Source organism: Lissotriton helveticus, chromosome 9 (assembly GCF_964261635.1).
Source record: "Lissotriton helveticus chromosome 9, aLisHel1.1, whole genome shotgun sequence".
Taxonomy (NCBI): Eukaryota; Metazoa; Chordata; class Amphibia; order Caudata; family Salamandridae; genus Lissotriton; species Lissotriton helveticus.
The window spans coordinates 1231744692-1231888870 of record NC_136070.1 but is presented as its reverse complement, the minus strand read 5'-3'; positions in this window follow the sequence as shown (position 1 = coordinate 1231888870).

Below are 144179 nucleotides of genomic sequence, written 5' to 3'. Positions count from 1 at the left end.
AAAAATAAATATGTCAACCTTTTATTACAGGTTTGTATTTGCACCCAATGACAGTTTCCCACAAAATCCTACACCAAATGACCACTCTCCCAATGCACACTTTACAGCTCCGGAAATAACCCTAACCATTCAGGTGTTTTGTCTTACTACTATTGATTAGGTCAGGGTGGAATTTCAATTACGCTGTAGTAATCGGAGTAATTTCAGTAATTCTGTGTTACTCTTTGACGTGGATTTACCGAAAGTAACGCTCATGTAATTAGGACTAATTTAGGGGGTAAAATCCTACCGCAAGAGCACATTTAGTGAGCGTGGCTCAATGGTTAGAGCGGCAGACCCTGATGCAGAGGTCTAGCCCGGGACCAGGGTTCAATTCCCCGCCTTGGGCTAAAAATTCCACAGACCTGATTATTCTCGCCTCGGTGCCTATTCCAATCATGGAGTCCCACTCTGCAACTCTGGGCAATAGCTTGCTTAATCTCCACAACGGCCCCCACAACGCTAAGGATGCCTGGCCTCCACCTTGGAGGTGCCCAGGAGTGGACACCTCACAGGGAAAGCCAGGATGGGTTCCACAGCGGTATTCGTACAAGCGCCTTGAGACCCTTGCGGGTGAGTAGTGCGCTATACGAATATCAATTTACAATTTACATTTTATATTCAGTTGGATTTAGCGCTACGTTCTTAGCACAAATGCATCCTCACATCCATTTTGAATATGAGGGTGCATTTTCTACTAAGAAAATAGTTCCAAAGGCAGAAATGCCCTTCTCACATAATTCCACGTAATCTCGCAGAATTACATGTGTTACATCCACCCCTTGTATTGATGGTAGATTAGGGGCACTTTATGATAGTTTTACCCTTCCTATAATCTTAGTTTACACTCAGTAAGACCCAGTGTATTCAGTTCAGTCTTCTAACTCCTTTCAAGTCTCACGCTGCACTCAGGAACATCTCGAGTTTCCAGATCAGAAGGCTGCCCACTTTAAGTCTCATGCTGAATTTGGATATAATATTGGGGCATATTATCAAGACAGGCGATACAATTATCACCGCTTTAGCGGCAGAAAACTGCCCTTGTGAATTCCCATAGAAGCCCATGTTCTGGTGTGAACATGGGCTTCTATGGGAATTCTCTACTGCATATTATCAAGCCTATTATCGCCGTTTTAGCTGCAGTTTTCTGCCTCTAAAGTGGCGATAATTATAACGCCATGCTTGATAATATGCCCCATTGTTATTTGGAATAGCCTGTCCCCACTCCTTGGGACTCGTTCTACACTCAGGGATATCCTTTGTATTCATTATAGAATACGTCCCCTATTCTACATTCCAGAAAAAGTTGGGTTTACAATAGAGACTAGTTTCAAGAATGTAAGGGGCATATTACCAAGAATAAGCAAAAATTATCGCTAAGCTTGGTTAGAGGCAATAATTTTATCGCCGTGCTTCGCCTATTTTTATCGCTTAGAAACCTTGCAATTATCAAGGTTTATGTCCTAAGCGATAAAATTCGGCCGAAATGCATCAATATCACTGTAAAGTCAGCGATATTCATGCATTACCGAGCTAATGCTCTTAGCCATGTTATCCACCTACCAGTGGATAACATGGCTAAGAACTGTTCTGGTCAGGCGTTAGCTTTTGGAGATAATCGCGCTTAGCACGATTATTTCCAAAAGTAGGTAATAGGAGATAGCGATGTTAGCGACTGTTTCCAGTCGCTAACATCTGGGCACGCCCACTTTGCATGTCATTAGCGATAAATATCGCTGATATGCAAAGTGGGCCCCAAGATGATCGCTATCTCCTACTAGCTGTCGCTAACTGATGTTAGTGACAGCTAGGTAATAGGGCGATAAAATTATCGCAGCTTTAGCGGGAAAAATTCCCGCTAAAGCGGCGATAAGGCCCTTGGTAATATGCCCCTAAATGCCTTCCCCTCTTGCAGTCCTACCATGCTCAGGTTCATAGGATAACTGGAAAAATCCCCCTGTACGGTAACCAAGGGAGTTCGAGACGCCTTTCAACACAAAACCAGCATCCATGTATTATTTCCAATAGGCACCTCTTTGATGGAGAAAGAAAAAGGGGTTAGGCGCTACATTCATCTTAGCCTTTCACTGAGTTCACGTTCCTGTAATTTGGCAGTGTATTACCTCACTCGTGATGCACTCCAATCAGCTCCTGCTTGAGTGTGGACCAGCAGCTTTTCCCCTAAACGTTTGAAATACCCCATTCAGACACAATATGCTTGATAGTTCCCTCTTACCCGTTTGGCAATTTGAGGAATCAGAAGAGAGACCTTTTGGAATCACACCACCTCTGTCTTAAATGAAGGTGGGGGTCTACTCCCACTTTCTCAATACAAGTAAAAGCCACAAACTCAAAGGGGAAATTCACTTTTACCTATGGGGGATCTTTGAAACTTGAGCTTCTGAAATTTTCGAAAGTGTTGGAGTTTCAAACTTTGGGGCATATTACCAAGGGCCATTATCGCCGCCTTAGCGGGACTTTTTCCCGCTAAAGCGGCGATAATTTTATCGCCCTATTACCTAGCTGTCGCTAACACCAGTTAGCGACAGCTAGTAGGAGATAGCGATCATCTTGGGGCCGGCTTTGCATGTCAGCGAAATTTATCGCTAATGACATGCAAAGTGGGCATGTCAAGATGTTAGCGACTGGAAACAGTCGCTAATATCGCTATCTCCAATTATCAACAAAGCCTTACTTTTGTAAATATTTGAGCTAAGCGCGAATATCTCCAAAAGCTAACGCCAGCCCAGAGCAGTTCTTAGCCATGTTATCCAATGGAAGGTGAATAACATGGCTAAGAGCATTGTCACGATAATGCATGAATATCGCAGATTTTTCAGCGATATTCATGCATTTCGCAGGATTTTTACCGCTTTTGAGATTAACCTTGATAATATCAAGGTATCTCAGCGGTAAAAATCGTCGGAGCGTGGCGATATAATTTTAGCCGCTAACCATGCATATCGATAATTATCGCTATTGCTTGGTAATATGCCCCTTTATTCTTTACCCTTGTTTCCTCGTATTCCAGTATCAGTTTTGGATGTTACCTCCTTTCTTAGCCTATGACATTAAATTAACACCCATCTCAATTCAAACTGTTGCATACACTAATTAAAAATTAATCAGTCGATGGCGACCTTGGATATAGGATTAACATCAAGCAGGCCTTAATTCACACATTAATTACTCACTGTTTATTCTGTTCTATTGAAAATTAATTTTACATCAAGGGACAAAGTTCCCGACAGTTCTTTGGAATGCTAATGGCTCATCAGATTATAGGTGACTTTTCAGTAACATCATATGCTGTATGACCAGCTGGAGAAACTAGTGTCCACTGTTGACCCTTCTGGATCATCAGGCACTAGAATCTCCCCCATGGCCAATTTACTAAAACACATTGATAAGGGGGACTCTGTCCTATGCCCATGGGCCTGGCCTGAAAACTTGGCTGTATAGTAATTAATTCCTCTTCTGTGGTGATCTGGTAAACTACGATGACTGTTCTAGTGCTGGGAGGTCTTTGGGTAGCCAGGCACTTTGCAAGAACCTTAGAATAAAATAGAATAGAATTCTACCAATTCTACCCCTATGTCAATGATACTTACATCGTCCCTTTGTGGACCAGCCCCTCACCTCAGCAGCCAACAGCCCTATTGCATATACATGATTGATGCTCAAGTAAGCTCTAATGGGCTTAAGCTGAGTTCAGAACAAATGTAGATAATGTTTGCTGTAGACCACAGGGAGTCCCTAAGTGGTTGTGTGTGGTCACCCACCAAGAGGTTCCAAAATCGGTAGCAGTAGTAAAAACGGAGGGCCTAATTTATGAGGTTTTGCCGTAGGGAAGCGCAGCAGGCCTCCCTGCTGCGCTTCCCTACGGCAAAAGAAAAGGGCAGGAATGCGCCTTATCTATAAGATTCGGCGCATTCCTGTCCTCTTCCCCTGCGCCGACGCACAATGGGCTGCCTGCGCCAACGCAGACACCTTTGCAAGGTGCAAGGGTGCCTGCGTTGCGGGGATGATTATTTTTGTACAGGAAGGGAAACCTTTCTGCACAAAAATAATCAAAAGAGGCTTTTTCCTCTTTCTATGTGTGCTGCATAATGCAGCACACATAGAAAAAGGAAAATCGAGGAGAAATAAAGATATTTCTTCCCGTTGCGCCTCCCTTACGCCTCCCTTGGGGAGGCGTAAGCTTTTGGCACTGCCTCAGATTTACGATTTCTCGTAAATCTTGGGCAGTGTCAAAAGGCCATGGATGTCGCTGGGAACACCCCCAGCAACACCCCTTGCACGCCCATTTGACGCAGAACACTGCGTTAAAGGGACTGATATTTATCAGGCAGCAGTACGCCAAAAAAATGGCTTAGAACTGCCTCATAAATATCACGCTGGCTTCTGCGCTACAGGACGTCACAAAAAATGACGTTCCTGTGGAAAAGTAAATTTTGCCATGTTCTGTGTCCCTACGCCTCATCCATCATATGTTATGTGTGCATGATTAAATATGCATATGTACTCCCCATGTCTGATTAATGACGCAATTACAGTTGTGTCCACCTCTAGTATGCCAGTTTCCAGTCCTCGTGAATACTACGAATATCAGGCCTATGTAAAGTAATGTTGCCACGTTTCTCAGTGTGAACGTTGTTCCATTATAAAGTCCCCGTTTCTAGGCCTCAAAAGGGCCCGGACATCAGATTCAGCTCCTGTCTCCTGAAGCCTCGCTGAGGAGCGATACAGCCCCCACCTGTATCCTCGACCTTTCACTTACTTCCTGCCTCGCAGTGCCCGGTGTAGCTTGGCTCTGCCTCTGAGTCTGCCAAAAGTATGTTATAGTTCCAGTTATCAGTTCAGTCCTCCTTCTCTGCGTTCCTAAGCTACTGAACTGCATCAATAGTTTCCGTCATTGTCTAGCCTTCACGTCTCCATGTTAGAGAAATACTGTATTTAATGGTCATTTAATATTCTTCATCACGCACTACATGTAGAATAATGCATGGTCCAGTCTTAGAATCAAGTTAGCTTTTCCCCTCATGACTTCTAGTTTATATCAACATGTTCCCTAAACATCAGATACTAGATAGGGTTTAGGTACATGTCGCTCCGACCCTCCAGACTTTAGTCTCTGCTCCTAGCACAGAGTTCATAGCCCCCAGCTTCTCCTAGTGATACGTCATTGCCAGTTTACGCGCACCACCAGGTTAGAGGTCCCGGCTCCTTAGGTAGCCCCCTCCTATGTTTTCCGCCCATTCATGACATATTCTGTTACGTATGCACCACATGTCTATGTATACGCCCAGTTACACCTACTTTTACTGTTATCTTTCGCGACTGCTACGCGTCACGCCTTCTGCTCCACCCACTGCTACGCCTACTGCAATGTAATGCTATGTGTTTGCGTTATGTATATAAGTTCATGTATTGTTATTAAAAGTTAGCGCGCTCATCCCAGACCCAGCCCCGGCAGCTGCCGGGCCCTGTCATCCTGTTCCTATGCAGGTCGTCCTGTTCCTGTCCTTATGCTGTAATAAACCTGCAAAAGCTCCTACTACCTCGAATCTTGACTCTTATTTTTATTGAGCTATCTGTTATGCTATATGCCTAGTCAAAAATAGGGTATTATTTATTTATTTACCACATAATGGCGCCCGAATAGGGACTTGCCCTTTCCCCACGCGTCGGTGAAGCCACGCCGACCCCCTGACCCTCTGCAGTCGTGACGGAACCATACCGTGCACTGGCAGATATTTCTGCTTCAAGTATCCCTCAGGCCCACGGAGGAGACGGAGGAGGCGGTCCAGCATCCAAACGAGACGGTGGAGGAACGCGGCGAGTCCCGACCAGAGCCCAAGCCAAGAGTCCAAGGTCCGAGGTATCCGGAGGCCCACCCGTAACTGAAGTCCGAAGTTCGTCGTCCGTCGTCGTAGCAGTCCAGTCCAGTCCGAGGCCTTCCGTTCTTGCTGCCCGGTGAGTACCATTACTGGGGTGGTATCTAGACAGGGTCACTTTAATTGACTCTGGTCTGTGGGTTGGTGGTACACAGTCCCACAAACGAAGTGTCCACTTCGGTGGATGCGGGTTCTGACGTGTCTCTTTATGAGACCGGTAAATGTCGTACTGTTACAGCAGTGCATCTAGTAACTCTAGTCTGTTCAGTTCTCGAGAAATTCTGTTCTGTTTCTGTTCTCAGTATTTCCAGGTAATATTCTGTTCGAACTGTTATTTATAATGTTTTTCATGTATTTCAATGTTGTGGTATGAGTGCGACGTGATTTCGTGTTTTTATTGTGTATTGTATTGTGTCTAGATTACAGTTCAGTCATGCCCATATTTTCCAAGTTACGTCAGTTAAAAACTAGAAAGGGTTTATTGGAAGAAGCAGTTCCTGTCCCGCCCAGGGACAGTCCAGGTCATTTTATGTATCAGAAGCATGGCATAAGCGCCATATTATATCTAGATTTATGGGTAGATTATACCAAACAGTTAGAAGAAAAGTATAGATGGCCCGTATCGGGTACATGGGATCCCGAATGTATCATGCGAGTAGAAGAAGCATTATGGAAAAAGAAAGCCAGACAGTCACAGAAAGATGCCATCGAGTTATGGCGTAAAGAAGCTCATAAAAGAACGGAAAAGGAAGTCAGAAAGTCAGAGTTAAGTAGAGAATCCCAAGAACGAGCCCAAGAAAGAGAATTAATCGAGATAGGTGAACGAGTCAAAGCCGAACAATCAGACAGACAGAGGCATGCCCTTATTAAGGGTATGTATCCTCTTCTTGCCGAGGGCTTGCCAAAAGCGACCCCGGAGGCATCCAGTAATTTCCCGCCACCATTAGTTCCGACCAAGCTACGTCACAAACCGACCGCAGCTGATATTTTTATTTCATCCTATCTGGACGACACAGTCCCCGAATATGCAAATCCTGTTCGCGCTCCGCCAGTCCCTGTTAATCAGGTAATTCCTGCTCCCCCAGATACCGGGGTGCCCTTAACAGCTCCCCCGGGTCAGCCCGCCATACAAGTCCAGCCCACGTTACAATTACCGACCCTGCCAGGTCGGAAAGCATCAGTTGATGATTCCAGTCTAGGGGCCGCAGGAGGAGGTCTTCCTCAAACCCCGCCGCCACACAAGCGTTTATCAGCACTCGAATTACATGCTCAAGCATCACAGCGTACTCCTAAAAGTAATAAGTCTGTTACAGAAATCAGGCAAACCCTTGGCGAATGTGCCTATGACCCAGTTCCAGGCGAGTTTAATATGGTTTTATATTCGGTACGCGTAAGGAGGGTGACCGAGTATCTAGTCACCCTACCCAATATGAAAGAAGATCTAGACAGAATATATCGTTTCATCCGTACAGGGGATGATCCAGAAAGTATTAGTGATGCCATGTCTCAAAGGAAAGCCGAGATTCAGCGTATGATATTAAAGTTTTTAATTAACTGTCTAATAAGAGAACAAGATTACCCGTCTAAAGATCCAGCCGAAATGAAAATCCTGACAAAGTGGAGTGATAATATAGCCGAGGGTAAGCACAATACTATTGGTGCCATGGAAAGTATGTACAAGAAAATCCGTAGAGAGATAATAAAGATACACGAACAGCGTAAAGCAGCACAAGTAAGCGAGAAAGAAAGTACCTCTGATCCTGAAGAGGAAGACGACGAGAATCCCGCCAGAATAGCGTATGTAGGAAAATCTAGATTTCCAGATCGCCATTTACGTCCAGAACACAAGTCTATTTTCCATCATCCAGCACCAGAACAAGGTTCTCTAGAACAAGTATTTCAAGCTACCGATTACATTCTGAAATCACGAATCGGTTATAGTGAATTAAGTACCATGCATGAACAAGAAATAGCCCGATCAGCAGTCCGATGGATTACTGATTCTACCACTTTTCCAGACGAAATAGTGGCACAAATGTTTCTGAAATTGCCCCCAGCCGAGCAGCGACTGGTGGGTATGTATATGATTCAGCACCTCATTACTCTGTATGAGGGTCAGCACTCTGATCCAGGTCCGTTACATGATATCCTGAACGAGTTACTCCAGTACCGATGGAGAGGTCTAGGTACCGATTTAATTAGTGTCATTCTAGAACAGCGCCACAAATATAGAACGTTTCTGAACCCGCATTTTGTTCATGTCTCACCCCCAGAAAGTAAACTATTCTACATAGACAGACAGAATCCGCTACGAGAAGTCCACCCAGTCAGAGGAACGGGTGGCGAAATGCAACGAGTGTTTGTATACACTCCAATCACAAAGATGGAACTCCTTGAAATGAAGAAATTAATTCCCTGTCATGACAAAGATCCAGCAGGGTTCCATAGAGAATTAAAAGACATGCTCCGTATGGGAGAATACACTTACCCAGATATCATTAAAATGTTAAAGGTCCTGTTACCCGCAGGGGTGTATGAAAAGCTAAAGGAAAAAGAATGGGAGGTGGGAGAGAAAAAGATCGATTGGACAGCTCTAGAAGCTGAAGACAAGGCACGAGTACCAGGTACCGGTCTTGGAGATAAATGTAAAGAATTACCAGAATTATTGATTCAAGTTTTACCCAGATTATTGACAACGAGAAAAGAAGACTGGGATGCAATCTCAGCCTGTAAACAGAAGCAAGACGAAGATATTAGTGATTTTTATTCTAGATTTGAAAAATGTTTCAGTATCAACAGTGGTCTCAAGACAAGTAGTGAGTCATACCCTCACCTTTTTGTTACTAAATTAGTCGAGAATTCAAGTCCACCAATTAAAAACCGAGTTTTGAAAGTCGAAAGCACCTGGCAAGCTAATACTCCGTCCCAGATGCTCCAGATGCTCCAGTACCACCAGAATAGAATCAGGGAAGAGCAAGAACACGAAAGAAAACGTATGAAAGACACTAAAATGAAAGTGCTAGTTGCACAATCTGTTCCTCAAGACAGTCAGAAGAGGGGTCCGAATCAAGCCAGTCATCCTGCAGCTCCCGTTAAAGGGAACTGCAATTATTGTAAACAGCCAGGTCATTTTATAAACGAGTGTGCAGTTCTGAAACATAACATAGCTACTGGTAAGACTAAAGAAAGACCACGTCCGCCTAGACAAGAACAAGTTTCACAGACTTCTCAGCCACAGAATGCACAACAGACAGTTACAGTACCGCAGCCTATTGCTGCAACACAGCACGTTACATCGCAGATGTACCAGTATGCTCAGACAGAGTATCCAGAGTACCAGCCATATTCATGAAACAGCCTAGAGAGGGAGGTAGGCTTGCCTCTCATCGAGATACCTGTAGATCAGGAAGGTCCCTATGTTCACAGTCAAGTACTAGGGAAAGACAGAAAGTTTTTGATCGATACAGGGGCAAGTAGGACCACAATCAGTCATGCCGAAGTTCCAGGGGCTCCGCTCTCAGGCTCAAGAAATGTTTCCCTTGGATTTTCAGGAAAGCCAATAGTTAACGAGATTTCCAAGCCAGTTACTCTAGAAGTAGGTCCATTGTCCCGTACTACTGATCTGTTACTTACTAAGTCATGTCCAGAAAATCTATTAGGCATTAAGACACTGAAAGAATTGGGTGCAGTTATATGCTGTTCCCCAGAGGGAATACGTCTGTTCCTACGTGACTTTAAGGGTCACTATGTATTACGAGATTTTGATTCCAGACTGTCTAATGTTCCGCAGTATTTATGGGCGCAAGGTCCAACTGATGTAGGTTACATGCAAATCACACCCCATCGTGTGACTCTCAAACCAGGTGTAGTGTTACCACGAATCAGGCAGTACAGATTGCCACCCGAGGCTGTAGCAGCCTTATCCAAAATTATTGACGAGCTCATCGCTCAAGGAGTAGTTGTAGAAACTGACTCCAATGTATGTAATTCTCCGATCATTCCAGTCATGAAACGTACAGATCCAAATGCACCCCCAGTATATCGATTAGTGATTGATTTACGAGAGCTTAATAAATGTATTATTCCGCAGTACCCAGTTGTCCCAGACATTTCTTCCCTATTAACAGCCATTGATTCCGAAGCTATGTTCTTCACTGTCATTGACCTCAAGAATGCATTTTTTAGTGTTCCAATTCATCCAGACAGCCAGTTTCTTTTCGGACTTTGTTTAAATGGAAGGAGCTATATGTTTACACGCGCTCCTCAAGGTTTCACAGAAAGCCCTAGTATTTACAGTCAAGCACTTAAGAGACAACTAGACAACATTCACATGCCAACTGACACTGCCCTGCTCCAGTATGTCGATGATCTACTGATCACAGCCCGTTCTGAACGTGCTTGCGAGCGAGCATCCCTTACAGTTTTGTATTTTCTAGCCGAGATGGGGCACAAGGTGTCCCCTTCGAAGCTTCAATTCTGTGTCCAGCAAGTGGTCTACTTAGGACACTTGCTGTCCAAGAGGGGTAGGCAGTTGACACCAGACCGTATCCGGTTAATAGCGAGTCTTCCCCAGCCCAGAACCCAGAAGGAGGTGCGTGCCTTTATCGGCCTTACTTCTTATTGCAGACAATGGATTCCTCAGTATGCATTTCTAGCCAAGCCACTGATACAGTTAACGACACAGGAGGCAGCCGTATCGACTGTTCTCCCTTGGACATCTGAACATACACTTAGTTTCAACGAGTTAAAGAAAGCTCTATGCCAAGCTCCAGTTCTAGCTACACCGAACTACAGTAAGCCTTTTACACTTTTCGTTACCGAACGAGAAGGTACAGCATTATCTGTTCTCACACAAGATCAAGCAGGACAATACAAGCCCTGTGCTTATTTTTCGAGCACACTAGATCCAGTCGCCCAGGCGTTGCCTGTGTGCCTCAAGTCAGTTGCAGCCACAGCACTAGCTATCAGACAAAGTGATTCCATAGTTTTAGGACATTCCCTGACAGTACAAGTTCCACACTCCGTGGAAGTTCTTTTAAACCGAACACAAACTCAGCACCTGACAATTGCACGTTTAACAGGTTATGAATTGACACTGTTCCAGCCACACATAGATATTAGACGCTGCAACGTCCTGAATCCTGCTACACTGTTACCATCAGTTAATTCAAATCCTGACCCACATGACTGTGTGGAAGTAGTTAACATTACGACAAAGCCAAGACAAGACCTGACAGACATTCCGTTACCAGATCCCGACCTGACACTTTATGTGGATGGTTCATGTATGAGAACTAGTACAGGGGAACTAGTCGCCGCGTATGCAGTGACTACTGACACCGAAGTTATTGAAACACACCGTATTGATACCCTGTCCGCTCAAGCAGCAGAGCTAGTTGCTCTGACACAAGCCTGTATACACGCCAAGAACCTGAGAGTTAATGTTTACACAGATTCACGTTACGCATTCGGAGTTGTACACGACTTCGGAGTGCTCTGGCAGGAGAGAGGTTTCATGACTTCTCATGGAACCAAGATTCAGCATGGTCTCCTTATCCAAGCTCTGTTAGATGCCATACATTTACCGACATCTATCGCTATCATGAAATGCAAAGCACATACGAAAGTTACTGACATTATTTCCCAAGGTAATGATCTAGCAGATCGCACAGCCAAGCTTACAGCACAGACTCCAGACATTCCAGTTAACATGACACATACTCCAGATCCGACTACATGCATGACAGTTAAGGACCCTACACAAGATGTCATAGATATCCAGTTACATGCTACTCCCGAGGAAATCAAGAAATGGTCTGAACAAGGAGGGGTCCAGACAGATCAAGGATGGTTAACAAAGGGTAGAGCCACATGGTTTCTCCCCGACTCCATGGTTCAAGTCATTATCAATACCGCACATAGTCCCGCACATTTAGGAGAAAAAGCTATGTTAGACAGTATCCAGAATATTTGGTTCAACAAGCATTTACGAGCTGCAGCCAAGCAGAAAGTCCGTACCTGTATGATATGTTGTCAGTTTAATCCAGGTAAAAGTGTCCCGGTGGAACAAGGTGGTTTCCAGCCTCCTGACCACCCTTTTGAGGTCCTCCAGATGGATTATATTCAGATGGAGCGATGTCGAGGTTTCAAGTATGTCCTTGTAGTTGTATGCGCTTTGTCCAGGTGGACAGAAGCATATCCAGTCCCAGATTACACAGCCGCGACCACTGCCAAGCAGTTGGTTCGTGAGTTTTTCCCTAGATATGGACTCCCTAGAGTCGTATATTCTGATAACGGTCAGCCATTCTCATCTGAACTCATGAAGCACGTTTCCCTGTTGTTGGGGTACCAGTGGAAGTTCCATTGTGTACGCCATCCTGAAGCAGCCGGTCTCGTAGAGAGACATAATCAGACTCTGAAAATCCGAATTGCAAAAGTCTGTAAAGAAAAAGGTGTGGACTGGCTAGTAGCTCTGCCAGTCGCTTTGTTTTATATGCGCATGGTTGCACATTCCAGATCAGGTCTGTCCCCGTATGAGGTCGTATTCGGCCGCCCCCCTAACATGTGGGGTACTCCTAGACCCCGAAGTATTACCGATGTTTCATGTAATATGCTGACAGATTACCTAGCTTCCTTGATGTCTGCCCTCAACTCATGTCGTTCACAGGTTGCCGCCGCATTTCCAGACAATACCGAGGTGGCACCGCATGAAATCGTTCCAGGTTCCCTAGTGATGGTCCGGAATTTTGACAGATCAAGTCCGCTGGAGCCCCGATGGAAGGAGCCCCGTCAGGTCCTCCTCACCACCCGTACAGCCGTGAAGTTGGAAGGCCGAAAAGGATGGCTACACCTGTCTCATGTTAAACTTTTTAAAGGATTGAAACCCGTTTCTAAAAACATTTCCCAGGATTCTAAGGACTGCCAGAATATTGCTCTCAAGGACTGTCCCGCAAAAGACATTGCTACAACCCCTCCCCTGTTAGAGAAAACTCCGCAGCAGGAGTATAAGTTAAAGCTCCGGTCTAGTAAAATAAGTCAGTCAGTTTGATTGTATAAGTCCTCCCCTAGGTGAAACGGTTAGACTGTTTCTGACATGTATAAAATAGACCCCCATAGTGAGAGAGTCAGTCTAAACTCAATTCGATGTATCGTTTTTCTGAGTTTCATATTATTCCTCAGCATTATGATTTCCTGCACTAGTTATGCCTTTTTCCTATATTTTCCAGTTCTTCATGTAAATAAGTCTGCTAATGCTACAGTAGAGCACACGTTCAGTGATCTGCCTCCTCACGAATATTCATACCGCCTCGCTATGCGTAACAATTCATTTATCCGTATGTTACATTACTCACACCAGACCAGCAATGCCACTAATTGTTGGGTGTGTGGTCGACTCCCCCCTTTCCAGACACCGAAGGGAGTTCTGCCACTCTTTCCTTATCCATTCTCACATAATGGTTCGTGTGGAGCATGGTCCATGTTAACGTCATCCTCAACAGATATGTCTTTTCTTAACAGTACATGTTTCCCAGACAAGCAAGGTTTCCCTCACCGAACAGGTTTAGATCTAGAAAATGAAGTATATAATTTAGGTAATTATTCGTCGAATTTCATGGTCCTGAATGTTCAGTCTGATACTACTCCAGACTTACCTGCTATTTCAGTATTACCAGTCAAAGGTGAATTATGTGTCCGTAATTATGGTTCTGTACCTGTAGGACATAGTGAATGTACTACTGTTGTCAAGTATAGTGACAGTGGGAAATCTATTTTTAAAGCTTCACGCCATTCTTATTTTGTTTGTGGTCAAACTGCATATGTTCGTCTGCCCCTCGATTGGGAGGGAACCTGTTACATTGCCTTCCTACTGCCACCTGTTTTCCTAGCCCCATCTGATTATCACAGAAACACACATCTAGTACACATTAGACATAGAAGGGAGTCCCCAATTGTCGATTATACTGAAACTACTCTAGAACAGTATACAGATTTCAATAAAGGTTTCTTCTTCTTCGTAGGACCTGTCCAGAATAGTAAACTGATCCGTAGGTTAACAAGAACCCTTGAAGCTGTAGTAAATGAGACTGCCTCTGCTCTAGGTAACTTAACCGAAGAACAATCTGCTATGAGATTTGTCGTTTTGCAAAATCGTCTCGTCCTTGACGTCATACTGGCCGATAGGGGCGGGGCCTGTAGAGTCATCGGATCTAGTTGCTGCATTTTCATTCCAAATAACGCGCCGTCTGTTTATTCAGCTATAACCAGACTCCACAAAATTGCCCATCTGTTACACCAAGATCCAGGCACCTGGACATGGTCCGGTTGGTTCTGGAATATAATTTCCGCATGGGGATGGAAAGTTCTGTCCTTTCTAGGTGTTGCAGTAGCGATCATATTTAGCTGCTGCCTCTGTATACAATGTGGCCCTGCGATTTGCGGCATTTGTGCTACCTCTTGTATTCCTAGTCCCAAGCCCCGTTCTAAGTCCCGTTCCAGGATAATTCGAGACGAGCAAATGATACTGTATGAAATGATAGATGGTATCATGAAAATTGATGTTTCCTGATGGAAACGTAGTGACAAGGAGGGAATGTGGAAAAGTAAATTTTGCCATGTTCTGTGTCCCTACGCCTCATCCATCATATGTTATGTGTGCATGATTAAATATGCATATGTACTCCCCATGTCTGATTAATGACGCAATTACAGTTGTGTCCACCTCTAGTATGCCAGTTTCCAGTCCTCGTGAATACTACGAATATCAGGCCTATGTAAAGTAATGTTGCCACGTTTCTCAGTGTGAACGTTGTTCCATTATAAAGTCCCCGTTTCTAGGCCTCAAAAGGGCCCGGACATCAGATTCAGCTCCTGTCTCCTGAAGCCTCGCTGAGGAGCGATACAGCCCCCACCTGTATCCTCGACCTTTCACTTACTTCCTGCCTCGCAGTGCCCGGTGTAGCTTGGCTCTGCCTCTGAGTCTGCCAAAAGTATGTTATAGTTCCAGTTATCAGTTCAGTCCTCCTTCTCTGCGTTCCTAAGCTACTGAACTGCATCAATAGTTTCCGCCATTGTCTAGCCTTCACGTCTCCATGTTAGAGAAATACTGTATTTAATGGTCATTTAATATTCTTCATCACGCACTACATGTAGAATAATGCATGGTCCAGTCTTAGAATCAAGTTAGCTTTTCCCCTCATGACTTCTAGTTTATATCAACATGTTCCCTAAACATCAGATACTAGATAGGGTTTAGGTACATGTCGCTCCGACCCTCCAGACTTTAGTCTCTGCTCCTAGCACAGAGTTCATAGCCCCCAGCTTCTCCTAGTGATACGTCATTGCCAGTTTACGCGCACCACCAGGTTAGAGGTCCCGGCTCCTTAGGTAGCCCCCTCCTATGTTTTCCGCCCATTCATGACATATTCTGTTACGTATGCACCACATGTCTATGTATACGCCCAGTTACACCTACTTTTACTGTTATCTTTCGAGACTGCTACGCGTCACGCCTTCTGCTCCACCCACTGCTACGCCTACTGCAATGTAATGCTATGTGTTTGCGTTATGTATATAAGTTCATGTATTGTTATTAAAAGTTAGCGCGCTCATCCCAGACCCAGCCCCGGCAGCTGCCGGGCCCTGTCATCCTGTTCCTATGCAGGTCGTCCTGTTCCTGTCCTTATGCTGTAATAAACCTGCAAAAGCTCCTACTACCTCGAATCTTGACTCTTATTTTTATTGAGCTATCTGTTATGCTATATGCCTAGTCAAAAATAGGGTATTATTTATTTATTTACCACATTCCGATGGCTCAAGCGGCCTCATAAATGAGGCCCGTATTATTTTATCTGTGTTTTGATAGTTTCTTTGACTGCAGAGTTCCCCGCAGCCGTAGGGGCATATCATGAAATTGACCCCCAAGGACCCAGGCTGGGATGTCATGTCCAGATGCGTGTGTGAAACCAAAGGTGCCTACAAGAACCACCACCACAAGTGAGGATTAATGAAATATCGGCCTGATGCTGTTGGCATCAATGTTATTCACAGAAAAGTCACCCATCTCTTGGTTACGGTACCGTCCATTCTGTGCTGGAGACAAAGCCAACTATCAGTGATAAATTTGTGGACGTGGGTCCAGGTGATGAGCATCAGCACCAATTATTTGGGGCAGAGACTTATTTTTCATCATAAGACTTTGACTAGAGCAAAAGGCAGAAAAGGAAGAAAGAAGGAAGGTGGGGGTAAAGAACACAGGAACAAAGAGAGCATGTGAGGATGGGGAACTTACAAAAGTGAGGTAGAGAGACAGGAAGTGTAGGACGAGGAAAGAAAGATTCATGAGGTGGAATCAAGACTAGGCACTTTTGGGATTAGAAATCTTGGGCCTGATTCACAGAACTAATTTAAGACTAAATCCTAAACTTGCTACTTTTGGTATTCACAGAAGTTAGGATTTTGTCTTAAGTTTGTCTTAAGACAGACTTAAGACAGACCTAAGACATACTTAAGACAGACTTAAGTTAGGATTTTGTCTTAAGTCTGTCTTAAGTCTGTCTTAAGACAAATTTAAGACAACATCCTAACTTCTGTGAATACCAAAAGTAGTAAGTTTAGGATTTTGTCTCTCTCAAGTTAGTTCTGTGAATCGGGCCCACAGAGAACATCTTTGGACCCCATACACTTATTTGTGTTTACATATTAAGCACTATTAGCTATTGTACATATGGCATGTGCTTTTACTTCCGATGTAGAGAAAAGCATTGAGGGGCAGACTGTTGTGCGGTGTTTCTATTCACAATCTTTCATAAAAAGTGGAAATTGTAGATACAGCAATAGTTAGACAAACTTCAACATCTGATCTCTGTTTTTTCCTGAGTTGACAACAAGGGACATTACAGAGCGATGGCACCGCGCTTTCAAACCAACAACATTTGGACATTGCTCTGATTATACCAAAAGTGTCCTTCAAGTAATATTGGATCATTTACAGAAAGATTTGAACACGAAATGATGATGGGTTTGTTGATGGATTGCCAGCCAAGGTCTCGTAGCTATGTATTTCTATTTGCTTTATTTTTAATATGTTTATTGTTGTTTACTTTTGTGATTGACAACCTTAAACTACAATAAAACTTCAATAAAAATGTGTTGAACGCAAAAAAAGTCTCTTTCAAGTGGCCTGGAAGGCGAGGTTCCCGTTCAATGATGTCTCATCCCTTCCCCGTCTTCCAACTCCAGGGATTGGACTGATGCCAAGAGTGACGCCAGGGTTCTAAAAGTTAATTGTCACATCTTGGAAGCGATTTATCTCAATAACGATATTTAATTTGCATTTTTCACACTTTTTGATCTGCGTCTGGGTAAAGTCCAACATTTCTTATTAGTCTGCAGCATAATACTGGAAGGCCAGTGCACCTGGCAAATGTCTGGGGCATAGCTACTAGTGCAGCAGGTGCAGTGACACCAGGGCTTAGGTCATATGAGAGGCCCGTTGCACCTCAATTATGGCTGTCATCTACATCCCAGCCAGTGGCAAGTGGCCCACTTTATCCACTTGCCTTACGCCATTGACAATCTTGCTTTGTAGATGGCACAATAAACCACCCTCGTGCCAAACATTGCCCATCAATCGTAGGGGTGAAGAACAGTGGGGCATATTATCAAGACAGGCGATAAAATTATCGCCGTTTTAGCGGCAGGAAAACTGCTGCTAAAACGGCGATAATGGGCTTGATAATATGCTCTATGGAATTCCAATTAAAGGCCGTGTTAGATGTCCTTCACATTTAACATGGGCTTCAATTGGAATTCCATAGAGCATATTATCAAGCCCATTATCGCAGTTTTCTGCCGCTAAAACGCCGATAATTTTATCGCCTGTCTTGATAATATGCCCCAGTGTTCTACAGTTGTGATAAAGTGTGCAGCCCCAATCTACAGAAATCATCTCATGTGGCGGCAACTGGAAATAACTCAGGAGCCAGGCCATGCTAGCGCTTTGATGTATTCTAGTGGGCGCTACTATCAGAAGAATCGACAAAAAAATGATCCCAGACCAAAGGTAAGTCAAGAGGCACAAAAGGCGACTCAAATCTGCCAGAATAGGGCTCTCAAACCCACAAATAACCCCGGGATGTCAGAGATTCTGATGCACAACACGGCAGATCAAACAAGAAAGCACAACACTATTAATAAAAATCCTAGCCTCTGACAATCCCTTCCCTCGCCCTGCTGGGTCAGAGACGGGAGCACTCGGAAGCAGTCTGTCAGCGCCTCCTTTGACAAGTGTGCTGATGAAGTGCGTGTTTGCCATGTAATTTCACGTGTCCTCTCGCTGTCACTTTCACTCTGACCTGCACTCATCTCTCCCACACAAACGCGCCGTGATAGGCCGCGGCGGAGGGGGCTCGCCTCCTCCGTGGAGAGACACTGGTACCCAGGATGCTCGCGCTGCCTCTGAGCCACTTACTGGTCTAATGGAGTTCCATCCGTGTGAGTGCGGGAGAGTGGCCCTGCTCACACACAGCATGCGGGAAAGTGCTACTTAGACTGCATCTCTCAGAAACATCAGCTCTGAACAGGGCCAATCACGAGAGGCGGAAATAGACAAAACACAATTCAAAGTGGCTCAATTTCAAAACAAGAACATGTCTAAGAAATGGCCCAAGGGAAGGAAGAAGCAATGAGAGACATGCGTGGAAGGGCGAATCTCTGATTTTAGACCGCTTTCTGAGTCCTGAATCCTTGCTCTTGAAAGACAGCTTGTAGTCAGCAAGGTTTACATATGATACATTTGGGGAACATCCTTTACAACGCAACTTTTACCACGCAGTGCCTTTACGACGCAACTTTTACAACGCAAACCATTACAACGCATTGCACTGGGGGGCGCTCTAGGATAGGGAATAGGTTTAATTTACTATCCAACACCTTCCCCACTATCCACGGGGACTGGAGTTGGAATAGTAAATTAAACTATTCACTATCCAGCGCCCAAAAGCACTATGCGTTGTAAAGGCATGCGTTGTAAAAACAGCATTGTAAAGGCATGCGATGTAAAAGCATGCGTTGTAATGTCATACATCCGATACATTTATGTATATAAATATTCACTTTAAAGTGCAGATATGGATACAAATTAAAACTGAAAAACAACTGATATTCGTAAGATATACTTAGGATCACAATCCACGAGCCACACAACAACCATGCATACCACAACTCGCACACAAAATAACACGCTCATTACCTTACACTCAATGAAACAAATGAAACTACAAATGTTGTAAATCATCTTACAGATGATATTACAAAACCCAATACCACTTTGACAGACACAACAATGAAAGTAGTATGTTATGTTAACCTCTTCTATGCTCATGACGAGCTCAGCTCGTCATGAAGCACAGTGCAGGTGCACTCATGACGAGCTGAGCTGGTCACAGCCGTTGGAACGTTCGCACGCGGGGATAATTACCCCGCTGTGCTGAACGTTCGAAAAACGGGTGTGGTTGTGACGAGCTCTGCTCGTCATGAGTGCAGCTGTACTGTGCCTCACAAGCAAAGTGGCGCCGCACGCGACCCACCTCCCCCCGCAAAGGGGTTAAAGGGATTTGTAAAGCACGCTTATCACTTGAGGGGTATGCAAGCGCTGGAGTAGGTGAGTAGACCGAACGGGCTCCTAGTCGAACAGCCAGGTCTTCAGTTTCTTGCAGAATTTGAGAAGGAATGGGGAGGTACTGATGTGGTGTAGCAGATCGTTCCAGGACTTGGTGGCGATGTAAGAAAAGGACCGTCCTCCAGACTTGCTCCTACGGATGCGAGGTATTCGCGCAAAGAGGAGTGAGGCTGAGCGCAGTTGCTTGAGGCCGTGATTGAGGTAGGCAGGTCTGACATTGTGGAGAACTTTGTAATATGGGTGAGCAGTTTGAATTGGCCTTGCTTTTGGACTGATAGCCAGTGTAGCTCTCAGAGGTGGGGCATGATGTGTGCATTGCGGGCTATGTTAAGGATGAGTCTGATGGCGGCATTCTTTGTGGTCTGGAACCCTCGTAAGAATAAGTTTTGTGATGCAGGTGTAGGGTACGTTGCTGTAGTGAAGTCTGCTGCTGGTGAGTGCCTGGGTGACCATTTGTCTGGCATAAGTGTGGAGCCAGCGGAATATTTTGCAGCGCATGCGTAGGATGAAGAAGCAAGAGGAGGTGACAGCGTTGACTTGTTTGTCCTTTGTGAGTTTGCCACCCACAATAACTCTGTGGTTTTTGGTGTGGACATGCAAGAATTGAAGTTGGTCCTGGTGGCGTTGCTGTTGTCTGTGAGGGAGAGGGTGAGCTGGGTGTCATCTGCGTAGGACAAAATGTTGATTCTGTGGGATCATATGACTTGGGTGAGTGGTGCCATATAGATGTTGAAGATGAGCCTTGAGGGACTCTGCAGATGAGATTCTTGGGTTTGGAGGTGTAGGGCAGACAGAATGGAGAAGAAGGAGGCCAGTCAGCTAAGGCAGGGCCATGTAGTCCAGAGTTGTGGAGTATTGTGATAAGGGTGCTGTGGGAGACTGTGTCTAAGGATGCAGAGAATTTGAGTAGTATAAGTGCAGCGGCTTCTCCTTTGCCCATGATGGTCTGGATACCATCAGTTGCTGCGATTCCCGCTGTTTCCGTGCTGTGTTTTTTGTGGAATCCAGACTGTGAGATATCTAGTAGGTGGTTTTGTTCGAGATGGTTGGAGTGCTTGTTAATAGCTTTCTCCGTGACTTATGATGGAAAAGGCAAGAGTGAGATGGGTCTATAATTGCTGAGCTCCTTCGGGTCTATCATGGTTTTTTCAGGAAAGCTGTAATTTGTGTGTGTTTCCAGTTGTCTAGGAAGGTTCCACTTTGCATGAAGGTGTTGATGATGCAGGTGGTGAAGTGGGAGCTGATCAGAGTTCTACTCTTCCAAGGTTGAAGATATGATGGGGGCAGGAGTCAGTGGGGGTTCCAGCATTGATTGTTCTCATGATTTCAGCTGTGTTTTTTCTGGGGTGAGGGATTACCAGTTTGTGATCTGGTGGTCCAAATTGGTGGTGGTGGGCAGCTCGTTGATGAGTTCTTGCGTATAGCGTTGGTGGTGAAGTTGCTGTAGATGTTGAGGATTTTCTTGTGGAAGAAATTGGAGAGGTTGTCACATAGGCCTTGCAAATGGTTGAGGGAGTTGGTGGCGGCTGGGGAGGTGTTACAATTCTTTGACGATGTTGAAGAGCTCTTTGCAGTTGTTGGTGTTGTTTTCCAGCCAGAGAGTTCGGTCTGTTTTTCTTGCCTCATTGAGTTGGGAGTGGTATTTCCTGAGTATGCATTTGTAGCAGTTTCTTGCAGCGGTGTCCCGACTGGTTCTCCATTTTCTCTCCATCTGTTTACAGCGTTGTTTGGAGTTTCTAAGGTCTTCGATGTAGCAGGAGTGTCTGACATTCTTCAGGGGACTAGGGGTTTGTAGAGACACCCAAAGCAAAGTGGCCATTTTCTCAATAGAGACATTTCCCTGCCTTTACTTTTCTCCTATGTTCACTAATATGTGCCAAATAGCATATTTACTATTCACTCGAATACCAAATATTTAGACAGTTACTGTCCAGAATCCATAGCCGACCAGTTCCTTTTTTAATAATTTTGAGTCATAACCAGGTAGTCAAACCTTTTAAAAAGCAATAAAAAATCCCCATGTTCTACTTTTTTAATTATTCTTATTGTCTTGAACACATGAAAGAAAAATGTCAGTAAAAATGATTTACATGTTCTTATTGGGACACTTCTGATCTAAAGTGGTTTTTAATGAATAGCAATTTGAAAAATGATTGGAAGAAATATGCCGGTTTCAGAGTTAGATTTCAGAATAAGCGACATTGCTTGCCTAATTGTCTAAAGTGGATGGAAACTATAAGCTATCAGATGTCACACGCTGGGTCAGAGCTCAACAGTAGAAGCAGATTGTTTAGATGTATATAACTCATATCCAGTTCACTCAAACATTTCCAAATCTTCCATCGTTCACAAATTCTATGAAGGTCTGCAAAGATGAATACAGTTTATATGTTAATGTTTGCATTTACATACATACAAAGTGTATTGTGACTAGCAACACATATATATTCACTTTAAAAAATGCAGGTCTGCAAAAATGAGTGCCTGTGGGCCCCACCAGCAATCACCAGCACAAATTAAGCACTCAAATACATTTCTTGCCAGGTGTTGGAAAGTGGATTATTAGTAGGGGCAAATGTATATCTGCCGCTGGCAACAAGGCCACTAACACAGTCTAGGGCTCAGAATAGGTCTTAGAAGAGTATTCTGATGCACAACCCTTGGTAGCGTGGCTGCGGCAGCAGGCTTAACTTCAAAGACAAGTAAAGCATTTAAAAACACCAATTCAGTACATAAATAAGACACAACACACAATAAAAATCCAACACAATATTTTTACCTTTAAAATGACAACAAATCAAAAAAAATCCAATTTAAGAAACCGGAGATATATATTTTTAAGGATTTAGCACCATATAGCACATAGAAACCTATTGCGCCTATTGGGACATCTGGTTGTACTAGACCGGGTCAAAGTTTCAGGCTGACCACGAAGGAACCCTGCACGGCTACCTCTCACTGTAGGTCTCTGTCAAAGTTTTTACCTTCTGACTTAGAAACTTTTCTGGGGCTTTACTTCCTGGGGTCCCTCAAAGCTCTCAGCTAGTTCGGATTCGGTGAGGGTTCACCAGCTTGCCTTGCGACGAGCTTCTGGTCAAACTTATGGAAGTCAGACCTCCAGAGAGTTCCAGAGGGATGAGCCAGGGATTCAAGCCGGCTTGAGGTTGGAAGTGGGTTGCATGGCTCTAGCGGTTGGTCCTGGTCACCTTTTCTATGTTTGGACTTTAAAACTTTTATGGAGCTCTTTCTTGTGGGGTCCCTTGATGCTCTTCACCAGGCCGAATTCAGTGAGGGTTCGCATGCTTGGGTTTCAACCTACTCCCGTTAAATGTCTGGAAGTCGGACTTCCGGAGCTTTTCAGCGGGACGAACCTGGACGGCAGGCTTGGTCACGGTTGAGGGTTGTCGGATTGGCTCTTCAGGTCGAGTCGGTCCACTTATTGAGCTTTTTTCCAAAGTTGCTCCAAACTTCTGGGACTTCTTGCTGAAGTTCCCCAAAGGGCCCTACAGTGTTTAAAATTACTTTAATGGTCTGGAAGATTGAAGATGGTCCTTGAAACTTTGGGACTTCAGTTCCCACAGTCCACTTGGACAAAACCCTTACAAATCCACTGGTGGTAATCCAGGATGAGGATTCCTGGTGGTGAAGTTCTAGGCGAGCTCTGTTAATCTATAGTTGCAGTAAATCCACTATTTAGTCATTAAAGGAAGGTACTTAAAGTCTTTTTTAGTCCTTAAAGTAAGGTAGTCCACAGGGCCGTAGTTCTGGATGGTGCAGCGGGTGCAATCTTCAAAGTGCAGGGCCTGATTCATGCACATTAAATTCCTCAGCGTGGACCCTTCTTGCTCTCTTAGGTTTCAAGAGGCAGAGATGAGAGGCTCTGCCCCTCTTAGATAAGTTCTCTGGGTCAAGCAGGAGCTCACTCCTGTCCTATGAGGTGCAGGGCAACACCTGAGGGTATAACCACATCCTCCAAAGTGTGGCACTATTTCTTTCCAGATAGCACTATTTCTCCAAAATTCATCATGGGTGATTTTCCAACAGGGAGAGAAGAACTGGGTAAACACACCTCCAGGATGGCTAATATCCATAGTCTCTCCCCCTTGCATCTGCTCATCCCTTCCTTAAGCCTAGCATCTGTCTGAGTTCGAACAGGGGAAGTGTAAATGAAACTGGTGTATTTTACCTGTCTTCTCCTTTGAAGTATATTTTTTACGACCCCTCTATCCTGCCCTGGCATTCCTGTGTAGCAGACCCCCCACCCACCCACACCCCAGAAGAACTGGCTAACCCCAGGGGCTCTTTATCACCTCATCAAAGGAACCTGGCTAATCCACTTTACTCTGACCCATCAGGACATACCACTGGAAGGCTGAATATTGGCTACAGACAGGAAAGTTGTATAACTTCTTGCCTGTAAATTTTAGGAGAAATTCAACAATATCATATTGTTGGATTTATCAATGGAAGTCCTTTAATGCTATTTTTATGGTTAGCTGCTTTTAAACTGACCTCAGGCTTCAGCAGTGCACACATGCAAGTGCAGAAAGGGCTGTTGGCCTCTAAACTACCATGCCCTATTATACAGTGGCAGCTCGTCTGCTATGGTGGAGGAGCGTCGCCCCACTGCTTTTGAGCAGTGCAAAGTAAGGGAAATATAAAATGATAATAAGTTTTAGTTATTATCATAGTATGTTTCCTTTGCGGGAGGGCGGGTGGGCGGGGTTGCTCTGCTCTCGGAGCAGGGCAGGGGAGGAGTGGTTTACCCACTCCTAAGTTCTCAATGACTATTTGGTTGGCCCTATTGGCCTGCCCAAGCCAGTCATGTGTACTGCATTACAGTCTGCTAGAGAACATGCCCAGGCACCCATTCTCTGGCTGAGCATCCAACCAGGACACTCCTACCAATCACAATGCTGCACTGCAGCGTTGTGATTGATCAGGGAGCCTGGATTCCTACCAATCATAACGCTGCATTGCAGCGTTGTGATTGGTCTGTGGGGCCTGCTTCCTCTACCTCGAGTTTAACGAGCAGAGCAGGAGCAGAGACGCGGGCCAGACGGCAAGGTAGAATTAAAAAAAAATGTTTTTTTTAATATTCGCACCATGCACGACCAATTGACGCGCAAACCCCCAACTCCCTTTGTCACTGGCCCATCCACACGTGACAACCTCCATCCCCCCTGCGCTCGCCTCACCACCCATGGGCCATGCCGGCCGCCACTGCTATTATATACTAGGGACTTAAAGGTAATTTCAATCCCCCTGCCCTATTATGTACGAGGGCCTTCTAGGGGTTGTCGTGCTAATCACAGAAGTACCCTAACCCATAGTGTACCCTAGTGTATGTAGGTGTTTTCACTGTATTCTAAGTGTCTCTCTCGGAATAGTACTGGCCCTGGGCCTGGTTAGGCAGAGCTCAATGTCTGTCAGAGTCAGTTACCACCAGTACCAGTAAGCCAAACTTTGGGGGTGCCCAAGGCACAGGATGACTTTGCAACACAAAGGAAATGTATATTTCCATAAGTACGGTATTTGGTGTCCCTTGACTTGACTGAAGAACAAAAGGACAGTATCAGAGACATCAAAGGAGCAGTGACACTCACTGAAAGGGTTCTCAGAAAGGTGACATTAACAGTGGGTTCTGTAACAATCTCCACTGAAAACACCAAGGCTGCAGATGTCTAAATAATTCCTAGAACAGTCTTCACTGGTCTCCATTACTAGCTCATACCAGCCTTTATTCAGCGCCTTCACCTTTGTCCCTAAAAACCCATCACTTTTAAAAATCCACGGTTCATAGCCCTAATCATCGCTTAATCAATCATAGGAACTAGTCTTTATCAGTCACTTTTGTCGTTCATCCTAAAAATTAAATCCTTTATCGATGACTGCCAGCAGCCTCCAGATATCACGGTACAAAAACACGCAGGAGTAGTTGCAAACAAAAGCCACTATGGCTTCAACACTATCCATAAGGACTTGCAATCATGTCCAACAGCAACATGCATCAAAGTTCTCCCATTGCCTCCTGCTACATCATTGGACAAGCTCCATCACCATCTGTTTCCATCAAAAGCCTGCAATAGAATCAGATAACAATGGACAGTGAACTTTCGAAGCCACAAGGATCTGGACTCCAGAATTGAGACATCTCAACGTGTTCCACTTCCTGAGCATCCCCCAAAGTCTCAACGCTCAGCCTCCCCGTATAAAATACAAACATTTATTCCAAGGTGGTGCTGGCAGATCAAGGGGGTGGCTGATGGTGCCACCTCATTTCTTTTAAAGACTTAGAAGATGGATAGAAAAGATGGGACCTGGCCATGGTTGTTCTCCAGAATATGTTCCTACCACCATCTCAGATTTCACACACGCTAGCTCGGACCTTGGCATGTATATATGGAGGGGACTCAGTTAAGTAACAGTTCCTCTGAGTTTTGAAGGCATGGAACCGGTGGATGGTCAGGGTGCAAAACCATATAGTCAGAGGGTGGGGCAATCTGAAGTTTGGTGGTGCTACTTAGGAATGTGGTAATGTTCATACATACTCATAGAATGTATTTGTACCTATTCTTCAGCTCGTGGCCATGAGGAGAGAGTACAAACTGTGTTCACTTCTATGTATGCAAAAGGCATGTACCACCATGTTACTCCAGGTGTTACAGTATTCACACATGAAATAGAAGCACGTCCACTCACATGTTTTACACTTGTGTAAATTATGTGGGAGTAAAACCCGCTGCTGAGTATTATAACTTGATTATAATGAATTTTTCACATTAGTGAAGAAGTCGTTTTCTCCACTGTAGAAAGTGTTGGACCGTAGCTAAGTTGTGAATAACAGAAGTACTGAACCTTTTGATCTTGGGCGAATTTTTCTTTCTCCACGTGCCTCTGTCCCAAAACATGGAACACCTGGAAGCCATTCCCTATGCAACATCTGCTATGCAAGAACATTCTTTATGCAATATGTAGTGAATACCCACAGATCTGATGAGCCTCGCAGTTTCATCTGCCCCCAATCATGTGCGATTGAACAATGCCCAAGATATCTTTACTGCACTCCTGTCTGCCAACTTTAGATCCATCCACAGACAGCCTGTGGTACTCTCGATGCACAGACTTTGACATTCTCCATATGGGTGTGTTAGTAATCCCTTTAAACAGCGTTCAGTAATCTCATCTCACTTAGCACCTTTGTTAGTAACCTTTACCACTTGTTAGGAAGTGCCTAAACCAATCTCCATTAACAACCTTACCAGCACTTTTTACACTCTTCAGCTGTGTCTACCAACACCCCAGTGCTCCCCATCCTCGCCTGTGGCATTCTTTGTCAAAGGGCATTAACAGTTACACATCAGTATATTTACAGCAATGTGCATTAACGGCGTTCAACAAGATGCATTAACACTGTTACAGTGCCCATCAACAGCTCTGTGCTGTCGGCATTCTCAAATCAAATCAAATTAGCTTTATTCGGTGTAAAAATTCCACCATAAAAGCATTCTATTCAGATAACATAAAATTACAGTGTGCAAAAAATACAATCAAAAGATAAAATCAACATTTCATAATCATAGAATATATCTAGTTACAATTCATTTTTGGATGAAGAATGCAATCTAGACTATGGCAACACGATTTGCAGTCAGAGAGAAACCAACAATTCATAAACAGTCAGGTAAATAAAGTGAAAAGTGTTCAGATATATAAGAACTACATTATCTCCACGGATACATGCACAATAGTACACAAGCATAATAACCTTTCGTAGTGATAAATAAAATACCCAATGCTGTTATTTATGCACACGTACGTTTGTGCATAATGGACAGCAAAGACTTTCAAACAAGTATATACATATATATACACATAGTACTGTTAAGATTCACCCAGCTACGTATTATCATCTAATTTTTCATACAATAATGTGTCCAAGTGTGCATGACCCTTTCTTCTCCTTATAGCTAGTTGTATATACATCGTAACTGCATCAGTAATTTTCTGGTTTTCCAAGCTACATATAAAATTAAAAGCATGTTTATAGTGATAAAGCCTATTAAATAAAAACAAAGGTTTTAAAAAGGATTTCCTAATATCAGTATAAGATCCACAAAAAAGTAAAAAGTGCAACGTAGATTGGGAGGACTTTCCATCGCATGGGCAATTTGAGAATTTATGGCACCACTTATCCTGTTTCAGAAATGCTACTACGTAATCAAGGGTGCCAAGCCTGAGTCTTGTCAGATAAAATCTGTGCTGTATATTTCGCACCTCTGTTAAATAAATGTGTGTACCCCTTACTGAGGGAATTTCACGGTAGAGATTAACACTATGGGCCCGATTCACAGAACTAATTTAAGACAAAATCCTAAACTTACTACTTTTGGTATTCACAGAAGTTAGTATTTTGTCTTAAGTTTGTCTTAAGTCTGTCTTAAGTTTGTCTTAAGACAAAATCCTAACTTCTGTGAATACCAAAAGTAGTACGTTTAGGATTTTGTCTTAAGTTAGTTCTGTGAATCGGGCCCTATGCTTTTGGCTTGCTTCGGCCACTCTAGCTTCTTCCATGGCATCCATGTACCTTGTCTTAAGATCTTTCTTACTAAAATCTAATATAGCTGCCGGGTTCTGTTAATAAATATACACCTCACAGCATGCCAGGAGGGTATATATGTGCCCAAACCAAGGAATTGTACTACTGTAGTCGAGGGATAAACAGTCTAAAATTAGATCCTTTAAGAGTTTGTCTCATCTTTGGACCATAATCCTCGCCAGTGATTAGGCCAGCCATCTCAATAGAGTCAGTTATAAATGGTACAGAAAGTTCTTTGTGTGTTATATAATTTGCTGTAGAACAAGGGACTGCCAACAGTCCTTTTAGAAATTTGTTTTCAAGGGCCTGTGACGGGGTGGCATTCACTCTCCCCCATAATGCAGCCCCTTAGCAAACACCCGTTGCACATTTACTGCGGTACAAGGTGAGAATTTCCCGTATTGGTTTCTTTCCTATTTTGGAAGAGAATCTTAATATACCCTCAGTAGTTCTTAAAAAATGTAATTTACACAATTCCATATGTGTTTTGCATGTGCCTTTCCTGTTACAGATCAAACCCAAATATGAGAAGGTTCAGACTATTAATGGCAACCACCCCCAAATGATGTTGTCTGTTCTTCAATTTTGAACTCACACAGGTCATAACATAAGTCTTTTTTAAGTTGATCTGGAGATCTTTTCCAGACATAAAGGAATTAAATGTATCTATTAAACATTGCAGACCATTAGCTGTTCTTGATAATAAAACGGTGAAGTCTGCATAGAGAAGAACAGGAGTTGGGCGCGCACTAACTGTTGGTGCATCTGCAACAATATTTAGTAAAAAGGAATCTACACCATTAATATATAAGGAAAATAAAAAAGGGGCTAAAACACAACCTTGCCGTACTCCGCGAGTTGCTCTAAAATCTGGAGTGCATTCCCCCTTTTCCCCAAACTGCACTCTAGAGGTTAAAAGAGAGTACATCTGGGCCATATATGTAATTATATCATTAGGTGCACCTAGCGCCTTCAATGTCTGCCATAAGTTACCATGATTTACAAGATTGAAGGCGCCAGTACAGTCAACAAAGCAAAGATGAATAACCCCATCCTTAGCTAAGGTATACTTCCCTATAAGTAGCTCCAGATTAATGCATTGTTCCACCGTCCTGATACCCCTTCTGAATCCATACTGGGCCTGAGTCAAGATGTTATTTTCCTCGGCCCAGTTTTCTAGCCTTTCCAACATTATTCTCCCCATTAATTTTGAGGTAGAGTCAATAAGGGATATGGGACGGTAGCAATTAGCCTTACCTCTGTCTCCTTTTTTAAATATTGGTACAATTACACTTTCCACCCAGGATGCGGGCATTCTCATCTTTAACAGTGTTCACTGTGGCGTAGGTTCTGATGACGTCGGAATATTTTTATTTGTCTAAAATTTCAATTATTGTCTTTTGCACGTTTTCACTTTTTACAAAAGCATTTGAATGAGCGTACAACAGGTTAGAACATGGACAGCGGAGTTGACGTCATTGTTACTTTTCTGTTTGTTGTTTTGCTTGCATTTGTGCTTTCATGGACGAGATTTAATCTCAGTTTCAAAGGGTTTTACATGCAGAGCGAGAACTCAGAAATGCTCCCAGCAGGTGTGGCATCCGAATACATTAGCCGGAGTATCAACAGGCATAAATATTGTGTCCTAAATGAAGGAGAGCTACACACAATGGAATAATATTTTTGTTAAAAAAAACGTCTCACATGCCAGTCATAAAAATTACCTAGCTAATCACTAACCTATCCTGACACATCTGGAAGAGATTAAAGAGTTTGGAGGATGCAAAGAAATTATTTGAAGAGTTCCAAAGATGCAAAGATACTAATTGAAGTGATGTTGCAAAGAAGCTTCAAGATGTGCCATAAGCATAAAAGTCTCAGAAGATGAACTCAAAGCCTAGCTTGAAGATTGTCTCAGCTGGAGGTGCTACAAACAACCGAGTCGCAGCAGAGGCTCCCTTTCAGCAACATATGGAAGAACCAAGTATCTGGCTATGCCCTGTGTGCGGATTAGAGACGGGGGTTCTCAAATTCTGCAGATTTTCGAATCATGCAATTTTGTGGTAGATCATTAAATCTGCTGAAGCCCGCCACTCATATTGGGCATACTCAGTGGCATAGCTAGCCCTTTGGCCGCCTGTGGCGGTCCTAGTGTTTGTACCATCCCATGGCAGCCGCATTGAAGAGCGGTGGGGTGCTGGTGAGATTCCTACGATTGCCGTCCCCCCGCTCTCTCTTGCTATGCCACTGGGCATACTGTCATTGCTTTGGGGTGTCTGTAGAGGGAAGGATAAGCTGTGCTGGTGATTGGTGGGCGGACACAACCAAGCAGCAAACTTGGGACAGCCAAAATACTGGACTGAATGCATCCTGTCACACCAGCGGAGATGACATAGTGAGTGGCAATGCCCAGAGGAATATGATTAGGGCTGGGTGGTAAATTCCGTCCCGCTTGCGGAATTTACGGAATTTGCAGAATTTGGGTAATTTCGCATTCTGCAGAGAATGCAAAATTGCCCAAAAATCTGCGTTCCGCAACTTCGCGAAATTTTTGCTTGTTTGCGCTCTCAGAATGCGTGTTCACGAGATATTTCCCCCGAGGACTCAAAAAGCGATTGCGAACAGTAAAAAAGCATCGCGAACAAGCAATTCCACGATTACGTAAATTCCGCCCACCCCTAAATATGATCCCTCAGGATGTCCAAGCAGTTTGGGGATATATTTGGTAGGGATGGAGGGAAGTCATTTTTTTCGGGCTGTTCAAGGGAACCCTGGGGTAGGTTTCGGCACTCTCATTTCCAATACCCCAATTTACCACAATTGAAATATGAGGTACCTTCAACGCCCCTGACCCTTCCCAGATTTCCTGCACCTCGCTCTGCTCTCCCTGTTCAGGCAGTGTCCCTGCTCCACCAAGTCCCCTCCCGACTGTTGGGGAGAATACATTTGCAAATAAGTGAACTTAGATTCAGTGGATTCTTTCTTTCGCTCTTGTGTGGCAAAAAAGTGATTTTGACTAAAACTAATTCCAAAAGACCTTTTATTTGCAGATCAATTCATATTGTTCTCAATTGTTCCTATACTTCAGGCAATAATCCTTGAACACATGGTATTTTGTTAACACAGCTGAAACGATGGAAGAGGTGCCAAACTACAATACAACTTTTATAGGTTGGGGTCAAGGTACTGTTATCGAATATGTTTTTATTTCTAAATATATGAACGAGTACGCGTATTTTTAAGACACAAGTGAAAAGTGTTTTAGTGGCCACAATCCTAATGAACTCTCATTTAGATTGCCATCATGTGCTAGACTTCCTTGGGAAAAGGGAATAACAAACTTAGGTATTACTGATAGAGAGCTAAGGATGAGGCTGGAGAGGTGTTCATATCCAAACTAGGTTAGCCTCCAAGATAAGTGTTAGCCATGATTTGACGTACAATGACTTATTGACTGCTACTCAACCAATAATCCAGACTACTAAAGCATTTGGTAAGCATAATAATACATCAGTCTAACTCTCCTTAGAGCTGTGGTGTCTAAAAAGTGCACCCAACCAGGCTTGTTCAACAAAGATTGTAGAGAGGCCAATCAAAGACCCTGCTGTGCTCTGATAGCGTCCCCAGAAGTCCAATGAATACAGCCAGTGCTATAACTACTTGCCCCCATCTTGTTTTCATTGTATATTAATGATTTGGGATCAGGTGATTTGAGATCACGCCTGATCCCAAGTGGCAAGGATCTTCCAAGGGTAAACTCTATATTTGTTGCTGCCCTGCTATACGCAGATGGCTGCGTTCTAATTTCACGCACCCCCAATCGACCCAAGGGTCTAATAGGCGATCTTGTTATGTTCATGGACAACTCTGGCCTCCAGGTGTATATTGTCAATACAAATTAAATGGTTTATGGCCGACAACAGTGTCAAGTTAGCCCTATTACTATCAAAGGGAAGGCTGTTACTGAGGTCGATGATTTTCCTTATTTGGTGGCATTATTTCACACACGAAGCACTTGGCAGCACTGTATTTCTTACAGATGCCTTTGTTTTAACCGGTCTGCTGGTGCTCTATTTAATTTTTCAAGTAAGATTAAGAGCAAACCAGTGCAACCAATTCTTGAAATCTACAAGCGTAAGTGTCTACCATTGATGATCCATGGGGCAGCTTTATGGGGTTTTAGGGACCGCTTTCAACCCCAACTGCGCATATTTGTAGACATATTTTAGGCCTATCTCTGTCCAGCTCCCATCATGTCCTACATAAGGAGTTGGGCCTTGTCTATGTTAAAGATCTCACCAAAGTTGCCCCGCTCCGCCTCTTGATTTCCGTATGGGGAAATCCACGTGCTTCTTTGAATCACCAGATCGAAGGTTCATTACTCATTGTAGAGCATGTGATGGAGGCCATAAGACCCCCTGACTGAGATATGTTCAGAGCACACAGGAAGGCCTTGGCAGACTAGAGATATGTTTTCTTTACCTTTGCAGGTTGCCATGGGCGATGGTATTAGGGTCAAACAATTATCCATGGAATTCGCCTCTGCAGAGACATGAAGGCCATGGAGAAACCTACATTAAATTACTGTGCCATTATCCAAATATGTGAGGGAACCGAACCTCATTTATACTTGATAGTGATGTTTGAGAAAGGTCTCTGTCGTCCAAATTTCGACTAGGCTCAAAAAGGAGTCATTTCCGTGTTCCCTTGGGCCGGTATGAAGCTGATTCCATTTTAATTTGCCCCTGTGACGAGGCCTGAGCCCAGTCTCTAATACATTTGATATTATTTCCTAAATATTACGAAGGTTTTAAGTACAAATATGTATTGTGTTTCTTACATTGGATGTATTTATAATTGTACTTTTTTCAGCTTTTATTATCAAGTCCCTTGGTTTGTTTTTCAGCAGGGCGATTTGTAAAAAAACGTCATATGGTTACGAAACTCAATGATTTTTTATTTCTATCTACTGCAATTATTCACTTAGGGGCATATTATCAAGCAGGGCGATAGGCAATTATCGCCGCTTTAGCGGCCATTTTCGGCCGCTAAGCGGTGATAATTCTATCGCCCTATTAGCAAGCTGTCGCTAATTGATGTTAGCGACAGCTTTTAGGCGATAGCGAGCGGTTTGGGGCCCGCTTTGCATGTCAGCAATGTTTATCGCTAATGACATGCAAAGTGGGCGTACCCAACCAGTTAGCGACTGAAAGCAGTCGCTAACGTCGCTATCGCCTACTAGCAAGGCAGGCGTAGCGATGGAAATATTTGCGCTAAGCGCGAATATCTCCAAATACTAACAGCTGCCCAGACCAGTTCTTAGCCATGTTATCCAATGGGAGGTGGATAACATGGCTAAGAGCATTTTGTCGCTAATGCGTGAATATCGCTGTATTCTCAGCGATATTCACGCATGTCGCTGCTATCGCTGGATATTTTAGCACAATGGAGAAAAACGTTGCTAATAGCATGTTTTCTCTGCTAACATATCCAGCGATAGGCAGCGATAAAAAAAAATGCGCTAAGTGCATTTTGCGATAAATATTGCTATTCCTTGGTAATATGCCCCTGCATGTGTGTATGTTTTCCAAATTAAAGTATTGTTTATTATCTGTGCTTTTATAATTTAATAATAATCAGAAAAAAAGTTCTTGATGATCATGATAGTCTGTATAAATGTTTAACAATCGTACCACTTGTGTTTTTGATTTTCACCCTGGTGCAAAGTCCTTTCTCGCATATGGAAGTGTGAGAGTGTTTATTTTTCAAATTACACAAACATTAAAAAATAGTTTAAATTCGCTGCACTCTGTTCTTTGTAGGTGGGTAAAACGTATGTGACAATGACTCAGGGACAATGGCGGGGGGGGGGCACCCCTGCGGATGGGAAGACCGCCCGCCGGTAGGCAATCCACCGGATTGCCTACCGGGCAGAAAAGCCCAGGAATATCGTGGTGGTGCCTTGCAGGCACCGCCATCCATATTATCATCATGGCGGTGAAATGCCTTTCCATGGCGGAGACTCCACCATGGAAAGGCATGCAATTTTGTCTTTGGGGACCCATTGCGGGCACCCGGGTGTTTGTGCGGGTGGGGGGGTGCACATTGAGGGTACCAATGGTACCCCCCTGAATTTTCATGCACAAGGTGGCAGGCACCGTGCCTGTCATGCTGTGCATTCAAATGAACAACATGCATTTTACACATTGTGGCGGGTGCTGCTTGCAGAACCGCCAGCCACAATGTTTAAAATGCGGAATGCGCCCATCAGTCTGGCGGGCGCATCCTAATGTCATTTGCGGGACCGCCGGGTCATTATGATCTGCCCACCAAAATCTACCGCCCGCATGACTTTTCCCCCGCACAACCTGCATTTTACACATTGTGGCGGGTGCTGCTTGCAGCACCGCCAGCCGCAATGTTTAAAATGCGGGATGCGCCCATCAGTCGGGCGGGCGCATCCTAATGCCATTTGTGGGACCGCCGTGACAATGGCGGGTGGTCCAGTTTCCAGATAGGGTGTTGGGCAGACATCGTAATGAGCCCCAAAGTGTGGGCACTGTGGACAGTTTTGGAGAATGTGAACAAGTTGTGCAATCGGTACTGTACCCTTTGTCAGGGGCGCCGAAGGTCACGGGCCCCCAGGGACCCCTCCTCTAGTGGTTCAAAGGGGGTGTGGGTATCTTCCGAAGCCAGGCCGGGGGTACACAGGCATAAACACTGGCAGAGTAGCAGAACACGCACAGTCCCTGCCTTTGTTTGCAGGCACAGCCCATGACCTAGCCATTGAAGGATGCTGTGAAGCCCCTACAGGAACGGGTTCAGGTTAGGACTTCTCCCCCTTGTGCGGACTTCATCGCCCTTCTTTTGAGTGTGAGATCCGTCTGCTGACCACTGCTCAGTGTGTTTTCATGCAGGGCACTAGCTCGAGAGTTCGCCCATGCGCTGGGAGAGCACATCACTGTCCATGTCTGACCTGTCTGCATCCTTTGAGTGATCCCAGCAACACAAACAAGAGCTGTGTACCCAGATGGTACCCACCTGTTATTGTCTGCAGCAACAACGATTGCCGCATTTTGGAATTTACGAATGATGATGGCTTTATTGGAATTTACGAATGATGATGGCTTTATATTTACATTCACAGATGTGTGGATCTACAAATGTGCGGAGCAGCCTAGTGATTCCAGGACCTATGGTGCGAACACGTAGAGAGTCACAGGTGCATTTACATGCAAGAGCCTATAGAGTTATTCCATCTCATCCACTGACAGGTTTAGCTGCCTGTAGGCAGATCTGTTGTTTCCAATTCATAATGTATTCCTTGAGTGGGCTTTTGGTCAGCCCCTTGCTGCTGGTTGGATTGCTTTGTTGTCTATCTCACATGCCTGCTTTTCATTCAATGACTTTCCTCCTTATTCTTGTGTTTGTCCAGCCAGGAATCCAGCAGCATCCAGGTCCTGCTCATCTGCTCATGCCTCTTTCCCACTCCGCACTTTTGTTTTGTTTTTAACAGTTGAATTTACCGTTCAAACAATTTTTCATCTGCCATGTTAGACTGGTTGTTAGAAGGTGGTTTGTGTTAGAAGGTGGTTCTGACTATCTGAGCAGCCCGGAGTTTTTGTTTTTTGAGCACCTAATTATTGAGTTTTTACTGTGGGAGAGCCACATAAGTTGGGACTCACCCACAGTGAACTCATGAAGAAAGAGACTGCATGTGGATTTTACCGGTGTCCCCCTAGCTTGACTAGGCCGCTGCACTGCAGCTGGAGTAAGGGGCACCGGGTTGGTTACATGCAGATACATGTGTACATGCGTGTGCACACGTGTACAGGCTGCACAGGGGAGATTCCTGGCGTACGCAGCACAGGAGCAGCTACAAAGAGAATGGTGTGGCAGGACTTATACAGAATTGGGTGGTGACTTGGAATAGGCTTTATACACTGGGAAGAAACCTGCCAGGGACAGTCAGGGTGTTTTACTGTTTTTCACTTCATTATTCCTCTATGGGGATGTGGAGCCATTGGCTAGTTTCACTTTCCTAAGGCTTACACATTCCAGACACGCACTAAAGTCCACTGTAACTGGTGTGAGAAGAAGTATTCTGCAGAGTCCAAAGTCATATTTGAACTGCTTTTGGGTCATCCAGAAATGCCATATTTCTCTGAGTCAGCTCCTAACCAGGGCCTGGCTAGATTAATGACCTTCCTTCCAAAGGTGTTGGCCTCTGCTAGAGGCTAATCCATCAGCAGCTGTCACCTGGTGCCAGGCACCAGCTGCACAAGGGAGAAGGCAGCATGGGGGAAGGGGCTTTCAGAGCCATGTGGCATGAGAGTATGAGACCCTGGACGATGCCATTTTGAACAAACCCAGAGGCCTGGGCAGGAAGGAGGGAGTAGGGGCAGAGAAGTGATGTGTCGCTGTTTGATAGGACAAACAGAGACTTCCTGCCTGCCCCCTCCTCTTTCTTTAAAAAGTGTTTGCACAGAAAGAGAAGCTCTTTCTGGGGTGTGGTCTGTGGAGGAAGACTGGTGCTGGAGCCTGGCGCCATGGGCAGCTGGAAGGAAGAACCTCCAGACTGGCCCAGGCCCCTGCCTGGCAGCCACAGGTGAAGGCCAGGACCAGTGAGCCGAAGTTTGGGCCTCTGCGCAGGGAGAAGAGAGGCCCAGGAGGAGAGCCAGGCGAAAGGCTGGTGCAGGGAGCCAGTGAAGACAGCTTTCTTCTGAATCCACCCGCTGGGAGACCCCGAGGGCAAAGGAGAGTGCGCCCAGTGGCTGGGGAGCACCACCAGGAATGAGTAGAGGCAAAAATGGCGCAGTTCGGTACCCTGGGGGCTGAGATATGCCCCCCAGAATGTAGGTGACCTTTGACCTCCAAGAAGACTGACGACAAAGTGCGTGGGGCTCCACCGCCGGTCTTGAAAGTGCTCCCGGGGTGGTTCAGGTCCTACGGGCTGCCCCTCGAAGACCTTGGGCTGCCCAACCTGGCCCCCGCCAAAAATGAAACCAGGGAGCCCCATCGTGCTCCCATGAAGATTGGGGGAGGGGCCCGGGATCCCAACCCCGGGCCCCATGTGAGGAGAAGGAGGCGGGGAGTGGCGGGAAACCCCACAAAGAGGTCTATATCCCTGGGCCTCCAAAACAAAGCCGGGGAGTACGACGGCACTCCCCGTGAAGAGGGGGTCGCGGGATGCCAGGAGCCCACCCTGGCCCTTGCAGAAGAGGCAAGTCGGGGAGCACCAGCGCTCTCCCTATGAAGAGGAGGAGGGGCCCGAGATCCCATCACCGGGCCCTGAAGTGGGGAAAGACGGGTGGGGAGTGCCGTTGCACTCCCCTGAGGTCCGGTGAGGCCGAGAAGGTCTTCGAGTTTGCTCGCAGGAGCGAGCAGATCAGAAAAAGAGGTGCTGGCTCCCACAGAACCACACAAGTGTGCTGGCCAGGCAGGGAGCCGGCAGGGGCAGCCTGGGGTGGGCTCCCCGGGCTGCCCTCCAAAGCAGTGGCGTTGCGGGAGGCCTGGGAGGGACCAGGCCTCTGTGAAGCGAAAAGCGGCCGGGGGTGGGCTCCCCGAGACGGAAATCCTTACCTGTGGGTACGCGTGGGACCGGGACCCTCAATGAGCCTGGCGATGCAGGAGGGCCTGGGTGGGACCGGGCCCCTGTGAAGAAATGCAGGTTGTGCGGCTCTCCCTGGCACAGGGGGAGAGCCACTGTTCTGATATTTACGGGGAAGACAAGGAAGTGCCCCTTAATGCCTTGCAGGCCTGGACCGGCCTGCCAGGGCAAACAGCACTGTCTCTGCTCGTGGTGGCCCCAGGAGGACGGGGTCATCACTAAACGTGTGACAAGGTGCAGGGGGAGCTGCAGGAGCAACGCAGTCTCCTCCAGCACAAAAAATGGAAGTCCTTCCCTGAGTTTCATGGGGAGTCAAAAGAATAACCCCTCAAGGCCTCAGCCAGGCGTTATCAGCATCCCCATGGCCGGAACGTTTGTTCTACAGCTGGGGGTGCCTTAGAGACTGCCTCAAGGAATGAAGGGCTAAGTTCGGGATGCCTGGAGAAGGGTATCCCCTGGTGAAGTAACTAACGTTGTTTCTTTTAGAGGGACTGAAAGGCACATGTGTAATGTGAAGTACCTGTGTAAGATGATGTCATAAGCCAAATGGGGTTATGTTACTGGACATTCCTGCTAGGGTGTCTGGCTGTATTTGCGTAATCCTGTGTTTTCATATGTGATATCTTTAGGGGCTGTAATTGAAATGTAATCTAATGAGCCACAAATGTGATGAGTGCTGTCATTCTAAAGTGATGCTTAAACATGTATTCTTGCTGCTGTGCTTAGGTGAAGAACCGAGACTGTTAGCCCGTAAGATGTAGAGGTGCATACTTCATAGTCAGTTGGCAATGCTCAGTCAGGGTTACGTGTCACCAGGGCAGGTGTGCCTATTTTAAATGCTTGTTAAAGTAATGGGGTGGGTCGCCACTGGGATGATGTCAGTGAGTAGGGCCCTCGTTCCAGGTTATGTTCAACTAACTGCATTAGGGGGCAAGATGATGTGCAATCATGGAAGTGGTGGTGCTAGACCCCACCCCTCTTGAGGGAGGAGTGCAGACGTTGTGCAATGTCACAAAATAATTCCAACAGCTTATGTATATTTGTAAATTGGTGCATAGTATTGAGTAGTGAGTGTGTTAAATAAATGTACTCTTACTTTTATAAAGCAACGGGACAATCAATTATTGAATGTTATTCCTTCGCACCTGTAATTGCGATTACTAGCCCACACCACCTCCCTTGAGTAAGCCTCAGACTGTCTGCAACACCACCCTATGAGATTCAGGCGCTACAATTGGGTGTTTGGTTCCCAGTGAAGGACAAATGTAGTCATGTTATTTGTGCAGGCCTCACAGATACTGCCTCGTTTTCCAACACTGGTTGATTAAATATGGCCACCGTGTGTCATGACACATGCACACCTCCCCCAAGACTCAGAAGTGAGCTTGAGGTACCGACGGATGGTGCGGGGCCTCTTAGTACCTGAGCATGGTCCAGGTGAGGTGAGGTTCTTTCCCCTGTCAAGACAGAAAAAATCGTTCCAACTGACATGGAGGATTTGTATGTTTAGGTTGGTACAGGTTGTATCGTTTCCAACCCTTATCATTCTTTCACTTTCGGGCACTTTTTAGTTTAGTCACAATTTCTCAAATACCACGTGCAACTATTTATAGAACAGAGGCCCTGATGAAAGCCATGGGACAGGTTGCCCACTAGGCAGAAACACGTTGGCCCCTTTCTAGACAGATATTTGTTGCTGTCCTTTTTTTGCACTGTTCTGGTTTTTAATTAGGGGTTGTTGTTCGGCTAAGGAATAAAATTGAAGTATGGAGGACACATCATCCTATTTTAACTCACCACTTTTTGTTGCACTGTGATTTCACTATACACCATCAAAGATCAGCTATCAGACGGCATCCCGTATTGATTGGTGGACCAAATCCAAGACCAACTACTATCGGTGTGGCGTTTCTATCCCAATGATCAGGGGATGAGCCAGCTCACACTTGGGTGGGCCAGATGATATGACTGATCATCGAGTCTGTTTGATGGTAACCCTTTACCTGATGGTGTGGATTTTGTCAACCACTTTCTGATATGGTTGTGGTGCAGAAGTGTAGCTCAATGGTTAGAGCAGGCAGACCTTGATGCAGAGCTCTGGCCAGGGACCAGGGTTCGATTCCCGCCTCAGCGGGTCTCAGGCTCATTAATTCCCCCGACTGGATATTCTCGCCTCAGTGCCTGTTCTGATCATTGGTCCCACGCTGCAACTCTGGGCAATAGCTTGCTTAGTCTCCACAACAGCCCCAAAAGCGCTGGGATGCCTGGCTGCACCTGGGGGGTGCCCAGGAGTGGACATTTCCCAGGAAAGCCAGGAAAGGTTCCTAAGTGGTATACGGACAGCGCGGGGACACCTCCGGTGGAGGTAGCTGTGCGCTTTACAAATTCCGACATTTACATTTACATTTACAGTGTCTGTTGTTTTCCGCCACATTCAGTGGTTCACCCTGATCTTAGAGGTTGTCCTCTGGTGACTTAGGCACCCCTGTGACTGTGTTAGTCTATGTTGACAGTCCTGTCAGACTATCTGGCATTTAGACCCCCTGTGTTTTTTTGTGTTGTTCATGACATATGCACACACATAAGTCACACTGCATTCACACGTATGCATCACAATACGTACGCATTAAGCCATAACGCCTTGCGGCCATCTTGGAATGTGTTTATTTTAATCGGAAACCCATTCCAAGATTGCCGGCCATGCTTTCCCATGCTGGGGATAGCAAGCATTTTCAAAGCCAACAACAGGGCATTTTAGAACAAGTTCCTTTTGACTTTGCTAATGCTTGTTTCAAATTGTTGCCATCATGTGCACACTCACATGTGTAAACATACGATGTAAGATATGCATATGTAAGACTTACATTTGTAAGAAGTATTTTAGTGTCTCAGATGATTACACATGATGAGCATTTGGGTAGTGACATCCTAGCACGTGCAGAAATGGGCAGAGGCAAACTTCCTGTACGTGTGAACATCGGTATTATACTGAATTGTACACCCATAGGCCACAGAAGAGAAAACCTTTGTTTTTATTTTTTTACTCAGAGTACTCTGCAGACAGGCAACTTCAATGGGCTGGCTAGAACAATGCATGCTGGGCAAAAGTGGCGAACAAACAGCTCCATGGACGCCGTCAAGAGAATGCCTTGGACAGACAACTATACGATTTCAAATGTACTCATGGCCCCATGTCTTCTTGGTTTTTCTGCTGCCTCTGGCCCTGTTGGCAATCCTACTCATCTTAGTTCTCAGAATGAGGCCTCTCTGGCTCTGCTCTTTTGTGCCTGCCTTCCTATCACTCAGAATGTTCCTACTTTGTATTCTGGTCTGATGCTCTTCCCTTCAGGACCAGGGGCGGCCTAATTCCAAAACTTCAGCAAACACACACTTAGCTTACTAGGAAGCCCAACTTCTAAATAGGACAAGCATTGGCAATGCCTATAGGGTTCGCCTCTAAAATGCCAAGCTATCAGGTGTTCCAATGTTTTTCTTTTTTTCTGATTGCAAGCCTGTACATGCATAACCTGCGGGCGGTAGGATTCCAGGGGAATTTTTTAGACTTTTTTCAGATGTTTTAGCTGATTGTCTTTTATTGGTCGCTAATAAAATACTAAAAGGGGAGCCTATACCATCATATTGTTTAAGGGGAATGTAGTAAGCTTTTTAAAGAAAGGAAAGGATGCCGAAGATCCAAACTTGATTCGTCCTATTTCCTTATTAAACACTGATTATAAAATTATTACAAAGCTACTAGCCAATAGATTTAATTTAATAGCCTCAGGATTCATTCATTCAGGTCAGAATGGCTTCATAGAGACAAATACACATTATTTGGCAGATCCCCTGGATTATTTTGGAGTTAATGATATACCAGCTTTAGTGCTTCTGCTAGACAGGGTAAAAACATTTGACCTCGTGCTCTGGGAAACTTTGTTTAATATTTTGACCAGATTTTGTATTCCATCCTAGGTCACAGGATTTATACATAAAATGTACTGTAAAGTAGAAGCCAGTATCACCGTTAACACAATAAAAGTGGGGCAAATAAAAATGCTACGCGGAATCCATCAGGGATGCCCATTATTGTAGAGAAGTGTGGCTCAATGGTTAGAGCGGCAGACCCTGATGCAGTAGTCTGGCCGGGACTAGGGTTCAATTCCCGCCTCGGCGGGTCTCGGGCTCAATTTCCTCGGACCTGATAATTCTCGCTTCGGTGCCTATTCTAATCATGAGTCCCACTCTGCACCTCTGGGCAATAGCTTGCTTAATCTCTACAACGGCCCCAACAATGCTGAGGATGCCTGACTTCACCTTGGGGGTGCCCAGGAGTGGGCTCCTCACAGGGAAAGGCCAGGAAGGGTTCCTCGGTGGTATTCGTACAAGCGCCGAGATGCCTACGGGTAGTCGTGCGCTATACAAGTGCGTAATCAATTCAATCATTTCATTATCACCTATTTTATTTGCTTTCTTCATTGAGCCTTTAGTTCTAGCGATCCAAGGGAATAACAGTATCTGCCCCCCTCTGCCACACTTGGGTAAGAGGAAATGATATGCCGACGATATTATGTTAATTTTGAAAAGTAGGAAGGAGAACTAAGAAAAGGCTTTCGAGTTCTTCTCACAATATGAGAAATTAGAGGGGGAGTACATAATTAATAAGAAGAAAACAGAAATATTATTGTGCAGTTGTGATCCTGATGTTTTACACCCGGGAACCGTCTCATGTGTTAATTCACAGCCAAAACGATATCTGGATATCAGGTTCACATTGAAGATTGAGGAACTATATGATCTTAATTTTGCCACTCTCCTTTTAAAAGTACAAGATCTATTATCATGGTGGAATTCGCTTCCGCGGACTATTTAGGTATAGTCTCTTTGATTAACCCTTTGTCCGCGGCGTGAAATCCGTTGCGGTGTGGGAGAAATAATGAGTGGGCGTGGTTCGGTCGGCCCCCAGCCATCCTCCGCACACGCCCACCGTGACGTCGGACATCTGTTTTATTAAATAAAGAAGAAAACAGAACAGAAAAATCGGAATGAGGGAAAGTTCAGTTTGGTAACTACTTATTCCGAGGATGCAGACATCCTCAAGAAAATCATGAAAAGGAATTGGCATGTGCTAAAAACTGATACAATCATTCGGGGGAATATTCCACTAGCTCCATGGATTACTTTTAAAAAAGCCCGCTCATTGAAGGACAGCCTGGTTCACAGTCATTTAGATATGATTCCATCAAGAAAGGGAACATTGAATGAGATGAGAGGTTTTTACCTGTGCGGTAAGTGTAAAGCTTGCGTTTCAGCAAAAGGGTACACACCTATGAAGTTAAGGGAATGAAATCAGGTAAAAGAATTAATAAATTCATGACTTGTCGGACCACACGTGATGTCTATTGGCAGCGCGATACACTGCGTGAAAATAAGGATACTTGAACACATGCGTGCCATAGCAAAGAAGGATTTGAATTATCCGGTCGCTAGGCACTTTGCCATCAAACACAAAAGTGATAGGGATCTATTACAGTTTTTCAGTATTGATTGTGTCCCAGTGAACATCAGAGGTGGAGACAGAGTGTTGAAAATAAGAAGACTGGAGTTGCGATATATTATTGACCTCCAAATAAAGACCCTAAATGGGTTCAATAGTGGGGAGGAGTTGACAGTACATCTGGGGACCTAGACTGTACAAAGATGTATTATTTCAGGGAAACATGTGTAGCCACAGCGTTAAAATGGATTTCTTCTTTTCTGACTAACATCTGATGGATGGGTGCCGATACACGCAGTATACAGCAAATTATAGAGGGAACCAAGGCAATCCCCTATTGGGGGTTGCCAAACGCCGATCCACGACAAGATTTTTAAAAGTATTGGGAGTGGGAACTGTCGAGGTCAACCACAAATCATTCAGTATTTTACTGTGTAAAAAAATGGTAATTAATTTTGGCTTAAGGAATGTAAATATTTATATATCCATACTAATATTATAAAGAGAGAGCCCAAACATTTGAGGCGGGTAATCTCAGTAACCACAGCACTAATCACAACACCCAATACAGCGTTGGAAAGGGCAGTTGCAGCAGAAGGACATAGGCTATGCAGACGGCCACCATATATATTTCTTTTTTTTGCAGAGTTTTATATAGCGCGAACTTGACCCGAACTGAATCACGTATCAGAGCGCCTTACTTAGCATCACTTACGTTACATGAGGACACACATTCATTTTTGTTAGGCACGGGGAGATAAAGTGATTTGTCCAGAGTCACAGGATGTTTGGCATCGTTACCAAGACTCGAACACAAATCCCCAGGTCCGAGGTCGAGCGCCTTAGCCATTAGGCCAACTCCTCTATACATTTAAAAGGTAAAAGAACCGTGCCAGCAAAGTAGTCCCTTGTGGGCGTGTCTGCGTTGTGCTGTGGGCGTGGGCTGGGGGCATGATTACCCTGGGGGCGTGTGGTACGGCCATCACATCGTGGGCTGTGGGCGTGTGCTGGGGGCGTGACAAATGCTGGGGGCGTGACAAACGCTGGGGCATGTGTCCGCCCTTCATGCCATGTGAGTCGTACATACAAGCGGCAATTACTTTGCTGCGCAGCATCAAGGGGCATGCTGGGGGCGTGACACGCTGGGGGCATGAGAAATGCTGGGGGTGTGTGTCCGGCCTTCATGCCATGTGAACGCAATTGCGCCGCATCAAGGGGCATGCTGGGGGGCGTGAGAAACGCTGGGGGCGTATGCTACGTTCCGCCCTTCATGCCATGTGGTTCGTACAAGATCGTCTGATGTGGCCGCGTGCTGGGGGCGTGACAAACGCGTTCACCTGGAGGCCTGGTAAGTAACGTTACTGCAGCCTCTCCTGCGCGCTGTTACTGAATTCTCTCATTCAACGAAATTACACGCGTCTGCTACCATCAACCAGTGCTCTAGCCGGGGTCAGGCGGCGGATCAGTACACGAATTACACGCGCCTGAGAACATCAACCAGGGCTGCAACTGGGCCTCAAGCGGGGGAACACGCGCCTGCTAACATCAAACAGGCCTGCATCTGGGCCTCAAGCGGGGGAACACGTAAATGAGCATGTCTGTGGGGACAATTACTGCAGCTTCTCCTACTCGCTGTCACTCAACTCTCTCATTAAACGGATTTACCCGTGGTTGATAACTCTCTCGTTTAACGACATTACACGCGCCTGCTAACATCAACCAGGACTGTAGCCGGGCTCAGGCGGCGGATCACTACACCAATTACACGCGCCTGCTAACATCAACCAGGGTTGCAGCTGGGCCTTCTCCGTCCCTATTCTAATGAAATAAAAAATTTTGTCTACCGTGAGATTTTAAAATAAATTGCCCTTGCCAAATACACACATAACACACATTCTATTTCATACCCGGACAACGTCGGGACGGGCTTCTATCCATCCATACTAATATTATAAAGAGAGATCCCAAACCTTTGAGGCGAGTAATCTCAGTAACCATAGCACCAATCACAACACCCAGGACACCGAGGACACCGGTTGGTATTAGCGCACTTTATAAGTGTTATAAATAAATAAACACCCAATACAGCGTTGGAAAGGGCAGTTGCAGCAGAAGGACATAGGCTATGCAGACGGCCACCATATTTAAAAAAAAAAAAATTTGCCGAGTTTTATATAGCGCAAACTTGACCCAAACTGAATCAGGTATCAGAGCGCTTTACATAGCACCAGTTACGTTACATGAGGACACACATTCATTTTTGTTAGGCACGGGGAGATTAAGTGAGTTGCCCAGAATCACAGGATGTTTGGCGTCGTTACCAAGACTCAAACCCAGATCCCCAGGCCCGAGGTCGAGCGCCTTAGCCGTTAGGCCAACTCCTCTATACATTTAAATGGTAAAAGAACCGTGCCAGCAAAGTAGTCCCTTGTGGGCGTGTCTGCGTTGTGCTGTGGGCGTGTGCTGGGGGCGTGACTAACGCTGGGGGCGTGTGGTACGGCCATCACATCGTGGGCTGTGGGCTGTGGGCGTGTGCTGGGGCGTGAAAAACGCTGGGGGCGTGACAAACGTTGGAGGCGTGTATCCACCCTTCATGCCATGTGAGTCGTACATACAAGCGCCAATTATGTTGCTGCGCAGCATCAAGGGGCACGCTGGGGGCGTGACACACTTGGGGCATGAGAAACGATGGGGGAGTGTGTCCGGCCTTCATGCCATGTGAACGCAATTGTGCCGCATTAAGGGGCACGCTGGGGGCATGAGACACGCTGGGGGCGTGTGCTACGTTCCGCCCTTCATGCCAAGTGGGTCGTACATTAATCAGAAGATCGTCTGCTGTGGCCGTGTGCTGGGGGCGTGACAAACGTGTTCACCTGGAGGCCTGGTAAGTAACGTTACTGCAGCCTTTCCTGCACGCTGTTACTGAACTCTCTCCTTCAACAAAATTACACGTGCCTGCTACCATCAACCAGGGCTCTAGCCGGGCTCAGGCGGCGGATCAGTATACTAATTACACGCGCCTGATAACATCAACCAGGGCTGCAGCTGGGCCTCAAGCGGAGAAACACGCGTCTGCTAACATCAAACAGGCCTACATCTGGGACTCAAGCAGGGGAATATGCAAATGAGCGTGTCTGCGGGGACAATTACTGCAGCCTCTCCTACTCGCTGTCACTCAACTCTCTCATTAAATGGATTGACCCGCGGCTGATAACTCTCTCATTCAACGACATTACACGCGCCTGCTAACATCAACCAGGGCTCTAACCGGGCTCAGGCGGCGGATCACTACACCAATTACACACGCCTACCCCACATCAACGAGGGCTGCAATTGGGCCTTCTCCGTCCCTATGCTAATGAAACAGAAAATGTTGTCTACCGCGAGATTTTAAAATAAATTGCTCTTGCCAAATACACACATTACACACATTCTATTTCATACCCGGACAATGTCGGGACGGGCTGCTAGTATATAAATAAACTGGCTCTCACAATAATGAGAAACACCATTACAAAATGGCGCTCGCGATATGGTGATCGTCATCCCTCTTTTGTTTCAATGCCCGACCGCCTGATGCTTTAAAAACATGGTGCCTCACAGTGTAAAATGTAAACACTGACGAAGGATTTATTCCGAAATGCGTTTGTTTGCTGCGCTAAAGAAATAAATTGAAATTGCTAAAAGTCGACCTCGTGAGTGCTGGTATCCTTTCAGGAAAGGAGAGGAACTTTGGAGCAATAATTGATCACGAAGCACCGCCGTGTTAGAGCACCCGCCTAAAGAGTGACACGTCATGTCGGTGCACGGGAGCAAAATATATATATATATATATATATATGGTGAGTGAGGTAGAAGGGCGGATGAAAGAACGAGTGGCTTGGTCAGCACTTTGCAGCTGCAGGGACTTCAGAAAAAATAAACCAGAAAACATAAGTTGTTAGATGTGAAATGGTATGGGAACGGAGGCATTGTGAAGCAGAGGAGTGAAGTGAGCACAGAAAAGTAGAAGAGGAGGAGGGCAAGAATACACTTGCAGTATCATGGAGGGCTTAAACCAAGATAAAAAAGAGGGAATTAAATTCCGTGAGTGTGCAGTGGTAGGATATAACTCATCCTACCGGATCACTATGAGATGAAAATGCTCCTGGGCGGGACAAACACAAGTACAGGTAGGAAAGCTATTGACTCGGGATCAGACAACTGAGAAAGCCATCCAATCATAAGCAAGGTGCTGAACAATAGCCTGCTCTAAGAATATGCTATGCTATAAAAACAATAGGTCTGCCAATAAACAGCTAAAGTTTCCTACAAGAGACACCTAAAAATTTAATTATAAACCCAAACTTGTAAAATCTATAACAAACATGCCCTAACTCTTCAGTCATTCTATGATCATAAAGAGAAATAAATTGCTTCCCCATAAGCTCACTTATCTTTTAATTAGATTGCTTGCTCTTTTTTCAGTTTTCTCAAATGTAGCTTTGTGGTCCTGGGCCTTCTAAGCACAATCATTCAAAAAGGATTACAGCACAGACAAAAGGATTCATAAGAGTGTAACAGCTAAGAAATTGCTACAAACGTGTCTGAGTCTAAAATTTTGCAAAAGGTATAGCAGGAAGGAGGGCACGTTGCTTTTGCAGAGCAAGCAAATGCCATCACAGATTGCCTCCTACTGCATTATTGTTCAAGATGATTATCAATAAGATCAGCGCATTTTTGTAGTATGTAGGTTAAACCAGGGGGATTCTTGGCTTTCCCAGGAACCAGTACAGGGACCATTTGGCATCTGACACATGGTCACATTCAGGAAGGTTAGCATTCAAACCCATCGTTCTTTTTCCCATCATGCCACCTCAGTTTGTATCCTGCCATATGCAAATCAGATTTTATCCTGCTCCAATAGGAACAGCCCATCCCAAACTGCCAGGCCAGGTTCTCCCTTAACTGGAACACTACCAACCCAAGACCAGATGATCCCTGATTGGGGGTGTGTGTAAATTGGCTCAGGTGGCACACTGATTAAGATTAATTCAAGCATTCCATCCATCACCTTAATGTTGTTACTTATATGTGTATGTACTTTGTGGGCTCTGGAGATCAGCCCTAGGACTTTTTTTTTCTGTTCAACTGCCTCTATTTAACTGTCTTGATAGAAAACGAATATTAGAGGTCAGTAAAATACCAGAATTGCTTTCCTCTGAGGGACTTTCTTTGTTTTATAATTCTGGCAACTGCCTCTATTTAACTATTTTGATAGAAAACGACCAGCAGAGGTCAGTAAAATAAAAGAATCACTTAGCGTTTTCTAGATTCCAGTCCATAGAAATTGTCTTCCCCAAGCACCCGTAGACAATAATATTTTTTTCAAATCTTATATTTTCAGTGACATGACCACCGAAGGCCCTGATTTTATTTTAAAAACAGAGCTTTGGACTGTACCATTTCCCGCTGAAAGCCAATATTTAACTACATGTGTTCCCATGCCTGGCGTGTCATGCAGTTTGGTGCTTACTTTCCCTCCATTTTAAAGAACAGTAGATGTTTCAGCACCCAGGCTAATGTGCTGCATAGCTAAATACATATACGGTCCCAAAGGAGAGACAGATTGCATTGCAAATGCTTGTTTTATTGTGAGGTGATTTTTCACTCACCTTCCTCAATGAATACTCCATTTTCTTACAAAGGGACTGCTATGTTTTTGTTCTTGCGAATGGTATGATGTGTGAAATGCTGTGAGGTCATTGGTATGGTAGGGAGGACAGACTATAGAGAGGAGAGCTGGTGGCTGCTGACTGTGAGCTGTTGGAGACATTTATTTCCTATCACCTTTCAAAAAGACTATCAGTCTTTTGACCGCGATGTGCTGTCACCGCACAGCGGTCTATCAGCGAAGGATTCTCAGATGCCAGAAAAGTTTCAGATAAATTACATTTTAATTTCAAATTCATGTCTCATTGAAACATCTACATTCAGCAAATGCAACTGGATCATTTTCTTACAGATCATCATCCAGCTGAAACAAGTGTTTCGAGCCCGCCATGGCCTAATACAGGTCCTCGCAGCAAAATGCAAAGTCCACAAAAATAATACTGCCCCTGAGGAGGGCCATGCAAGGCCTGGAACGGGTACCAGAAGCTCCATAGGTCTCTTCCCTTCCATGTTTTCCCTTTCTGTCTCCAGTGAAGTCTTCGGATACTTGATAACACCATTGGATTCTCAGGGAGTCCATGCCTTTGGTCAAAGCTTGACAGCGGAAACATTACTATAGTATTTTGAGTTGTCCTAATAAGGTCGGAGCCTATTATACTGACTTGCATGGCAGATGGAATCTTCCAGAGGGGCTTGTGTGTACCTTAGGTGGGATTTCACATGATTATAGGATGAGTTAGCAGAAGTTCACAATAAAAGAGCAAACACTGAGGGTAAATTTGGGAGGGAACACCCCAGGACATCTGCAGCAGCTTCGCCGACCCTTTTTTTTTGTTTTTTTAAAGGGGGGGGGCGGGGGGGCTTGGTGAGGGGCAGAGAGCCTCTTCAGTAACTCTTGGTATGATGCCCCGCCCCCAACAATTCCCCATCCACTCCTCACACAGTGGCATTCATTTGTAACTTGGCAGGTATCCTACAGTGAGACCCCCAAGCACAGGCTGATGAGCCACACGCAATGGACCGCTGCACCTGCATCAGCCTGCAGTCAGCGCGTCTGTGAGATGGTTGGTGAATGCATGCTAGCACTCATGTTCTACTCTTGCAACCCTTCAGTGAGCACACAGCAAGAGAAGCATGCAGCCCAAACACAGAGACAGCATTGGTACTAAGCAGAAATAGGGTGGCTTTTAACATATAGCTTTCTCCAGCCTGTACACTTTACCACATAAATGATTAATAGTAAACCAGCAAAAAGGTGTCACAAGTAAGAGTGAGTGAGGTGGGGCCCTAAGCCTCCAATGTCTAGTGATGTCAAGGAACTTCATTGTCAGGCATGTAAAGTGTGCTGCCTTGGTCAATGCAAAGCTTCACTTTCTTAACTCTGTTCCATCCATCTATCTTGGAGAGGGCATCAGGCTGTGTGAAATGGAATTTCTGGGTGTCACTAAGGGCTGCACACGTTCTGCTGCGCAGTACCCAAGTGATCTTCTTTTGCCATTTCCAGAAGACCCATCATGGGAGTGATATCATGGACCTTTGGAAACTACTCCCATTCTAACAGCCGCGGGCCATGGAGGGAGTTACGGTGGGGCAGGGAGGCGGGGAGGGGGAGGGGCAGGGTGGAGAGGGGTAAAAACCGGCATATGGTTAATTACAGGTAAGTAAACAATTTAATTAATAAAACGAATTTCGTAGCGCGCACTGCATCGCATTTTGCGATGCAGTGCGCGCTACGAAATTCGTTTTATTAATTAAATTGTTTACTTACCTGTAATTATCCATATGCCGGTTTTTACCCCTCTCCACCCTGCCCCTCCCCCTCCCCGCCTCCCTGCCCCACCGTAACTCCCTCCACGGCCCGCGGCTGCATTCTAATGGTGACTACTACAGGCTGCTGATAGCCAGGAATGGATTATTTGATTACCTCTCCCCCAGTGAAATAACATTAGCCCCCACCGGCCCCGCGGTGTAGAGGGCCCGAGATCCAGGGGACTCCCTCCGGCACTGTGCAAGGGTGGCGGTTCCGAGGCCTGCGAGCTCCTGACTGGGTCCAGATCATGGAGGACTTCTCCATCTATTTTGTGTGGGGCCCTCACTGCCACGCCCTGTGCAGGTAAGATCGATGTGGCGGTCGGGCCGGCTGGAGGGGTGGTTTCCACAGACAATGACGAGGGAAAATTAATTATTTATTTAATCTTCTCTCGTCACCGTCTGTTGCAATCCCCCCCAATGCGGCTTCACCGCTCTTACCTGCAGGTAAAGGTAAGTATACTTGTAAAGCGCACTGTTACTCCATCTCGGAGTGTCCTGAAGCTGTATACCGCTGGGGAACCCGTCCTGGCTTTCCCTGTGAGATGGTCCCTCCTGGGCACCTCCAAGGTGAAGCCAGGCATCCCCGGCGCTGATGGGGCTGTTGTGGAGATTAAGCAAGCTATTGCCCAGAGTTGCAGAGTGGGACCCATGGTTAGCGTAGGCACCTCGGCGAGAATTATCGAGTCCGCGGACATTGACCCAAGGCCCTGCCGTGTCGGGAATTGAACCCTGGTCCCGGGCTGATCTCTGCTTCAGGGTCTGCCGCTTCTAACCAGTGAGCCACACTTCTCCTAGCCAGTGAGCCACACTTCTCCTCCTGCACAGGCCGCGGCTGGGCCCTCAAGATTTGCTACGTCACTGGGTCCCCCGTCATTGGACTTCTGACTTCAGGGAGAGGTCCGATGTTAGACTATGTCAGCATATGCACTGCCCAGTACGGCAGTGTAACTTTCATGCTGCAGCACAGGGCCACCTTTTGCACCCATTTCTCCTTTACGTATCACCCTGTTCGTAGCTTACATCACTAAAAAGATTGCGAGTTGCGTGGTCCAAATCTTTGCAAATGTGTGCACTCCTGATCTCAACCTGCTGAGTTCCATTTACAAAGCACACAAAACATTGCATTAAGTATACAGTGCTTGCCACTTGCACTTATTGCTATTGTGCTTCAAGGCCTTAAGGAGGCTCATCAGAGGCCTTAACTCTCCCCCTCACCACCATCATCAGAATAAGGCTTGATCCTTGTAGTAAGAAACAAAAGTATTAGGCAGGAATGAAATGTGTCTCCAGAAAGAAGAGACTGTGTCCCTCACAATTATTTCTGATTGTTATCATTGCTGGTGTGGATCAATGGGTGTCATAACTGCTCACACAAATACCTGTTAAAAAGCCAACTAGTCTTTTAACTCAAAGTGCTTTTATGGCAAAGGATCTTCAGATGTCAGAAAAGATCCATTACATTTAACTTTTATTTCAAATTTACATCTCACTGCAAAGGATCTTAGATGTCAGAAAAGTTTCATTAAAATGAACTTTTATTTCAAACGAACACCTCACAGCAAAGGTTCCTCAGGTGACAGAAAATTACCATTAAAATTATATTTTTCTTTCAGATTTACATCTCTTTGACTGCATCTTCATGCAGTGCGGGAGTGCTATGGTGGTATGGTATGGCGTTGGTAAGGCCTAGTGTGAGCTGGTGCTGGTTATCAGACTGATATAATGACGGACTCTCAGGCAGGGGGTAGAGCGAGGAATGAATCGAGATGTTAAGAATCAAAAAATCAATGAAGAGACAATGCACATATAAACTTGTACAGCATACACCCGCGGAATGAGTGCCCTACCCTTATCCAGGTCAGGAAAGACCATGATGAGACCAGAAGCCGTATTACACATTATCATGGTTTGCACCCCATTATGGTGAATGCGCTGCCCCCAGGACATCCGCGAACTCACGCTGCCCTGGGAGTAGCGCATTCATGTGAAAACACGGAGCAGCTGCTAGTGTTTTTACAGTGCAGGCGGCACCCGCCTGCACTTTCATGGGAGTTTAGAGATCCCATTGTAGGCAGGTGCAGTCAGTGACTGTACCCGCCTGCAAGGGGTTGTCTGGGGGACCCCCTTTACCCCCTGCAGAAGGCTGCTGTCGGGAGGCACACTGAAAGTGCGCCACCTTTTAAATGGCGCACTGTCAGTGCGCCTCCTAAGGGTTTCTTTGACTCTGTGCCCGCGTTTGCAATATGTCACTGGCGCAGAGTCAAAGGAATTCCCTAATTTGCATAGGGCACGCCCTTATGTACACGAGGGAACACCCTCTGTTGATAGCTCTGGCGCTTTAAGTGCACCAGCATTATTAGTATACCAAAGTGCCCCGATGGGTGCGCAAAGTGGGCGCAAACGCTATTTGCACCCCTGGGGCACCATCTGTAATAGGGCGCCAGATGGTGACCAGGGTAGCATCGCTGATCCCCGGAATGTCAAAGAGTAGCAAATGATTTGACTATGCAGCATCCACAGGGTAAGCAAACAGTATTTAAACTCTGCATAAAGTCAAAATCTAACCTAAGCATGCATTTGCAATGCAATCGGTCTCGCCTTTGGGACCTTATATGTATTTAGATATGCAGAACATTAGCCTGGGTGCTGAAACATCTACTGTTCTTTAACATGGGGGGAAAGTAAACACCAAACTGCGTGACATGCCAGGTATGGGAACACATGGAGAGAAATATTGCCTCTCAGCGGGAAATGGCATAGACTAAAGCTCTGTTTTTAATATAAAATCAGGGCCTTCAATGGTCATATCACTGAAAATACAAGATTTAAAGAAAAATATTATTGTCAGCGGGTGCTCGTGGAAGACATTTTCTATGGACTGATATCTAGAGAATGCTAAAGTGATTCTGGTAGTTTACTGACCTCTACTGGTCATTTTCTATCAAGGAAGTTAAAAGGAGGCAGTTGCCAGAATTTTGTTTTAAAAAGAAAGTCTCTCAGCAGAAAGCAATTCTGGTGGTTATAGATCGCTGCTGGTCGTCCTCTATCAAGACAGTTAAATATAGGCAGTTGAACAGAAAACAAAGCCCCTAAGCAGAAGCAGACAAGTCTAAGGCTGATCTCCAGAGCCCACAAAGTACATGCACATATAAGTATATAATAAATATATACTAAAGTATATACAAGAGGTCTCCAATGCTCGACCTGTAAAAGGAGCAGGGATAGGAAAACACAAAAATTATGTTGCTTTGCAAAAAGCAGATGCAGAGAGGCAATACAGCTATGAATCATCGCCAGACAAAGATCCATGAATGAAGTGCAATCAAAGATGCTATCCCTCTGTTGGCCCGGAAGTGGAATCCTAGCCGGGAAGTTCTCATTTTACTCTGTTTTGCGATCTAGAGGGCCCTAAAAGCCACTGAAGGGTCTTCTAGAATTTCCAGGTTCTTCACTGACTAAATCAGTTTTTCTCTTATTTACTTGGGGGCTGAGGATGTGATACTGATGCTTGTGGCAGCTCTAAACAGATCTTACATTGTGCAAGTCAATCCATGACCCCGTCCCCAATCACTTCTGCACTTAAATCCTAGCATCCATCTTGTTTTCTCCATGGCCTCTGATCTTGAGCTTGCACTTGGTATAATTCATCATCAGTGAAATGGCTTCCACCTCATCTGAGTCCACAGCATGAACTAGGCTCTCATGTCTTTCTTGCTGCACTAGGGTTCTGTGAGTGAACTGGGATCAGGTATTACCAAATGCTTTGGAAAGGCATTGTGTTTATTTTAAAGCACAGCAGCAACGTCTTCATGAGACTGCTGGGCAAGCAAGCTTCTCGTGCACTATTCGGACAAGCTTCTTTATACATAACAGCAGGACTTGTGTAGACCCAAGGAGAACTGCTTTTAATGTTTTCACGAAGATAGTTTAAACATTACGCAAGATACAATTGCACAAAGGAAAGTCTTTTAAGAGAAGTGTGGAAGACTAAGGTGCAAAGAGCAAAACAAGAAATTCAATTTTTGGAGCACAGCATTCTTGTGACCAGAATAAGCCAAATTGGTGGTTGGCACCTGCTAATACAGACACTCATCATCCCCAAGAAGCAGATTACCTTTTGAGGATTGTGTGAACCCCTTGTGTAATGCTTTTTGCTGATTGCATGCTAATAAAGAGACGTGTATTCCACACCTTGTTTCCCGGGTGTTGGAACACCAGACCCGATTCTACCAGGTGGTAATTTCACCTGGAAAAATCACACAAGGCATTGGATGCAGTGGCAGCCAAGCCTCTTTCCACTTTGTATCTGGTGAGGCATACACATGTAAAAAGAACAATTGATAGACAGAATGTTGAACAATGTCACACATTCACACCAGTACAGAGATATAGGTCTAAATCCATCGTTTTGTTGCTCCCAATGCCATTTCAGTTTAAACACAGACACATGCAAACAGTCTTGACCCTGTTCCCCATGGGTACAGTCCAGCCGAACTGACAGGCCAGGTCCTTCTTGGACCAGAAACAAGCATCCTGGGACCGGTTTCGGGGTTTCACCCCTCATCAGCCAGGCTAGCTTGACTACGGTGGCATGGAGAGCACAGGACCCACGTCTGGGCATACCCGTCCCACTGGGAGTGACAAATGCAAAAAGAACAGTTTGAAATTAGCTCCCCCTTTCCTCCACCACTACCCACATCATCCTCCGTCCACCCTCATCGCAAGTGGTGCCGCTGCATGAGTACCATTGAATGATGCTGATCTCAAAGGCCAAGACATGGAAGAGAATGTTATGACATCTGTTAGGGGTATGGATGTATATGCTCTGGGTATCACAGAAGGTGTGTGGCAGAGGCTGCAGGCAAGGATGAGTTTGGGATGAGGTTTGAACAGTGAGTCCATCAGGGGTGGTCTACTGTGATAGTAGATAGCACTGAGATGAGGCTTTATGCTCAAGGAGCAGAGAAGTTGTATTTTCAGGGGAAGATGCTGGCGGTGACTTGCCTGGAGTGGCCTTAGTAGATGGGAGCCTTAGACATCCAATGATCATTTACGAAGATGACAATGAGGTATTGGTCACTATTGATCGTGACTGATTGAAGGTGCCTTGAAATGCCCAACACATCCAGATCCACTACATATAATATATGTTTCTATTAAATTTCCAACAGATAAAGACTCTGAATCATAGTATAAATCTCCCTCAAGAGGCAGAAATTGTTTTGAAACGCTCTTCCATGAAAATCCCATCAAAAACTCAACTATTAAATGTCTTCTAGATAATGAAACAAATGACCCTCATGCATGGAGCCGTGCCAAGTTGATTAGATGCCATTAAAATACACTTTGGCTTTTGGGAAGTGATATGGCCATGCAGCCTCTGCTATGAACTGTCATATGAGGCAAAAGTCTTCGAACTCATGGTTGATTTTGTAATCTGCGCTATGAAATTCTCAAGGGTGTCCACTGAGTCCTGCGCTGTGAGAGGTTCTCGTGGCATCACTGATGGCACCATAAAACAGCTGCCTACAGTGACCCTCAGCATTGTTTACTTCTATGCGGCTGGTGAAAGACGAAGGGATGTGAGAGAGGATGGGCAGTTTGAGTGTCAAAACTAGCATCATGTAGGGTCTAGGCACAAGAAGATTGTGTCATGGATCTGTACAGTAAAAAAAAGTACCAAATTTGAGGAATATATGCTAAATCCGTAGAAAAAAATCTCCCAGTGAGATTTCCTTCACCATGCTAAAATCTGCTGGGTGACTCCATCCACACCAGATTCAGAACTTCCTTTACCACCAGAAATGCAAATCAGGCGGAGACCTGGCAGTTATGTTAAGTCAGAGATCATTGGTTCAGTGGAAGAGCTCTTTGAATAGGTGGGCCATGAGATGGGATTTGGTGTCCTTAGGTGTGTAAGGGGGTCTAGTGTGATTTAGAGGACATCGTGTTGCATACACTTGGGGTGTAGACTAGGAAGGCCTGCCTCTCAGCATTTCTCTTTTAAATGTGGGTGGTTGTATCCTTGGCAGTGATTGGCTGGTCGTTTTGGGGTATTCCATTCTGCGCCAATGAATGGCCTTTACCCTAGCTGCTTCTGTTGTGTCTTCTGTGCAGTAGTTTATATTTAAAGTTGAGCATTATTGCTCCCTTCTCACAACATTAACTACTGTTAATTGCCTTGGACGCAGTTCTTGGCTTGAGCTGAGTGTGAGGGACAACGACAAGGATACAGGAACACAACAGTATTTAGAATTCGTATTGGCTGAACCAATCTCATCATTTTATACATATTGCACACAAAAGTCTCACTTTTCAGAGGGTTAGCAATAGTTAACGCCTTTGCAGAAGACATTAATTGCTTATAATTGACCACCTCACTTTTACAGTGCAAAACTGATGGCAAGGTGCATAATCAGAGGAGGGGCGATTATCAGCTGGTGACGAAATCCTATCCAGCATGTGACACCTGTCTTCATCTCACCAATGCAAGCAAGTGGGACAACTGACCTTGACTGCTTTATGCACGCGCTTCACAGAGTGACAGAACTTGGGGCCTCATTTATGAAAAATGACGCATCGCTGCGTGAAAGCAGCGATGCGTCACTTCTCAGTGCACACTCCTTACGACATACCTGATGCGTCATATTTACAATATGACGCATCATGGCGCAAGAAGTTACAGATACGTCAGTATTTCTGACGTATCCGTAGGCGCAAAAGTGACGCATTGCTGGAGTGTGTCACAAAAGTGACGCAACTCCAGCAATGTGGGCAAGCACCATGTGAAAGGGCCTGCGTCAGTCTTACGCCTGCTGTGAGGCAGGCGCAAGATTTTGACGCAACAGCATCCTAGAAGTGACGTAGTGAAATCTCATAGATTTCACTGCGTCACTTCTACGAGGCTTTTTGCGGAGGAACGCCCCCCCCTGCATACATTATACCTGACGCAGGTATAATGTAGTGCAGGGGTTTGCAAAGTGAAGCATCTGCTTAGATGCGTCACTTTGTAAATAGTGCGCAACAGAAGGCATGTTTTACGCTGACGAAGCGCAAAACTGACGCAAGGCCTCATAAATGAGGCCCTTAGTATGCAGTTCTGGGTCTTCTAATAGGCTAGTTCATCTCTGTATTACAAGCAGGGTGCACAGATCTTCTGTAATTGCAATAATCACTTGCCTTTATTTGCATAGGATGCTGCGCCTTCTCCCGGTCCCTCCCGACCAACCTCGGGGCCCAGAGCTCACATTGATGGAAAAGGCGGGACATCAGCTCTCATTGTGCAAATCAGAACGGAAGAAAGGGGGTGCCTGCGCCCCCCGCCACTGCCGAGCTCCAGAGTCCCGGATGACAGCCCCGCCGAAGGATGAATGCACCTGGGAGAGAGCGGGGAGCGGGAGATGTCGGGCTTGGTTTTTCCTCGCGCTCTCCTGGGCGGTAATACCTGGGGATATTGCATTCCGCCGGAGCGATAAAGCACGTCACCCGGCCGCGCGCCATCAGTGTAAATAGTGACAGCTCAAACAGACCGAGTGTATTCAAATGAAATTGCTTATTAAGCAAGGTGTGGGCTCGTGCCGCAGTGCACGCGTCAGGGAGAGCGCGCGAGCGCGAAGAGACAGCGGATCCTTCACGCCTGCGGAGCCGCGGATCATCCGTGCGCCATTGGGAGGACGTCAGCCGGGAATTTCCCCCCCTGTATATTGAATGAATGTCATACCAACTAAATACCAGGGAAAATGATCAATTGTTGTGGAAAGCAAACAGAGGCGCCGGCAGAACTGAATTCGGCAGTCCCTGATTGCATTTGGCAGTTACACAACACGCTGCCAGCGCCACTATGGAAGCGAAATTAAGTGTAAGCTTCTTCCACACTGAGGTGACTGAAGTCAGGATTTAGGGGCAGATTTACGAGTTCTGGTGCATCTCTGCCAATCAACAGGGATGCGCCAGAAAAGATGGGACACGCAATTTCCTCCCTGTGCCACCACGATTGCGTCGCATTTACAATGGGGCACACCGTGGCGCAAGGATTGGGCGATGTGTGTCGCATCCTGTGGTGTAAGGGCGGCGCTTTGCTTGAGTCTTGTCGCAAGCGCGCCGCTGCTCTAGCAATGCTCAGGGGCGCCCCATGCCTAACATGCTGCGTCACTCCTTACGCCTGCTTCAAGCAGGTGCAGGGTTGTGACTTAGCATGGATGTAAAAGTTAATTCAGTGAAATCTTGTAGATTTCACTGCGTCACTTTTACGAGGCATTTCTGCGACGGAATGCCCACCCTGCGCCGGAATGCCCACATGAAACCTAATGCAGGTTTCATGTGGCGCAGGGCTTTACAACGTGACGCATCTCCCTAGATGCGTCATGTTGTAAATAAGGTGAACCTGGCGCATGGTTTATGCCGCCGCTGCGTCTCAGAAGTGACACAACAGCGGGGTAAATGAGATGCATGGGGCTGGTAAATCTGCTCATTAGTGGGTTGTTGCTAGTAGGTGTGGTTGTTGTACGACCACCAGGCGCAGTTCCTGCATGAGGGCATATGGGGTGGCGCACCACCAGCCTCGGAAGAAGGAGAAAGAGATTGAAAGGAGACTGGGGGTCTGAGACAGCGAGAGGCACTCTGGTAGCAGTGCAGCAGGCAGTGTACAAACACACCCTCCGCATGTGTGGTGGACGTCCGATTTCAATATCGCCCAAGTCATACATGTGCAGAGTGTGTCTGTGGGGCAGTAGTGAGGGCAAGCAGACGCTACCTGAAGCAGCTGGTTTTCCAGGACTTCGGTCGGATTTTCGGCTCCCCTGGATCTCTGACATTGCTAAGTTCAGAACAGTCTTCTAGTTCTAGGATCCCGCCTCCTCCTCTGACTGGATGACTGTTGATACAGTCACCCTATGACAATCAGAGGCGGGATTTCAAATACTGCTTCCTGCTTTCTGGTTTCATATTTCCCTCCTTCCTTGAACCAGCCTGGTCGGAGAGAAACCCCGTGATGAAGCTGATAGCTGAAAACAGTGAGTACTTAATGTGCTTTTCATTTATTTATTTTTGCTGATTTATATAGCGCGATCTCAACCTGTAGGTATCGGAGCGCTTTACACAAACACCAGTTACGTAGCACAAGGACACATTCATTTTTGGTATGCACAGGGAGATAAGTGAATTGCCCAGAATCAGGATGCTGAGCCCACGCGAGGATCGAACCCGGTTCCCCAGCGCACAACACCACAAACCTCTGGCCCGGACCTTAAGCGGACTTCGACTGCCTCCGCCTGGACCACTGACAGCGGTATGCCAGCTCGCGCAGTGGACTGCTCCTCGGCCCCCCCACCCTCCTTGAATCGGGCTGCTCTTTGGCGGTGAAGTGCAGAGTGTATGTCGCACGAGAGTGGGTGCCGGGGTGGGAGTTTTTTAAGTGCTGCACCCGCCTCACCACTTTCAAAAGTCACCAACCGCTACTGACGACCACTGAGGAATGTGTTAGGTGTTATGCTTGTGGCTGCACATGGCAGTGGGTAGCCAGTATGTCATAGGCTCTACTACAAGGAAAGAAATGGGCCCCACGGCCTCTGAAGGCAGGCCCCATCAGCAAACTTACAAAGATGAAATACTCTCAAAGGATAGATTTTTTGCAAGAAGGTACACCTTCCCGCACAAAAACTATCCTGACCAATGCAGACACACTTGCACTATGGCGCATCAGAGAGCCTGTAGCCCAAAGTACTGCAGAACTGTGCTATTTCTTTGTACACATGGCATAGTTCTGCTCTCTCACTTTGCTTGCTGGGCTGCATTGCATGAGCTGTTAGTAAATCTGGGTAGGCCTTTGGAGCCTGTGTCGCCTGACAACGCCAGTACGTTGCAGGCCCGCCCACTTGAAACGCTCACCGTCCTGCCCATCCCCCACAGGCTACTTAATGCCGGTGACTGCACAGCATAAGTGAGCCTGTGTCGCCTGACCCACTCTACCGCATGACTTTCTTGGGAACCTGACCTCGCCGGATCAGACCTCCGATCCCTTGTTTCCCAGCTTCTAGCGCGTCCAGTTACCAGGCAACCAGCCAGCCGCCATTTTCTCCCAGCAACTATGCTATTGCATCGCAGGCCCTTCCTACCCAACACTCACACCGACCTGCCCACTCCCCAGGCTATTTAATGCCGGACGCTGTCCAGCCGAGCAGCATGCACACTGGCGGTGCGTCAAAGGCATGCCAAAGTGAAGCTGGTCTGCGTCCGTCCGCAAGCAGGGCCTGAACCCCTGGATCACCAACCATCCAATACTACACCAGCTCCGAGGATTTGGACCCAGGGCGCTGCCGCACCCTCTGCTGCACCCACTCACCCACAGACACCAAAAGAGCTTTTGACTGCCTCCACTGCCGCTTCATCTGTAACCCAACTGAACCATGACCCCCTACAATCACCACTGATCGCCAGCCCAAAACTCTGATGCTTGCTACTCAACGTCTGCTCCCTTACCAAACACTCCATCGAACTCCGGGACACTATCACCACCACCAGCCCAACATAGGATTCATCACAGAGACCTGGCTCAAGGACTATTCAGCCCCTGACATAGCCACTGCCACTCCAACCAGCTACAAAATGACCCACAGAGACAGGCCAGGCAGACCAGTAGGAGGAATTGCCATTATCCACAAGGACACGATGAGGCTCACCACCTCAAATGAACCCCTCTCACCCGACATGGAGCACCTTAACTTCCAATTCCAAGCCAATGCCCAGTCAACTGTCAGAGGTACACTCACCAACAGACCACCAGGACCCGACCTCCCTTCTGTAACTCAATACGCCAAATTATCGCCCCCCCTCGCCTTGGAATCTAGACATTACTTCTTCCTCGGTGACCTCAACTTCCACCTCGAAGACCCCTCAGTCACCAACTCGGCCACCCTGATAGACTCCATGGACAACCTGGGCCACAAACAGCTCGTCATCAACCCCACGCACACTACCGGCCACATCCTCGATCCCATTTCATGTCCAGTCCATCCGGTCCAAAATCCAGTTCAGCCACACAACTGAGCTCACCTGGACAGAGCAAAGCTTCGTCCACTTCACCATCGCGGGCAACCGACAGACCACCGTCAACCCCACCCCACACCACCTGCCACTGCTGGAGCACCATCACAGAATCCCAAAGGACGACCACCCTCAACACCACTTGCGTGTAACTTACTGAAAAAGTCTATTCATTTCAATGTACTGTATTTGCTAAGTATTGCAACCTACAGCATCCCCTGTAAATCAAACAAAGCACAATCCCTATTGCATTTTCAAACTGTTCTACATTCAGTAACTTTTTTACTGTAAAGCATTTAATGCTTACCTGTGCCAGGCTAGCTTGGTTCTAAAATAAAACAACAGTATATTTTTTATACAAAAACAATTGGTCTAGAGTTCAGTTCTTGAGTGTGTGAATTCATTTGCTGACTGCGTGTGTACATCAAATGCTTAACACTGTCCTCTGATACTGCCTTACTGCTCAACCACTCTACCACAAATAGAGAATAAGGTTCTATCTAATTTTAACCTCTGCCTACCTCTGGGGTCACCTGGACTCTATACATACTATACCTCATTTTGGTATAGTATATATAGAGCCAGTTTCCTACAGGGACTTACTGGAGGTAACAGGAGGTATCCCTGCCCCAAGGACCCTCAGCATCCAAGGGAACTTCGGGCCAGATGTAGGTCACGAAATACCGGTCGGAAACGGCCGAATTCGGCCGTTAACGACCGGTATTTAGGATTTGGCATGTAGGGGCCAACATTTTACAAAATCGGTAAATTTACCGATTCGGTAAATTTACCGATTCTGTAAAATACCGAATCTGTATTTTTACCGATTCGGTAAATCCCAGATGTAGGTGACACTCCTAGGAGTGCCACAGGCCCTTAAGAGTCGGTATTTTACCACCCAATCCTATTGGGTGGTAAAATACCGAATTCAGGTGTGCATGCACACCTGTGCCATGTGATACACAGACATGCCCTTAGGGCATGTCTGTGTGCCACATGTCACACATGCCTGTATTTGGGGTGCTAGAGGGTGTCAAAGTGACACCCCCTGCACCCTGGCAGGATTCGGTATTTACTGATTCGGTAATTACCGAATCGGTATTTCCCATTGATTCCTATGGGCTTCACAGCCCATAGGAATCAATAGGAAATACCGATCCGGTATTTACCGAATCGGTAAATACTGAATGTTACCGATTCGGTAATTGAAAATTTAATTTTACCTACATCTCCCACCTTCTATTTTACCGATTCATAAATACCGAATAGGTAAAATTCGGTATTTATGAATCGGTAATATAGAATTACCTACATCTAGCCCTTCATCCCCCAATCAGTAGTGTGCCAGGAGGTGCGTTTGAAGAGTGGTGGAGAAAGGGGCAGGGCCTCTGATGAGCTCTCAGCAATTCTGCTGTGAGGGACTTACTATATGTAACAGAAGGGTTCTTGGCCCCCAAGGGCCCTCAGCATCCAAAAGGACTTCATCCCCCAAACAGTAGTGCACCAGGAGGCTTGTTTGCTGAATGTTGGAGAAAGGGGGTGGGGCCTCCGACAAGCTCTCATCAATCCCGCTGTGTGGAACTTACTGGAGGTAACTGGTGAGGTTCTTGGTCCTCATAGACACTCGGCATCCAAAGGGACTTCATCCCCCAACAAGTTGTGTGCCAGGGGGTGGATATGCAAAGTGATGGACAAAGGGAGCGGGTCCTCTGAAGAGCTGTGTCAGTATCCGTGGTTCCACAGGAGTAGAGGTCCCATTGAGATCCACAGCTTCCCACACATTGAGAATAAAATATTATAAGGCAATTTATTGACCTTTGTGGGTCCCTCTGAGACCCCTCTAACACACCCATGGGGTTAGGGTACCTCTATCCTGACCGCTTTATTCACTTTGTACATACATTTTCAGCCTCAGGGACCGTTTCTCAGGACATAAAATGACAGCTACAACTTCCAAGTCAGGTTGTGGCTAGCTATTCTGAGCCCTGATGTGGTGCGTGGACCCGTGCGCCAAAGATATACAAATTTAGAATTTTGCTAATAGCTCTAAAACTACTGAACAGACACTACTCTGGACCAAGATCTATCTTTCTGCTAAATTTGGTGTAATTCCGTCCCACAGTTCGGGCTGTAGTCATTTTCAAAAACCCTACAGGAATTAACATAGGAGAAAACAAGTGTTGCGTCCCCCTTTTTTCTCAGTCCCCACTTCACGGATCACCGCAAAACTTTCCAGACAGCAGCTGGAGTAAGTGTCAAATTAGTTTTGGGAAATTTTGTAAAGATTTGTCAAACGGCACCAAAGTTATTGACAAAACAAAAAACACGTTTCCTTTGGAAAGTACATTCTAACTATATCAACCTACTGGTGACCTGCTGTATGTATGTATCAATCAATCAATCAATCAAAGACATTTATAGAGCGCACTACTCACCCGTAGGGTCTCAAGGCGCTAGGGGGGGGGGGGGGTGCCGTTACTGCTCGAACAGCCAGGTCTTGAGCTTCTTCCTGAAGGAGAGGTGGTCTTGGGTCAGGCGCAGGTCGGTCGGGAGGGAGTTCCAGGTCTTGGCGGCCAGGTAGGAGAAGGACCTTCCTCCTGTTGTCGCTCTTCGGATGCGAGGGACAGCGGCGAGGGCGTGGCTGGTTGATCGGAGGTGGCGCTTGGGAGCGTAGAAGTTGATTCGGTTGTTGAGGTAGCTCGGGCCTTGATCGTGTAGGGCTTTGTGTGCGTGGGTGAGGAGACGGAAGGTGATTCTTTTGTTGACGGGGAGCCAGTGCAGGTCTCTCAGATGTCCGGAGATGTGGCTGTTTCGTGGGATGTCGAGGATGAGTCTGGCTGAGGCGTTCTGGATCCGCTGGAGTCTCTTCTGGAGCTTGGCGGTGGTTCCGGCGTAGAGGGCGTTGCCGTAGTCCAGTCGGCTGGTGACGAGGGCCTGGGTGACAGTCTTCCTGGTCTCGGTGGGGATCCACCAGAAGATCTTCCGTAGCATGAGCAGGATGTTGAAGCATGACGAGGAGACTGCGTTGACTTGTCTGGTCATGGAGAGGGAGGAGTCCAGGATGAAGCCCAGGTTGCGTGCGTGGTCCGTCGGTTTGGGTGTGGTGCCCAGGGCGGGGGGCCACCAGGAGTCATCCCAGGCGCAGGGCGAGGAGCCCAGGATGAGGACCTCCGTCTTGTCTGAGTTCAGTTTCAGGCGGCTGGTCGTCATCCACTCGGCTACATCTTTCATCCCTTCGTGCAGGTTGGCTCTGGCGGCGGCGGGGTCGTTGGTCAGGGAGAGGATCAGCTGGGTGTCGTCGGCGTAGGAGATTATGTTGAGGTTGTGTTGGCGTGCGATGGCCGCGAGGGGGCTCATGTAGACGTTGAAGAGGGTGGGACTCAGCGAGGATCCTTGAGGGACGCCGCAGATGACCTCGGTGGCTTCTGACTTGTACGGTGGTAGGCCGACTCTCTGTGTTCTTCCGTCGAGGAAGGAGGTGATCCATTCCAGTGCCTTCTCCTGGATTCCGACGTTGCCGAGGCGCTGTACTAGGGTGCGGTGGCAGACAGTGTCGAGTGCCGCGGAGAGGTCTAGGAGGATGAGGGCCGCTGTTTCTCCGTTGTCCATCAGAGCTCGGATGTCATCGGTGGCAGCGATGAGGGCGGTCTCGGTGCTGTGGTTGGCTCGGAAGCCAGACTGTGAGGGGTCGAGGGATCCATTCGTCTCGAGGAAGGCGTCCAGCTGTTTGTTGACGGTCTTCTCGATGACTTTGGCCGGGAACGGGAGGAGCGAGATGGGACGGTAATTCTTGAGTTCGGTGGGGTCCGCTGTAGGTTTCTTGAGTAGAGCGCTGAGTTCGGCGTGCTTCCAGCTCTCAGAGAAGGTGGCGGTGTCGAAGGAGGTGTTGATAATGTCCCGCAGGTGGGGTGCGATGACAGCGTCGGCCTTGTTGAAGACGTGGTGAGGGCAGGGGTCGGTCGGAGATCCGGAGTGGACGGAGTTCATTGTGTGGACGGTGTCTTCGGTGCTGATCGGAGTCCAGGCGCGGAGGGTGGTGGTGGGTGGCGTTGCTGCGGTCGTGGCGTGCGTCGGTTGGATGCTGAAGCTGTTGTGTATGTCCGCGATCTTGTTGTGGAAGTAGGAGGCGAGGGAGTTGCAGAGGTCTTGCGATGGGGTGATGTCGTTGTTTCCGGCGTTGGGGTTGGAGAGCTCTTTCACGATGTTGAAGAGTTCCTTGCAGTTGTGTGCGTTGTTGTCCAGCCGGTCCTTGTATGCGGTTTTCTTGGTGGCGCGGATCAGTTGGTGGTGCTTCCGGGTGGCAAGCTTGAGGGTGGTCATGTTGTCCAGTGTTGGTTCCCTTCTCCAGACTTTCTCGAGGGCTCGGCAGTTCTTCTTGGAGCTCTTGAGTTCGTCGGTGAACCATGGGGCTTTTCTGCTGCCGGGTCTGCTGGGCGGGGCCCTCAGAGGGGCGAGTTCGTCCGCGCAGTTGCTGATCCACTTCGTGAGGTTGTCGGCGGCCTGGCTGGGGTTCGCTGAGCCGGCAGGAGGGTGCTGGCTCAGGGAAGCGGTGAGCTGGTCGGCTGTGATCTTGTTCCAGCTTCTTCGGGCAACCTGTTGCTGGTGGTGGTGGATCGTCGTTCTTGTGAAGGTGAAGTGGACACAGCTGTGGTCCGTCCAGTGGAGTCCTGTGGCGTGGCTGAAGGCGATGTCTTTGCTGGATGAGAAGACGGCGTCGAGTGTGTGTCCGGTGAGGTGGGTGGGGGTGGACACCAGCTGCTTGAGTCCGAGGTTGGCGAGGTTGTCGAGCAGGGTGATGGTGTTTCGGTCGCTGTTGTTCTCCAGGTGGAAGTTGAGGTCCCCCAGGAGGATGTAGTCAGCGGAGGGGAGGGCAAGCGGGCTGATGAAGTCGGCGATGTCCTCGCTGAATTGTGTGCGTGGTCCCGGGGGTCGGTAGATCAGGGTGCCTCTGAGGGTGGTCTTCGGGTCGGTGTGGATCTGGAAGTGCAGGTGTTCGGCGGTGGTTAGGGTGTCGTTGGTGTTGGTCGTGATGCGGATGGTGTCCCTGTGGATGATGGCGATGCCTCCTCCCATCTGGTTGGCGGTGCGGTCCCTCCGGGTGATCTTGTAGCCCTCTGGGATGGCGATGGCGATGTCGGGTGCTGAGGAGGCGTTCATCCAGGTCTCCGTGAGGAAGGCGACGTCGGGGGCTGTGGTGTCGAGGAGGTTTCAGAGTTCGATGGCGTGTCTGTGGACGGAGCGGGTGTTGAGCAGGATGCACTTGAGGTGGTTGCTGTTGGTGTTCGGCTTGGCGGGTGTTGGTGCGGGGTTGGTCCGGATGCAGGTGAACTTGCAGGCGTGGCAGCTGAAGGGTCCGTGGGTGTGTATGTATGTATATATGTATTTATACATTCAAGCACCCGCCACAATACAAAAAAGGCATGTGCGCATTTGCATGCACAACATGGCAGGCACCGCGCGGTGCCTGCCACGCCATCCATGAAAATGCAGAAAGGGTACCATAGGTAGCCCTCATGTGCCCCACCCCTACCCCCCAACATCCTGGGGGCCCGCAACGGGCCCCCAACTGAGGAAGCTGCATGCCTTTCAACTGCTTCCCGCAGCCATCTTAATATGGATGGTGGTGTCTAGCAGACACCGCCACCATATCAGGCCCCTTTTCCGCCCGTCACCTGTGTGACCGGCGGAAAACTGCCAAGGTCACCCCGCCATACTAATATGGTGGGGGGAAATGGCATGCGGGCGGAGGAGAATGTTGGGCGGATCGCCACCGCCATGCGGGCTGTAGCAATCCGCCCGACATTCTAATAGACCCCTAGGTGTCAACTTTACCATATCTGTTAAAATTTGCATCTCTGTGTAAAACATGAAAACATCCCGGTGTGTGTCCGAAGTAAGAATGTGCAAAATTATTGTAATGTGCTTTTACAAAATTTTGTAAGAATTAAGCAAAATGTAAATCTGTCATTATGTCCTATATTTTAGCATGAAATGTGTCAATGCATTAATTTTTGGCGTGAGGATGCATGTAAAGAAAGCACCATGAGCAACAGCTGCTCGTGTTCTGTCGTTTGTGTGCTTTTATGGTAAATATTTCCAGCACATGATGGACTGAGCATTTTTACTGCAAATGGCACTTAATTAGCCATTAAACAATAAGTGGAAATGTTATCTACCTTTCATTGTAAATGTCATATTTTGATTTTCAATATTCCATATACAACCCATTTAGTTTGAAACTATACTTCCTACTTTTTGATGTATTACACTTTTATTTTAACATGCTAAAAAAACATTATAGATGCACTTGTCCATATTGAGGTGACAATAATTACAATATTGTGTTATTATGAAATGTGACTTGTGCTTGTACACTAAAATATTGGCAAATATGTAAAGGTTTAAGAGAAGTATTTTCATTTGTAGAACACATGAAAGTTACATGTAATTTATTTTTATCAGAAAAGGTTGCAACACACATTCATTATTTTATTGTTTTATAATGCAAACAATAATCACACATTTTAAATTCTCTGTAAAAAGTTAACTTGTATGTTGGATGACTATTTAAAGAAAACAGCGGGAAAAGGTAAGTACTCTCAATGCTCACATTGGGACATCAATTTTGGTGTCTCTTCGTGGTAGGTACTTCGGTGTTGTCCTAAATCAGACCAGATGAATGGGGTCTCCTAAGGACCACAGAAGAGGCCTGAGAGTCAACAGGGGAGGGGATGACAGGTGGCTTAGCGTGCAACAGAGTTCGTGGAGATGCCAGTTGCAGATGTTTCTAGGACTGAGCTGGCAGCGGATGGTACTTGACTATGGAGAGTGTCAGCTAAATGAGACACACAATATTCTGAAGCCATCTTTCACCATTTGAGCGACTCTCCAGGAAATCATTATGGGCCCTCTGGATCTCCTTCTGCACCATCAGGAGATCATTCTGGGCAGCAGCGGCTCCTCCACAATGGCGGAGGAGCATCACCCTACCTACCAGCAGCTGGAAAAATAAAGTGGAGCCAGGCTGATGACAGGCTGGAGTGGGAGTGCTGGGCACTACCTTTAATGGTCATGCAGGTTTGTCCAGCCGTCTCAGCCCGGACAAACCCACATGTGCAGTGAAGCTCTCTCCAACCCTAGCTGCATTTTTGGGTTAGAAGGAGCAGGCATAGGCTCCCAATCTGTGTGAGAGCACAAATCATCGGTGCTCATTCCGATCCTTGCAGCATGAAAGCAACGTCAGGATTGGCCGCAGTGCATTTTTGGGAGCCTGTGCCTGGGGAAGTGAGGAGAGCGAATGCAGTGAGGAGGTAAGTGTTTTTAAAAAAAATGTGTCTCCCCTCTCCCGTCCCCATTCCCCCATCCCCGTCCCTCACTTCCGCCCGCCACTCTGTCAAGCTGCCAGCCTCTACTGATTCTGGGCCACTAAAAGTTTAATATTGTTGGCCAGCTGATCCTCCTGCTGCATAGCTGCACCCATCAGGTATCTACTCGTGGGGATGTATTTATGGCAAAGTCACACTTGGCCAACTTGCTGTGCTGCACTGTGTGACAGGGAAAGGGCGGGAATGCAACATATATAAGTCACAGGCACATTCCTGCTTTCCCCCCTGCACTGGCGGCCTTTTAGCTACCTAACACTAATGCAGGCACCCTTGCACCATGGTGCAAGGGTGTCTGCGTTGTAAGGAGGATTGTTTTTGTGCAAGAAGGGGCATCTTCCTGCACAAAAACAATACCCTGAGGCATTTTCCTCCTTCTATGTGTGGCGCAGAATACAGCACACATAGAAAAAAGAAACAAGGAAGAGAACTAACATATTTATCCTCATTATGCCTCACTTGGGGATGTGTTGGTTACATGCGCATTCCGAGGTCTACCAATTCTGGGAAATCTGGAAATGTGTCAAAATCCATGGATGTCGCGTGTTAACACTAATGCAGCACCCATGGAAATGACTCTGTGGTGCAGACTAATGCAGCGCAGTGATTTGCGCTGCCTTGCATAACTCAAGATTTATGAAGCCACTCAGGGGCCGCGCAAGGTGGCCTTATGTAGCTTCGGAAAGCTCATTTTTAATTTGCATCACACTTCCACACATTGCATGGTGCAGGAGCGATGGAAAGGGGCTGGTAAATATGCGCCTCAGTGTTAACATTGGTGACAGCACTATGAGCCTCCCTCACTGCAGCAGGTCCTGCCCCAGCCCTTTCTAAACCACACAGTGACCTTGAGTGAGTGGTCAGGGGTGAGTCATTATGTCCTGGCTGCACCGAAAATCATATGTCTATGATTGTCGGAGGAGCCATAGAGTTTGCAGTTGTGTGGCCACTGGAGGCAACTGGTGCTACAGATGGAGACCGGACTCTGCTGAATGTAGTAGGTCTTGAATTCTAAGAGAGAGAGGAGGGGTGTAGGATGCTGGCCACACAAACCTGATTGGCTAGACTGGTCTTAAAGATCATCCTCATCTGCAGGAGTGATGGTCCCACTGAAGGTTTGGGATCTTCTTTCATTAGACAGTGCGGCCAACACAGTTGAAGCTGAAGACTGAGCTCTTGCTGCCTCACCTTGAAGAAAAAAATAATAATAATAGTTAGTACAATTATAGAAAATGTGTGTTTTAATCATTCTATGTCACACTGGTCTTCAATGGTGCTTTAATATTACTGATCCAATTGTGGGTCCAAAAATTAACAAAAAACGATACAAAGAGAAATAAAGTTATTTAGAGTTTCACGTGTCAGGCCTGAAACCTAGCGTTATTTGGCTCTCCTGTCCCAAGGCCCACTGTAAAATGCTTTAGCAACACTGTGTGAAGTAGAGTCCCTCAAACAATAATGTATGAGTCCCTCAAACAATATTGTATGTCAGTTTTAATGATGCTGCACAACCCTATCCTTCTTATGGAGGTTAGTAGGGGGCATAAAGCGCACTATGACTTCAACATTGAGGATATAATCTATCTAAAAAATATAGATTCACAATGATTCTTTTTGACTTGCAGGACAAACAACTGTACTATATTGGTAAAATGTAAAAATGAAAATATCTGTATATTTCTGCTAGGCAATGTACGGGTGTGATTTAAAGTCATCTAGCTTAGCTGATTATCTGTAAGTCTATCAAACTCGTTTTGGAGATTGAGGGGCATATTATCAAGGACGGGCGATACATTATCGCCGCTTTTATCGGCAGGAAACTGCCGATAAAGCGGCGATAATGGGCTTGATAATATGCTCTATGGAATTCCTATCGAAGCTCATGTTAGATGTCTTCACATCTAACATGGGCTTCGATAGGAATTCATAGAGCATATTATCAAGCCCATTATCGCCGCTTTATCGGCAGTTTCCTGCCGATAAAAGCGGCGATAATGTATCGCCCGTCCTTGATAATATGCCCCTAAGTTTGTTACTGGGTTATGGGTCTGTTAGCTAGATACACAGTGGAGGTATAGTGATACCCCTCTGTCCTGCATACTATGTATGACAGTATTTTTCGTACAGACTGAGAACTAATCTGTGTGCATCAGGGGCCATGGTGTCCCATCCGCTGACAATCTGTTGTTATCAGAGGTATGCTGTGCCACAGTTGAGACAGATGAATCACTTTAGCTAGCAAACACAGGCGACCTTGCAGTGTCTTTCAGTGGCTTATAATTACATCACTGTATTTTCACTAGAATGTAGAAGAGGCTATAGATGTGTTTGTGTTTTTTTTTATGAATAGTCTTTCAAGGACTAACCTACGCAATGCTATGTGTGATGATAATGTGTGTGGAGTGAAGTAGTTGAGTTGCATGGGACAGAATGAATGAAGTTCACTATAACTCTACTTTTCCATTCCTTAGCTTTGAGATATCATTAGAATCATATGTGTTTGTTCAATAATATCAAAAAAGGAATACTAAAAAAATCCAAAAAAGCGGTGATATCTGAATTCAACATTAGAACTGGAACATTGAGATACTGGTGAAGTGGATTCATCTAGACTAGTTGTACTAGTCCAAATTAGTCCTTTTGTTTTGTATCAGATCAAGAGATTTTGGGATCTATTAGGATGGCGGGCGGGTCGCCACCGCCCGTATGGCGGTGGCGATTCGCCCACCATTTCCGTCCGCCCAACTTTTCCCCTGCCATATTACAATGGCGGTGGGGACCCATGCGGACGGATAGACCGTGCGCCATTTTTCTGCCGGTAGGCAATCCGCCCGATTGCCTACCAGGCGGAAAAGACCTGCAATATGGTGGAGGTGCCTTCCAGGTACGGCCATCCATATTTTGATGATGGCGGTCTCATTCCTTTCCATGGCAGAGACTCCGCCAGGGAAAGGTATGCGGAGAATGCCTTTGGGGGCCCGTTGCGGGCCCCCAGGGGTTGGGGGGGTGGGTGGGTGCACTTGGGGGGTACTCATAGTACCCCCCAACATTTGCATGCACAAGGGGGCAGGCACTATGCGGTGCCTGTCACGTTGTGCATGCAATTGCAGAACATGCACTTTAAACATTGTGGCGGGTGCTGAATACAGCACCGCCCACAACAATGTTAAATATACAGGATGCCACCGCCATGGTGGCAGTGGCATCCTATTTGGCGGTGTGGGACTGCCGCACCACTGGAGGCTGGTCCCAGCACCGCTAGGGTGGCAGGCGGACTGAAGTTTGCCCGCCATCCTAATAGACCCCAAGTATGTGTTATGTGAATCTGAAAAGAGTAGGTAGTGCTTACAATGAATAACTTGATAGATGTTGTCAACACACAGGAATACATTGTCCAAATATAAGATGACACCTTTTTGATTGTGTTTCCTAGATGAGTTGTGTAAAGGAGTCTGTTGTATCAGAATGATGAACTGGAGATTATGATTACATAAAGAGTTGTGAGAGACATCAAGTAACCAAATTGTGTGAATAGGTTGTCGTTAGTGTACAGATTTGCATTAGGAATCAGGGATGTCAGTACAGAGAGGGTGAATTTGTTATCGCGATAGAGCTAGTATTTGTGCTTACCAGTCTTCACTCTGCCTGCAATTTCCTTCAGTGTGTAGCTTGGACAATACATTTTCCGTCCTGTGCAGGAGGCTGAGTGGCTTGGAAGACCCACCATCAGTTCCTATGGCCTTTTGGTGTGCCCTTAAAACCAGGGAACAGATTCTCCCTAACTCCACAATTTGAGGATGTCTTCTTGAGAGCGTCCATCATTAGGGTCCCTCAGTCCCACTCTGAGGGCAGACAACTCTAAATTTAATGGATAGATGTCTTTCATACCAACACTGACAGAGTGGTGTCCATCGATGGTGAATGGGACCGACAACAGTGGGCTGAAGAGCAGCCAAGGAGCCATCCTCCACCATGACAGAATGGCGGTCCATCATGCTAAATGTAGCAGATGGATAACATCTGCCCTAACAGATGGACCTGATCCGCCTTGATGAATGGACAACGGTCTATTCACCAAATTCTAAATCAGACCCTTAGTGTTTAAGATAAAATATGTCCTATCAAAGTGTCCGATTCACAGAACTAACTTAAGACAAAATCCTAAACTTACTACCATTTTGGTATTCACAGAAGGCACTTACTCATTTCGGTATTCACAGAAGTTAGGACTCCTAACTTTACTACTCCTAAACTGAGAAAAATCCTAACTTTAAGACTTTCGGTATTCACAGAAGGCATTTAGGAGTCCTAAAGTTAGGACTCCTAACTTCTGTGAATACCGAAATTAATAAGTGCCTTCTGTGAATACCAAAATGAGTAAGTGCCTTCTGTGAATACTAAAATGGTAGTAAATTTAAGGATTTTGTCTTAAGTTAGTTCTGTGAATCGGGCCCAAAATATATATTTTAGTAAAACACAATCAGATTGAACCCCATACAAACATTTTGTAAGTAAATGTAAATGTCGGAATTTGTAAAGCGCACAGCTACCTCCACCGGAGGTGTCCCGGCGCTGTCCATATACCGCTTAGGAACCCTTCCTGGCTTTCCTGGGAAATGTCCACTCCTGGGCACCCCCCTGGTGCAGCCAGGCATCCCAGCGCTTTTGGGGAGACTAAGCAAGCTATTGCCCAGAGTTGCAGCGTGGGACCCATGATCAGAATAGGCACTGAGGCGAGAATATCCAGTCAGGGGAATTAATGAGCCGGGGACCCACCGAGGTGGGAATCAAACCCTGGTCCCTGGCCAGAGCTCTGCATCAAGGTCTGCCTGCTCTAACCATTGAGCCACACTTCGCCCATTAAAAAACGCAGCCCAGAATTCAGATGGTAACAACCTAACTTTACCACTAAAAAAGAAAAAATCTTTGTCTCCATGTAAATTTAAGTGACGATGTCATTTAAAGCCTATAATGGCTCCTAAGCAACCTTAGAGTTGCTGATTAAATAACCACATACATTGACATTTCTTTCCGATAGCAGGCACCCTGGCAAGAAGGCTTGCTGTTTCTTCTTTAGCTCTCTGACTCTTCCTCAGCTTCACCGAACATCAGATCCTCTTCCTGATGCTCTCAGGTGGAGGCACTCGAAGCGAGGTGCATTATCCATTAGGAAACTTTTGTTTATGAAAAGCATGAGGACTATTTTGGTAAAACTAGAAAAGCATGGGCAATCTGTTCTGCATAGATCCTATCCACTTCAAGCTCTAATGAACACAGGGCTGGAGTGTTCTTACATTGCAAAATTGGTCTGTCATTCTGAAGTAGTCAAATCTAATAAAGTGCAACAATAAATAGCAATTGATGGCGAAAGCCTGGCAGCCTTTCTGGCCTCTGTACACTGCCTGCTGGCCCCCCGGCCTGTTGGCAGAGCTCTTGGAACAATTTGCGTTCTTATGCGTCACTTATGCTCTGTGTCAGGTAGGCAGACTTTAGTAGAAAGCCAGATGACAGAGAAAATTGTAGCAGGGAGGTGGTTAGTCACACTGGATAGCGGGAGGAGGGCACCTATAAGGCGTCTATCTCTTTGTTCCTCATTCCATGGCACAACTAACAGTCACGGATGTACCCTCTGCATAACATTATACCTTATATTTGTACCATTGTTTACTGTTTAGCATTTTTTTCCTGTTTTTCTCCTTTTCTCAATTAATATGTTATTAACTCCACACTGAAGGCATTCATGTTGTCCTCTCTACCAATTTATTGTAAAGCACTCTGATATCCTTCGGGATCTTGTTCGCGCTATATAAACTTTATAAATAAATAAATAAATATTATCAAGACAGGAGATAAAATTATCGCCGCTTTAGCGGCAGAAAATTGCCGCTAAAGCGGTGATAATTGGCTTTGATAATATGCTCTATGGAATTCCAATTGAAGCCCATGTTAAATGTGAAGGACATCTAACATCGGCTTCAATTGGAATTCCATAGAGCATACTATCAAGCTCATTATTGTCGCCTTAGTGGCAGATTTCTGCAGCTGAACCGGCGATAATTTTTAACGCCGTTCTTGATAATGTGCCCTTGATTTATAAGCCTGTTCATGAGAAACAAGCTCATGACCTCAGGAAGTCCTATATGATTAGCAAAGTCCTCTCATTGCAAAACTATCCAGTACCAAGGCAGTACCGGCTGTAGTAGGCACCGGGCGTTTTCCAGGTGGCGGTGGGGCCGGTTTTGGTACAGGTGGCCGGTTTTGCAGCAGTGCTGCCATATCGGCCCCCCTGTACCAAAAGTAGCAGCAGAGTTTCCCACCAGCACCTCCCCCCGCTGTTCCTCCTTAATTGGCAGGGCTGGTTTGCATTCCCAATCCGGCACTGTCCATACAACCCCCGCCTGAGACAAAGGGCCATTACATGACCAGTGTTGCCAAACTCTTACCTAAATCATGTATCATTTGTAGGCGGGCCGGGATATGATTACCTCCAAACAACCTGATGTGTGTTATCTCACGGAAACATGGCTCAAACCACATTGCAGCCCGGCCATAACTCTTGCTATCCCTTGTAACTATAAAATACTGAGACTGGATCGCCCTCTGAAAACGGGTGGCGGAATTGCCGTGGTTTATAAAGATGACCTAAGAGTTACAGTCTTACAGGAACTTAGCTCGCCAGATATTGAAATTTTGATTTTTAAAATACAGTCCTCCCTTAAAGAGAATTATAGAGGTGCTTTAATCTATAGACCGCCTGGCCCATGCAAGAATTTCACTATTCATTTAGTTGAATTACTTGCCCCATATATCAAGAATGATGGTGAGTTCACATTAGTTGGGGACTTTAATGTCCACGGTGAGAGACCGGATTGTAGTGAGGCACAATCACTGATAACTGATCTATCATCATTAGGCCTGACATTGAAAAATAAGGGACCTACCCATCAGGCTGGGCATACCTTAGATCTCATTTTTTCCAATGTGCAGACGATGTCATGCCCCCCTGCTACTCAAGTGAATTGGACTGACCACTTTATGGTGGAATTTATTATTCCGTCGCAAGTACCCAACATTATTTGTCCCAGGTCCTTACCTTGCGTTCGCAGACAATGGCACAAAGTCACTAACTCCAATTTTGGAGGAAATTTTAATCCCCCTGTGTTCCGACCCTCGGACGACATCGAATCTGCCCTTAGGAAATTCGAGGATGAAACCAGGAAAACGATAGATATAATTGCCCCACTAAAATCTTTCAAACCTAAACCAGTCAGGAAACAAGAGGTGTGGTTCTCTGACCACCTAAGGACTCTCAAACAAGGAGCTAGGAAACTAGAAAAAAGATGGAGAACATCTCACCTCCCAGAGGATAAGAGCAAATACTGGAGGGCTTTCTCCTCTTATCATAAAGCTATACGCAGTGCCCGGAAAGCGCATATTACCACCCAAATACAAGAGGCAGGAAACTCCCCCAGAGTTCTTTTTCAAATTATACAAACTTTTGCCAAACCCGCAGCGTGCGAAGCCCAGGATATGTCATCCCAAAAGCTGTGCGAGGAAATCTCCTGCTTCTTTATCAATAAAATTGAGAAAATCTATGATAAAATATTATCTACAAATCAGAATTCACTGCCTGACATAACACCTCACTCTAATCCCTCTGATCCTATATCTGACTCACAGTCGCTGGACTGCTTTGCCCACATCTCACTGCAAGATACACTGATGCTTATAAATCAGATTAAAAGTGGGAGCCCAGAGGATGTTATCCCTGCTAGACTAATGCCCTCTCTAGATGTACATCTAAGTCCAATGATAATGGAATTAGTAAACCTCTCTCTCACCTCAGGTATTGTCCCCAAGGAATGGAAGAGAGCACTTGTCAGACCAATAAGGAAAAACACCACCTTATCATGGTCTGACCTGACAAATTTAAGACCCATCTCCCTGTTACCTTTCCTGGGAAAAATAATAGAAAAACATGTCAACCGCCACCTCTCTGCACATGTTGAACGAGTGCAGGCCCTGGACGAATCCCAGTCAGGATTCCGCCCGAAATACAGCACAGAATCCACGCTATTGTCTGTTACAGATGATCTCCATGTCTACCAAGACAAGGGCCTCTCTGTCATCTTGGTCTTGTTGGATCTGTCGGCAGCGTTCGACACCGTGTCTCACTCAATCCTGATTCAAAGGTTGTCGAACGCTGGCCTTAAAAACAAAGCCCTGGAATGGCTACAGAGTTTCCTGGCCGATCGCACCCAGAGAGTCACCATGGGTGCATACCGCTCAGTGGAAAATGAGATTTCTAAGGGGGTGCCACAGGGCTCTTGTCTGAGCCCTACGCTTTTTAATATCTATTTGGCACCCCTGGCAGGAGTATTGCGTAGACACGGCTTTGTCCCCGTGTCTTACGCAGATGACACACAGCTCCTGTTCCCTTTTAAAACTCTTTCCACTGAGGTCAGGAACTCCTTCTCATCTGGTATGAGAGAAGTGGCCAGATGGATGGCGACCAACTATCTCCAGTGTAACGTCAGCAAGACGGAGATCATGCTGTTCGGGGAGGCTAAGATACTGTGGACCCCAGAATGGTGGCCTTTGGAGCTGGGAGCAGTCCCTGAACCAAAACAGGTCATGAAGAACCTAGGAGTTCGGTTCGATCACGACCTATCACTAAAGCATCATTCCACCTACATCTCAGGGATATGTTTCCACACCATAGGCTTGCTACGCAAAATCTTTCCTCTCCTACCGAATTCAGTAAGAAAAACCCTCGTGCAGGCACTGATTCTGAGTCGGATCGATTATTGCAACGGCCTATTACTTTCTGCCAATGAAGGAGTTTTGGATAAGCTTCAAGTCATCCAGAACACGGCAGCCCGCCTGGTTCTGAATGCTCCCCCCAGAACGGCCTCAAAACCCCTTCTTGACCAATTACACTGGCTCCCAGTCAGACAAAGGGCAAAGTTTAAGATATGTTGCTTGATTCACAAGTGTTTGAATGGACAAGGACCTATTTATCTCGAGCGGAAATTTGTTCCTTATGTCCCAACAAGATCCCTTAGATCAGGTAATAGTCTTCTTCTGGTGGTCCCCCATACTAAAAGAGTCAGACATGGAGGCAGAGCACTGTCTACCATGGGCCCCAAGTTGTGGAACAGACTACCTCTTGCTCTGAGACAAATCAAAGAGCATCTAATATTCCGAAAAACTTTAAAGACCATTCTGTTTAAAAATGAAATCTAAATACTCCTCCCAACTGCATGTTTCTGATTACCGGTCAAAAGCGCAGAGATACTCCTGCCGGAGTGATTCAAGCGCTATACGAACTCATAAATAAATAAATAAATAAATAAATAAATAAAAGATATGTTTTACCCCATGGACCACACTTGCATTTATCATTGTGATGCGATTTTAGTAATGTGGTCTCCGTGTACTGTAGGGCACAGAGGGCATGCGCCATGATCTTCTGTGTTCCCAGGGCACTGTAAAATTACAGATCGGGTCGACAATGCTTGTGTGGCCACTTCTGTAATACAGATAGTACTGGTGCTATCTTAAGGGGGTGTTTCCTCATTAATATGGGGCATGGCCCTATGTTACTGACACAGGCGTAGAGACAAAAAGACCATCAGGAGGCACACTGACAATGCACCACAAAGAGGTGGGGGACAGTCAGTCCCCCCTAGGGCGCCTTCTAAAAGGGGGTTATATGTATTCCATGGACACCTCCCAGACATCCCTCTGTAGGCGACTGTAGGCACTCACTGCACCTTCCTTTAGGGTGATCCATATCTGCCTTGAACGTACAGAATGGGTGCCACCTGCACCGTGAACAGCGGACTGGCTGCTTCAAACAGCCTGTTCACCTTTCACTAATGAACAGCAGCAGCAGCGAGTTTGTGGCTACCTGGGGTATAGCACATTATTTGTCATAGGGCATACTATCCATGTTTGCACCTGGCACACCTAGGTAAAGGTGGAACACCTAGTTAAAGGCGTGTCATGATGCAAATAGGAATTGGGTGTCCTTACTGTAAGAAGTGTGGCTCAATGGTTAGAGAGGCAGACCCTGATGCAAAAGTCTAGCCCGGGACCTGGGTTCAATTCCCCGCCTCGGTGGGTCTTGGGCTCAAAAATTCCACAGACCTGATAATTCTCGCCTCGATGCCTATTCCAATCATGGAGTCCCACTCTGCAACTCTGGGCAATAGCTTGCTTAATCTCCACAACGGCCCCCACAATGCTAAGGATGCCTGGCCTCCACCTTGGGGGTGCCCAGGAGTGGACACCTCACAGGGAAAGCCAGGATGGGTTCCACAGCGGTATTCGTACAAGCGCCTTGAGACCCTTGCGGGTGAGTAGTGCGCTATACAAGTATCAATTTACATTTTACCCCCAGTATCTACAGGAAGATTCAGCGAGTTCAACGCTGGCCCTTAAGATGTATGTCATGAGTTCTTTTTTTTAAGTTCAAAATGATTTTATTGAAATTTTAGAGACAAAAGAAATAAATAAGAACAGTACATAACAAAAAAAATAAAAAATTAAAGCAGATAAGCGTAAATGACGACAATAATAACAAGAACTATGGATCCTAGGTAAATTTGTAGTAAAGAGAATCATTAATAAATAATCGTATAAGAAGAGGAAGGGAAAAAGAGGAGGAGGAGAGGGAGGGAAGAAAACATATCATTGCATCATAAAATCATACCATACAGAGTTACAAAGCAATTGAGTACATAAAATACAGAAATACAAAAAAGGTGATAATGAAAGTCAAAAAAGTTCTTAATATACAAAGAAAACTAATTAACAATATCATTTCATAACATATGAATCAATAGGTGACCAAAACGATTGAAATGATTGTGAATTGTGATTAACACCTTTAAGTGATAGCTGAGCACCTTTCCTTGTAAAGGTAATCCACGACCACCAAGCGTGAACCGAAAGAGAAGAAGCATCTTTCCAACAAAAAGTAATAGATTTTAAAGCAGCTGTAACCAAAAAATTAAATAACTTAGCCCTTGACTCACAAAGAGGAGGAGAAAGGGCAACCGATTTGCATATTAACAGTATATATGTGATATCATCTTGCAAAGATAAAATATTTAGAATGATAGGCCAGACTTCCAACCAGAATTTCTTAATAACTGGACAATCAAATAACATATGGCGAAGTGAACCAGAACAAGACCAATCAATCAATCAATCAATCAAGGCATTTATAGAGCGCACTACTCACCCAGAGGGTCTCAAGGCGCTTAGGGGGGGGGGGGGTGCCGTTACTGCTCGAACAGCCAGGTCTTGAGCTTCTTCCTGAAGGAGAGGTGATCTTGGGTCAGGCGGAGGTCGGTAGGGAGGGTGTTCCAGGTCTTGGCGGCCAGGTAGGAGAAGGACCTTCCTCCTGTTGTCGCTCTTCGGATGTGGGGGACGGCGGCGAGGGCGTGGTTGGTCGATCGGAGGTGGCGTTTGGGAGCGTAGAAGTTGAGGCGGTTGTTGAGGTAGCTCGGGCCTTGGTCGTGTAGGGCTTTGTGTGCGTGGGTGAGGAGACGGAAGGTGATTCTCTTGTTGACGGGGATCCAGTGCAGGTCTCTCAGGTGTCCGGAGATGTGGCTGCGTCGGGGGATGTCGAGGATGAGTCTGGCTGAGGCGTTCTGGATCCGCTGGAGTCTCTTCTGAAGCTTGGCGGTGGTTCCGGCGTAGAGGGCGTTGCCGTAGTCTAGTCGGCTGGTGACGAGGGCCTGGGTGACCGCCTTCCTGGTCTCGGTGGGGATCCACCGGAAGATCTTTCGTAGCATGCGCAGGATGTTGAAACAGGACGCGGAGACGGGGGCCACCAGGAGTCGTCCCAGGCGGAGGGCGAGGAGCCCAGGATGAGGATTTCCGTCTTGTCTGAGTTCAGTTTCAGGCGGCTGGTCGTCATCCACTCGGCTACGTCTTTCATCCCTTCGTGGAGGTTGGTTCTGGCGGCGGCGGGGTCGTTGGTCAGGGAGAGGATCAGCTGGGTGTCGTCGGCGTAGGAGATGATGTTGAGGTTGTGCTGGCGTGCGATGGCCGCCAGGGGGCTCATGTAGACGTTGAAGAGGGTGGGGCTGAGCGAGGAGCCCTGAGGAACGCCACAGATGACTTCCGTGGCTGCAGATCTGAACGGTGGTAGGCGGACTCTCTGTGTCCTTCCAGCGAGGAAGGAGATGATCCACTCCAGTGCCTTCTCCTGGATTCCGATGTTGCTGAGGCGCTGCACTAGGGTGCCGTGGCAAACAGTGTCGAACGCCGCGGAGAGGTCTAGGAGGATGAGGGCCGCTGTTTCACCGTTGTCCAGCAGGGCTCGGATGTCATCGGTGGCAGCGATGAGGGCGGTCTCGGTGCTGTGGTTGGCTCGCAATGCCAACATAGATCAGACTGTAACAGTTTAGCATTATATAATCGCAATGGTGTCCATAGAGTGTTGAACAAAATATACGCATTAGTTTGATATAGAGACACTGGGAGCCATCCAGATATGCTATTAAGCCATATAGAAGACCAGGAGTCATCTGATAATGATATGGAAAGTTCATTATTCCAAAAAGAGGCAATTTAAATTTTAATTGGAGTTGCTCAAAGGGAATAAAGGCAGTTCCATCAAACACATCTTTGAGATATAAAACACCTTTTGAAATCCATGAAGACCAGAAGTTAATGTTTCGGTTCAGTTTAATTAAAGCACTGTACCATAAAGACAGGTGGACTGTAGAAAGTAAGGGTAAGTCAAAATTAGAATCCAAATCATTAATGATTAATCTCGAGGATTTAATTATAGATGATCGACGAACAACCTTGGAACCAGAAGACATCGATATCAGAGAAGGCAGAGAAAAGGGTCGAACAATTGAGGATTCTAATTCAAACCAAGTTGGAGGTCTGACAACCGGAGAATTAGTAAGCCATAAGGAACTTTGTTTTAAAATAAAAGCTTTATGATACAGGTGAAAGTCTGGGAGTGCAAAACCAGCCTGAAACTTAGGGAGTTTTAATTTTCTGTAAGCAATACAAGAAACTTTGTTTGACCAAAGGAATTTAGATAGCAATTTGTCTACATCCTTATAAAATTTGAGGGGAAATTGAGTGGGAATCATAGTCAAGGAGTAAAAAATTTTAGGAGCAATGTTCATTTTTATAGATTCCATTCTTCCCCACCAGGAGAGATGAAGGGAAGACCACTTGGATGTTTTATTTTTAATATACTCAACTATGAATTCGCTATTTAATGTCAAAGTAGCAGGCAACGATGATGCAAATAAAATTCCTAAGTATTTAAGCTTATTTTTTTGCCAAATAATGTCTGGGGTTGGTAACATATCTGGAGTACAAAAAGCATTGAAATAAAAAATTCAGTCTTACTTACATTCAATTTGTAACCAGAAACCATAGAGTATTTTGTAATAATGTCTAATAGGGAAGGAACAGAAGAAATAGGATTACTAATAAACAATAAAACATCATCAGCATATGCTAAAGTTTTAACCATAACATCATTGATCACAATACCCTGAATATTATCACAGTAACGGATATAATTAAGAAAAGGTTCAATGCCTAACAAAAATAATAGTGGGGAAAGGGGACAACCCTGCCTAGTACCTCTAAAAAGGGAAAACTGAGTAGAAATGTGACCATTAATAAACAAACGAGCAGTAGGAGCAAAATACAAGGCAGAAATCATACGAATAAAAGAGGCACCAAAGTTAAAGGACAATAAAGTTTTAAATAAAAACTGCCAATGAATTTTGTCAAATGCTTTTTCAGCATCAAGAGCCATAACTCCTGCAGGAGAAGAAAGAGATGGGCTTTGCTCAATAATGTGTAACAATGTTCTGGTGTTGTTAGCAGAGAACCTATTTTTCATAAAACCAGATTGATCTGGGTGAATAATGGAGTGAAGGACAGGAGCTAATCTAGAGGCAAGGATTTTAGCATACAACTTACAATCTTGATTTATTAGGGAGATGGGACGATAATTAGAGACTAGGGTAGGGTCTTTATCGGGTTTGGGCAGTACAATGATTAGAGCATCCGCAAAAGAACCAGAAATGGTACCAGAGGAACTAAAATGGGAAAATATCTCACTCAAATAGGGCAAAAGGAAAGACTGAAATTCTTTATAAAATTCAGCTGGGATACCATCCGGACCTGGAGATTTATTCTTAGGGAGCGATTTGATGGCAAGCAAAATTTCATCACAAGTAATAGGAGAATCTAAACTAAGTCTATCTGATGGAGAAATTTGAGGTAGAGTACACTTATTCAAAAAGGAATCAATTAAAGATTCATCACAGGGATCAGGTTTACTATATAGGGAAGAGTAAAAATGCAAAAATTCTTGAACAATATCATTATGGGAGATAGCCACCTTTCCCTGAGAACCATGTATCGAGGTTATTTGAGTCTTATTCCTCTTGATCCGCAAATAGTTTGCAAGGAGTTTCCCAGACCTATTAGTGTTGAAACGAAATTTAGCATTGGAATTAGCGAGTTGGATCCCTGCTCTAGTACTAAGTATAGTATTAAATTCATAACGAAGTTTTTGTAATTTAAGTTTATATTGAGGGTCATTAGAGGAAATAAATAAACGTTCGAATTTAGCAATTTGTTTTTCTAAACGTTTAACATTAGAGTTAAATTTTTTGTTCTCGCGAGCCATAATAGAAATAGTGGCACCTCTAATGTAGGCCTTGAATGCATCCCATCTATTGATAATTGACGATGAGTCTTCAGGGTTGAACAAAAAATAGTCTTGAATAGCCTGTAATAATTTGGGTTTATGTGTTTCATTAAGTACAATGCTCGTGTTCATACGCCACCTATTTTGTTTGGTAAAAGGAGAGGAGATATTTAAAACTAACGAAATTAGAGCATGGTCGGAAATATCAATATTACCTATCACAGGATTGGTGGCTGATGGAAGTAAAGAGGGAGAAATCAGAAAGTAATCAATCCTTGAATGGGAGTTATGGGGATTAGAAAAAAAAGAAAAACATTTATCAGTGGGGAAATGCAATCTCCAAATATCAGCCAATTTGGTTGTGTGAAGAAAAGATTTAAAGGCATGGAATACTTTAGGAGGGCGGAATTGTGCAGAAGAGAGTCTATCTAACAATGGATCAATAAATACATTAAAATCCCCCCCAACAATCAAAGGAGCCTGCCCCAACTGCAAAACTTCTGTAGTTATAGTAGACCAAAACAAAGGGTCATCAGCTGTAGGGCCATAAATATTAAGCAGATAGAATATTGAATCATGAAGTTTAACCTTAACTATAACATATCTACCTTCTGTATCTGTAAACTTACTAAGAATCTGGCATGGAATACTTTAGGAGGACAGAATTGTGCAGAAGAGAGTCTATCTAACAATGGATCAATAAATACATTAAAATCCCCCCCAACAATCAAAGGAGCCTGCCCCAACTGCAAAACTTCTGTAGTTATAGTAGACCAAAACAAAGGGTCATCAGCTGTAGGGCCATAAATATTAAGCAGATAGAATATTGAATCATGAAGTTTAACCTTAACTATAACATATCTACCTTCTGTATCGGTAAACTTACTAAGAATCTGGCAATTCAACCTTTTAGCAAAGAAAATTGCAACACCATTTTTCTTTCCTTGTGCAGGAGAGGACACAATATCATCTACCCACTTTTTTTTCAAATAATGTAAAATGTTGTCGTCAATATGCGTTTCTTGGAGAAAGCAAATGTCCGCTCTACATGCACCCAGGTAATCTAAAATTTTAGTGCGTTTAACTGGATGTCTAAGACCCTTAACGTTAAGGGAGACAATTTTAATATTATGAGAACTAGCCATCATGAATTAGAAGGAGACACAGAAAGAAAGATTGCAAGAAAGCGAATGGGAGAAACAGCCATGGATAAAGAGTAACTCTATGTAGGTAGCAAGAAAAGGAGGGACACAAAAGGAAGATACAGGAAAGGAAAGAAAAAGAACAAACAAGATACAGAAATAAGAACATAGAGACGCACACCCGTTCCTCAAGCATGGCCAAGAACCATTGGAGCCCATAAATGGATAGTCATTAAATGCCAGGGAATATCAAACTACAATATTCAAGTGACGGCATCCTGAGTTTCCATCGATGGTGAAGCTTGTTGTTCCAGGAATAGTCTTAAATCTTCAGGACGATGAAAAGATTTAGAGAAAGTGTCTTTCCAGACTCTCATCGTAGAAGGATCAAACAGACCATATTTGAAACCAAGGCTTCTCAGTTGTGGACGAAAAGAAGAAAATTATTTGCGGATAGCAACCGTTTCCTTTGCAAAGTCTTGATGAATAAAGATTTTGGAGCCATTTACCAAGAGAGAAGGAATATCTCTAGCAGCTTTCCTGATAAGAACCAGATGATGGTGTCGCAAAACCTTAAAAATCATTTGCCTAAGTTTGGTGTGGCGAGGATTTCTATGCGAAGGAATTCTATGTGCCTTGTCCACTTCAAACTTTTTGGAAAATGTAATATTTAGAAGACCAGGAAGCAAGGATTCTAGGTAGCAGCGACAGTCAGATCCTTCAACCTCTTCAGGAAGATTGAAAATACGGAGGTTGTATTGCCGATTACGGTTTTCCAATTCCAGCAGCTGAGTATGCATTGGTACTATTTGCTGCACCAAAGGTGTAAAAGAGTCCAATTTATTTTTGTTATCCTGAATTTTGATAGCATTATCAGACACTTTCATGGACATGGACGCCATATCTTTGCGAATATTTTTCATTTCAATTGCAATAGTGTCAGTGTTCAGTCGCAGCGCTTTAATTTCTTCTAAAATTAATGTGAGGGAAGGTTCAGAAGATTCAACAACCTTAGATTTATTTGGGGGAGGCGATACTTGCTGTTTCCTCTTATTAGTGGCAGAATTCTTATTATCCATCTTGAGGTGAGTAAATAACCAAAAGCGTCAAATAAATGCAGAAAAAAGAAAAGCACCTCAAAATTTTAATAAATATTAGGGGAAAAGATGTAAAATTCCCAAAAGCTGTCCAGAAACAGCAGTGCAGTAGTTAATAGGGTTGTGGGCGTGGTTAGGCCCAAGCCAGGCCCTCTCTTTCTGAGCAACCCGCCCCCTGTGAGGAGGAAGCCGGCAGAGACTGGGACCAAGGCAGGGAGAGGAACCAGAGGGCCAGCAGGAACACTTCCCACAAAGAAATCGCCCAGAAAAACGAGCAGAAGGTAGGTAATACGCTTATCTTGCGAGCGCTGCGCTGTGAATGAGGTTCCTGACAAAAATTCGTCGTATTTCGGCAAATTGGGCCGATTACATTACCGAGCTCCGGTGGCGGCGGCCATCTTGGACGACGCGCTCGCGCGACTCCGTATGTCATGAGTTCTAATGACAGCAAGGTTGACTTACCTCTCATCCTACAGAGGTGGGTAATTCAGCACAATAAAAAAGGGTAACAAATCTACAATGCTTTGCAATGGTAGAAGTGTGGGATACAGCGCAACATAAAAAAACAAGCCTTTCTTATTTCACAATCATGGCCAGGCCAGTAGCACATCACCCCCTGGAAATGAAATAATTAAATGTCATCAGACATCAATTAACGGTGCTCTTAGCTGACAGCCACATTCGGGGCCATATTATCAAGATAGGGCAATACATTATCGCCGCTTTTATCGGCAGGAAACTGCAGCTAAAGCGGCGATAATGGGCTTGATAATATGCCCTTGTGAATTCCCATAGCAGCCCAGGTTCTGCTCTGGGCAGCTATGGGAATTCACAAGGGCATATTATCAAGCCCATTATCGCCGCTTTAGGGGCAGTTTCCTGCTGATAAAAACGGCGATAATGTATCGCCCTTTCTTGATAATATGGCCCTCATTGTGTTCTGCTTTGCTTTTAATCTGTGCTACAATATTAAAAGGCTGATGTTCTGCTGTTTCACTTGTTTGAAACATAGTGCTTTTTATTAAAGCACAGCAATTCTTCAGGACGGCAAAAAGTTGGCAACTTGAACTAGCTTATATGCCTCTTGTATACGTTTGCGTGTATATCATGTATGTATGTATATCATTTAAGAAGTTGTATTTAGGATTTGGCTAGGTCTTCATGAATTCTAAACTTGTAGTGGTAATGTTCTAATTTCTGAAAATTATCCGAATGGGCCGGTCAAAAATTCAACTCAAAAATGTAATTTCAAGGTGATTGACAGATGCCAGCTTTCAAAACACTGCCACTCGCATGCAGATTTATAGTATTGTACTAAAAAATATACCCAAACTGTCAACTCGGGTAAAAAATCTACCAGAAATGTTTGCTGACTGCCTACATTAAATGAACTGCTGCTCATGTTCAAAATATGCTGGTCACATTTGGATTTGTAGTTTCACACTCATAAATTACCCGAACAGTATGTTTGAGTAAAAAATCTACCCGGAATGCCAGTTGTGTTCAAACATTATCTGAATGGTGCATCACATATTATAATTTCACCCTAAAATCACGCAATATATCATAGTGGCTTAATTTTAGTAATTACTCCTGTGTAATTCAAATTTTGACCCAGGCCTAATGGTAGTTTAGCCTATAAAAATGGACTTTCTGATTTTTAATGGTGTTTAGTGGCTCCTGTAATCTGTACTGTGAAATACCTTTCATACAGCTACAATCATTAGAACAAAGAACACCTTCATCTAAAGTAATCAAGCCCACTGGGCTTTATCAATGCTTGTTTGTTTATGAAATGAAACATACTCAGAAATAATCAAGAATAGCCCAGTGGGTTTACTACTTGTAGCTGGGGACTATATGCAGCCTGGAAATCTTAGATTAAGGAGTGGAAGTGCTAACTCCACTTTTCAATATTGCCAATGCCAAGAAAGGTGCCGCTAATCTGAGTGGTAGTAACATCTCAGATGTTACGGGCTACAAAGTCTTTATTTTATTTTTAATTAATTTTATTTTATTTAATGCGATTTTATATAGCGCGAACTTTACCCGAAGGTGTCAGAGCGCTTTACATAAGAACCAGTTGCAAAACATAAGGATTTAGGATTACATGTGTTACATAAGGGATATACACAGAAAAAAATTGCAAATGTACAAGATGTAAAGTCACACAAAGAAGAGACTGGTGATTATAGTTATCTCTATATACATAGGGAAGGGATATGAATGGATATACTCTAAGAGTCACATAGGAATGGTAGAGAGTACAATGGTCATTACCCCTCGCCCCCTCCTTGCTTCATTTCATAGCACTTGAGGCAGTCTTGCCTTCACAGATCAATTTACCACGTAATACCTGAAAATAAAAGGCCCTTCCCCTACCACTCCTCCTGTTAGTTCTGTGGCTGCTGGCAGTGCCGCAGCGGCTCCTTCGATGCCAAGAAGTCTCAATAATGGATTGATGCACCGAGTGAAGGGCTGCGGGCAGAGAACTTCCAGGTTGCACAGGCCCGCACAGGTCTTCTTCACTGTGAGACAGTCAAGTTAAGCCACTGTCAGAGCATCTGTGATGGAGTCCGGCTGGCTCTTGGTAGCCGAGCTGTGCATGCAGGTGAAGGGTTGCACCAGCAATGCGCTGGAATTAGAGCAAATTTGGCAGGCAGGGTAGGGTTCTCTCTATGTGGGTGGTGAGTAAGTGGATCTGTAGGACTAAATTTGCTCATTTATTATAGAGAAAAAAAATTGAGGGGTATGCAATTCCACCATGTTGGAAGGAGCAGCACAGGCACTTTATCACTAGTTAGCAGGGACAAAATGTACGGAGTTTTACAGCGAGCAAAAGGTGAGAAATCCAGGGTGACCCTGCTGAATGGGAACGTCTCCAATACTGGTCAAGCAGCATTTCTTCTTTTATTCACCATTCACATCTTTACGCTTATCTTTCTGACATCCTACACTACAGGCAGTCGATTTTAGCAGTTCTGTTAGGGACCAAGGTCCTGATAAAATCCTTAGAACTTCCTGGCTTGAGAACCCGAGTAGAAGCCCCAGGTGATGTTTTTGACCTGAGCCCCATAATTGTTTCTGACAGGCCTTGCACTAAATGTATAGCTTAGTTAAGGTGATGGTGCCTAATACAAGGAAGAAAATTAGTTCTTTATACTTCTATTGGGTTCTAAAAGCGTTGTAGCACCCGCTGCACCAATGATAGATATGCACTTTATACTAAGGCCTATGTATGGCCATGAATGTCAGTAAATAAATTCACTAACTCTAGTTCTGGGAATTTACATCATCATTTCGTAAGTTTCCAGCTTAGGTGTGCTCAAACGTTTGTGAGTAACATCCAGAATAAGGACTACAATATAGTGACAAGGTGTCCTAGGTTTACCGGGACCGTCCTGATTTTTTACCATCTGTCCCAGCAGATTTTGATACATTTAGCTCATGTTCCGATTTTTATGGAAGATCAACTGAAAACAGAGGATGGCAGGTTTGCATGAGTTAACAGCTCTTATCAGACAGAATTTAATAAACACCCAGGAGGCTGGGTTTAAAAGATGATTTAATTTAGTCCCTTAGTGCATCATTTTATGTGTTTCTATGTTGATGTGCGCTGTTATTTCAATCATTTGGTGCCCCTCGGCTAATGTAAATATGTTGTCCTTCTTTTATGTTTGCTAAATGTCCCTTTTTTGGGTTTTATCAAAATTCGGTCACCCTAACTACAATGAAAGCAACCGTGACCCAAAATATAAGGTCCACTGATGACTCCTTTCATCAGGGACCCGCTATCCCATTCCAGTTGCTCCTTTACAAACCCATGATAATCTAAAAAACATACCTGATGTTTTTTCTACTGACGTGAACCAGGACTGCAACTCCCAGAATGCATTGGTTGCTACAACAACAGAACAGAAATACGGTTTCATTAATTAGGGTGACCAGAATTTTAAAGCCAAAACCTGGGACATTTCCCAAAAATAGAAGAAGGACTGCAATTTTACTTCAACCGAGAGCACGGAATGGCAGTGCACCTTAGCAGAGAATTACAGAAGAGGCACTAAAGAGCATAAATAAAATGCAGTTTTTAAAGACAGTAGCATGCCGGTTAATTAAACTGCTTTCTTATAACAGCTACTAACTATCCCTGCTTTGCAAAACATAAAAAGATACCTCAGACCGTTTTCAGTCGACCCTTTATAAAACCGAGACATGAGCTTAATTTCCTGAAATCTGCCAGGACAGCTGGTGAAAACCCGGGACCGTCCTGGCAAATCCAGGACGACAGGTCACCCCTATCATTAATGAAGTTACCATTGGGCCTGCTCTACCTAGGGAGAAAAAGCTGAGCTGTCTGTGCATGGCTACCATGCTTCTCAAAGTAAACTACATGAATGCCAACAGACCCGATTCAGACGGGACTCATCATTTCGTAAGCCATAAATGGCTTTAGTTTAGTTGTCGCCCGCTTGAAATTGAATCAGCTTCAATAGGAGTCAATGGAAAAAATACATTTCCCCGATTAATATTTTTTATCTCCCACTTTCCTGGTCTAAAAAGTTGGCATGTATGACCATAGTGTAATAAGTCAGCAGTGCAGTGTTTTGCCAGGCATGTGCTGGAAATGTTGCACGCAGGCGTTGCGCCGGGTACGGCGCAGTGCGAGAAATAAAAGAGGGGGTGTGGCCGCACGAGGCCAGTCCGGCCATAGTATCTATATCAATGCCCGAGTGCATTCCTTGTTTCTGCGCGCAGTACGCTTATGCGCGAGGGTCGCCCGAGGGTCGCTCTACGCTGGCGACGAGGAACGGAGCCGACACCCATGCTCCAGCGCACTGCCGCAACCACAACATGTCACCTAGCTGCCCAATTCGCTCCGTGGCTCGGCGAGAAGCGGCGGGAGTGAGGACTTCTCAAGACAGAGGCTGTCCTTCAGCAGTGGCAGAGGCACACTGGAATTCAGCAGTATACAGTAAGGCCCACATGCATCAAGCTTTTTTGCATTCGCAAACGGTGCGAATCGCAAAATTCGGCCGTTTGCGAATGCAAAAACCTTTTTTGGGATGCATCATTTTTCTTTCATTTTTCGCAATTTAAGAAATCGCAAATTTTTGTGATTTCTTAAAAGCTATGCATGATTTTTTTGAAATTGCGAATTCGCAATTAGGAAGGGAAAAATTACCATGAAGTAAACCTTCATGGTAATTTGCGAAAAGTTTCAAAAATGCACAAAAGTGCATTTTTGAAACTTATATTTTACACACACACATGCCCTTGGGTCATGTGTGTGAGTAAAATGTACTTACATGACATTTCAGGGGTGCAGGGGGGGTCCTTAGGACCCCCCTGCACCCTTGAAATTGCATTCTCATTTTGCAATTCCTTAATTGCGAATTCGCAAAATGAGAATGCCTTCCCATTGATTACTATGGGCCTCTAAACCCATAGGAATCAATGTAAAGCGATTCCTTAATTGCGATTCGCAATTAAAGAATCGCAAATAAGGAAAATTAAGAAATCGCAAAAACTTTTGCGATTTCTTGATGCATAGGAATTTGCGATTCCTAAATTGCGATTCCTTAATTTTCGCAATTTAGGAATCGCAAATTCCTACAATGATGCATGTACCCATAAGAGTGCTAACCCCCCCACCCCTGCCCCCCCTGTGGCAAGAAAGAGCACCTGTTCAGGCCTGAACAGGAAGCGCTACACCACCCCTGGAGGCCAACACGTGGTATAGGCAACAAATAGGAATGTGCATCAGCTGTCACTCCATCCTACACAACCAGCAAGACACAGTGCCAAAACACCCCAGAGAGACAGGCTGCAAACAAGCCCTGGCACCATGCACAATACACGCGGACCCCCCTCTGAGCAAGACAGGAAGAGGAGAATACGCCGCCACAGCTCTGCAGTCAGCGCATAGCCAAGACCGAAGTGACTCAAGGGAACAGGCACGACACACCTGAGTGGAGTGAGGGGACATCCAGCATACACCATCCTCCAATGTGAAAGGAGACACCATCAGAGTGACAATGGGGGACAACCAGGACGGCAACCAGCAGCCCACCCACATCATCAAGCAACATGCCCCTGCAGGGTTTTTGCCCCCATTCAGTGAGGCGGCGGACCCCACCACCCTGTCCCCACAGTGGAAAACATGGCTAGGACGGCTATAAAACTATTATGTGGCCACAAGAGAGACAGACGGAGCAATTAAATGCTCACTACTACTCCACTATGGAGTTGAGGAAGTGTACCTGCTGTTCAAGCACCTCCCAAACACAGGGGCGCTACATGACTAAGCGGTGGCGGTAAATGCGCTTAATGTGCACTTCCGCCAGCAGTTGAACCAAGATTTCGAGAGGTTCAAACTGCATCAAGCCCGACAAAGAGAAGTGGAATCGATTGACAATGTCAATGTGTGCCATGCCCAAGGATGGACATGTTGCCACTGCAGGATCCCAAACCACTTTGCGTCTGTATGCCGATAGAAGAACCAATGCTGGGACAGCAAGGGCAGATCAATGCGAAGGATGGTGACTCAGCTATTGTGCACCTACCTTGCACCCTCATGCAGCGGAAAGAAGAATGAACAGGCCACGAATCGAGTGGAAGACACCTGAACAGAAGATGAGGAGGTGGAGACATACCTAATATCGTTCATACAAGAGCTTAAGAGACGGAGAAGGCCACAGCCCACGTGCACCGCGAAGATAGCTGGGTCAGAAGTAAAGGCGGTTATCGACACCAGCGCTTCAGTCAATGTCATGGGAGTCCAGCAGTATAATCAAATGTGGCTAAGGCCTGAGCTGAAACAGTCCAAAACCAAGATCTTCGTGTACGGGAGCACCACACCCCTGCCACTACGAGGGAAGATGACCATGCCAATCAGGTCAGAGGACAACGAGATCCTAACAGATGTCCACATCATCGACCAGGAGGCAACACAGTTGTCAGCAGCCACGCCGCTGAAGACCTGGGCCTAGTGATGTTAGCACGAAATGTGCCGGGACACCAAACCGAGGAACTCCTGAGCCAGTTTGCAAGCCTTTTCATAGCACTCGGACGCGTCAAAAAAGCCCCAATCAAGCTCCACATCGACCCGACGGTCTCCCCAAAAGCCCTACGCCACAGGCAAGTCCCCTTCCACCTCAGCCCCCTAATGGAACAAGAACTACAGAGACCAGAAGAGCAGGGAGTCATCGAAAAAATCTCCGGGTCCAGCTCGTGGGTGTCACCCATGGTCATAGCAGAGAAGCCACGCCAGACAGGGAAGATCAGGCTGTGCATTGACATGCGCCTCCCCAACAAGGCCATCAGGCGAGAACGCCTCATCACTCCAACGATGGACAACATTGTGGCTGACGTCAATGGGTCCTAGTGTTCTCTAAGTTGGACCTGATTGCAGGGTACCAACAGCTGGTATTGGCTAAAGAAAGCAGATACATCACCACGTTCAGCACCCATCTAGCCCTGCGACGATACAAGTGTCTTAACTTTTGGATATCCTCCGCGGCAGAGGTGTTCCAGGACACAGTCAGTGCGGGTGATTCTCATGGGCCTGCCGGGGATATTAAACTTGAGTGATGACATCCTCATCCACTCCGCCACCATGGATAAGCACTATTGACATCTGAGGGCCACGTCAGTGAAGCGACTCCAGGAACACGGGGTCACCCTGCACAGAGAAATATGTCTGTTTTTCCAGAAGAAGATAGAGATCTTCGGGTACATCTTTAACCAAGAGAGAATCCAAGAAGACCCACGAAAGTCCCGAGCCATCAAGAACGCAATGGCCCCCACGACAGTGTCAGAGGTACGAAGCTTCCACGGGATGGCCACGTACTGAGGCTGTTTCATCCCTGACCTGGCCACCATCGCAGAACCCCTACGGAACCTCACTCGCTCCGATGCCAAGTGTAGTGGGGACCGCAGGAAGAAGCAGCATTCCAAGGAATCAAGAATTCACTCCCCCCGATCACACCACGCTGGTGTATTTTGACACTGCCAAGCGCACACAGATGCTTGCCGACGCTAGCCCGGTGGGTGCTCGGCCAAGAACAGGAACCCGGGAGATGGGCAGCATTGGCCTACGCCAGCCAGTCTCTCTCTGCCACCAAAAAGCGATATGCGCAGATCAAGCGGGAGGCCCTGGCCATTTGGTGGGCATACAGGCACTTCCACTTGTACATCTGCGGCCAACCATTCAAGGTTGTAACGGACCACCAGCCATTGGTACCTCTCTTCAAGGGGCTGGTGCCTCACCCGCCCTCAAGAATCGAATGATGGGCTATTGGGCTACAACAGTAAGAGATGGAGGACTGTACCGACCAGGCATCAAAAACCTCGCATATTTTCTCTCTTGATACCCCACGCCCAGGGAACACCAGGAAGATGAGCCGAAAATCGAGTCTCTTGAGACTCACATAAATCTGATTTCGATAGCCGCATGCCCGAAAGCATTGACCCTGGCAGACATCACAGTGGTGTGCGGTGCTGTCCAAGGAGGCAACTGGCACCAGTTCCTACAAACAGCAAAGGACTGGTCAGAACATAACAGAGAGTGCCTCGTAAAGATATGTGTTAGAACCGGGATTTTCTGGTTGGCTAAGGCTTACACCAAAGCCAGGCAGAAACCACCATTCTAGTCAGGGCAAGGGAGTCACGCGCGAAGATAACCCCTGCTCACCCCGTTGGTAGCTTGGCACGAGCAGACAGGCTTATCCCGGGGGCAATGTGTAAAGCATTTGCGCACGCACACAACAGCAACAACATCCTAGGCACACCACAAAAGGAACTCCACACAAGGTTATATAAAAATAACTTTTATATTGTCAAAACACATCAAATAGTAATCACGCAATATACATTGTGCCAACTGACACAGGCAATATTCACATGGGATTATTTACACCAGGACAGGGCCACGGGGGCCACTGTCAGAATCAGCACTTAGTAGAACTAGCACTTATAATAACTCTCACACCAAATAACAAGTATAGATCACAACCAGTAACCACTGGTAACAGGTAGGTACACACTACGCAATACTAATAACCATAGGCCTAGATCACGCAGGGACACATAACCTCTCTAGTATAAATTATACTAGGCAAAACAAACTTCTAAGCATGAGCACCTTTAGAAGTATAACGCAAGCATAAAGACAAAGCACATTACGCAGCAATCATATTTAGGCCTAAACAGCATAACTACAGTAGGCAATCTCTCACTGGCCGAAACACATTAGACTCTGCCTCCTAAGAATAAATCACATTTATGGGCGTAAATCATAGTGAAACATAATCTCACTAACAGAAACCTCCATAGGTAAAACCATCTCAATCCATACAGGGTGCGTAAAACATACTAAATGCATTACATTTCCTAGCACCACATCACTCTAGCCCATAAAACACAGTAGGCAATTACCATCATAAACATATTAGAATCACATTGAGCAAAAATCACATTAGGCAATTACCATCATAAACATAGTAAAATCACATTGCGCAAAAATCACCTTAGGGCCTTGCGCCCTACCCACATACCAGCCCCCTGGCTAACTGGCCATCTCAAGAAGGGGCTCAAATGCCCTGTGTCCAGAATGTCAGGGCGCGCTGCCACGCAGCGCCAGTCAGTGGTGCGCCACCGGTGCAAACCTAAACGTTGCAGCTACCCACTACTTGCTGGGTAGCTGATGACAATCCCAAGTGCCTAAACGCTGCAGGTGGCACTAAGTGCTGCGCAGCTGTTGAAGGTCCGGCACCTCTGTGCCATCTCCGTCCCTCACAAGGACTTTCAATCAAATGGTGCCTAAACGGTGCAGCTGCCCACTAATTGCTGGGCAGCTGGGAAACAACAACACTGTGACAGGGCCCTCACTGACCCTAGAAACCAAACTGCGCCCACTGTTGGAGCCTTCTGGCTCTGAGAATACATGTAGCACACAGGGGAGCCCTGTAGGCTCTGAGCCAACGCTTGCCCATCGGTGGAGCCCTCAGGCTCTGAAAAGAAACATGCCCGCAGGCTCTACAAATCTCTTTGCCCCCAGGAGCACACTGGCTCCTAAAGCATTGGGCGCCAAATAGAGGGCACGCCCGGTCCCCCATCGTTGGAGCCACGGGGCTCAGCACGGGCTCCTCTGGCCCTTTTTATCAACAGGGTGCAACAAGGTGTATTGGAGCACTCGGGTCTAAAAACACATTAATGCCCCCGTGAGCCTCGTGGTTCTGAATCCACCAAACCACTGGCATCCGGGGCCGCTCTAATGCAAATACCATCCAGGTGCCCCGAAGGCACCACTGCGCCCACCCGGAGCTTCCCCCCAGCCCTTTCACACTCACCGGGCTGTTCTCTCGTGTCGGGGTTACTCCGAGCGGCGGGACACTTCGCTGAGGACTCCTCGGCGGACGGCGGTGCGGGACTTCTCTGCCGGGGCTCCCTCCAGGACACGGGATCCCCGCAACACCTCGGCTCCTTTCTGCTGCGCTAGCGGCCCCAATCACTGGCCCTTAGGTTATCTCCGGTCTCCCTCGGCATGCGGGAGACTGGAAAGGCGGGCAATGGCTTCTCCTTACCACTGGCGGCCCCGGGGCTTTCCACAGCTATCGGAGCCCTGGGCCACGGGAGAACTTTACTTCTCTCCCTGGCTCGAGGAGGCGGGGTGGGCTCCCGACCTCCTCTAAAGTGGCGCCACTTCCGGCCAAACTCGGGACTTCCGTCCTGCGGCCCCGCCCACAGTCAGGCGGGCCGCGGCGAATTCTAGATCAGCAAATGAGGGGTGGGTACCCTTGCAATGATGGCATCACAGGGGAATCCCTCCCAGGGGATTCCCTTCTCTTCGTCATGCCTCGCCGTGCTGCCACAATCCACGCATTCCTCCTGGGGCATGTAAAAATAAAGCGCTCACATCGCGCTGGGGGCACTGACAGCCCCACAAGTCCCCAGAGATGACCCCTGCAGAAAGAAAAGGGTAAAAGAAGTCCTGGAGCATTAAGAGGGAGCACAGCAGCTCCCAGTAAAGGCAAGTCCTCCAGGAATCCAGGGGCTGGGCAGGGACCAGGGAGGCAAGCCTTCCCCTGCGCCCAAGCAGCAGCACGCCCCTGGTAGTTTCAAGTTTGACAAACAAGAACATCTTACAAGAGGTCACAGCCTCTTTTTATACACAAAATTCCCTTTGTCTAGCAGGGTGTAGGCAGTGTAAGAACCAGCTACAACTGGTTATGGGGAACTCCCTTTCACTGGCCAGGCTAGAGACATCAAACGCACCACAGGGGATGGAGCCAGCATTGTGTGGGGAAAGCCCAGCCCTATTCAGGTCCCAGGTGTACCCCTCCCTCACATCAGCATGCTAATCTCTCCATTCACGACCGGGGCAGACCCATCCTGACTCCTGGAGCCATGCTCACCAGCCAGCTCCAGCTAATCACACGCCAGACACAAATTACACCAACATGCCAACTTCTAGAAGTGGCACTTTCACACTAGACACAATCATGCCGCATACATCATTGCGCAGCATTCAATCTCACGAGTTCGCACATACCAAACTCGCCCCTGCTCTCCCCACACATCAAGAACTACCATGGCCACACATATTCCCCATGCATTCCTATGGGAGGGCAGGTCACTCTCACCACACATACAGAGAGCGCATGCACTTTACACTGGACCACAGTGAAAAAGTGCGCAGCGACCTAAAATCACCAACACCAGGTTACAGAAACAGGCTAGGCAAAAGGAAAAAAAAGTTTCGGGGTGAACCTGCCAAAAAGGGCCAGGTCCAACAATATGGAAGATCCAAAATGAACTGAGTGTGACACAAAATGGGACACTGGTGCGAAGGTCTCGCATAGTCATCCCTGTGGCCCTCCAAATTCGCGCGACCCTGTTAGTCCACAGAGAGCACCAAGGGGGTTGAGAAAATTAAAGCCAGGATGCGGGAGAAAGTATGGTTCCCAGGATTATAGGCCCAGGTGGAGGAAGTCGTAAGGAGCTGCCAGGTATGCCAGCTAACCGGGGCACCAGAACGTCTGGTGCCCATACAGACAGAGGAGCATAGGACGACACTGTGGGAGAAGGTGAACATTGACTTCAGGAGTTTCCCCAATGGCTGAATGACACTGGTAATGGTGGACATCTAGTCCAAATACCCAGTTGTAAAAGTTGTCAGCCCCACCGCGTTCTTCCGAGTTGCCCTGGTGCTCATAAAGATATTCGTAATGTTTGGGTGCCCGGAAGACATCAAGAGCGACAACGGTCCCCCATTCCAATGAGGAGAATTACAAGACTTCCTACAGCACCACGGAATCCGACACCGTTGCATTACCCCCTAGAGACCATAGGCCAACGGGGAAATCGAAAGGTTCATGAGGACTCTCAACATGATTCTGCGCGTTGCCGTACCTGAGAACGCAGATGCTGAGCGACACCTCCAACGGTTCCTTCAGGAATGTCGAAGCCCGCCAGACAGCACCACCCACACACTCCTCGTCTGCGCCGGATCGGCCCCACCACCCTATAACTAGGCGGAAGCGCTCGGACAGAGGGAGAAGCAGAACCTGGCCGCCAGCCACAAAAGAAGGGCAAGGGCCCATCACCTGCAACCAGGGGACCATGTAATAATAAGAGACTGGAGGCCGGGAGGAAAGTTACAAACCCCCTATGAACCAGGCTACTGGAGTGTGACCAGTGTCAAAAGGACCATGGTTACTGTGGAAAAGGACAGAGAGGAGGTAACCAGAAACATCTCATGGTTCAAGGGGGTAGTGGAAGCTCGCCCCGCCACAGATCAGGATCCTGAGCCCGAGGCAAGAGAAGTGGGAGATGAAGGATATGAGAGCAGCATCACGAGACACTACTGGGCGGCTGCCCAGTGGGGCATAGTGAAGCTGAGATCTCGCCACTAAGCTCAGGAGAACAAACGGGCATACCCGTGACATCAGAGGATCCATGCCGGAGAGGGGTCATCATCCCAGAAATGAACTGAGAAGGAATCCGGCCGGAGTTCCCGCCTGAGGGATTTTGCATGCTGAGTGACCACTGTGGCTCCCCCGTGCGAGGGGAGGAGAAGAGACTGAGTTGGGATGGGATGTAATAAGTCAGCACTGCAGTGTTTTGCCCGGCATGTGCCGGAAATGTTGCACTCACGTATTGCGCTGGGCGAGAAATAAAAGAGGGGGCACGGCCGCACGAGGCCAGTCCAGCCATAGTAGCTATATCAGTGTCTGAGTGCATTCCTTGTTACTGCGCACAGTTCGCTTATGTGCGAGGGCCACCCAAAGTTCGGGCCGTAGACACAGGGCCGGCGCTAGGCATGGGCAGCGCGGGAAGCTGCCCAGGGCCTCGCACTCAGCCCAGCCGCATGGGGCCCCGCACCGATGCGTGTCCTGGTATTTCCCTGCCGAAACGCTAAAAGAAAGGTGTCTCCTTACAATTAGGGCCCGGGAGAGGGGTCCCCTCCCCGGGTCTCTGGGAGGGTGTCTGGAGGCTTAGGGGAGGGAGACACTTCCTCTTGTCCCAATTGCAAGGAGACCAGATTCAGAACACTGCGGGACGCCCATTGTCCAGCATTGTATCGCCCCCACAGTTTAAACTTTTAGCACAGAAGTGACCTATCGGGCGGAAGGTGTGAGAATTGCTTTGTGGGCTGAAAGTTAATACTGTGGGGCGCTAAAATGGTGGACAATGGGCCTCCCACAGTGTCTCTGAATGGCCCTTTTACAAGGGTTCACTTATGTAAATTAAAGGGGCCTTGCACATTTCCTTTTGGCCCAGGGCCTCGCAAATCCTAGAACCGGCAGGGCCTCGCAAATCCTAGAACCAGCCCTGCCTAGACACACAGGACCAGCAAAAAATTAGAACTTATTCGTGAAATGCATGTTAGCAATAAGTCTGCAGCACTCAGATAGTTGACGACGCTATCGTATTATCATGAAGTGCATTTCGTCTGCTCTTCCTTCCGCCCAGCCCCCATCCCTTGCAGCAAGCACGGATCGCAATCCCGCGTGCTCTGGAAGGGGTGGTTGAAAGGCAGCTGCTGCTCCCTAGTGTTCCGTGCGCTGAAAGCAGGCGGAGAGGCCGGGCCAGGGCCCGGGAGAGCTCCCGGCAGCTCTCGGAGAGGAGGCCATGCAATAAGCTAATGGGGCCCGGGCAGCGCGCGCGCGCTTGCGTCAGAGCCAGGCCTTTGTTGTCTGCTCTCATATTGATTACGTTCCCGGAGGACAGATCTCAGGTTCGCCTGCTTTGAGTTTTTAAGTGAAATTAAAAGCATACATTTCATTACACGTTTCTCTTGTCCCTCCCCCCCCCCCCCTTGCTGGCCCCTTGCCACTCGCCTCTGCGCAGTGGCACCTCACGGATGCACGTCTGAATCCACGAGTTTTACACATGCGTTGCGTCACGCAATTTGCGTGCACCAAGGGGAGGAGTGGGAAGGCGAGCGCCCATCGGTCGTCCCGGCTGCCCCAGCTTTTATTTCATATTTCAGGCCCGATGGCGGCGTTCGGTTTGTTGTGGATGTCAATGTTGGACATTTAAAGTGCTTGTAAACTAAACAGGGAGGCCCCACCAACTGGGAGCGCTCTCAGGCTTCATGAATTTCAATCAGTCATCCAGACTTAATAAACTCTGCAGTGCCAGATCTCTAACCTCTGACTATACTCCCATGTGCATTTAATTGTGAGATTTTGGTTCAAATTAGATATACCGTATTTGAAAAGCAGACTTTCACCCATATGTATCTTGACGTGGAGTAACAGATGTTTATTGTTACCCAACTCAATGGTATTTATTTATTTAATGAGATTTTATATAGAGCGAACATTACCCGAAGGTGTCAGAGCGCTTTACATAAGAACCAGATTCAATACATAAGGATTTAGGATTACATAAAAGATACAAACAGAAAAAATTGCAAATGTACAAGTTGTAAAGTCACTCAAGGAAGAGATACAAATGGAAGAGATACAAATGGATAAACTCTAAGAATCACATAGGAATGGTATCGACTTCAATTGCATGAAAGGCTGAGTGGAGACACCAGGATTTGAACCATGAGGTCAAACACAGGCCCCTGCTGTGGACGCATTAGTCCACCGAGCCACCAGACCCGGCTTCAATGTGGTGCTATTACTCCAAAAACATGAGTTTGGGTGTGAGTGACCTTTCTTCTCCTCATGTCCCACCCTCCCCCCATGTGTAAGCACTGTAATAGGAAGACTTAAAAGCATAAACATGAGGGGTGTGTAGTTTATTTTTGTCTTCAGAGTCATGAGAAAACAAACAATTTTGTCATTGGTGAAAAAGTCCAAAGTTTTCCAAGTCAGACATATTTGAAGCATCATTTTCAAATGGTGCTTTCTCTGCAGCCAGAGGGGCATGTGGCTATAAGACATCATTGCCTCGGCTGTCACTCAGAAATCATTACCTCGGCTGTCACTCAAGCCTCTTAGTTCTAATTGGGAATAGGAAAACAATTGCTGCCCCCACAAAAGTCTTTCCCCTTCACAGCTTCCGGAAGTCTTGCCCAGAACTTGTGTTATCCTGGATGAAATGGGTATTCAAAACTATTATATATATTGGTTCGGATCCACAAAGAAAATTATGCGCAAGTGATGTGGGGTGAACATGGGCAAGTGAGAGCGCCCTTTAGAATAAAATGTGGAGTTAGACAGGGTTTTGTCCTGGCACCGACACTGCTTTCTTTGTACATTAATGGGGTGGTGAAGTATCTGGACAGGGATGGGTGTGACTCCCCAAAGGTGGGTGGCCACAGGGTGCCAGCCGTCCTTTTCACTGATGACACCCTGCTGCTTTCAAAATGTGCTCAGGAGTTTAAAAACAAATGTAATGCATTTTGTATGGAGAGGGGCTTGAAATTGAATAGTTAAAAAACCAAGCTTATGTTTTTTTAGTCCGGGAGGGCAAAGGTCCACCAAGAGGCATATGACAGTGGGTAGTAATATGATTAACCAGGTGCCTCACTTTGACTATCTTAGTGCGAGGCGTACGCCAAACCTGAAAAAAATGAAAAATCACACTTAGCCTTAACCCAGCATACACTTTGTGTCGCCAAAATGCACAAACTAACAACTTCCAGGAGTCCATCACCGGCCCTAGATATCTACAACTTGAAGGCCTTAGGTGCAGCCCTATATCGCTGTGAAATCTGGTGATTTGCAAGCATTGATATTCTAAATAGTAGAAAATAAATGTATTAGATTGCTCCTAGGATTAAATGCAAGTATCCCGATGATCCCGGTATGTCTAGATCTAGCCCAAAGAGGCGTTGCCCAAATTTCTGAGTATAGAATGCTGACATATTGGCATCGATTGTGGTCAACAGCAGCATTAAGCTCATATCGTATGGGCCTTAATAACTTGATGTACCCCGCATGTGTATGACAAATCTCATGGCTGAATTCCGTAAGATTGTTACTGGGGAAATTAGAGTTGGAGACTCTTTGGTCTTCTCCCAAAGAATCGTGTTCAATCGCGAAAGCCAGATTAAAAGAAATGTATTGGTAATTTGCTGCTACCCAACAGAAGCACGCTGTATAGGTTCTTTCGCACTGGAATTCGTTGATTTGAAACTACTTCCATGTTATGAGCATATCATAGATGAAATGACTCCCCCCTTGGCACAAAAAGGGGCAGATTTACAAGCCCCTTGCAGCACTTTTGCGCCATCGTTGTGTCACTTTCATGACGCAGTGGCGGCGTAAAAGTTGCGGCCCATTTACAACGTGACGCATCTATGGAGATGCGTCACGTTGTAAAGCCTTCGTGACATTATACCTGCGTCAGGTATAATGTATGCAGGGTGGGCGTTCCCACGCAGGAAAGCCTCTTAAAAGTGACACAGTGAAATCTACAAGATTTCACTGCGTGACTTTTAAGACGCCACTGCGTCAAAACCTTGCGCCTGCTTGAAGCAGGTGTAAGGTGTGACGCAGTGTATTGGGAATAGGCTGCAAAACGCATTGCTGGAGTTGTGTCGTGCTTGCGACATGACTCCAGCAATGCGTGACTTTTCTGTCAACAGATGCAACAGAATTTCTGATGGATCTGTCAATCCTTGCGCCATGGTGCGCCATATTGTAAATATGGCGCATCCATGGTGATGCAAGGGTTTTGCATGGTGCCGCAGGAAAAGATGTCACTTTCTTGTACATCTGCCCCTCAGTGTTTAACCAGTTCAGCTACAGGAGTCTTCCAACAAAATAATTCTGTAGCAATGGGTCAAGAGTTGCACCTATGGATGATTTATGCCATGCCTGTGGTGAGCCTTCCATATCTCTAACGTATATTCAATTTTTTTCCCAGCATACAGCTATCAGAGATAAAAGTGAGAAGCCCCTCTTTGTAGGAAGCTTGGCACTGACAGATGATTGGAGGAATATAGAATTTTCTGCACCGATACAAGCAGATTGGTGGTCTTCTCAATCGCTGGATTCCTAATGTCAGCTTGGATCTGGTGTCATAAGTGTATTCAACCAGCAGCTGCTTAGGAAATGGCTAAGTGCTGGTTCCGCAACAAATGGTGCAATGCTGATGGGAGTAAATTTACTCATGGTTTTAATGTTCTTTTTCTGTCGTTTACTCTATGATTAATGAATTTTGATATTTTATGTCCTATGCATGAAATCTGATGCCAATTTGCATATTTCGCTATAGGGTGAAGCAGGCGCGCAACACCCATTGGGCTCACGGGGCTTCAGCCCCGCCCCCGTCGTGGGTGTCAGCCCAGGCGGAGACAGCTTCGCGGGCTGGCGAGCATCTAATTGCAGCCGCACCCGAGTACTTAACAGGTCTTTAACCCCTTCACTGCGGCGGTTATTCCGCTGCAGTACTAAGGGGGCAGGGCGGCCGCACAACGCTCCCGTGCTCGCGACGGAACTGCTCCGTCACGAGCCTCGGGCGCGCTGTGCTTGTGACGGAACGGTTCCGTCACGGCCCCGCCCGCCCAATAGAACGCTCAGCGCAGGCGCGGAATTCGCGCCGCGCAGGCGCGGCGAGCGGGCCGTGACAGAAACGTTCCGTCACAAGCACAGCACACCTGAGGCTTCTGACGGAACGGTTCCGTCACAAGCATGCAAGGGGTTAAAAGACCTTTTACTTGTAAATGAGGCTTTTGTTGTGTGTTCACCCCTTCCTACAGCCACTCTGTCTATGGTTGAAAGAATTAGCCCCCCGCCCGAAATATTTTTCGCCCCTCCCCCCCCGGAATTTGGCTCTAGCTGCCCGCCTGGGGGAAAGTAACCCATAGGCATAACCTATTTCATGGGCTAGAATGCCACTAAGGCAGCCTTCTGATTGCTACACTTGTGACTCTAACCTTTAAGTTATTTTATCTTGTGTGGCCCAATGCTGATTTTGTTCGGTATCATGCCCCTGCTCTTTTATTCAGTTTTTTCCTTTATTGTAATGTATTTTAAGAGCACTTGTACTTTCCGCAGTCCCAACTTGCCCCTTAATACTTGTATTAAGTATTGCCCCATCATGTTTTAATGTTATAGAATTATGTGTATCTAGATTTTGTTTTTTATTTTAATGAATTTTTCTTCAATGTCAAAATGTCTCTGATCTCGGGTGGCAATCAATATGATAGAGTTAGGATGTTCGTACTTTTTTATGCATTTTTGTACCTTTTTGATGATTATGAACTTGTGTTATCTGTTATCATTAGGGGGCAGTAAGACAGTAATTCCCTGCATGGCCCACCTAGCTCTCAAGTTTTCAGTTTGCCTATGTGTGACATCCCCATGAGTGCAGTATATTTATAAGTGGTATTTCATGACCTCAGGAGTGACACTTTACTATGGGTTCAATAAAGAATTGTCGTCCATGTCACAAAATAAAATTATAATAAATTAAACCATTTTCTCATAAGTGGTGGTCTAGAAGGGGCCTTTAAAGAGCAGCAGCAGTTTGAACCCATTAGACACAGGTGGTGGTGTGGCCTGTGAGCCAAAGTGTATTCATAGACTGAAACTGGGAGCCTATCCCAGCCTGTCCAAAGTCAAGCACAGGGGCATAGCTCAGAGACATCTTAAAGCACCAGGGCCTGAACATTGGCTCCAGGCACTAAGGACAATCAGTGAATAAACTGACAGCCTCCTACTGAAAGTATTCAAGTGGTGTAAATATTATGGTTCAGGAAATCCAACCTCGGGCATTCTCCTTCAACTTTTAGCAATTCCTCCAATTGGGGAATTCTCTATCACCACCTACCTCTAAATCTAAACTAATAGAGCACAAGGAAGCAACAGAAGAGCATGCAAGGCACTACCTGTTCTTTTTACAGACCAGGAAACTGACAGTACCCTTTCTTTTGCTTTGTCTCTCCATCCCTCATTTTATTTAAAAAACATTCACAGACATGGTGGTCTGCTGACCCCAGCTGGCCCCCATCTCTGGGAGTGCTAGCCATTCCCAATAGGGTCGCAAATTGCACCTGCCTCATGAATATTAATGAGGCAGGCAATTTGACTTTCACTTATCCCTCTCTCATTTGTTTCCCTGCTCTCTACTTTTGTTTCCTGTCATTCTCTTCCTCGTTGCTGCTTCTATCTCTCCTTCCTACTTTGTCACAATAACTTCTCTGATAATCGTTTCAGCTTTCAATCCTTTTTGCTTCATCTTCTCCCTCTTATTGTAGAAGCCTAATAATAAATAAGTCAAATACGCAGAAAAGTTCAAAGCAATACTTTTATAAAACACAGAGGTGTGGAGACAGCCCCATGCAGGGTTGACTCATAACATACTGATTCAAATGGGTTTTTATACATTTTGATACATCTTGCCTTATTAACAAAGCAAATCATGCATACCTGAGGTTGGACTTTTTCAAGCATTTATCCAATCATTAACCAGCAACAGACATTTAACTATATCTTGATATTGACTTACAAAATGTTGTGCAACTGAAGCAAAGTGGATCTAGTCTCATAGTCTTATGATTTCCTTTATTTCTCAAGGCCTTGTGGTCACTGTGAGTTCGACAGGGCAGCAGACCGTTAGTTGTTCTGCAAGCTCATATTAAGGGCCCCATTACGATGACGGGCGGATCGCCCCCGCCAGGCCGGCGGTAGCCACCATTGGCCTGGCGGGGGCGATCCACCCGCCATCCGTGCCGGAATGACCCCCCGCCATATTTTCATGGCTGGGGGGTCCGCGGCAGACGGAAAGACCGTCCGCTGCTTTCTCGCCCCGGTCGCCTTGCGACCGGGCGGAAAAGGATTCTATATGGTAGCGGTGCCTATCAGACGCCGCCAGCCATATTACAATGGGCATTTTCCAATGCCTTTCCGTGGCGGCATTGCTACCACGGAAAGGCATGCGGAGTCTGCTTTGGGGGCCTGTTGCGGGCCTCCAGGGACTCCGGGGGTTGGGGGGTGAACATGGGGGGTACCTATGGTACTCCCCCAGCAGTTCCATGCACAACATGGCAGGCACAGCGCGGTACCTGCCATGTTGTGCATGGTAGTGCACGGCATGCCTTCCTGGCATTGTGGGGGCGGTGCTGAGTGCACTGCCCGCCACAATGTCAGGAATGCTGGATGGGCCCGCCACTGTGGCGGGCGAATCCTAATTTCCCCCACGGGACACCCGCCCTTATGGTGGGCGGTCCCCTTCTACGATGGGATGGCGGGCGGACAAAGTCCGGCCGTCATTCTAATGGGCCCCTAAGTGTCACAAAGTTGAGCTTGAAACAAAATGGATTCTACAGAATCACCCTCTTCCATTTGTCTCTCTTTCCTCCCCATGGACCATTTTCACCCTTCTGTCTTTCTCTCTCTCCTCCACTCTTCCAAATCTTGTTGACTCTTCTTTCCATTTAGCTCTTCTGCCGCTTTAAGTTTGAAAAACTGTTATTTAATGTTTACTTGCTAAGAGGCCCTTTACCATATTCAACACCTTATTCTAGTTCCTACCTTTTAACCTACATCATATTGCATTTTGGGACGAGTAGTTTCACTTTGCCAGTTTTAGCTTAAATGCAAAATGTGCACAGTGATGTTAGCTAAAAAGTGATGCTAAGGTTTGACTAGAAGTGACAAACACTGCACAGCCTCTTGACAGCTATAACAGTAGCTCAGCAGGGGTTTGTGAGGTATGAGCTAAGCTCCATACCCCTAAGGTCCTTCTGCGGGTGCCAGGGTCTCCTTCTCAAATGATGGCAGTGTCAGATCAGCTCTGATGCTGCACTGTCCATTTGGATATTATCACGAGACAGGTGCTGGACTTCTAGCTGCAGCACAGATTGGGAGGAAAGGTTTGTCGGGGGAATTCTGAGTATGAGAGGGGTATTTGACATTCCCACAGAGCAGCATTGAAGAGACTGAGTAGCATGGAGAATGCACATGACCTGGGGTGTCTTCTTCTGAGCACTGCTGTCAAAAGCAAGGGAAAGACCAGAGTCTTAGAGGAGGAGAAGGCTGTCTGAGTCAGCAGAAGCTCAGCTCACTGGTCCATCCAAGGCATGGAGAAAGAAGTAAACCGTGAGAGACCTAAACTTGTGGAGACACAAGGGGCCGAATGGCAAATGAGGGATTTAGCTATTTTGTGCCCTTCTACAGGTTAGATCTGTGTGCGTCCAGGCGTTGGGCAAATTGTGTGCTCTAATCCGTGCAGCTAGATCAATGTGCACATTGGGCTTCTCTGTTCATTAGAAGTGTAAAGTCACCCCGGTTGGTTTGCTCAGTTGCACACAGTGATTTCTGCCTAGTACCAGCTGATATCAGGCGCCAAGGTAAGGTGAAAGCAGGTTGTGACCGCTTCTTGCAAACAATTAGCCTTCACAGCTTGATATTTTGCATTTAATTATAAAAATATTTAAGGCTGCTAAATAGCAACACTTCCCTTTTTAAAATGTACATATAGGTTGTAGGAATACAAAATATATTTTATCAAGTGGCTCTGAGTGGGAGTTGAATTACCTTGGCGTGGAAGAGCAGGACGCGCTCAGTATGGCGTCTCGATAGGCCCGGCGGGCTACAGGTGAAGTCTGGGCTTGGCTGCTCTAAGGCTGACAGGACTCAGCCACCCGGACCAACAAGACTCCAGAGGGACACAGTGATCTATGGCTCCTTTTGCAAAATGGTGGCCGGCCTCCAGTTACTGTGGTAGGCGGTGGGAAGCTCTCTCCCAGGTCCATCAGTGGAATAATAATAGCCCCGCGAATGCCCAAGGTGCAGGGGTCCCCCCTGCACCTTGCTTAGGGCACGGGAGGCAGGCCTATGGCCTGAGAGCTCCTGACTGGGTCTGGTTCTGTGTGACACATGTAATTATATTCTGTTAATTCTTTGTTAGTTAGAACCATCACTTAGTATAATATAGGAACGTTCACAAGCAATAAATGTGACGTTTACACAGTGAGGCAGTACACAAAAAAACAATTTACATGTATGGCCAAAGCTAGTCTTTGGGAATGAGATTGGCGCTGTGTGCAGGTTTCATGAATGTTTTAGCTTAGTTTGTTTAATTTTTCTAGTCAGTTGGGCGAAGGTCGTGGACCACATGCCACAATATGTTAAGTTTGCTGCTATACATCTGCCCTCTGCCCTAGTTACTTAGTTACCGTGGACATCTTTGTAAACGTTAGCCCTAGTGGGTGGGGTCCCAGTCAAAAATCCCCAGAATCACAAAACTGAAAAAAAGACCCCCAAAACAGAAGTCACATCAAGGTCAGAAAATGTTAGGATGCCAGTGTGCTAAACCACAGTGCGGACGTGAGTGTCATGATGGAACACAGATCAGAAGAAGGCCAGGCTGGCGAGAGATTTGCTTCAAGGTAATAAATGGGGAATACTAGTGCCTGAATGAGCTGGTACCAAACCAGTGTACATCCCTCAGCTATATCACAATACAGGCTGCTCACAGCCCAGATTTTAAGTTGGTGGGTTATTTAAGGGACTGGGACCGCCCACTGGACTGTGGAAGAGGGATAGATGCTACAGGTCCAATTACGACTTCAATTGGACATTAGCTCCAGAGCTGTAAGGGATAAAGGGCCTGATGTAGGTGGAACAAATACCAGTCGGTAACAGTGAAATTCTGTAAATTTCACCGTTACCGACCGGTATTTAGGCATTCGTGATGAAGGGAAGGAATCGGCAATAAGGAATCGGTAAATACCGATTCCTTAATACCGATTCCTTCTTGGCCTTGCATTTAAGGAATCGGTAATACGGATTCCTTAAATGCAATGTAGAAAGCATATAAAAGAGTGCTTTTGGGCCTTAAGGAGTCGGTAAGGTGGTAATTACCGAATTCCTTTAAAAAAGCACTTTGTTGCTTTTTTTGAAGTGCCATGTGGCACACATCCATGCCCTTAGGGCATGCATGTGCGCCACATGTGCACACATGCACATTTCAGGGGTGCAACAGGGTGTCTTTTGGACACCCTGGCACCCATGAAATACCTCCTGTATTACCGATTCTGTAATACCGAATCGGTAATACCGAATGTCTTCACATTCATTCCTATGGGCCTCCAAGCCCATAGGAATGAATGGGTAGGTATTCGTTATTATCGAATCTCAATTACCGATTCGGTAGTAACGAATATTAAGGATTTGGTATTTTTTACCGAATTCTTACCTACATCTGAAATACCGATTTCTAAATTCCGAATCTGTAAAATTCGGTATTTAGAATTCGGTATTTCACTATTACCTACATCGGGTCGAAAGACATTTCAAAAGCTGCAGAATCAGGATAATAATGCCTTCCGGCAATTGACCACGGCCCCAAGGCAGGGCTAAACGATGAAAAATGTCTGTGTCCCTCTCGAGTTTCGAGTGGGGATCTATGAGGTCGCTTGAGGTGGGGTTGGGCATGTCAGAAGCAATACTTTCTCGTTTCACCTTCAGTGATGAAATGCTCCTCTGCACCTCCTTGACATTTGGTCACATACATTGTCTTGCCCGATTTGACTCCGCTCAACTAGGCTGAAAAGTCTTCAACTTTCTTCGCACAGTCATTCCACTGAGATGATCACCACACCGGCGTCAAGCACCTGGTCCTTGCTTTGTTGTTCCTGGTCATGGGCCTACTCCTCTCTTCAAACTGGATAGTCTAGCTTTCTCTTCTTTCAAGGCACGTCACAACTATTGGGATTCTCGAGAAGCTAGACCTCCTTCTTGCCTAGAGTGAAATATGTACCCCCACTATCCTTTTCTTGGCAAACATCTCTCTGGACTTGTGCAATGTCCCTCGGAAGTCCATATGAAACAGAGCTACTGGCTGGGTAGGGCCAGTCAAATTATTTGGCCTGGGCGAAATTTAGATTACACAAGCGCAATTCGTGTAATTTCGGGAATTTCAAAATCTGCTTGTTACGCACAATTCCCCAAATTAGGTCACTTTGTGTAATAACGCACCATTCACAATAGAAATTTGCCACAAATGCACCACCTTTGGCAAACATTTACTGCAAACATATAGGAACAAGAAAAAGTGAGCAGCTGTTCTCTGTCCTTTTGTTTTTTTTTGCAGTTTATTTTAGCACAAAATGCTTCCTTTCTTCAAATTTGACACAAGGACACATTTTATGGTAAAATCTAGCGCGAGATGGGTTTGCATTTGGCATACTTATATGTTTGCTATATGTTTGCATTGCACAAAAGCAAATGACAAGAATTTTGCACACCACAAAAATTATCCTGCTTTGAGAGCACAGGAGTGAAGACAGCGTTAAACAATTTTCAGTCTTCCTTCTAATGTGAACATTTTGCTAATAGGGCAGAGAGAGTGCATCTATTGGTGATTTTCTGGGGGGCAGAGAGAGGAAAGACTGGAACAAACTTGTCAAGCTGTAACGTTTAACATCCGAGTTGTAAAAATTACTATTCCCACACCAGTGAGTGCAATAGTAGGGAAAGCGTTGGATAGCCGTAGGGTAAAATGTACTATTTCCACTCCAGTGAGTGCAACAGTAGGGAAAGCGTTGGATAGCGGGAGGGTAAAAACGTACTATTCCCACTCCTATTCCCACTCCAGTGAATGCAACAGTAGGGAACTAGTTCAATCGGTATGCTGCTGCTCCCCCATTATCGATCCATTATCAAACCTTCCACAATTCCTTTCCTCCGTGATAACAGAAATCAAGAACCTAACATTGGCAGGGTCATCAGTCTCATCAACTCCGTCAAGCAACACAGTCGAGGGCCTAATGGTCACGGAAGACCAGTCCCTACCTATTACCCCGCATTTTATGGAGTTAGAAGACAGCAAAGCAACTCCCATTACTCCAGTCGAAGAACTGAATAAACATAGGTTGTCTAAAAGGGAAAAAAAAGACTACGGAAGAGTCAGAATAAACATACCATAGAAACTAAAACACAAAACTCCAGAGGCCCGGCTGATATTACTCGAGACCAAGCACAAGAGCAGCAGCTTCCTTCAGGCGCAAACTTGTACCTGAACCCTGCACCACAAGCCCTGACCCCCCAAAAAGATCCTTGGCAACAAAATACCTACCAAGAGGGAGGACCTCAAGGATGTGTGTCATTTTTAGAGCATCCAGTGCAAGCAGAACCCGAACCTAGGATATTACCAACACTTCCCCCTGTACCAGTTATATCACGATTGGGAATTGAAAATCCCTTGACGCAGTTTTCAGACACCATCCTCAATAGCTCATCATTAGAGGAGTATAATCCTCATGCCCTGCAACGCATAGTCACCCAGCCTGCCCAGCAAAACCCTTTAAAAAGCTCCAGTAGCAATCCACAAGCATCGTTGAGCAGAGGATTTCTTGCCCAGTCATCAACCAACAACCAACACGAGCCGTCTTCATTATGTGCTGCCACACGCAAAATCACACAGGTTTCCATTGAAAATTCAAGGAAAATAAAGTCTCCAATGAATGACAAAGCTCCTAAGCTGCCAAACACCAACGCAGGCTCCACACTACTGCTAACCCTGGAGTACGTCTCAAGAGGCCCTCACGATATCTTAAATCGTGGAAATATATTAAGACTCTTTAAATCCATCCCAGACTTGAGTACCATGCAGTCCAACGACATAATCGCCATCCAATTTATTCCATCATTAGGCACCTGCGCGGGCGAAACAACCCAATGAATATTGGCCACCCCAGCAATCCGAGAATTGGTTCAGTCAAAAGCAGACCAATCCAAAAATTGGGGCATAATAATATCATTGTTTAGTGCCCCTTGCTATCCATCAATTTTGGAGACTAATCAGGACCAGGTACCCAGTGCCAGTCCGGCCCCATTTTCAGTATTAAAAACAGCGAGGAGTCGTTCTCCGAAAGCAATACAGAAGTAAAAACCATGTCAGCAAAACTCGGCAACAGGAGATTGGCCCTGGCTCCCATTGGCCCTAGCTAGAAGCCAGAATGATTGAAATATTTCCAATCTAGGCATATCAATATGCTCGTGGAACATCAATGGCCTAGGACAAAAAATTAAATCAGCAGCTACTAGTGCCTTCCTAAAGGAGCACGATATCATTCTACTGCAGGAAACCTGGCCAGTTGACAATACACCAATAGAAGGCTACCTCGAATTCGCATCGTTTGCAACACGAAAGTCCAAGTTTGGTAGACCTAGCGGTGGTCTAGTTATTTATGTGTCAACCAAACTATCTCAGCATATTAAGCAGTTGAAATTTAAGGAAGATTGGCTCAGTGGAATATTAATGGGAAGCGGACAGACTGAAAGTCAGCTACTTCTTCTTAACGTTTATATAATCCCGCGTACCTCAGAGAAAAAGTCCAAATTGGATAGCCTGACCAATAACGTATGCAAGTTGCTCAGCGAGCACGGTAGCATACCAACTATAATCACAGGCGATTTCAACACAAACCTTTATAGTAATCTTATCCACTCTGTAAATGGTTCCATCACACCTAGGGGCCGATTCCGATCCTGGAAAAACGCTGTACAAATCATGATATGGAGCGTTTTCCCCATACAACTCGTACTTGTAAGGAGGCCCCTACAATCTAGGAAGTACGATCCGTACAAATAGACGCACTCCATACAAATTGTAAAAAAGACCATACAACTCGTATATACAAGCGATTCCGATTGGTCTGTTTGCGACGTTCCCATGTATTCCCGGCAGCAGTTTACAACCCGGCAAGTATGATTCGTACAAACGGCACTCGGTACGGCTCTTTTTTTACAAGTGCCAAAAAGTGCCGGAAAAACCTTGTACGCCCCGAAAACAGTACGAGACAGACCCCCTCATGTATGCATCGTACACCCCATGAATACAGGGGTACGGTGCGTATGTACGGTGCATACGGATGACACGGAAAGTGGGGTACGGTTGGGGTACGTACACAATTTTGGGGTACGGTGCATACATACACGATTTTGGGGTATGGTGCGTACATACGCGATGAAGGGGTACTGGTCGTGTATGCACCATACAAGCACCGTACCCCAAAATTGTGTATGTGCGCACCGTACCCCAAAATCGCAAACGTACGCACCGTACCCCAAAGTCACGTATGTACCCCAAAATCGCGTACATACGGTGCGTACATGCACGATGTTGGGGTACACACCATACACACACCTTGCATGTGGGGGGACCCCTGTACGCTTCATACCCCTATACGACCCGTACCCCGGTATGAGTCATACCCCCAGAACGAGTCATACCAGGGTACGAGGCGTATAGGGGTTCGCTTCGTTGCCCGGTACGAGTCATTCCCCATATACAGGCCATTTTCCATACAAATCGTATGCTGACAACCCGGTACGAATCGTACTTGACGGGTTGGACAGCCTTTTTACAAATTGTATGGTCTTTTTTACAAGTCCGTGTCGTACAGCTTTTCCCGATCCGATTTGTAAGGATCGGGCCGATCTGTATGTATTTTTCCCGTACGAATCGTACTACACGGGTTGGAAGGGACTTTTACAATTTGTATGGAAAAAAATACAAATCCTATTTGTATGGAAAAGAAAAATCCAGGATCAGAATCTGCCCCCTAGTTTCACAGTCAATTCCCATTGACAATAGACCATCTAAATTGGGGGAGTACGCAGTTACCCAGCTCAGCATCATTGGTTATACTGTCCTGAATGGACGTTTCCCCATGGATAAACCCCCAGCTTGGACACGATCTGATGGCCGAATCTTTTCCTTCCTGGATTTTTTGCTAGGAAGCATAGAAATTCTCCCTTTGATTGAGAATTACTACATTGCACCACAAGGCGATAGCGACCATCGGCCTCAAATAATAACAATACTCACGAAGCCCCGCGCCACCAGGAGTTAGCCTATACCCACAGAGGCACCTATACAGAGAATTTAAAACGATTGAAATGATCAGCCAGCATGGCCCCATCTCTGATTGAAAAAAGTAGAGCACTGTTAAATCAACAACTAGACATTGATTCCACAGCTATTAGTAGCTGGGCAAATTTTACCAACCAATTGTTACAAGCAGTGCCCGCAAAGAGGAAAACTGGGCAGCAGATATTTCAATCACTTATTTCACCAGCAACAAAAAACTAAAATTTCGCAGAAATCGAGCCCTTTGGCAATCAAGGAAGAGCCCAGACAAAAAAACAAAATTTCTCAATTATAAGCAAGCTCAAGCAGCCTTCAAGTTCGCCATACGTAGGGAAAAACGAGAAGCCTCAGATCAATTTTGGTTGAAGCTCTTCCATGAAAGCAGGAATTCAAATTCAAAGCAATTTTGGTCCCTGGTGAACAGGAGCCAGCGAGGCGGAACTGGCCATGGCAACGCAAACATCAATGCAGACGAATGGATTCACTTCTTATCTTCTCACTTTAAGATCATCCATTACAAAGATAACTGCCCTATTTCGCCAAGCATAAATAATGCAACAATATTTTCACCGGAGTCTGCTAATCAAATACGGCCCAGCCAAGCCCCTTACCCATTAGCACACCTGAAGAGCCCGTCCACACAAGTAGGAATAACACCAATTTTCTCACTGAAAAGCCAACAGTGACACCCGAAGGAATAAAGCACAGGATCCTGAGCTAGGTCCAAATGGTCTCCCCCAGGCACTGTTCAAAACAGAATCCGGATTCTGGTCAGAGCATTTGACCCCCCTGTTTTTGGAATGCCGATCAAACTACGAAGTTCCCGACTCCTGGAGAGGTGCAATCATCCATCCCATTTGCAAGAATGGGAAGAGGAATAACATCAATAACTACCGAATGATAGCCCTCCTTGATGTGGAGTCCAAATACTATGCCAGTATTCTATTGGAAGATCTCCTGACCTGGGCCAACGAAACAAAACGCCTCCCCTTCAATCAAACAGGTTTCGTGGCTAAATCCGGAACAACAACCAACCTACTGACAATATCTGTCCTAATAGAGAAAGCTACTGTCCAACAAATTCAACTGCACTGTTGCTTCGTGGACTTGGAAAGCAGCCTTCGACCACGTGCCCCGGGACATATTGTGGCAAAAACTAAAAGGCTGGGGAGTACCTCAGTCCTTGTTACTAGCTATAGTTCAACTCCACTCCAAAACGTGGATAAAAATCAAGAGGTCCATTAGGATGGCAGACGGAGAAAGTCCGTCCGCCATCCTGTCGGGGGCCGGTACTGTCCGCCACAAGGGCGGAGGAACCGTGCCCCCAATTAGGATGCATCCGCCACAGTGGCGGGTGTATCCCGCAGTTTTTCACATTGCGGCGGCCCGTGCTTGAAGCACCGGCCGCCGCAATGCAAAAAATGCACGTTGTACATTTCAATGCACAACATGACAGGCACCGTGTGGTGTCTGTCATGGTGTACATTGAAATGTGCATCCCCCCTTCACCCTGGGGGCCCGCAACGGGCCCCCAAAGCAAAGACCGGATGCCTTTCCGTGGTCGCATTGCCGCCACGGAAAAGCATTCCTCACCGGCCATCCTAATGTGGCTGGCGGTGTCTGATAGACACCGCCACCATATCAGGGCTTTTCCGCCGCGGTCGCAAGCCGACCGCGGCGGAAAAGCGGCGGATGGTCTTCCCCTCCGCCACGGTCCCACCCGCCATCTTAATATGGCGGGGAGGAGAAAGGTGGCGGACGGGCAGGGATGGCGGACGGATTGTCACCGCCTGCATGGCCGTGGCGATCCGTCCGCCATCCTAATGGACCCCCAAGTTGGGTGAAGGCTCCCACGTTTCCAGGAAGATTGAGACCTGCAGTGGAGTAAAACAAGGTTGCGTGCTGGCCCCACTCCTTTTTAACTTGTTCATATCAGACCTTTCACCAATCTTTGACGCTGTTAATTGTCATCCCCCTCAATTAGATGGTGTACGAATCAGAAACCTCCTATACGCCGACGACCTGGTGCTGCTCAGCTCATGAAGGTGGGCTTACAGAGGCTACTTGATGAACTGCTCCCCTACACCGAAAACAACATTTTAGAGCTAAACCTATCAAAAACAAAAACAACCACCTTTGCGAAACCTAAGAAGTTGCACGGAGGGTGACACTTCAACAACGTAAAAATTTATTGAACACCTCACTATAAGTATCTGGGAATATTTTTAGATTCCAGAAGCTCATTTGCTAGGCAAAAAGAAGCACTGAGAACCAAAGCTCTGGCTTTAGAGGCTGCAGCAACAAAACTGTCAAAAAAACTATTAGGTCCCAGCTTTAATCCACTGCTAAAAGTGATAAAGGCAAAAACATCTAATTCCCTGACGTATGGCCAAGAGATCATGAAGGGAACTACAAACATTCTTCTAAATAAACTGACAACTAAAATCTTTAAACGTGCATTCCATCTTCTGAACTCAGCATCACCGGCACAAGTCTGCCTGGAATTTGGCTTACTTGATCACCATGGCGTAGAAGCTGGGGCGTTCATAAAGGTTTGCAATAGACTGCGTCAAGCCCGGGAAGATTCACTGGAGGCCAGACTCTGGCAAGAAATCCAGAAAAGTCATGCCAGCCATAAATATCGGCTCCACTTGGAGCACAGCTTACAATTACTTGGCATTAAGGATTTTTGGAGAACAAACCCCCCCCAGTCTGCATTAAAGCTAGCTATCAAGAAGAGTACTAGGTTGTGGTCCTTTCATTCAGACAGGGCAACGCTGTCAAAAAGGAAACACGCCTGGGCAGTAATCACTAACTTTAACTCAGAAGCAGAATCCCTTCATCTATCAAGTACCACGTCACTTTACCTGAAACGAGAGTTCCTGGCACTGAGGTTGGGTGAATGGCCTTTTTTGAAAAATCTTCCAGAATGGCGCCGGAAAGACAGCCACACCCAATGCAGGCTGTGTGGTTACCACACCGAGGGGTTTGAACACATAGTCTGCTTATGCCCAATAATGCTTACCCCTAGACGCCTATTATTGCGAGAAGAATGGATAAGACTTGGAATTCGATCTTGCCGCCAAGCCATGATAGCAGCCTTCAACCCGGATAACATAAAGCTGAATATCGGGTTAACAAAATTTGTAACTAAAGCACTAAGCCTGTTGGAAGTTATCAGGGCCGCAACCCCTTTCCCGTTAGAGCCGAGGGAAACCTCATTATTGGACACACCAATGCCTTGTCGGCTATTAACAAATTGTTGATTCGTACCTGGTCCGTGACACTTACAACACCAGTTAAGAAGCTAAGTAGAGTTTTAATCAAAATGTTACTCCAACAATTTAAAAAAAAGCGTATTATTTTATGAACACGATGCATGTTTTTATATTGTAAGGTTTTTAATTTACCAACAATAACGTTTTTTACACCTCTTCAGTAGGGAAAGCGTTGGATAGCATAGGGGTGAAAATTACTATTCCCACTCCAGTGAGTGCAACAGTAGGGAAAGTGTTGGATAGCGTAGGGGTAAACATTACTCTTCTCACTCCAGTGAATGCAACAGTAGAGAAAGTGTTGGATTGCGTTGTGGTAAAAATTACTATTCCCACTCCAGAGAGTGCAACAGTAGGGAAAGTGTTGGATAGCGTAGGGGTAAAAATTACTATTCCCACTCCAGTGAGTGCAACAGTAGCGAAAGTGTTGGATAGCGTAGTGGTAAAAATTACTATTCACACTCCAGTGAGTGCAACAGTAGGGAAAGTGTTGGATAGCGTAGAGCTAAACATTACCATTCCCACTCCAGTGAGTGCTACAGTAGGGAAAGTGTTGGATAGCGTAGGGGCAAAAATTACTATTCCCACTCCATGGTGTGCAACAGTAGGGAAAGTGTTGGTTAGTGTAGGGGTAAAAATGACTATTCCCACTCCAGTGAGTGCAACTGTAGGGAAAGTGTTGGATAGCGTAGGGGTAAAAATGACTATTCCCACTCCAGAGAGTGCAACAGTAGGAACAGTGTTGGATAGTGTAGGGGTAACAATTACTATTCCCACTCCCATGAGTGTAACAGTAGGGAAAGTAATGATTTAATATTTAAATAAAAATACATTGATTATCAATACCAATAAAAAAATAATTGAAATTAATTACCAATTACAACATATTTAATAATTAAATAATTATAAATACCAATAGATTATATTTATTAAAAATTAATTACCTATTAATAATTTATTAGCCGGTTTATTTTCAATACCAAAAATGTAATAAGTAATACAAAAATTTACAATTAATAATTAATTAACAGTAAGTTAGTTATCAATACACAAAAATAATTTCAATAATTACTTAATTACAATTAAATTACTTCCCACCCTATTCCTTTATAAACCCACAACCCACTTTGAATAATAAATTAATACAATTAATATAATTATCAATTAATCAATTAATAAAAATTAATTACCAATTAATACACATGAATACAAATTAATTAATAATTAATAATTAATTAAAATAAATTAATTATCAATACTAATAAATACAAATGAACAATTACTTAATTACAATTAAATTGCTTTCCACCCTATTCCCCTATAAACCCACAACCTGCTATAGAACTAAAACACAAACTTAATTAAAAATAATTATGAATTCCTAAAACTTCATATTTAATTTGCTATAATTAAAATACTTCCCACCCTATTCCCCTATAAACCCACAAAGCGCTACGGAATTAAATTACGCAAAAATTAAATAACATAAACTGTATTACTTTAAAAAAATTCAAACATACATTACAAAAATAATACATACTGTTAACACATATACTAACACTTAAAACACTATAAAAAATTCGATATTTTTAACAACTTTATTATGACTGTCGATATTATTAACTTCGATATTATGAAAATCGATATTTCTTACCTGAATTTCGATATTCTGCACTGCTATATTTTTGCAATTCGGTATTCTGTCCATTCTATATAAAAAACTCGATATTAAGACTGTTCACCGTATAAACGATCACCAAGAATGTGTTAGGTTTTTTTTTCACAGTGGCAGCACTGTATACTATGGTGCAGCAATGTACATTCCAGGATCTCAGCAGAGAAGGGGGAGAAGATAGAGAATGTTTAAACCGACTGTAATGTGAACAAACAGACAAAGTTGGAGCCTGTTTAAAAAAAGGTCCACTCTGCGATGTGTGGCTATCCCTGCACATATTCAAGTTTTTTATAGCCTTCACCTCCAGATCACAGTATCAGTTGCTGGCGGAATAACACAGGGTACTCTGTCTAGAATATTCCAGAACCTTCTAGGTACTATGCTAGAACAATTACCGCTCCATATTTATTTCCTCACCCCCAGTGGATTTACAAATCACAAAGGTTGCATTTTATTCTATTGCTCATTTTCCTAATGTGATTGGACGTGTGAATGGTGCACAGATGCTCATTTATCTACCGTCAGAGACGTAGTACATTTATAGAAATTATAAATGCCACCATTCTCTAAATATGCAGGTCGTTTGTAATGTCTCATGCCTCATCAGGGCTATTGTATCATGCCTTCCAGGAACCACACGCGATTCATATATTTTTAGACACAGTGCTTTACATAACTTACTACTTATAGGACAGTTTGAAAATGGCTGGTTGCTTGGTGAGGATACCATATTAATAAAAGATCATAGATAAGTACCTTTAAATATGCTTGTACAGAGAATCTTTTCGATAGGTGACAGTGCATGTTTGTTGGGACCTTGGAGGCTTGCACTTTACTTTAACAACAAGTAAAGGCATCTGAAATACTTTCCGATGAATCAATTGAAGAGGATAAAAAGACGTGTCCAACAATCACTTTTAAGGTAAGAAAAAGAAATTCATCTGCGCTATTTTAAATCGTTTTCACTAATTTCTACATAAAATAAGCGTACCTTTTTTTGTTATATTCACAAACCAAGGGGCCCAATAGAATGTCAGGGATATTGCCACCGCCCGCATGGCGGTGGCGATCCGCCCGACATTCTGTTCTGCTCGCATGCAAATTTCCCCCGCCATATTACTATGTTGGGGGGGGGCGAACGGAAAGACCATCCGCCAGTTTCCCGCCCGGTCGAGGAGTCGACCGGGCAGAAAAGCTGTTAATATGGTGGCGGTTCTAGTATTACTAGACATGTCAGCTGCATTTGACACGGTGAGCCACACAGTGCTAGTGGAAAGATTGAAGAGTATAGGGGTTAAAGGAAGGGCCTTGCAGTGGTTCCAATCCTACCTGTCAGGACGACAACAGGCGGTGTCTATGAGGCCCTTCTCTTCTGATAAACCCATACTACATCATGGAGTACCACAGGGCTCGGCGTTCAGCCCCATCCTCTTCAATATTTACTTGCGCCCCCTGTTCCCCATTATTAAATCCTATGGGATTGACCTAGTCAACTATGCAGATGACACTCAACTAGTGTTCTCTCTGGAAGGGAAACAAGCAGTGTCCATGGACACCTTTCAGGAGTGCATGCACCAGACCGCTGGTTGGCTCAGGAAAAAAACTCTTCAGTTTAATGGGGGGAAAACAGAGGTGGTGTTCTGCCCGGCTACTAGAGTATCGCGTCCCCTGCCGACAGAGTTCAGGCTTACCCCAGAGGACGAACCACTGTATCCTGCCAAAACTGTGCGTAACCTGGATGTCTGGGTGGATGGAAACCTCCAAATGGAATCACAGGCCAACAAAAACATCAGGGTCTGCCTCTCCTTGCTATGAATGCTAAGGAAGATTCTCACGCTACTCCCAAATGATAATCGTTCCTTGGTAGTAAGGAGTATAATCCTAAATAGACTGGATTATTGTAACTCTCTATATCTAGGTGCACAGCAATATATTGTGCAGGGGCTGCGAAGAGTCCAGTCTATGGCAGCAAAGTTGGTGCTTAATAGACAGCGTAGGTCCTCCACAGCTATGGCTTTGAGTGAGCTCCATTGGCTGCCCATTAAGGAGAGAATTTGTTTTAAATCTCTCTGTATTGTTTACAAAGCGGTTCACCGTTTGGGACCTGCTCCTCTACAAGAGAGGTTCACCTGGTATAACCCCAGGAGGAAACTCCGATCTGCTAGTGCTAACTTGATAACGGCTACTAGATTTAAGAAATCTAGGTTGGGGGGCAGAGCCTTTAGTGTGGTGGCTGCGCGCCTATGGAACGAGCTGCCGCAGAACCTCAGACAGAGCGATTCGCTGACCTGTTTTAGGAAGAATTTGAAATCCTGGCTGTTCCCTAGGAGCGAATATTAGATCGTATCTCTGACAGCTGCTTCCAGTGCTAAAATGGTTTCTTCAATCTAAGCGCCAGGATACCCCTAGGGTGACAGTCATGCGCTATATAAGTACTTTCTTTCATTTCATTTAATCTGTTAGACACCACCATCCATAGCAGGATGCATGTGGGGTCATGCGGTCTTTAACATTGGGGGCCCTTAGCAGGCCCCCAGGTATTCTGGGGGGTGCACATGGGGGGTACCTATGGTACCCACCTGTATTTGCATGTACAACGTTGCAGGCACCACGCGGTGCCTGTCACGTTGTGCATTTAAATGCACAACTTGCATTTTTGGCTTTCAGCACCACCCGCCGCAATGTTAAAAATGCGGGGGGCTCCCGCCAGTGTGGCGTGCGCATCCTAAATGTATGTACGGGACTGCCACATGCATTGCGGGCGGTCCCATTTCCAGGGGCTATGGAAGGCGGACGAAGTCCGCCTGCCATACTAATGAGCCCCCAAGGCATTATTTCTGAGACAACCATTATTTGAAAAGAAAAGAAACTTTCTTGACATGCATAAATTTGTAACAACATTTGTAACAACATACGCTAACATTCATGAACAATTTTTGTTTTGAACTTCTACTTATAGATGTTTAAATTGTATGTGATTTTCTGTTTTTACATCTTCATGCACACTTTGACTTCTAGTAGTTCCAATAATACAAGGCTCAGGCACATTACTAACAGTAGAAGCATCTTCACCTTCTGCTTGACCTACTGTAGATCTGTCAGAGACATTATTTTGAAATAGCTCCAGGGTATGCCGCATTTACGCCAGAGTTCTGGCTATGTCACTACTTTGACTCACCCTTTCTACAATTTCTACCTGTGCATTAGATGTTTTAGTAGCAGATACTTCTCTCTCTCCACAGACTGGCCTAAGTCCTTACAGTAAATATCTCTCTGTTTTTGTGTGGCCTTTTTTCTGGGACTTTGCCCCTCTTGCTTGTCATAGGTCCTTTATAGCCTGTCTAATATCAAACCACTTAATACATTATTTCACTCATATATGGTATTCTGAACCTCCTTAACCCTTCGACCGAGCTCACAAGCGGTCCTGTGTTTTTTAAATTATTAGCATTGATTTTTCTTGAGCTGCTGCTGGTTTAGCAACCGGTGTGTGTGCTCTGGAATTTCAGTACCTGCTTGCTAAAATGCACTGCCATATCTAACAACATGCTGTTTTCTTGTAACACATTGTATTGTGGATTCTGTAACAAAAGCAGGTGTTACAATTGAAGTAATACTAGATGCATAAGTTGCTGGCAACATTGTGCCCACATCTTCCTGATTTTCATCATCTCTGTTGCTAAGAGAAGTACCTATGGTCACAGGTTCCATAATATCAACAACTTAAGCATCTGATGGTTCTTCAACTAGTAGGGTCCGTGTTTTCTGGGATGGTAGCTCTGTTTGGGGACATGTGATTTTCATCGACCATATTTTAATTAATTAATGTTAATGTATTTTCAGTTTTCTAACTAATTGCTCATTTTATCATAATGAAATGATCAACATGATAATTGTAATTAAGTGTATTTGTTTTTTGCAGATGAGTTCTCAACATCATTTTTAAATCTTTTTAAGGGAAACTAAAGGACTACATTACCCATAATGTTATTGTTTACAAATAAAGTAAACCCAGACATGGATTATTGTGTAGAATATTGTTAAATGAATATAAGTTCTTTAAATAAAACTATATATAATTTTCTATTTAAATAAAAGATACTTGTAGTTTATTCTTCTAGGAGTAGATGAATCTATAGCTGATTCTCCTGCCGCTTCCTCATGCTGTAGAGGTGACTTAGGGCCATATGTATCAACATACCCTTTTGCGATTTCTTAATAGCGAATTTTAAGGAATCGCTATTTAGAAATCGCAAAATGGTATGTATGCAGAAAATCGCTTTTTTTTGGCGATTTCTTAAGATTCCTTAATTGCGATTAGCAAATTGCTAATCGCAATTCAGGAATAATTTCCCATTCATTTCTATGGGCCAGGAGGCCCATAGGAATGAATGTGAAATGATTCTCAATTTGCGATTCACAATTTGCTAATCGCAAATTGAGAATAATTTCAAGGGTGCAGGGGTGTCTCAAGAACACCCTGCGGCACCCCTGAAAATGACATGTGTGCGCATATGGCGCACATACATGCCCTAAGGGCATGTATGAGCGTCACATGGCACCATTGGATTTTTAAAAAAATGCTTTTTTAAGAGAATTCGCAACTTACCACCAACTAGAAGTTGGTGGTAGTTTGCGATTCCTTAAGGGCATTTTGGATTTTTTTTTTTCTTGATACATTGCTTTTAAGGAATCGCAAAATATGTGATTCCTTAAATGCAATCGCAAAATAAGGAATGGCAAATTTTGCGATTCCTTATTTTGCACCCAAATTCTTTCATACATACCATTTTGCGAAAATGGGTTCGCAAACGCCGAAATTCTGCGAATTTCGGCGTTTGCGACCCCATTTGGCCTTGATACATATGGCCCTAAGTCAATTGCTCAAAAGATGAAGTAGTTTCCTTACACCTGGGTCCACCACCTGCTGCAGCAGACCACTTACCCTTGGCAGTTAGATTTCATTTTTAGTGACCTAAGGACATACCAACTTTTTATGATTTCTTCCAAAGTTTCATAAGTCACCTCAACAGCACCAATCCCAGTTTGAATCCTTATCCATACCTGTTTTGATAGCTTCTGTTACTGAGAGGGATGCCTTGCCAAACAATCTTTCATTTTCTACAACTCATCTTCAACTAATATTTACAGCTCTATACCATTTAATTTTGATTTCCTCTTTCTGGAAAACCTACTCTATTTGCTCTTGTATTGACATCTTTTCTTCTTTTGAGAGATACGGACTCCTTTTCTCCCAGGACCTCAAACAGCTGTTTAAATCACTTCCAGCATACGTGATGCCTTCATTTGCTGCCTCTGCAAAGTATGCTATTTGTGAATGACAATTCACCTATTGTGGTTACTACCGAACGCTATTAAGAATTGGAATTTAGAAATAGGGGAAATTGCTTTTTCAAAATGGGTACATCCTATTTTGCAATTTGAAAATAGTGAAAATTGTGACTTACGATTCGCTAAATTTCTAACATCAGGGCCAGATGTCTGATCGACAATTGGGATTCAGACCAAGTAGAGATGCACAGTCAATCCCAAAACAAGTGGCTACCCTACCGCTTCTGGACCTATCAGAGGCATTTGACACTGTCCACCATCAGATTTATTTATTTATTTATTTGAAAGGTTTTATATAGCGCTGGCTAGACCCGGAGGTATCAGAGCGCTTTACATGAGGAAAATCATTGTTTCATAGCAAAGTTACAAGTTACAACGTTGCAAGATACACAGTTTCAGAGCATAGATACCAGTTGCTGGAGCGCAGTTGCATGCGTTTAAACGAATTCTTAGGGGAAAAGGCAGGCAAGGGGAGAGATTCTGAGGATAGGAGCAGGAGAGGGAGACCAAAAATGAAAGAGGGAAAGAGGTGGCAGAGGGAGAAGGCAACTTAACAGGGAGACACGGAAAAACAGTGTCCAAAGTCCGGTATGCAGTGATCCCAGTGGAAAAGGTGTCGTTCCCACACCTGCACTGTGTGTGGCCCCCTATAGGCTGTGGACTCTCTCAGAGGAGTCACTGAGACATAGAGACCTTCACCTTTGAATGTACTAAAACACTCTAAAAATTGGTGTTTTTACCACTTTTTATAGCCGCTCCTCACACTCAATACTTTTTGTCCCTGATGGGTCCATCATCTTGCCTCTACTATTGAACGTCTACCTAACCCCCTCCTTTACCAGACCCAATCAGATAGTTACATGCAACTGTGCAATTGTTACATACATTATTCTAAAAATAAATTACCCATAAGGCCCCTAAAAGTCAAGATTTGACTATTTGCCTCTGCATTATAGATGAATTGATGACGAGGGACCAACACAGCAGCACCGCAAAGACAGAGGCCATGACCTGAGCACAATGACGCAAACACCCGCGTTTAGCTTGAGAGCCCAAGGAATTTGATGCCCAATCTGCTATGTCAACAGATGATAAAACCTATGGAGAGCCATGGTCTCGGTACTACCCCTAATACCACATGCCAATGTGGTCACAGGGAGCACCTCCTACATATTGACTGACATGTGACGCATGTTTCCATACCTTGGATTCCAAAAAAAACTGCTTGCTATCACCACAATCATAATCTCCAAGGTCCAATCATTTCTACTATCTATATGCAGAGTTATTGTTGTTGGGTACTGCTATGTTGGCGGTGTTCTTATTGATCACTACTTTGATCTTGATAATGATGTGATGATGGTCGCTCCAGATGATAAGGAGTTGTACCAGTCACCAAGGTGTGTTCCAGTGCAGTGAAAGTGATGTCAAATGAGTGAGTGGTCTCCAATGTTGTAATGAGAGTCCTGTTCATGATGTCGTATTGAAGTGGAATGCCTTCATGGCTAGTGGCTACATCCTTACTCAGCACGCTTCAGTGATGAAAGCGAGGTCGTGCTGCTTTTGAGAGGAGATCAAATATATTTAGTCAGTTCTTGATCATGGATATTGCATTGTCTCTGTTTTCTCCTGCCCTTTTGTTGTGATGATGCTGCTATGAGGTGAAACTTGGTGTGGAAGGAGAACAAGAAAGCTATGGTTGGAGTTAATAAGGGGGTGCTCTGGCTGTGGCTGAGCTAAAATGTTAGGGTAGAGTTATGAGTTAGAGAATCCTGAGGTTTCAAAGTTGTCTAAGGCACCACCTTAGAAAGCCCATTCCCTCGTGCTGGTCTGCCAGTGAGCTTGGTTTCGGATAGTTTTTCCATTAAGGCGCAGGACTTGCTCATCAATCACCGAATCTTTTCCTGGCCAGTCTGTAAAGCATAGCATAGCAACATAGGATAGGAAAAATGATCAGTGTTCTAAGTGAGCTGCTAGAAAAGTCCCAGAGCATTGCTTGTTTCTGATAGTGGATCTATCTGTAGCACTTCTCCTGTCTCTAAATGAGTCAGGGGAACCGTGAACTAGATGGATGGGACAGCATTAATTTTTGAGAGATGTCGCATTACCCCACAGCCCTAAATTACCCCCTTTGTAAGAATGTATTATCTGGAAAATACTGGAAGATCATGAGATGTACTATTTAAGGGGTGCTGGACAAGCAGGATTGCCTTAATTAGTGCACCGTGTTACTATGGTAGATGACGTTAACCTGTTGCTGTACTTTTGTAAGAAAGACCATGTCACCTTCGAGAATCTGGGACATCTCTACCAGTGTATCTGCCCATTGCTCCAATCGCGAGGGTGTTAGCAGTTGTATAAAAGCTGCACCTCTCTCATGAAGGAATAATCCTTACCTTCTTCAGGAGCCTTCTATTCATGCCAAGTGCTGTCCATCAGCAGATCCAGCATCTGCATGCACAGTATCTGCCATCGTGACTGCTACACACCTTTTCCACCGGATCCACCGTAAGATGGCAATAGGTGTTTGTTGTTCTGTGAGTGCTCTCCTTGCCTACCAATATTTGAACTGGAAATAGCGATGTGTGCATCCTTGTCGAGAGCGTCCCATCCATATATATAAAGACTGGTATTGGTGTTTTTGTTTGCAACTGTGCCTAGGTAGAGGTGCATTCAAGAGAGTTTCAACAGAAAGGTGTAAATATATATCAAGTTGTAAACGTGAGACGCATGCAAAGTTGGATTGCTTTTGGTGCCCATAATGCATAAGGTGATAGCAATCATTCTTTGGAAGTTCATGCTGTACAAAGGAAGAGCCGGCTGGCTCAGGGTGGACTGTCCTGTATGGTGTTCTGGTGCGCTATATTTGAGCATTCCTTTGGTCCTACCATCTATTCACTCAGTTTAGAGACTTGGGGCTTTATTTAGAATTTGGCATATGGTATTATTCCGTCAAAACGTAGCAGCGATCCCATCTGCTGCATTACAAGTGCCATAGGCTATAATCCACTGTATTACAGCAGGCCGGACACCACCCACTTTTTTGACATAGCATCACATCTGCCAAATTCTACAATTTAGTTCATCAGTTTCTTCTGTATCTTCCAAGACCTGACTTTTCTCACAAGACTAAGTGGTAGTTGATCTCTTGCAAGGAAACTATGCTCTCAAATAATTTCTTCACTTTTTCCCTCGTCCTATAGCGCCAAGACGCCCTCGGGCATGAGTTTGCGCTTCATAAATTGCATTCACATTCGTGACCACTTGGTTTGCGACACTGGGGCACTAAGTGTGGCTAACATTGGTGTGACTGTGCCCATGTATTTATCTCTGTGTGTGATGTCTTAGTATGTTCTAAATGGAATGTTGATAGCAGATGGCAGTGGATGCCCACAAAAAAGCAGTATTCTTATCTGACCATGTTAGCTTTGTGGTGTATACATTGATGGTGCAGTAAATCTGTGCCCATAGGATTTGTATGGCTGGCTGTGGACAACATGGCATCTGTTGATTTGATAGGCCTTGTGTGAGGACTAGGCCGAGCATGCCCCCCTAGTGTCTTCAGTGGCCACAGTGTGCCAGGGGTCCATAACTGGTGCTGTATCTCTTTGCAGTGCCAGACTGGGTCAATGGGCACAAGAGAAACTGCTCTGGAGCTAATGGTCAGCTGCTGTGTGAGATGCTTTGGGCACTGAGCACAGCATTCACAGCATTTAGTTAAGGGTAACTGACCAGTGCCCACAGGGTTTGCTCTGTTTCTTGTGTGGCTGCCAGCTGAGTCTTTCTTTTGTTCCCACTGTGTTCCATGGAAGTAGAAAGACTTTCAATGCACCAAACCAATCACCTTTCATTCTATTTCTAAGGGCTGTGGTGCAAACTGGTGATGGCATTTGACTAAAGGGTCGCCTTAGTACACCAAGAAGTTTATTTGCTGGCACAAGAGCATCCAACACTGGCAAAACTCATTATAATCAATCAATCAATCAGAACATTTATAGAGCGAGCTACTCACCCGTGAGGGTCTCAAGGCGCTGAAGGGCGCTGCTCGAATAGCCAGGTCTTGAGGTGTTTCCTGAAGGTGAGACGGTCCTGGGTCAGTCGTAGGTGGGCGGGGAGGGAGAAATAAGGGGTCACGAGCCACTCTTGAATTGAACTGCCCACGACCTCCTAAGGAGTGGGGGACATATCACATCAGAGGAACTGAGTGGAGCTTTAGACCGAGGAGACATGAGAAATAAATGACAAGACAAGTTGTAGGATGTAGTTTGTTTGAAAAAGAAGTGGTCTGCCTTCTAAATCCGTGGCATTGACAAGTAAGTTTTGGGAGCACACTGGCATCTCAGCTTGACATATTTACCCTACAGCCCATGACTCTTGCCACACTGAGCAGCCGTCCTGGTCCCCCGGCATAGAGCACCTTGTTGTCATCCTACTTGCTGTTCCTCTACCAAGCACCCTTTCTTCATTCATGTGTGCATGCTCCCTCTTTTATGATGAGTGCTTACAACCGAGATTTATGAAGTTCCTGGAATCTGTTGTTCCCAGAAACATTCTCTTACAAGATCCCCTGTAACTTTTTAGTTTAGGTGCAGTGATATTTTCAGCATGGTCCTAGCTTCAGGGGTGAGTGTTTGGGGAGTTACACCCCCTAATAAATGTATTATTTCATAAATTGATGGGTACAGAGCTTTCAGTTGGGTATTGGAAGATGCCTGTTCAATTTCACCTGGGATTTTTAAATACTCACTCTTACAAAAACACACACACTCATCTCTGTTTTGAAGGTCTTAAAACATGGTTGTTTTACAAAATACTGTTTTAAGTACCTCTCATTATCTGCAGTCCTTTCCATTGGCCCTTAAGGCCCCCTCTGCACTGCTTCCCACTGCTTTAAAAGTAAATATATAAGTGCAGGTACTCACCAGTTTAGAGTACTTGCTTGCTGCACAGTAGTGCCAGTACTCTCCATTAAAATGTGTTGCAGCACTACTGAGAAGTGCAGGTACTCTCCCTTCCAAATAAAAGAAGTGCAGGTAGTCAGTACTGGACAGTACCTGCTCATTTAAAGCACTGCTGCTTCCCATATGATGCTTAACCTGATATGCCAGTTTGATTGTCGGAAACTCTGAAGCTCTTCAGTCTTATTGACGAAGCCACCCCCTTGATTTTCGGAATGCATTTCTCTCATTGGCGGTTGCACAGTAATGAAGTGGGGGGAGGACGGGACTGGTGAATGATAAAAAAAGTACCTGAGTCAGTGGCGGCTTCCTCGGTCCTCTTCTCCGGCTCACTTCGAGTCCCAGCATGCACTAGGGCACATGCTATGAGAGCAGCGCCAGGAATGGTCTAAGCGGCGTGGTTCGCGACTCAGACAGTCAGTGCTCTGAATGGGCCGGTACTCACAGGTACTGAGTACCGGCACTTCTTCATTTTCTCCCCTTGAGTACCGGCACTTTTTTCTAGAAGAAAGAGAGTACCGGTACTCATGGGGATCTGACTTTAACCGAGGCAGCACGCTCCCTTTATCCCTCAAGTTATACTACGGCAGCACCTTTCAAGCACTGCACGGAATCAATCAATGGAGCTCGTCACCAGGACCCAGTGTGAGCTGCTTTGTAAATCAGAGCAGGGGTGTGTCTGCTGAGTCATTTGCTTATCCAAAGATCTTTCACAGTGGGCGCTAAGAGGAGGCTGTAAAATCTAATGGGTGGCGGTGGGAGGCACTATTCAGGACATAACAAAAGAACGTATGGGAAGGCTTTTACAGTCGCCACGCATCTGAATTGCTTTCTTGCAAACTTCCACTTCTACACTCGCTGTTCCTATTTCATCGACCTTGGACAGACCTTAAGACCAATCAAAAATGTGGAGATTGGCACCTGGTTCCCCAGTACAGACGTTGTCAGCTCTGGCCCTAACTCCGGTTTACAAATGTTCCAGGAGAGACTTGTTTTTTTATTTTATGCGTTTTTATATAGCGCGGACTTTACCCGAAGGTGTCAGAGCGCTTCATAGTTGGAACAGTAATGATACATGAGAAAATTACAAGTGAACAAATTACAAAAGCTAACGTTAAGTTACATGAGGCAAAAGTGACAATTGTTAGCAAACAAAATAAAAGAGGTAGCAAACGATACATTACAGGAGGAAAAAGTGATGTGTGAAGGTTACAAAAGCATACAAAGTACAAGTAGAGGTATAGTACTGCAATAAATGGCAGACACTCCAGCACAAGAACAAACGTTACATGAGGCAATGGTGGCACTTGCGCAAGTATCTAAAGCAAACAAAATGTAAGAGGTAGCAAACAGTGTGTCACAAGAGAAAAGTGACGTGTGCATGTTACAAAAGAGTACCAGTAATGGACAGATGGCTCAGTGGGCTGTAGGCCACCGGTTCGATTTACGGCAGACTGAAGCAGCATGTAATCCTTAGGCAGTTGATAAAATGCATGCAAATTTCGTGCATACAACCTTGGCACGGTCAAAAGGCTAACCCCGCCCCTTGTCCCCCTTAGCCCCGCCCTAAACTCCGCCCACTGCTCCTTTTGGTGAGTACCTGCACTTATCTTTTTCCATTTAAAGCACTGCAGACAGTGCCTAGGCGCCTGTGGCATTCCTCCAACACGTAAAACAGCTGGGTTGGAGAAACTTAAGTGCACGTCTGTTTGGGCGGCCTAAGACAGCCGGCCAAACAGCCATGCGCACTTACACTGCCACTCCACCCTGCTGGGCCCGGTCCCACCTCTCCCTACACTGCTGGCAGCGGCTCGTTTATTCAGCGGTCATTTGCTAGACCGCTGACTGACTGACCAGTGGGGCAACACTCCTCCACCATTAAGGATGAGTCACCACTAAGGGCCATATGTATCAAGATACCCATTTGCGATTCTCAAATAGCTTTTTTTAAGAAATCACTATTTGAGAATCGCAAATGGGTATGTATGTATAAAATCGCATTTTTTTGCGATTTCTTAAAATTTCTTAATTGCGATTAGCAAATTGCGAATCGCAATTAAGGAATACTTTCTCATTCATTTCTATGGGCCAGGAGGCCCATAGGAATGAATGGGAAATTATTCGCAATTTGCGATTCGCAATTTGCTAATCGCAAATTGAGAATAATTTCAAGGGTGCAGGGGTGTCCAAAGGACACCCTGTTGCACCCCTGAAATATGCATGGGTGCACATGTGGCGCACATACATGCCCCAAGGGCATGTATGTGCGTCACTTGGCACTTTGAAAAATGCAAAAATGTGCATTTTTCAAGGAATTCGCAACTTACCACCAACTAGAAGTTGGTGGTAATTTGCGATTCCTTAAGGACATTTTGCAAATTGTTTTTGCTTCATACATTGCATTTAAGGAATCGCAAAATGTGCAATTCCTTATTTTGCACCAGATTTAGCTTGATACATATGGCCCTAAATTCCCTATCTGTACTAGCGTGTTGAGGCAGACATTGCGCTGCGCCCTGTACATGCATTTATCACCTATTTTTAACAGCAGTTGTATGTGGCTGCTGACGCGCCCGAACTATATTCCTGTACATGATGCACAGAGACAGGCCGTGATTTCATGCAGTTTATCGGCGCATCTTTTACACAAATGCCTCGGGACATACGAGCGTGCCTGGGAACGGTCGCCCTTGTGTACAGACGTCTAAACATATTTTGTGGTGATTTTGCTGTCATGCAGTGTGTGTATGTCAGAGTAATACAGTATATAATGAAAGCCTAATGCACGGAAGAGGCTCCCACGCGTGAGATGTGCGCAGAATTAGCATAAGGATTATCTTCACGGTTTACAGTCTGCTCCGAATGTCGTTTCATGTCTGCACTTTGCAGGAGCCCGGGTGCACATCTGTCAGGACCCTTCACTCCCTACCTACCCCCCCTGATTTGATTATCTGCCTTCCTCGTGTGTTTATGATCTCGGATGAGCCCCCCTCCCTGGATGCACACATATTATTAAGCACTCCACAATTCATTTGCTCGAGTAAAAAAACAATAATTACATTTGAAGGTAAAAAGATGTTGACACCTGGGTGAAGCAGGGGAAGGTGCGTGTTGTGTATTTATCCTGTGACATGTTTGCCTGTTGCATCTTTTCAATAAGCAAACAGATAATATATCAGCAGTTTGCATGTCACGTTCACTGATGTGTCATGTGTTTAGGAGAGACGCCCTGAGAGTATATAAGCAAGTGATATTACAGGATAATATGGAGAGGTTGACATGTTGACTCAAACTAATCGTTCTGATATTAGATGCTGTTATAAGTCAGCTAACTGGTACTCAATTTATTCACCTCGACAAGATAAAAGGCTGAGACAGAAAATGCCAGAATTCCATTATATGGCCCAACCAAATTCACTGAGATATGCAATAAAATGCACAATGGCTATCTCAAGAGATCTCCAGCAAAATACAAAACATTCCCGATGAATGGCGCAAGAGTAACATGCGTGACGTAAGTTTACCCTTGCGCCACCACAGATGAGCCGCTTTTACAATGCGGCGCATCATGGCACAAGGATAAACAGATGCGTGTCGCACCTGCCGTGCTGGAGTTGTGTCGCGGGCACAACGCAACTCCATTACTGTTCCAACCTGGCCTATCCTCAACTTGGTGCGTCACGCTTTACGCCTGCTTCAAGCAGGCACAAGGTTTTGACGCAGCAGTTTCGGAAAAGTGACTGAGTGAAATCTTTTAGATTTCACTCAGGCACTTTTCTGAGGCGTTCCTGCGATGGAACGCCCCCCCCGCCCTCTCGCCGGAACGCCCTCATGAAACCTGATGCAGGTTTCATGTGGTGCAGGGCTTTACAACGTGATGCATCTCCCTAGATGCGTCACGTTGTAAATAGGGCACAACGTGGCGCATGGTTTACGCCGTCGCTGCATCCCAGAAGTGATGCAACGGCATTGCAAATGTGGCGCACGGGGCTCATAAATCTGCCCCACTGTGCTTATTCTAGAAATCTCTTCCGGGTCACAGCACCTCTCGCCTCAAAGTGTCCTTCCTCCGTACCAGCATCACAGGCACTTGAGACATCCACACAAACCTTCTATCAGTTCCCACAAATAAGCTCAAAAAATTGGATGAATGAACCTTCCATGTACAAGGTTAAACTCTCTGGAAGACCTTACCTCTCTCCCTAAGATTGATTTATTAAGTTTCAGCAACAAATGGAGAATCCAGTTTTTCTACTCAGTGTTAAGCCAGATGATTTCGAGTAAGGTACTAAGCCCTCCAGAATTCGAGTCTGGATCCCAAAGTTCTGGGGAAATGTGACAGAATCAGCTTTAGTGATGGTATTGGACAGCCTTCGAATGCATGTGGACAGGGGCGAGTCGGCAATTCTAATCTTGCTGGGCCTGTCCGCTGCTTTCGATACGGTGAACCATGACATTCTGCTGTCAAGGCAGGAAACCTTTGGGGTGAAAGGGGTGGTGCTTAACTGGCTGCGATCCTATCTGTCTGACAGATGGCAGGCGCTGGCACTCCCTCCATACCAATCTGAATTTGTCAAAGTCCTACATGGGGTTCCGCAGGGATCATCCATCAGTCCCATCTTGTTCAATGCTTATATGCAACCCCTGTTGGGAATCATCAAAGCTTATATAACATCAGCGTGATTAACTACGCAAACGACACACAGCTTTTGATATCCCTGGACGGTGCTCAGGCGGATTCACTAGATAGCTTCCATGCCTGTTTGCATGAAATGGCAAAATGGTTGAAGGAAAACTCGCTCCAGTTTAACAGTGGGAAAACGGAGACCCTACAGTGCAAGGTGGGGGGGGACAACCTGAAGCCTGCCAGCAGACTTCTGGCCTCTAACATCAGATGGCACACTGACACCAGTGAATACGGTGCGTAATCTGGGGGTCAGCTTCAATGGAAATCTAAATCTGGAGACCCATGTCAACAAACTGGTGGGAAGTTGCTGTACTCTAATACGAGGTCTTCGGAAGCTGCTGCCTCTGCTACCTCTACAGGCAAGAACAACGGTAGTCAGGAGTATCATCCTTAGCCGCCTGGACTACTGTAATGCCCTGCTACTGGAATCGCTGGGATATCTGATTGCCAGGTTGCAGAGTATCCAGGCGGCAGCAGCTAAGTTAGCACGCTCCCGAACTCATCGATCTTCAACAACACAAGCATTGGCAGATTTACATTGGCTCCCAGTACCTCAAAGGATACTGTTCAAGTCCCTGTGCATTGTGTTCAGAGCACTGCATGGTCAGGGTCCTAAGCCGCTCCAGGGCAAGTTTCAGTGGTACGAGCACACCCGGACCCTTCGCTCCTCCTCCACCAACCATGTCAGAATACCCTGGGTAAAGAAAGTTACCCTGGGAGGAAGAGCTTTTAGCGTGGCAGCAGCCCGCCTCTGGAATAGTCTCCCTCTTGAAATCATTAGAACACAAGGTCTGCTGCTGTTTCGCAAGAAAATCAAGACCTGGCTCTTTCCTAGGGTATAATCCCCAGGAGCAACAGTAAGAGATCCTTGTTGATCTACCTTCTTCTTTGTTCTCACAGCTGACTGTCTCTTCCGACTTATCTCTCAGCGCCAGGATGCCCGCAGGGTTACAGTGCGCTCTACAAATGTCAAAGAAATGTAGCCCCCGTGATCTTCTACCATTTCCCTCCACACATCTGGAAAAAGCAGCTAATAAACAGGTAGCTTTCCATATTGAGTCTCATTGCCTACTTGATGGCTCGCAATCTGATTTCAGACATGAGCAGAGCACTACCTTGTTAGCAGTTTTAGAACATCTTAACACCATCTTAGACCATGGTGGCATGGCCATCCTAATCAAATTGGAACAGTCCACCATGTTCAACACTGTCTCTCATCTGATTCTTCTTCAACATCTTGTTAACATCAGAATTTGTAAAAAAGTTCCTTACCTGTTTGCGCAAATTTTTGTCCAATAGACCTTAATCTATTTTCCTACCACTTTATAATCCTTCTTCATCTATGACACCATACGTAGTCCAACAGGGATTATCGTTTAGTCCCACATTGTTTAATGCATATATGGCCCCCTTGGTGGCACTGGTCACATCATTTGGTTTTAATATTTATCTTGTGCTGACGATAAACAATTTATAGCCTTTATCTCCATTTCTTATTCTGGATACTAGGGGGAAGTTCAGACCTTGCATGGTGTCTGTGGAAAACTTGATGAAGACCAGTTAATTACAGGTCAATTATGAGAAAACAGAAATATTACTAGTTAGCAAGCACAATGCATCCTGGTGACAGCAGCAGTAACTTGCTGGGTCAACCCTCAGTCCCATGTTCCAGAGCTAGATGTCCTGAGGTCCGCTTAGATCAGAATTTACTTTTTTCATGTGAGTTTCCTCAATTTAAGCCTCTAGCTTTCCTCTATTGTAAGCTCTTAGGAAACTCCTCCCTTTCCCTTCTGCCCTTTCTCTCCACACATAAGGAAAAACATCTAATACACAGGTATCTTTTAGAGGAAAACCTTTATAGAGGATTTTTCTGGATGTTGTTCTTGATGGGGATGACAGCATCGTCCGAATGATGAGCAACATCCAGAGAAAATCCTCTAAAAAGGCCAGCTAGTACATCCAAGAACTCAGAACAGCGAAAAGGTACAGCAAACGTTTGGAGAGGAGATGGCACACCAACAAGGATACCTTCGACAGGGCAGCCTTCAGGACCTCCCTCAACCTCTACCACTGCCTGCTGAGGGCAACAAAGAAGACAGCCATTGCTCCACGCATCGAAACCAGCGCCAACAACAACAAGGAACTGTCCAACATTGTTAAGGAACTCTCCAACCCGGCTGCCAGCGAAAACAACATCACACCATCCCAGGAGCTGTGCGACAATCTCAGCCACTTAATCCATGAAAAAATCGCATTCAGATACACAAACTTCGAACCCCAACCCACACCTACGGACTTCCTCAACAGTTATGCCACCACCATAACCGCCACGAACCACGCACTGACGACCTGGAACATTCTCTCCACCCAGGACATCCCTTTCACAATGAAATCTACCCATTCAGGGGCTCCCACAGTCTCATGTAAACACCACATCTTCAACCTCTGAAACCCTAGGATCGGCCAGGAACTCACAATCCTATACAACAACTTCTATCACAACCGCAAAATTTCCTGACACCTAGAAACACGCCAAAGTCAGACCACTACTCAAAAAACCCTCCACAGACCCCGGGGATCTAAAAAATTACCTGCCAATCTCCCTGCTTCCATTTCCAGTTACGGTACTGGGAAGGATGATCAAGATTCAACTCATGATACACCTGGAGCAGAGCCAGCTACTTAATGCCTCCCAATCTGGCTTCTACAGCAATCACAGCACCAAAACCACCCTGATTGCGGCCGCCTACAACATTTGAACACTCCTTGACTGAGTGGAAACAGCAGCTTAGATCCTCCTTGACCTCTCGGCAGCCTTCAACACCATATCCCACCACACACTGATCAAAAAACTCCACCTCATCGGCATCCAAGGGGACATGCTCAGATGATCATCTCCTTCCACACCGGAAGAACCCAGAGGATCCACTTCCCACCTTTCACCACTGAATCCAAGGAGATCATCTGCAGTGTCTCCGAGGGCTCATCCCTCAGCCCCACATTCTTCAATGCATATATGACCCCACTGGCCAACATCGTCAGATCCCACGGTCTCAACATAATTTCCTACAGAGGCAACACTAAACTCATCCTCTCACTCACCAATGACCCCACCACCACCAGAACCAACTTCCACAGATGCATGACACCAAAAACTTGGCTTTTCACGAGAAGTGTAAACCAACAATAGGGGTAGTCTTGGTCACCCTCTCCGTATTTCGGAATTCAGAGCGGGGGTATTCCAAATTGGATTAACCATGAACTCTATAAAATGGTAACGTGACAAAAGTCACCGACTGGCTGATGAACAACTGTCTGCAGCTGAACACAGACAAGATAGAAGTACTGATCATTGGCAACAGCAGCAACACATGGAACGACTCCTGGTGGCCATCAGACCTAGTACTCGCACCCACTCTCTCCAACTAAGCCAGAAACCTTGGAATTATCATTGACGATAAGCTCACCATGAAATCACAGATCAACGCCACCTCCTTCACCCACTTCCTCACTCTGTGCATGCTACAGAAGATTCAAGTAACTACCCCTACACACGAGACGCACCGTGGCACAAGCCCTCATTACCAGCCGACTTCACTGCGGCAATGCCCTCTACATAGAAATCACCGCTCCACCTCAGACAGCTAACATCGCTCCCCATTTTCGCAAGAAACCTCAAAACCTGACTCTTCGACAGACCCCCTCCTTGATGGACTGGAACCTGCGAACCCACACACCACACCTCCCCCTAGCACCTTGATACCCTTACGGGTGAGTAGTCATGCTTAACACCTTCTTTGATTTGATTTGACCTTCTACAGAGACTTCACGCCATACAGAACGCCACCGCCAAACTCATCCTCGGCCTTCCCAGACAAACCCACATCACACCCCACCTCAGGAAACCCCACTGGCTCCCCCTACAGAAGAGATGCCAATTCAAACTGCTGATCCACGCACACAAGGCTCTTCACAATGAAAGACCAGCCTACATTAACCACCGCCTGCACTTCCACCAACCATAGAGAAGACTATGTTCCACATCCCTTTCCTTTGCCCATACTCCATCTACAGAAGCAGACGTTTTGGATGCTCCTTCTCCCTCATTGCAACAAAGACCTGGAACCGCCTCCCCACCAACTCCAGATCATCACCTCACTTTCGGAATTCCGAATAGCCTTCAAGACCTGGCTATTCGGATAAACCTCTGGGGCATACAAGCGTCTGAATACTCTATTGGGTGATTAGCCACACTTTATAAATCCTAATTGATTGATTGATTTCTTACCTATTTAACCCGCAAAACAGTTATTCATGCATTAATCACAGCCAGACTGGACTACGGGGATTCCTTTTAGTTTGGTCTTCTTCTCTATGTGATGCAGAGATTATGAGTTACTCACTACCCTGCTGCATGACTAATCAATTTACCTAGGAGACACCCCATCTAAGGCCACTTTAAGAAACAGCACTAGCTAAAAGTACAAAAACGAGTCCTAATTAAATCTCTTTCCTTTGTCTTTAGAACTTGCGTTAACATACGACCACCCAGTGTCTTTTCAAGTGTTAAGTTCCCCCTCGTCTCCTCTATTCTTCCAGCTACCAAAATGGTATGTATTCCATGGTTTCCCAAAGCCAGGACTGGGGAAGGTCCTTTTCTCATCTGGCTGCCACAGAGTGGATCTCTCGCTCCCTGAACTTCGATCTAGTAGTTCAAAAAGCGTCAACAGAAAAAAGCGCAAGACCTAACTTTTCAGTCTTACTTCACGTCCTTCTTTATTTTATTTTTTTTACATCACAACAGATCAGCAGGGACCACTACACCCTTACTGGGTATAAGCTGTGCTTTGTACATTTTCACTCATTCATTCATTTAGGCATTCAATCTGTAATGTAATACGTGTATTGTATACTTAATTAAAACCATAACAATTTAAAAGAAAATCAACATGATGCACTGAGTAACTAGGAAGGGGTAAGGGGGAAAGGACATGTGAGGACCCATCCACAGCACGACATTTCAAATGTATAAGTATCAACATGTGAATGTTTTCCCCTCATGGGTCAGAGGGATATAGACACATTGAGCTTTGCAAAAAAAGCTTATCTTATTGGATTTCTCCTTGAAGGCACAGAGTCGTAACCAACTCAGGTCATTCAGAAGGACAGCAAAAAAATGCATTTTGAATAAATCATAGGAAAATAGGATAATGACAAGAGGTCAGGAGTGTGCATGCAGGAGTATAATGTGTAAAGTGCATCGATGCAATCCTTAGCTTTCATTAAAATATTGAAATTGTGTAATTGTAATTACATTTATATAGCGCTTACTACCCTTGATGAGGTGTCAAAGTGCTTTTTTGTAGAGTAGCACGCTACTTCGGAACCCATAAAGGATTAATGTTGAATTAGTATAGTGAAATATGAAAGTAATTTGAGTGGTGGATAGGTTAGTCACCAATTTGGATTCAGAAGAATAGAAGAAGGAAAAAAGGTTTGTATTTATATATAGCGCTTGTTACTCCATATGTGTTAAAGCACTTTTTTGGCGAGTAGCACGCTACTCCGGAACCCATAAAAGATTAGTGGTAAAAAATTGGCAGGTAGTAAAATAAGGCAGAACTAGAAAAACATAAACCACAGACCCCAACATGTTGTTACCTCTGCTGGATGAATGCATCAACCTGCTGCCTATTATGGTTTTACTGCCACTGTTTGCTTCCCTTAATAGTAACAAAAAGGTGGTCGTGTGGCTCAACACCAAGAACCTGGTGAAAACCCCAACTTTTACTCAAGGCCCATCCAGTCAGATTCATTCTTGATACAAACCTCACCCTCAAGAAACACATCACAAAGAAAACAAAGATTGCCTTGTCCTAGCTGTCCCTTCTGAAGGAAATGAAAACATTTCTTGCATAAAAGGACTTAGGAACTGCTGTTCAAACTCTTGTTCTCTCTCAGCTGGATGGAGGTGAAGCCATGACCTACGACCTCCCCAACGCCACATTATTTCCCCAAGGGCATGCTACATGGGGGGCTTTCTACATTAAGTCCCTGAGGAGATATGGCAGCATCCCAACTCTGATGGAACCCCTCAAGAGCCTGCGTTGATCTTCAAAACCAGCTGCATCATCTACAAAGCCATCATGACCTGACCAGCATCACCACTTATTTGACTAACACACTCATCATCTCTAGTTATTCTTAGCACACTTGCAGTCAGGGTACTATCAGTCTGGAGATAAAGAAGTGCAAAAAGCAGAACATCTAGATATAGATGAAAGAGATGAAAGATTATTAGACTATAAGAAGACTGCATTAAAAAAGCTTTGGCTGAATCATTGGATATTATCTGTGGCCTGCAGGCCACATGCCAGAATATGGGAAGGGTACCTTCATGCCCTTTTAGCAGTATAAAAACTTTGTTTTTCATACAGAACTTATTTTATCTGCCTAATAAGGAAGAAAGGGTCAGTTCTCGCTGACATGATTCAAACCTTATGGCTATTTAGCCCTAGGTGTTAAATAACCCACCTTGGAAGGATGAACAACCAAGTCGTCTGTGCTAGAATTCTAACCTGCAGCCTGCTAGCCTCACACACAGCTCTGCAAGAGGGCATGGTGCAAGAGGAACAAGAAAGGTGTAGCAAAATGCACAGCTAGAAGAAATCTTAAGAGACTCAATGCAAGCACCCAAGGGACTCTGTGAAAAAGCATGGGCAGAGCCACCAAAATATTAAGATAGAGAGATCATGAATGGAACTGGGGAGGAGCTAGTGAAACTGTGCAATGGACTCTGGGAGGGTCTGGGTGGAAAGCGAATCAAAGCACTTCTTGGGGATCCGGTGTAAGAGCATGTGAGAGAGACAGAGAAAAGGCTTGAAGGTGAACTAGCATTGGGGGAGCCGGTAGAAAGGTATGGAAGAGAAGTATGCAGTAGTAAAAGAGGCACTGTATTCTGGGAGGCACTGTATTTCGTAAAATAACTTGTTGTTTAAAAGTACCTGTTGCAGAGTTCCTTGTGTGTCTAGCAGTTTTCAGGCAACCTTAAAAAATTCAAGATAACACTGGTGATTAATGCTCCTAGTAGAAAGAGAACTTGGGGGCATATTACCAACAACTAGCGATAATTATCGCTATGTTGGCTTAGCGGCAATATTTTTATCGCCGAGCTGCGGCAATTTTTATCGCTTAGGAACCTTGCTACTATCAAGGTTTATCTCTTAAGCGATAAAAATCGGCCGAAATGCATGAATATCGCTGAAAAGTCAGCGATATTCATGCATTACCGAGCTAATGCTCTTAGCCATGTTATCCACCTCCCATTGGATAACATTGCTAAGAACTGCTCAGGGGCAGGTGTTAGTTTTTGGAGATATTCGCGCTTAGCGCGAATATCTATAAAAGTTGGTAATAGGAGATAGCGATGTTAGCGACTGTTTCCAGTCGCTAACATCTTGGCACGCCCACTTTGCATGTCATTAGTGATAAATTTCACTGACATGCAAAGCGGGGCCCAAGATGGTCGCTATCTCCTACTAGCTGTCGCTAACTGGTGTTAGCGACAGCTAGGTAATAGGGAGATAATATTATCTCCGCTTTCTTGGCTTTTAAAGCCAAAAAAGCGGAGATAAACCCCCTTGATAATATGCCCCTTGGAGTTTTGTCTAGTGGTAATTTTGACTCGTCATAAAGTAGCGCAGAGGAATAATATGCCTGCATGCATATCACAGAACAGTATATTTTAAATCTCTGAGATTGTGCTTCTCTTCACCAAACACTCTTAAAATATACTGCCCACTAGTAAGGATGACATGTGATTCCTAGATTTTGTAATCCTTATGTAACATTTGCTATAGAATGATTTACACAAGTATGATTAATCGTCTCTCTGCAATGTGTGTATCATGTAATGTGCGCTGACGCCGTACACTGGCATTAACAGTGCTATAACACAAAAGAAATGCATGTGAGAGAGGGGCTATGGAGAGATGAAGGGCAGTATCAAAGGGTGGTAGTGGGGGAATTCATGATGAAGGAGGTCATTGGGGGCGGTGGCGTCTGGTGCAGGTAAGCGCGGTGAGGCGGGGCAGTGCGGGGCTGGGGGGAAGAAGACAGACGATGGAATAGGTATAATTTTTTATTTAACTATACCTATCCCGTCGTCTGTTGACTTCCCCACCTCCCACCACGCCCCACCGCACTGCCCCACCGTGTTTACCTATGCCAGCCACCACTAATTGGGGGTGTAAAAAAAAATTGTCCCACCAGGCTACACCAGCCGGTTGTGAATGAGAGATGGATCAACAAAAGAGACTTCGGGGTGCCCCAGAAACAGAGAGGCAGAACCGGGCATGCGTGGAGGGATGTGTAACAGAAAGAATAATGAATGCCACCAAGGTACAGTCATGAGGAGATGAGCAGAAACAAGCATTGAAATGTAATTCCACCGTACTTTACTTTCAAGTAACATGAGGAAAAGGTAACAGTGTTTTTCAAGTAGACAATTGAAATCACACTAATTATCACCTTGAAATGTGAATTTCTCACTCAGTTGAACCGTACCAGATTATCATCACTGAGGGAAATGAAGAGGAGTGCATGAAAATGAGAGTCAAATTTACAATGAGAGTGAGTCAATGTGGATGTTCAAGAGGGTGGTGTGAGCACCAGCAGCGGCATTCACAATGCGCGATTAACAATTTGGTAATAGCAATTTGCGAATGCATTCCCATTCGTTCCTATGGGCCGGTAGACCCAAAGGGACGAATGGAGTGTCATTAGCTAATAGCGATTCACCAGCAGCGGCGGACGATTTCTGGAGTGACTCAATAGGCAGCGCTTCTCATAGGACCGTGTGTAATTTTAATTACGCGTGCATAATACAAAATAACTTATGAATTTCTTGTTGCATGAAATGTGCAGAATTTCATCATTTTTGATTAAGTAAAATTCAAAATTGACAAGCTGCAAACCAAGAAGGAGAAGATATTTTCCTGTTGGGACAGTATGACCGGTTATTAATTTGGATGGCATCACCTCCCCCACTTTGACACTTTTGACTGCTCCACCTCTCCTCACCACCGATGGGTGCACGCTTCACCAGGGTGAAATTTGACAAATTCTGAATACAATTCATTTCCATTCACTTGGCCCCCAGGCTTTGGACCTCTCCTTCCTCTTTATCTAAGTTAGAGATTCAAGGGATCACAACTACTCCTCCCTACAGTGCTGTAGTAAATAATGTCTGCTCTGAATCAAGCACCATATTGAGCAGGTATAAATAAGCCTGCATCATGGCACGCCTCGACTAATGTCACCTCATCGGCTCTGGTCACCCCAAGATATCCCTCACCAAAGTTCAAAGACCACAGAACCAGGCATACAAAATGTGCTTTGCAGACAACATTAAAGCTGCCCTTCAAGCACTTCATGGGGTTAAGATCAAGTTTAAGTTCCTGTGCACTTTTCATAGTGCCTATTGGGGCAAAGGCCCAGAATACCTACATAAAATGGCACCTCACCGGGGCTGCCCCAGAAACCTTTGTTCAAGGCTCTCTGAAAGGGAGGGGCCGAGGAATATCAGACATCAGACCCCCTACCCGATTGGACTCTTATCTCCCTGCCTTCTTCAGGAAGTGTATTTTTGTCTTCACTGTCAGTGCTCTGAAGTAATCTAAAGGCGACAGGGAAGACTTTACCAAACCTTAAACAAATTAACTTAATAAATACTTCTTGGACCCAGACACAGTCAGAGGCCTTTTTCAAAATGAAGGGCTTCACG